Source organism: Rutidosis leptorrhynchoides, chromosome 1 (assembly GCF_046630445.1).
Source record: "Rutidosis leptorrhynchoides isolate AG116_Rl617_1_P2 chromosome 1, CSIRO_AGI_Rlap_v1, whole genome shotgun sequence".
In the NCBI taxonomy this organism is placed as follows: domain Eukaryota; kingdom Viridiplantae; phylum Streptophyta; class Magnoliopsida; order Asterales; family Asteraceae; genus Rutidosis; species Rutidosis leptorrhynchoides.
Window position 1 is genome coordinate 540,153,886 of NC_092333.1, and position 144,179 is coordinate 540,298,064.

Sequence of the window (144,179 nt, forward strand, 5' to 3'; positions counted from 1 at the left end):
GATACCTGAATCATCGGTTATCAATCCGAGGTGATTTCAGGAGGATTGTGTTTTTAGATGATTAAACGCTGATGGTAATATGGTGGAATATAAAAGGTTCTCTGGTAACAATAAATGAGCACACATATATATATCAATATTATAATAAGGTTGTTTTGAATGAAAAGTCGAAGTTGTCTTGCTGGAGCTGTGACAAAATTTGCTATTTTGAAGAAGAACTGCAAAGTTATTTTGGGTAATAATAACACTAAAGGAATTAGCACAGCTACGTGTTAAACGTTTATTCAGTTTCTGAGAGTTGTTCAGGTGCATAACTATATGCATCGATCTTTTCTTTCATAGATGAAGTGCGGTTGGTTCATCCTCTCGATTGAGGTGTTTTCAAGAAATTATGAAAGGTTTGAATGCAGATTGTAACCGTTAAGATATAAATGAGTTTTAAGATGAAATCAAGTGGCAAACTTGAAGAATTGTTTAGTTTCATATGTTATAATCAGTATTTTAATTCATTTTAATTGTCCAATGTTGGCAGTCCACAGTCGATAGTCCACAGTTAACAGTCCAATAATTCATATATAGTTTAATATATAATATTCTAATTAATTAATACATATCGTGACCCGTGTACATGTCTCAGACTCGATCACAACTCAAACTATATATATATTTGTAGAATCAACCTCAACTCTGTATAGAGAACTCGATCATTACTGCATATAGAGTGTCTATGGTTATTCCAAATAATATATATAGATGCGTCGATATGATATGTCAAAACCTTGTATACGTGTCCCGATATTTAAAGTGCGTAAAATAAATAGCAGGAATTAAATGATGATAAATAAAGTGCGTAAAGTAAATAACAGAAATTAAATGACGATAAATAAAATTGCGATAATTAAAATTGCGATAAATAAAATGCGATAAATAATTTGCGATAAATAAATTTCGATAAATAAAAGGTAATACGGAATTAACAGTTAGCTAGGATTTTGTTAGCGCGGATTCTTAATAGAATTTCTCATAATTAAATCATTTGTTTCTAAGAAATTTTATTTTGTCCAATGTTTTCTTCATTATGCCACTTGTTGGATTCTGATAAATCAAAATCCAAATATGAAATTGAATGAAAATGGTTATTCTTCGGTGAACGGATACGTATATCGGTGGTTGTAAATAGGATAGTAAATGACTGTTGAATCAGATTCAAAGAATGTACAGTGTAACTTTTTAATGTGAAATCCAAATGTTCCTCGGGTATTACCTACCCGTTAAAATGTTTTCACCATTAACAGTCTGTACAAAAGAATTTTTAATTACAATCTTTATGAAAATATATATACATATATATTTCTTCAGATGTAATTATGGATTTAATGAGTTAATATGATATTAAACTCATATGATTTACCGTTAAAAAAAAATATTTAATCTCTAAAACATTAGAGAATAATTATTCGCCATGTCGAACGAAGATAAATGATGTAGAACGATACGTGAAACGATGATTATACTCGAGGTACAGAATGAGATGTTGAGGCGTGTGATGTTGAAACTTGGATTGTTGGTGGTACTGGTATTGATGTTGGTGGTACTGTTGGTGCCGGTGATGCTGCTGAAGCTGGTACGTTTTGCACCATATTTTTCAAGGCTACAGCTCAGGCGTGAAGCTTGTTAACTTATTACTCCGGGATGATTTTCGGTAGGAACGAGCGAATGAATAAGGTTTAGAATCTAAGTTATGATATAGTCGTTGTGAGATATGTAGTGACCCGAACTTTTCCATGTTTATATATATTAAATGAAATTGATATTTATATGATTAGGTATTTACAACATGTTAAGCAATCAAACTTGTTAAGACTTGATTAATTGAAATAGGTTTTATATAGACAATTGACCACCCAAGTAGACCGGTGATTCACGAACGTTAAAACTTGTAAAAACTATATGATGTCATATATATGGATATATATATATATATAGTTAACATGGTATTATGATAAGTAAACATATCATTAAGTATATTAACAATGAACTACATATGTAAAAACAAGACTACTAACTTAATGATTTCGAAACGAGACATATATGTAACGATTATCGTTGTAACGACATTTAATTGTATATATATCATATTAAGATATATTAATATATCATAATATCATGATAATGTAATAATTTAACCTCTAATTTGATATAATAAACAATGGGTTAACAACACTTAACAGGATCGTTAACCTAAAGGCTTCAAAACAACATTTACATGTAACGACTAACGATGACTTAACGACTCAGTTAAAATGTATATACATTTAGTGTTTTAATATGTATTTATACACTTTTGAAAGACTTCAAGACACTTATCAAAATACTTCTACTTAACAAAAATGCTTACAATTACATCCTCGTTCAGTTTCATCAACAATTCTACTTGTATGCACCCGTATTCGTACTCGTACAATACACAGCTTTTAGATGTATGTACTATTGGTATATACACTCCAATGATCAGCTCTTAGCAGCCCATGTGAGTCACCTAACATATGTGGGAACTATCATTTGGCAACTAGCATGAAATATCTCATAAAATTACAAAAATATTAGTAATCATTCATGACTTATTTACATGTAAACAAAATTACACATCCTTTATATCTAATCCATATACCAACGACCAAAAACACCTACAAACACTTTCATTCATTAATTTTATTCATCAAATTGATCTCTCTCTAGTTCTATCTTCAAGTTCTAAGTGTTCTTCATAAATTCTATAAGTTCTGGTTTCATAAAATCAAGAATACTTCCAAGTTTGCTAGCTTACTTCCAATCTTGTAAAGTGATCATCCAACCTCAAGAAATCTTTCTTATTTATAGTAAGATATCTTTCTAATACAAGGTAATACTCATATTCAAACTTTAATTCAATTTCTATAACTATAACAATCTTATTTCGAGTGGAAATCTTACTTGAACTTGTTTTTGTGTCATGATTCTGCTTCAAGAACTTTCAAGCCATCCAAGGATCCTTTGAAGCTAGATATATTTTTCTCATTTCCAGTAGGTTTATCCACAAAACCTGAGGTAGTAATGATGTTCATAACATCATTCGATTCATATATATAAAACTACCTTATTCGAAGGTTTAAACTTGTAATCACTAGAACATAGTTTAGTTAATTCTAAACTTGTTCGCAAACAAAAGTTAATCCTTCTAACTTGACTTTTAAAATCAACTAAACACATGTTCTATATCTATATGATATGCTAACTTAATGATTTAAAACCTGAAAACACGAAAAACACTGTAAAACTGGATATACGCCGTCGTAGTAACACCGCGGGCTGTTTTGGGTTAGTTAATTAAAAACTATGATAAACTTTGATTTAAAAGTTGTTCTTCTGGGAAAATGATTTTTCTTATGAACATGAAACTATATCCAAAAATCATGATTAAACTCAAAGTGAAAGTATATTTTCCAAAATGGTCATCTAGACATCGTTCTTTCGACTGAAATGACTACCTTTACAAAAACGACTTGTAACCTGTATTTCCGACTATAAACTTATACTTTTTATGTACAGATTCATAAACTTAAGTTCAATATGAAACCATAGCAATTGGATTCACTCAAGACGGATTTAAAACGAAGAAGTTATGGGTAAAACAAGATTGGATATTTTTACTTGTTGTAGCTACGTGAAAATTGGTAACAAATCTATACAAATCATATCCTAGCTAAATTATATTGTATTATACATGTATTCTAATATATTATGTAATCTTGGGATATCATAGACACGTATGCAAATGTTTTGACATATCATATCGACCCATCTATATATATTATTTGGAACAACCATAGACACTCTATATGCAGTAATGTTGGAGTTAGCTATACAGGGTTGAGGTTGATTCCAAAAATGTATATACTTTGAGTTGTGATCTAGTCTGAGATGTGTATACACTGGATCATGGATTGGGTCAAGATAATATATATCAATTTATTTCTGTACACCTAACTATGGACAACTAGTTGTAGGTTACTAACGAGGACAGCTGGCTGAAAAATATTTAAAACATTAAAACGTATTAAAAATATTGTAAATATATTTTGAACATACTTTGATATATATGTACATATTTGTTATAGGTTCATGAATCGACCAGTGGCCAAGTCTTACTTCCCGACGAAGTAAAAATCTGTGAAAGTGAGTTATAGTCCCACTTTTAAAATCTAATATTTTGGGATAAGAATACATGCAAATTTATAAATGTTTTACAAAATAGACATAAGTACCCAAAACTACATTCTATGGTTGGATTATTAAACTGAATATCGCCCTTCAAGTCTAGTAGCCTAAGAATTAAGGAAATGGCCCCTAATTGACGCGAATCCTAAAGATAGATCTATTGGGCTTAACAACCCCCATTCAGGTTATAGATGGTTTAGTACTTCGAGATTATTATACAGACGAGAGGTTCTGTTTTGGAGATATTCTATGCATTAAGTTAACGTCGATTACCAGGTGTTCAACATATGAATGATTTTTATCTCTATGCAGTTTGCGAAATGCCTCATAAGAGATGTGTTATAAAAATGAAATCTTGTGGTCTATTATTATGATTAAATAATATGTAGGTTAAACCTATAACTCACCAACAATTTTGTTGACGTTTTAAGCATGTTTATTCTCAGGTGATTATTAAGAGCTTCCGCTGTTGCATACTAAATTAAGGACAAGATTTGGAGTCCATGCTTGTATAATATTGTTTAAAAACTGCATTCGAAGACTTATGTTGATGTGTAATATTATTGTAAACCATTATGTAATGGTCGTGTGAAAAACGCTATATTTTAGATTATCATTATTTGATAATCGTCGTAATATTTTAAAGGTTATGGTTTGTTTTAAAATCGAATGCAGTCTTTGAAAAACGTCTCATATAGAGGTCAAAAACTCGCGATGAAATCAATTAATATGGAACGTTTATAATCAATATGAACGGGACATTTCAGTTGGTATCAGAGCGTTGGTCTTAGAGAACCAGAAAATTGCATTAGTGTGTCTTACCGAGTTTGTTAGGATGCATTAGTGAGTCTGGACTTCGACCGTGTTTTTCTTCAAAAACGATTGCTTAACATTTTTTTGTTGAAAACTATATATTATTAACATGTAAATATTATGTCATATATTAATCTCTTAACGTGTTTGATATTGTGTGATAGATGTCTACCTCTAGTACAAATCTCATCGATTCACCTAATAATAATGAAGAGTCGAATATATTTTGAGAAGATTCACAAATTCCCGAAAAGGAACCAGAAGAGGAGGAACTGGAAGAGGAGGAACCGGAAGAAGAGGAACCGGAAGAGGAGGAATCGGAAGAGGAGGAACCAGAAGAAGAAGAGGTTCCGGAGGAAGAAATATTGATACCTATAGTAAATCGATTAAATAAAAGAAAATCCTCAACCAACGGACCAAAGTTAATAATGGTCAATGGTGTTTCCGCTGAGGAAGCAAAATATTGGGAAGATTACCAATTTTCCGATGAATCGGATCCCGATGAGGATTCCGATGATGTTATAGAAATTACCTCGACCCAATTTAATAAAGCGAAAGAAAATAATAAGGGAAAAGGTATAAAAATAGAGAAACCCGATTCCAACCCCGATGAACTTTATATGTATCGGCAACATCTGTATTTCCTAAAATGTAACAATGACCCGGGAACCTCTAAACCACCAGGTTTTTCTAAACCATTGTGGAAAACGACAGATCGTATTAGGGGAGCATCATATATCCCTAGGAAATTAGCAAAACGAACCAAGTCCGAAGAAGAAGAAACGAGTGAGTCGGATTAAAGAGTTGTAATCATGTTGTGTAATATATGTAATATAGTGTGCTTGTACTTTTATGTTCTATGTAAAAATTGCTTGTATTGTTTGTTAATTATCTTTTACGAATCTAATCCTTGTCTATTTTACAGTATAAAAACAAAATGGACGTTAAGGGTAGACAACCGAATATTTTAGAAGACCTACCAGAGGATATGATTGAGAAAATCTTGTCTAGAGTCGGTCAGAATTCATCAGCACATTTAGTTATGGCAAAATTAACTTGTCAAACATTTGAAAGACTTTCCAGAAATGCCTTCGTTTATAAAAGGCTTTCCTTTGATAGGTGGGGTATATCACATTGGGGAGACCGTAAGTTACGCCGTGTTTTCTTTAAAGCGTTAAATACGGGGAACCCAAATGCAATTTTACGCTACGGGTTAAGAACCTATTTTGACTCAACATATCCCAACATAGGATTTCGTGAGTTAGAAAGAGCTTCTAACATGCAACATAAAGAAGCATGTTATGCTTACGGGTTAATAATGTTCGCCTCTCATCAAATTGAGAAAAAGAACATTGGGTTGCAACTTTTAAATAAAACATTCCCACAAGTGATGGACTCGGTAGTTGAGATGAGAAACAAGGTTTTTAGATTATTACGGGGCTGTTGGACATTACGAAACCCTCGTCCTTTTGACGACATTACAACATGCTATCTTGTCAACGATCACAACGGTTATGTTCCACAAGACCAAGGATGGGAAGTAGTCATAGTAAAACCAGAATGCATGACTTGTTTCTGGACGTATGAATTACGTGTATTTATTGCCTTTGTTGAACGACTTGCGTATTAACTAGAATTGTCTTCGCAACTGTTTTGTATCAGAGTTTTTATGTGCTATATTTCATGCTATATGTAAAATAGCGGTATTGTAAGTTTACAAAATATTGTATAAAAGTTTGAATGTAAAATATTATTATAATCAGTTTTCATATAGAATTGTAGTAGTTAAATTGTATGTTAGCTACTAAGTATGAACTTAACGGGTAGGTATTACTCGAATTAAAACTTATAAAATGCTAATATGAAGAAAAAGCTTTTATAAATGAGTTCATATTATGCTACGGAATACTATTGACTACTCTTAATATTCTATATGATTAACTTAATTCTTTTGGCTATTTTTGAAGGAAATGGCACCGACTACTCGTCAGAACTTGAACATGAGTGAGGAAGACTTCCGTGCTTTCCTTGCAGCAAATATAGCCGCAGTACAGGCTGCAATGCAAAACAACAATAACTCAGGGTCTAGCAGTGGAGTTAACTCCACAGGAAACCGTGTAGGATGCTCCTACAAGGCTTTCACTGCCTGTAAACCTCTGGAATTCGATGGAACTGAAGGACTAGTCGGACTGAAACGATGGACCAAAAAGGTCGAATCTGTGTTTGCTATAAGCAAATGTTCCGAGGTAGATAAGGTAAAGTACGCCACGCATACCTTCACAGGTACTTCGTTAACATGGTGGAATACCTATCTCGAACAAGTGGGACAAGATGCTGCTTACGCACTACCGTGGTTAGCATTCAAACACTTAATGAACGAGCAGTACCGTCCCAGAAACGAGGTCAATAAGCTCAAGGTAGAGCTTAGAGGGTTACGAACACAAGGGTTTGATATTACTACATACGAACGACGATTCATAGAGTTGTGCCTATTGTGTTCGGGAGCATTCGAAGATGAAGAAGAGAAAATCGACGCATTTGTAAAAGGGTTACCGGAAAGGATCCAAGAGGATATAAGTTCACACGAGCCCACCTCCATACAAAAGGCAAGTCGAATGGCTCATAAACTTATAAATCAAATTGAGGAAAGGATTAAAGAACAGGCGGCTGAAGAAGCCAATACGAAACAAGTCAAGAGGAAATGGGAAGAAACCAGTGACAAGGGTCACAATTTCAATAATCAACCCAACAATCATAACTACAATAGCACCAATTTTCGCAACAACAAACGCAACAACAACAACCACCCCAGCAACAACTACAACAACCGTTTCAACAACAATAACAACCGCAACAATAACAATCCCAACAATAACAACAAGAGGCAGAAATTCTGCCAGAGATGTGAAGGATACCATCCAACTGGGCTCTGTCCAACAGTGTGTACTAAGTGTAATAGAAAGGGCCATGGTGCGACAAAGTGCGAAATCTACAGATCAATGGCTAAGGGAACAAATAATGCCGGAACAAGTTATGCAGACATTACCTGTTTTGGATGCGGGAAGAAGGGCCATTACAAAAATATGTGTCCAAATCAGGGTTATAATAATGGGCAAGGCCAAGGAAGAGTCTTCAACATTAATGCGGTTGAAGCACAGGAAGACCCGGAGCTTGTTACGAGTACGTTTCTTATTGACAATACATATGCTTATGTTTTATTTGATTCGGGTGCGGATAAAAGCTATATGAGTAAGGATTTCTGTGCTAAATTAAGTTATCCGTTGATGCCTTTAGATAATAAGTTTATACTAGAATTAGCAAACGGTAAATTAATTGCAGCAGATAATATATGTCGGAATCGAGAAATTAAACTGGTTAGCGAAACATTTAAGATTGATTTGATACCAGTAGAATTAGGGAGTTTTGATGTGATAATCGGCATGGACTGGTTGAAAGAGGTGAAAGCAGAGATCTTATGTTACAAAAATGCAATTCGCATTGTACGAGAAGAAGGAAAACCCTTAATGGTGTACGGAGAAAAGAGTAACGCGAAGCTAAATCTTATTAGTAATTTGAAGGCGCAAAAGCTAATAAGAAAGGGTTGCTATGCTGTTCTAGCACACGTTGAAAAAGTACAAACTGAAGAAAAGAGCATCAATGATGTTCCCATCACAAAAGAATTTCCTGATGTATTTTCGAAAGAATTACCGGGATTACCTCCACACCGATCCGTTGAATTTCAAATAGATCTTGTACCGGGAGCTGCACCAATAGTTCATGCTCCATACAGACTCGCACCCAGTGAAGTGAAGGAACTTCAAAGCCAATTATAAGAACTTCTAGAGAGTGCTTTCATACGACCAAGTACATCACCATGGGGAGCTCCTGTTTTGTTTGTCAAAAAGAAGGATGGTACATTCAGGTTATGTATCGACTACCGAGAGTTGAACAAACTTACCATCAAGAACCGTTACCCACTACCGAGAATCGACGACTTATTTGATCAATTACAAGGCTCTTCAGTTTATTCGAAGATTGATTTACGTTCTGGGTATCATCAAATGCAGGTGAAGGAGGAAGATATTCCGAAGACTGCTTTCAGAATGCGTTACGGTCATTACGAGTTTATGGTTATGCCGTTTGGATTGACTAACACACCAGCTGTGTTCATGGACCTCATGAACCGTGTGTGTGGGCCATATCTCGACAAGTTTGTCATTGTTTTCATTGATGACATACTTATCTACTCAAAGAATGATCAAGAGCATGAAGAACATTTGAGAAAAGTGCTAGAGTTGTTGAGGAAAGAAAAACTGTACGCTAAGTTTTCAAAGTGTGCATTTTGGTTGGAAGAAGTTCAATTCTTCGGTCACATAGTGAACAAAGAAGGTATTCAGGTGGATCCGGCAAAGATTGAGACCGTTGAAAAGTGGGAAACCGTAAAACTCCGAAGCATATACGCCACTTTTTAGGACTGGCTGGTTACTACAGAATATTCATCCAAGATTTTTCCAAAATAGCAAAACCCTTGACTGCATTAACGCATAAAGGGAATAAATTTGAATGGAAGGATGAACAAGAAAAAGCGTTTCAATTGTTGAAGAAAAAGTTAACTACGACACCTATATTGTCATTGCCTGAAGGGAATGATGATTTTGTGATATATTGTGATGCCTCAAAGCAAGGCCTCGGTTGTGTATTAATGCAACGAACGAAGGTAATTGCTTATGCGTCTAGACAATTGAAGATTCACGAGCAAAATTATACGACACACGATTTGGAATTAGGCGCTGTTGTTTTTGCATTAAAGACTTGGAGGCACTACTTATATGGGGTCAAAAGTATTATATATACTGACCACAAAAGTCTTCAACATATATTTAATCAGAAACAACTGAACATGAGGCAACGCAGGTGGATTGAATTGTTGAATGATTGCGACTTTGAGATTCGTTACCACCCGGGGAAGGCGAATGTGGTAGCCGAAGCTTTGAGTAGAAAGACAGAGAACCCATTCGAGTAAAAGCTATGAATATAATGATTCACAATAACCTTACTACTCAAATAAAGGAGGCGCAACAAGGAGTTTTAAAAGAGGGAAATTTAAAGGATGAAATACCCAAAGGATCGGAGAAGCATCTTAATATTTGGGAAGACGGAATCCGGTATAGGGCTGAAAGAATTTGGGTACCAAAATTTGGAGATATGAGAGAAATGGTACTTAGAGAAGCTCATAAAACCAGATACTCAATACATCCTGGAACGGGGAAGATGTACAAAGATCTCAAGAAACATTTTTAGTGGCCAGGAATGAAAGCCGATGTTTCTAAATACGTAGGGGAATGTTTGACGTGTTCTAAGGTCAATGCTGAGCATCAGAAACCATCAGGTCTACTTCAACAACCCGAAATCCCGGAATGGAAATGGGAAAACATTACCATGGATTTCATCACTAAATTGCCAAGGACTGCAAGTGGTTTTGATACTATTTGGGTAATAGTTGATCGTCTCACCAAATCAGCACACTTCCTGCCAATAAGAGAAGATGACAAGATGGAGAAGTTAGCACGACTGTATCTGAAGGAAGTCATCTCCAGACATGGAATACCAATCTCTATTATCTCTGATAGGGATGGCAGATTTGTTTCAAGGTTTTGGCAGACATTACAACAAGCATTGGGAACTCGTCTAGACATGAGTACCGCCTATCATCCATAAACCGATGGGCAGAGCGAAAGGACGATACAGACTCTTGAAGACATGCTACGAGCATGTGTTATTGATTTTAGAAATGGTTGGGATCGACATCTACCGTTAGCAGAATTTTCCTACAACAACAGTTACCACTCGAGTATCGAAATGGCACCGTTCGAAGCACTTTATGATAAAAAGTGCAGATCTCCAATTTGTTGGAATGAATTGGGGGATAGACAGATTACGGGTCCGGAGATAATCCAAGAAACTACAGAGAAAATCATCCAAATTCAACAATGGTTGAAAACCGCTCAGAGTCGACAAAAGAGCTACGCGGACCTTAAAAGGAAAGATATAGAATTTGAAATTGGGGAGATGGTCATGCTTAAGGTTTCGCCTTGGAAAGGCGTTGTTCGATTTGGTAAACGGGGGAAACTAAATCCAAGATACATTGGACCATTCAAGATTTTAGATCGTGTCGGACCAGTAGCCTACCGACTTGAATTACCTCAACAACTCGCCAATGTACATAATACCTTTCACGTCTCGAATCTGAAGAAGTGTTTAGCTAAAGAAGATCTCACTATTCCTTTAGACGAAATTAAAATCAATGAAAAACTACAATTCATTGAAGAACCCGTCGAGATAATGGATCGTGAGGTTAAAAGGCTCAAGCAAAATAAGATACTAATTGTTAAGGTTCGATGGAATGCTCGTAGAGGACCCGAGTTCACCTAGGAATGAGAAGATTAGATGAAGAAGAAATACCCACACTTATTTCCAGAAGATACGTCAACACCTCCAACTGCTTAAAATTTCGGGACGAAATTTATTTAACGGGTAGGTACTGTAGTGACCCGAACTTTTCCATGTTTATATATATTAAATAAAATTGATATTTATATGATTAGGTGTTTCCAACATGTTAAGAAATCAAACTTGTTAAGACTTGATTAATTGAAATAGGTTTTATATAGACAATTGACCACCCAAGTTGACCGGTGATTCACGAACGTTAAAACTTGTAAAAACTATATGATGTCATATATATGGATATATATATATAGTTAACATGGTATTATGATAAGTAAACATATCATTAAGTATATTAACAATGAACTACATATGTAAAAACAAGACTACTAACTTAATGATTTCGAAACGAGACATATATGTAACGATTATCATTGTAACGACATTTAATTGTATATATATCATATTAAGATATATTAATATATCATAATATCATGATAATGTAATAATTTAACATCTAATTTGATATAATAAACAATGGGTTAACAACACTTAACAGGATCGTTAACCTAAAGGCTTCAAAACAACATTTACATGTAACGACTAACGATGACTTAACGACTCAGTTAAAATGTATATACATGTAGTGTTTTAATATGTATTTATACACTTTTGAAAGTCTTCAATACACTTATCAAAATACTTCTACTTAACAAAAATGCTTACAATTACATCCTCGTTCAGTTTCATCAACAATTCTACTCGTATGCACCCGTATTCGTACTCGTACAATACACAGCTTTTAGATGTATGTACTATTGGTATATACACGCCAATGATCAGATCTTAGTAGCCCATGTGAGTCACCTAATATATGTGAGAACCATTATTTGGCAACTAGCATGAAATATCTCATAAAATTACAAAAATATTAGTAATCATTCATGACTTATTTACATGTAAACAAAATTACACATCCTTTATATCTAATCCATATACCAACGACCAAAAACACCTACAAATACTTTCATTCATCAATTTTCTTCATCAAATTGATCTCTCTCAAGTTCTATCTTCAAGTTCTAAGTGTTCTTCATAAATTCTATAAGTTCTAGTTTCATAAAATCAAGAATACTTCCAAGTTTACTAGCTTACTTCCAATCTTGTAAAGTGATCATCCAACCTCAAAAAATCTTTCTTATTTATAGTAAGATATCTTTCTAATACAAGGTAATACTCATATTCAAACTTTGATTCAATTTCTATAACTATAACAATCTTATTTCGAGTGGAAATCTTACTTGAACTTGTTTTCGTGTCATGATTTTGCTTCAAAAACTTTCAATCCATTCAAGGATCCTTTGAAGCTAGATATATTTTTCTCATTTCCAGTAGGTTTATCCACAAAAACTGAGGTAGTAATGATGTTTATAACATCATTCAATTCATATATATATAAAACTACCTTATTCGAAAGTTTAAACTTGTAATTACTAGAACATAGTTTAGTTAATTCTAAACTTGTTCGCAAACAAAAGTTAATCCTTCTAACTTGACTTTTAAAATCAACTAAACACATGTTATATATCTATATGATATGCTAACTTAATGATTTAAAACCTGAAAACATGAAAAACACCGTAAAACTGGATATACGCCGTCGTAGTAACACCGCGAGCTGTTTTGGGTTAGTTAATTAAAAACTATGATAAACTTTGATTTAAAAGTTGTTCTTCTGGTAAAATGATTTTTCTTATGAACATGAAACTATATCCAAAAATCATGATTAAACTTAAAGTGAAAGTATATTTTCCAAAATGGTCATCTAGACGTCGTTCTTTCGACTGAAATGACTACCTTTAAAAAAACATGACTTGTAACCTGTATTTCCGACTATAAACTTATACATTTTCTCTACAGATTCATAAACTTAAGTTCAATATGAAACCATAGCAATTGGATTCACTCAAAACGGATTTAAAACGAAGAAGTTATGGGTAAAACAAGATTGGATATTTTTACTTGTTATAGCTACGTGAAAATTGGTAACAAATCTATACAAATCATATCCTAGCTAACTTATATTGTATTATACGTGTATTCTAATATATTATGTAATCTTGGGATACCATAGACACGTATGCAAATGTTTTGATATATCATATCGTCCCATATATATATATTATTTGTAACAACCATAGACACTCTATATACAGTAATGTTGGAGTTAGCTATACAGGGTTGAGGTTGATTCCAAAAATATATATACTTTGAGTTGTGATCTTGCCTGAGACGCGTATACACTGGGTCATGGATTGGGTCAAGATAATATATATCAATTTATTTCTGTACATCTAACTATGGATAACTAGTTGTAGGTTACTAACGAGGACAGCTGACTGAAAATATTTAAAACATTAAAACGTATTAAAAATGTTATAAATATATTTTGAACGTACTTTGATATATATGTACATATTTTTTATAGGTTCGTGAATCGACCAGTGGCCAAGTCTTACTTCCCGACGAAGTAAAAATCTGTGAAAGTGAGTTATAGTCCCACTTTTAAAATCTAATATTTTGGGATGAGAATACATGCAGCTTTATAAATGTTTTACAAAATAGACACAAGTACGCAAAACTACATTCTATGGTTGGATTATTAAACCAAATATCGCCCTTCAAGTCTGGTAGCCTTAGAATTAGGGAAATGGCCCCTAATTGACGCGAATCTTAAAGTTAGATCTATTGGGCTTAACAACCCCCATTCAGGTTATGGATGGTTTAGTACTTCGAGATTATTATACAAATGAGAGGTTCTATTTTGGGGATATTCTATGCATTAAGTTAACGTCAGTTACCAGATGTTCAACATATGAATGATTTTTATCTCTATGCAGTTTGCGAAATGCCTGATAAGAGATGTGTTATAAAAATGAAATCTTGTGGTCTATTATTATGATTTAAATAATATGTAGGTTAAACCTATAACTCACCAACTATTTTGTTGACGTTTTAAGCATGTTTATTCTCAGGTGATTATTAAGAGCTTCCGCTGTTGCATACTAAATTAAGGACAAGATTTGGAGTCCATGCTTGTATAATATTGTTTAAAAACTGCATTCGAAGACTTATGTTGATGTGTAATATTATTGTAAACCATTATGTAATGGTCGTGTGAAAAACGCTATATTTTAGATTATCATTATTTGATAATCGTCGTAATATTTTAAAGGTTATGGTTTGTTTTAAAATCGAATGCAGTCTTTGAAAAACGTCTCATATAGAGGTCAAAACCTCGCGACGAAATCAATTAATATGGAACGTTTATAATCAATATGAACGGGACATTTCAAGATATTCGGGAAATGAGAGTGAAAATGGTGTTTCGGATTGGTCCGCCGGTAAGTGTTTCAAGTTTTTCGCCAAAACATGAATTTGGTTGATGGAAAGGTTCGCCTTCTTTTCGTCTCCATTGATTTAGTAGGCTACGAATCCATCAAATGAATTGGTTGACTCATTCTGGGACACTGCTTTCGGAGCTTAGGTGAAACTCCATATCGGAATAGTTGTCGGAATCTGAGGGATTCGAACTGGTCGAGGGATTCACCTCGTACGATCAGATGAAGGATTTTCGATAAGAAATAGATTATATGATGTAGATTAGTACCCTGCAATACATAATTTACATATGCATATATAATACTAAAATCCCATAAGTTACGGAGGAATCTACGGAAGCTGTCAGGCAAAGTCTACAGTAGCAGATACGTTAAGATATAAATTTTATCTATACACTATTCATGCAGTTAATGCAGTAAAACGTGTCTAGACTAAGAATGATAAGCAGGTAATTTTCGACACTAAATTATAAGCAAAAATTTTGACATGCAGACCCGGTCGAAGTCCGGACTCACTAATGCATCTAAACAACTATCAGTTAGACACACTAATGCAAGACCTGGTTCGCTAAGACCACCGCTCTGATACCAACTGAAAGGACCCGTCCTAATCCATCTAGACGAATACATTACAATTGATTACATCGCGAGGTACTTGACCTCTATATGATACATTTTACAAACATTGCATTCGTTTTTAAATGACAAACTTCCTTTACATTGAAGGTTGACGGCAGGCATACCATTTCATAATATATCTAACTATAATTGACTTAATAATAATCTTGATGAACTCAACGACTCAAATGCAACGTCCTTTGAAATATGTCATGAATGACTCCAAGTAATATCTCTAAGATGAGCAAATGCACAGCGGAAGATTTCTTTCATACCTGAGAATAAACATGCTTTAAAGTGTCAACCAAAAGGTTGGTGAGTTCATTAGTTTAACATAAATATTCATTTCCATTAATTTTAAAAGACCACAAGATTTTCATTTTCAGTTCTCATAAATATACGTCCCATGCATAGAGACAAAAATATCATTTATATGGATTGAACACCTGGTAACCGACATTAACAAGATGCATATAAGAATATCCCCTATCATTCCAGGAAATCCCTCGGACATGATAAAAACAACAATCGAAGTACTAAAGCATCCGATACTTTGGATGGGGTTCGTTAGGCCCAATAGATCTATCTTTAGGATTCGCGTCAATTAGTAGATCGGTTTACTAATTCTTAGGTTACCAAGCAAAAAGGGGCATATTCGGCTTCGATCATTCAACCATATAATGTAGTTTCGATTACTTGTGTCTATTTCGTTAAACATTTATAAAAGCAGCTCATGTATTCTCAGTCCCAAAAATATATATTGCAAAAGCATTTAAAAAGGGAGCAAATGAAACTCACCATACTGTATTTTGTAGTCAAAATACATATGACGTCATTTAACAAGTGTAGAGTTGACCTCGGATTCACGAACCTATATCATTTATATATATATTAACACATATATTGAATTTCAAATAATTCCCTCTACTAATACTAATTATATAGTATTTATATATATTTAGTGTTGTAGTTTATATATATAATTTGTACTAAATGTTAATATATATATTTTTTATATTTTATATCTTATGTTATATATGTATGTATTTTGTATATATATATATATATATATATATATATATATATATATATATATATATATATATATATATATATATATATATATATATATATATATATATATATATAATAAAAATGTTAATATTTTTAATATATAATTATAGGTAATATTAATATAATTATAGTATAAGTATATTTTTGTATACAAAATATATATATATATTTTTTATAATATGATAATAATAATAATGATAATGAAATTTTTTTAAAAAAATATAGTTTTAACTAATGAAAATTTTATTAATAATGATACTCTTGATAATACTAATAATTTTAATGAAAATAAAAACGTAACTTTTAGTAAAAAGATAATTTCAAAAATAATGGTTCTTTTAATAATAATAATAATAATAATAATAATAATAATAATAATAATAATAATAATAATAATAATAATAATAATAATAATAATAATAATAATAATAATAATAATAACAATAATAATAATAATAATAATAATAATAATAATAATAATAATAATAATAATAATAATAATAATAATAATAATAATAATAATAATAATAATAATAATAAAACTAAAAAAACTAATAAAACAACCTTTAAAAGTATTTCCAAAAATGAATGCCCCAGACCGGGCTCGAACCCCCAACCTCTCGTTCACCCAACACATGGCCAAACCATCTGCTCTAACTGATTCTTTCTGTTTAATTTAGTGAAGTAAATTATATAACCTATATCTTTACTATTTCTTCTTCTTCATTAATTCATAATCAATTATCATTTCCTACACATCTATTCATCTTTATGATTATAATAGAACTATCATTATGATCATCATTATCATGAACAACATCATGATCTCATCATCATCATCATATCCATCTAGCAATCCGTAACCATCATCATCATAAATCATTATTATAACAACTATCTTATTTATTATTATCGACTTTTCTCATCATCCTCAACATATCATTCTATCATCATTATCATAATCCATCGTGATTATCATCATCACTTATCATCAACACACATAAACTCCTATATCGTAGTCCAATTCTATTTCATCATCATTGCTATTACTAACATGTATCATCCTAATCAACATTTAGTGTCTCTCGGCCCAATTAAAACAGTCCACCATTTAATTAAACCTATATGATTCGGCCCAACATGCTATTGTTCAAAGAAGTCCAAATAAAATATGGATATCGGCCCAAAGCTTGTTAGTCCATAAGATCGTATCAATCCACCCCATTTATTCGATCCAACAGGAGGTACAATTCGATCCTTGGTCCACTCAGTGACTCGTTTCAAATGAAAGTAGAATAAGGAGTCATTTAACGAAAGTTCGTTGGATATGGAATCCCATGCACGTCCCCATCCTTAAATCCACATCACATTCCATTAACAATATAATAACAAGAAAAAATACTAACTGTAAAAGGAAGAATAATGCCACCTTGTTGTGCTTGTGTGATACCCACTTACAACTATAGCTTTACATCCATATCATTATTATTCCTTTGTTCATATTTTAATAAAATAGAAGCAGGAGACTTAATATAGTAGTTTTTGGTGGTTGGTTTACGACCCAGAATAAGAGGGAGAAGATAGAGGTGGAGATGGTGGTAATTTGCAGTGTTGTCGAACAATTAGAAATAGGGACGAGTTACTTGCAGCATCGTAGCCGTGATTGTTTAATGATCAAAGGATGATGGTTATGGTGGTTTACAGTGGGGATCCAGGTGATCTTGGGTGGTGCTCATGTTTGAAGAAAAGAGGGAGAGAAAGAGTAGCGGTGGCGGTTTATGTGGATTTGTATATTACCGAAATAATAGAGAGTAGAAGAGAGTGATTGTTGAGGTACAACCCGATGGTGGTTCACTAAAGTGAGCCGTAGGTGGTGATGTTTTAAATGGTTGAGTTGTAGTGGCCGTGAGGTGGTGTTTGGTTTTCGAATAAGGGTTGAAGGTGACAAGAGATATGGAAGTTGATGGCAGATGATGGTTACAAAATGGTGCTAGTATATGTGTGGTTGTGTGAAATGGAGAAGATAGTAGCTCAATCAAAGAATGAAGAATGGTTATGGTTAATCATAGTTGCCTGTAAACTACTTCTCGCATATATAGATTTATAGATGTAGATATTGATATATATAATAGAACAATAGAAGATATAATATAATACTAATTACTAGCAATAAATAATAATAATAATAATAATAATAATAATAATAATAATAATAATAATATGTTATGTAATAATTCTCTAATTCTCTAATAAGATGAAATGAATGGAAACAAGGAAACAGCCTAAAGTTTAGATAAAGTAGAATGAAAAGAGAAAAAAAAATCTAACAAGTTGCTGTGTAGTTTGAAATTGATAAAGTTGGTTTGATTGGATAGAGAACAGAAATAAATATTGATTGATATACATACAATTATAATTACAGTAAAATAATAATAATAATAATATAATAATAATTATAATATAATTTAATAAAAAAACGTGTGAGTTAGAAGAATCCATTAATTCATTTAGCCGTCACTTTATTAGGGGTATTATATCGTGGTCCGTTGTTAATCAGTGGCAGATAAAAAGTCTTCGGAAAAATTCCATATTTTTAAATTAACTATATTTATTTATTTTGGTCATTATGGTATAAAATTTGGTCATTATCTGTTAAATAAAAATTACTTTATTTATTCACTTCCAACCCTAAGTAAAATATAAAAAGTTTTAAAATTTAATATCTAAATCCTAAAGACATTTTTAGTAAGCCTAAAATTTATAGAACTCATTTTTGAATCACCGTTTATTTTAAAATCACATATATTCATTTTTAACTCATTTAGTATTCCTTTAATATCAATTGAGCGTTACCATCATTTACGAAATAAATTCGAAATCACAAAATATATATTTAACATACTTTATTTATATTCATAGATATAAATTATCATAATATCATATTTTTATTTTATTCTATATACTTAGCTTTAATAACAACAACATATAATAATTCAAATTATATTTCCAATTGTTATTATATATATTCATATGGTTAAATATTTATTTATCTATTTACAAATAGTGGTTCGTGAATCGTCGAGAATGGTAAATGGGCAAATGCCTTCATGTAAATTGTTCCAAAGTTTTCGAGACTTAAAATTACAGACTTTGCTTATCATGTCGAGATCATATGAAGATTAAAGTTTAAATTTGGTTGAAAATTTCCGGGTCGTCACAAACGAGTGGTGATATGCTTATATTCAGCTCTATGAATTGGTATCTTAGTTGATACAGGTGTAGGTGATTAAACGACTTCAGCACGGGTGTGTAGAATGGCCGAGAGTTTTTAAAGTAGAATTCGTCTACATCATCGGATGAAGATATAATCGTTGATGATCATACTAGTAATCATCCTATCTTGTGCTAATGTTCCCGGTTCAGTTTTACCATCTCCTGATAATAATGTTCATGTTGGTGCCAACGTACGTACCATTGAATTCAAAGACAGTGTGAAGGTACCCAAGCATGCATGTTTATTCTTCGAAACAATACGACCAAGCAATCCACGGTTTCTTCGGGTTATATATTTTGGCTGATTAAGGAATTTTCCCCAACCTACAAGTAGTGACAAATCATCAAGTGTTTTGATATATTCTTTTCCTAATTAGAATGCATGGTAAAGGGGTTTACATATTTAGATAAGATTGATGGGACTACGAATCGCCCGGTCAAATTAAAGAAATCGAAAACGCGGATCCAAAACAGATAGAGTTGGGGTTTTCGGTGATTTTCACTGGTATTTTGTATGTGCTTGGTTAGATTGCTTTATTGTTGCTATTTTCCTGTTTTATTGCTATTGTTCGTTTAGATTTGGTCTTCTGTGGAACAAGTGATGTTCATAGTGGCTCGGTTAGAGTTTGCTAGGTTTAATCTTCAATCCGTAGAGGTATAACAAGTTTACTTTTTGAGAGTTGTTCTTGTAATGTTTTATTGTATTTGTTCATAGGTTCCATCATTTATATATGAATGTTCAAAATTTTAATATTATTAGTCGTTAATTTTGCCAACAAACAAAAAAAATTAAATACAACAAACAGAAGACTTATACTTAATAATTTAATATATATGGCAAGAAAAAATAATGTTTATTAAACAATTAAACATTACTATATACTATACGTTTTTTTTTAAGTCATAGTACTATACGTTTACTACTCCTATAAATGTGGAATTAACAAACATTCCTATATAATTAACTAATAAAAACGATCCATTCACCTAATCAACCGCTCTTAATTACCCCACGACCTAATAGAAAATTTTGAAACCAAAATTCTTTCCCACCAAACCCAAAATTGACGAATTTTTTTGAATATGAAATTTATTCCCACCAAACCTACATTTGATATTATGTTGTGTTTCACCCTCATTTTATTCGGTTTTCAGATTGAGATCAGGAAGAACACTCCAATTTCACTCTACAAGGTACTGTTATATTTTCAACATGTAAAATCAATAATCGATAAACATCATTATTTTCAACTGTAATTGTAGTTGATACTTTGATGTTCATATACTCGATTCGTAAACCTCTGATTAATCATTCAATTTAAAACATAGTCTGTGCTTTGATTGATTATTTGTCTTAAAATTTTAACCATATTTGTAGTTGAAACTGTCATGTTTACAAACTCGAGTCATAATCCTCTGTTGTTTAATTATTCAAAGTAAATCATAGTTTGTGCTTGGATTGATTAAGTGGCTAAAATTAATTTTTATTTTTACCATATTTGTAATTGATACTGTCATGTTCACATACTCGAGTCATAATCCTCTGTTGTTTAATGATTCAACTTAAAACATAGTTTGTGCTTAGATTGATTATTTTACTTAAACTAATTTTTATTTTACCCATATTTATAGTTGATACTGTAATGTTCACATAACCGAGTCATAATCAACGGTTCCTTAATCATTAAAATTAAAACATAGTTTGTGCTTAGATTGATTATTTGGCTTAAACTAATTTTTATTTTTACCATATTTGTAGTTGATACTGTCATGTTCACATATACTCGAGTCATAATCCTCTGTTCCTTAATCATTAAAATTAAAACATATTTTATTCGTACTTAATCTATTTTTAGGGCTTGATTACAAAGAAGTACAGTAATGGAACAACCGAAAAAGTCATCTAAAGTGCCTGAGCAAACCTTTACTGCAAAAGAGTATGAACTAGTTAGAAAAAGGACTATTGAGGAAAACAACAGAAAGTTTGAAGCTTTAGGTTTGAAGCGTACCACTTAGGCTTTGACGGTGAAGCTTGGTAAAAAAAAGAAAACTAATAACAAATCAATCCTTCCATCTGATGAAGATACAGAGTATAGTCCTGCTGATGACTTTGATGGTGAAGGTGACGAAACTGAAGAACAATCACAAGCTACCAAAGTTAAAAAACCTAAAAAGGTAAACTTAATGAACTGTCATTATATAATTTCATTCTATGTATTTTAACTACATTTCACTTTGTCTACAGAAAACAGCTTCAAGCAAATCTGCATCTGCAACAGCAACCAACCCTACAACTACACTTGTAACCACAGCCGCAACAAAACCTTCAACCAAGCCTCCAACCAAACATGCAGCCACATCTGCAACCAACCGTGCAACGTTCATTAAACCATTGACCTTGAACCGAACGACTAATTTAGCACAGAAACACAAAACCGCTGATTCACCATCATCCCCTATTAAGAATACAAGATCTAAGTCGAATAGCTTGCCATTGACTGACAAAGATATTGCAGTCACGAGTAAGGGAAAAGAGTCTATTCAAAGTGCTGATCAAAATGAATCGCAACGGACCAAATCAACAACAAAAGTCATGACCGGTGGGTTGATTTTTAATTTGTTTTTATAAAAAAAGATAGCCTTTGGTATATTATTTTTGATATTTAATGACTATTATGACTATGACTATTTACTTAACATTTTCATAACCGATTATAATTGTAATTATAGAAACAAACAGGAATGAAGAACAAACTAAAACTGGCAATGACTTATTCAACGGAAATGAACGTGAAGTGCATGAAGAAAATGCAGAAACTGATTATGAAGACGGTTTATTTGCTATATTCACATGAATCTTTCATTTGTTTTCTAATACTTATATTCTTACTTTCATTATGACTGTTCTAATATTTAAATCATTTTTGATATTTAATGACTAGTATGATTATGAATATATACTTATACAATTTTATATTATTTTTATTGCAATTACAGAAACAAATAGGAATGAAGAACAGAATGAAACTCGCAACGGCGTCTTCAATGGAGATGAGAATGAAGTGCATGCAGAAAATCAAGAAACTGAATATGCAGATGGTTTATTTGCTATAGTCACATGAATCTTTCATTTCTTTACTAATACTTAAGTATATTCTAACTTTCATTATGACTGTTGTGATACACTAACAGATATCTATGACGATAATGAAGATTACCACGGACAATATGACAGGGAAATGGAATACGGTAAATTTTCTCAACTAAGACGAATCTTTCTTTGAATGTATAATTCTTACATTATAACTTGTATTATGACATTTTTGATGAAATACCAGAAGATGAAGATGAGCTACAACTTATGGATGAAGATGACACAGTTGATATCACAGGAGGTTATATTTGTCTATCTGGTTACTTATATGCACTGTTTGATTCATTTAATTGATTGGGATTGTTGGCTGTTTATTTATTTTATTACGCAGAAACGAGCGAAAAGATGAGACCAAAAAGAGGCCCAACAAAAATGCTAACAACTTGGGGAAAAGAAGATGGAATTCTAACCACTGTTTTGTTTAATAATTTTGGGCAACCAGTTAGTAAAACTACTAGTGAACTCACCCATTTCTTGGGAACCATGGCCAGGAGTAGAGTATATTGCCCAATCTACAGGAGATGGAGTAAACTGAGTTCTGATAAAATGAAACATGATGCTAAAAGGGAATCGATGCTTAACGTAGTAAAGGTACATATTCAGAATTCTGTATTTGTGCTACGAGTGCACTTAATTGATCAAGTTACATGTTATTATTGTAGTCGAAATTCGATATTCTTGCTATTGCTGAAGAGTGAATCTTGAGATCATTAGGGAGGAAGGTAAAGAATTGGAGGGCAAGATTAAAAAAGCAATACTATGATCCAAATTTATCACTCCAAGAACAGTATAATTCTAGGTGTTTACAAGTCCAAGAAGATCATTGGCAAAAACTTGTAAGGTACTGGAATAGAAGACGCAACAAGGTATGTAATTGTTATCCTGCCACATCTTATATATTACTTATATCAATGTATTGTCATTTATGAGACATCACTTTCCTACCTCAGGAAGTTAGTGACAAAAACAAATCGAACCGGGCGCAGAAGAAGCTGGTGCAACTCACTGGAAAAAAGAGTTATGCACGTGTTCGAGAAGAGTTGAAGGTAATTAATTAAAGGGGAAAAGTTATTTTATGATAATATGTGGATATCATTTATTGTTAAACCAATTTTAATTTAATTGAAACAGGAAAAAAATAATGGTCAAAAACCAAGCCGTTTTGAAATGTTTGAAAATTATTTCTCTAATAACGGCAATACAAATTGCTTGGAAGCTCAAGATGCCATTGTAAGTAATATTGTTACTAGTGTCAATTTTTTGACTGAATGATTTTGCTCATGTGTAATATTTCTGTTACGCTGATCAAACTGTTTTAACATGTGGATTCTGACTTACGATGTTTATTATGCTTGCTACAGCGTGAAATGAATGAACTTAAAAAGAACATTCCACCTAGTACAAGCGATGAGCCTGGACCAGATGACATTTTCGCGAAGGTGAAGGGGAACGATAAATATGGAAATGCTGACCTATACGGCTTAGGTGTCCGGGCTACCGATCTATGGGGTGTAACATCGTCTCGTATTGCTTACACACGAGAGAATTAAATGATGAAATCAAGGATCGAGGAATTAGAGGCGGAAAAAGCACAACTGATTCGGGAAAAGAATCGTTTAAACAGTGATTCAACTATTTCCCCAGTTACATCACTAGTAGCTGAACCTCCACCTTTACGGGTATGTTTATGTTATAAAAAACTTTGTCTTCTCAATGTTAACAAATACTCCGTATAGTTTAACTCTTATCTGCTGTAAAATGATATTCAGGTTAAGGCTGAAGTATATCTGAAGAGCATTCACAAGCCGTTTGACATAGTACCAAGAGGATGAGTTTTGAGTTTAGATCCAAAAGAGGTGGTGGGAGGGAAAGAGATTGGTTCAAGATACTGTTCGGTTAATCCTCAGGTGGCAATTCAAAAAGACGAAGAGCTGGTTAGGCCGTATGGACATATGGACACAATTATTGATGCTTTAGGCACGCCTATTGCATGGCCAAGAAATTTTGTCGAGGTATGACCTTCTCAAAGTTTACTTTTGTAATTATAAGTTATATTAACGCGAAGGTTTAAAACTAATATATGAAATATATATTTTTTTGTAGGTAGTACCTCTTGATTAAGAATATTGCTTCATGATCGATCTACTCGTTCTTAGTATTCATGTGTTTACTTCTTTATTATTATCGCCAAATGTTACTAGACTTTTATATTTGATTTTTTGTAACTATGTTTACTTCCAGATGAAACATATCTGAGATTCTGAGTTTGTTATTAAATAAAAATCAGTTGTTGGATGTCTATTTCATTTATAGAATTTGTTTGTTTTAATTATAATTTTAAGTTCATGCCCATGATTATTTTATTTTTATCATGACCATTATAGCTGAATTCCGCGACCCTAAAAATCGGTTTCATAATTTTACTTTGATATTTAAGGACCCTTTTAAAAGGTCCTAATATATGTTTTTAGGACTTTTTTAATGGATCCTAATATATGTTTTAGGACCCATTTATAATGTAAATAATTATATTATAGGACCCTAAAAAGGGTCTCATCATCTTAGTTAGGATATTAGGACCTTCATTAACAGTCCTAACATGTGATTTTTAGGACCTTTTGTGTGTGTTTTAGGACTCTATCGAAAGGTCGTAATATAGTATTTAGGACTCTATTCGTGTGGTCCTAATATATGTTTTTAGGACCTTTTTAATGGATCCTAATATATGTTTTAGGACCCATTTATAATGTAAATAATTATATTATAGGACCCTAAAAAGGGTCTCATCATCTTAGTTAGGATATTAGGACCTTCATTAACAGTCCTAACATGTGCTTTTTAGGACCTTTTGTGTGTGTTTTAGGACTCTATCGAAAGGTCGCAATATAGTATTTAGGACTCTATTCGTGTAGTCCTTAATTATTTTACAAGACCCTATTTATGGGTTTCAAAAAACTTATTTTAGGACCCTATTTGTGTGGTTCTTAATGATATTATAGGATCCTTATTAATGGGTTTCATAAACTTATTAGAACCTTTTTTAAGAATCCTAATATGTTTTTTAGGACCCTTAAATAAAGTCCTTATATGTTTTAAAATATTAGAAGTCCCATTATATGACCCTATAATAAGGTCCTAATATGGTTCTTGGGACCCTTCTTAAGCGTCCTTAATGATATTATAGGACCCTTATTAGTGGGTTTCATAAACTTTTTTTAGCTATTAGAAACCTTTTTAAAGATCCTCATATGTTTTTTAGGACCCTTAAATAAAGTACTTATATGTTTTGAAATATTAGATGTTGCATTATACGATCCTAGAATAAGGTCCTAATATGTTCATGGGACCTTTCGTAAGGGTTCTAATACATTTTTTAAAACCGTTTTCTAATAAGGTCCTAAAATATTGTTAGGACCCTTCTTAGGCTATTAGGACGCCACTGTGGGAGGACCAAGTCGTTAGTGGTCCTATCAGCTCAAAGGTCCTATTAGAGTACATAATAGGACCTTTGTGGTGGTCCTATAAGGCCGTTTTTCTTGTAGTGATTCAAGGGTAATTGGTGTAATTGTTAACAAAGTATTAAAACCTTGGATTACACGCAGTCGATAACCTGGTGTAATCATTAAACAAAGTATTAAGACCTTGTTACAGTTTGAATCCCCAATTAGTTGGAATATTTGACTTCGGGTATAAGGTTAATTTGACGAAGACTCTCGCACTTTATAATTATGACCGATGGACTATTATGGATAAAACCAGATAGACATATCGAATAATCCAGGACAAAGGACAATTAACCCATGGTAATAAATTAAAATCAACACGTCAAACATCATGATTACGGAAGTTTAAATAAGCATAATTCCTTTATTTTATATCTTATCGTACTTTTAATTATCGCAATTTTATTTATCTTCAGTTTATTTATCGCACTTTTATTTATCGCACTTTTATTTATCGCCATTTACTTTATGCTTTAAATTAAGTTGTATTTATATTTAATATTTTACATTAGGTTTTAATTGTGACTTAAGACATAAAATCGACAAACCGGTCACTAAACGGTAAAACCCCCCCCTTTTATAATAATAATAATATTACTTATATATATAGCGTTTAAAATAAATATAGCGTTAAACTCAGCTAGCTCCCTGCAGAACGAACCGAACTTACTAAAAACTACACTACTTTACGATTAGGTACACTGCCTATAGTGTTGTAGCAAGGTTTAGGTATATCCACTCTATAAATAAATAAATAACGTGTGTAAAATTGTATCGTATTTAATAGTATTTCGCAATAAAAATATAACTATTTCGTATAGACCTCGCATAACATCAAGTATTTTTGGCGCCGCTGCCGGGGAACTTAACAACACCGAAAGCGAAACGCTATAAAAAATATATTTAGTTTTTAATCAATTTTTGTAAAAATATAAGAAGTTTTAAACATTAAAATACAAAAATATAAAAAAGTATATATATATATATATATATATATATATATATATATATATATATATATATAAGTGTTTAAATAAAAAGAAAATATAATGTTTTTTATAAAGTATAAAAGTATTTTTTTATAGTTCTTAAAAATATAAGATTATAAATATTATTTATATTAATTTGGTAAAGATTATAAAGTAAAAAAAAATTCAAAGTAAAAAAAAAAAAAAAACAACAACACTGAGCCTGCAACGATTTCAGCCTGCATCTCAGCTGAACCTGCCTCTCATGCAATCGCATGAGAATGAGGCTCTAAACCCATGCAACTGCATGAGGTCTTCTGACACGCCAGACCTGGTACATCAATTAATGACGGTTAAGTTTTAATTTAATTATTATTATTGTTTAACCCTAATTAGGGTTTAGTTAATTAATTATTTTTTTAAATTTTAGTTTTAATTTATAATTAGTATTATTAAGTTTTAATATTCTTATTAACTATATAAAATAATACTTTTATAAAATAATAATATAAAAATAATATTTTTGTAAAATTGTATTTTTATCAACTTATTTTATTTTTATATTTTGTATTTTTCTTTATTATCGTTTAATTCGTAATTCGTAATATTTATCGTTTGTAATTAGTTTTAAACTTAGTATTTTGCCGTATTTAATTTATATTTCTAGATTTTTAAGCTTTGCCGTAAAATCCCTTAAGTGTTTTTTCTTTAGATTAAGATTTAGACGCTTTAGAATTTTACGACGTCGCTTATTGCTTTAATATTTAATAAATTTTAGTGCCTATTAAGTTATTGCCGTTTTGGATATAGAATTCCTTTAAGCTTTAATACCTTTAGACGTAAGTTTTAATTCTTAGTTTTTAGGATTTTAAGTTTCGACGCTGCATTTTATTATTATTATTTTTCGACTTTTATTTTTCGACGCTTATTTTTCGACCTCTTATTTTTTGACGCGCTTTTCTTTTTCATTTCAACGCTCTAGTTTTTAGGACATAGATTTTATCTTCTTTAAATTTCGACGAAAAATTATTTTAAGCGGTTAAATTGGTAGTCATCCAAAATTTTCTGGTTCGTAGTAATAGTTGGATTTGTTAGTGGCGAGTTGTGGGCTTCCGATTTAAAGGGTCCTGGCTACCTGCTGCATCAATTGGCTATTCGAAACGTGGGTAAAAGCAGAAAAGTCTATTAGTTTGATAACTTATATAATTTTTATCTTTATAACTAATAGAATATTCAGTGAATGCACCGAGCAAAACGTTCACCACCTTTCAAACGTTCACCTCCTGTAACTCGATCAAGACATCTAGCCAATATTGTCGCTATTCATTTTTCTTTAGAATCGTCATCTAGTCAACCAAGTACTCCAATTCAAATTTCCGATAATCCATTTTTTGAACCCGACCTCACAATTGAGAACCCGGAGGATATTCAAGGACAATTTAGAGATCCTGAACTACTAATCATTCCTCCTGAACCACAAATTATTCATCCAGAGGTTGTCGAGGAAGAAACCATTAAATCAGAATCCTCTAGTGATTTAGATTCAACAAATTAAATCATGGAAAATCTAGAACCTCTAAGTATGGAAGACCGAATGAGGGCTAAACGCACTGGCCAAGGTCACGCAATTACACAACCAGACACTAATGCGCTAGATTATGAAATCAAAGGACAAATCCTACACATGGTAATTAATCAATGCCAATTTAGTGGTGTGCCGAAGGAAGATCCAAACGAACATCTTCGTACCTTTAATAGGATCTGTACTATATTCAAAATCAGAGAAGTTAAGGATGAACAGATCTATCTCATGTTATTTCCCTGAACTTTAAAGGGAGAAGCCAAAGATTGGTTAGAATCGTTACCTGAAGGAGCGATTGATACATGAGATGTCTTAGTTGAAAAAGTTCTTAAATAATTCTTTCCGGCATCTAAAGCTGTGAGACTTCAAGGAGAAATTGTTACATTCACGCAAAAGCCAAATGAAACTTTATATGAGGCGTGGACAAGATTTGGAAAGTTGTTGAGAGGATGTCCTCAACATGGTTTAGACACTTATCAAATAGTACAAATATTCTACCAAGGATGCGATATTACTACACGAAAAAACATCGATATAGCAGCTGGTGGTTCCATTATGAAGAAAACCGCAACTGAAGCTTACAAAATTATTGATAACACTGCTTCCCACTCACATGAGTGGTACCAGGAAAAAGATATTCCTCGTTCATCTAAAGCGGCTAGAGCCGATTCTAGCCATGACTTTGATTCCATTTCCGCAAAGTTAGATGCTTTCGAAAGACGAATGGAAAAGATGACGAAAGATATTCACGCAATACGAATTAGTTGTGAGCAGTGTGGAGGACCACATTTGACAAAAGATTGTCTCAGTATTGAACAAACAATGGAACAAAGAGAGAATGTTTCATACATGAACCAAAGGTCTGGAAATAATTATCAGAATAATTATCAACCGCCAAGACCAAACTACAATCAGAATTATAACCGAAATATTCCATACAATAACTAACAAGGTCCTAGCAATCAACAAGTATCTACTAATACTTACAATCAGCAAAGACCTATTTTTCAAAATAAACCACCACAAACCGATGATAAAAAGTCAAATTTAGAAGACATGATGTCGAAGCTAGTTGAATCTCAAACACAGTTTTTCACATCTCGGAAATAAAAGAATGAACAAAATGCTCAAGCTTTTAGAAATCAACAAGATTCTATTCAAAATCTGGAACAAGAAGTAAGCAACCTAGCAAGGTTGATAGGTGAAAGAAAACCGGGAAGTCTACCTAGCGATACAAATGCTAACCCCCAAAATGAAACAGCTAAAGCCATTACCACGAGAAGTGGTATTACACTTAAACCACCTGAAATTCCTGTAATTTCTGATGACTCTGTTCCTACTCCGCAGGCACCATAACCTGAACAAGAGAAGGAATCAGAACCGGTAGTTGAAAAGGTTAATGAAGATAACACAGTTAAGGCTAAACCTTATATTAAACCATACCAACCACCACTTCCTTACCCAAGTAAAATGAGAAAAGAAAGACTTGAAGCCGAGCAATCCAAATTCTTGTATATGTTCAAAAAAATAAATGTCAATCTTCCTTTCATTGATGTGATTTCAGGAATGCCAAGATATGCTAAATTCTTGAAAGATCTAATCACAAATAGAAAGAAAATGGAAGAACTCTCGGCTGTTACAATGAATGCTAATTGTTCTGCAGTGCTGTTGAATAAGCTACCAGAAAAACTCTCTGATCCAGGAAGTTTCACAATTCCATGTTTTCTGAGAAGTCTTAGTTCAATAGAAGCATTGGCAGACTTAGGTGCTAGTATAAATCTAATGCCGTATTCATTATACGCTAAACTACACCTCGGAGAATTGAAACCAACACGAATAAGCATACAACTAGCCGATCGATCAGTAAAATATCCTAGAGGGATAATGGAAAACATGCTAGTTAAAGTTGGTACTTTAGTATTTTCAGTAGATTTTATTATTCTGGACATGGAAGAAGATTCTCGAGTTCCTCTCATACTGGGAAGACCATTCTTAAACACGGCCAAAGCAATAATAGACGTGTTCGGTAAGAAACTGACCCTAAGTATAGAGGACGAGAGTGTTACCTTTTCTGTTAATAGAGTCATGCAAAAACCACAATCTGCAGATGATACATGTTATTATATTCAAACTATAGATTCACATGCAGAATTGTTACAAGAATTTCCAGAATTACAAGGAACAGGAGAATGTTCTATAGGAGAAGGAACTGAACCAATTGATGAAGCTGAAATGTTAGCTACACTTATGGCTAATGAATATGAACCAACAACAGAAGAACTTCAAATGCTAAAAGAGGAAGACAGATATCGATACAAATCATCGATAGAAGAACCACCGACATTAGAGTTAAATCCAATTCCAAACCATTTGGAATACGCTTATGTACATGGTGAATCTGAATTACCTTTAATAATATCGTCTTCTCTTACGAAAAATGAAAAATCTCAACTCATTTCTGTGGTAAAAGCTCATAAACCAGCTATTGCATGGAAGATTCATGATATTAAAGGAATAAGTCATTCGTATTGCACACATAAAATCCTTATGGAAGAAGGCCATGAAACCTATGTGCAACGCCAACGAAGACTAAATCCTAATATGCAAGATGTTTTTAAGAAAGAAATTATTAAACTGCTAGATGCAGGTTTAATTTATCCAATCTCTGATAGTCCATGGGTAAGCCCAGTTCAATGCATACCTAAGAAGGGTGGCATAACTGTCATCACAAATGAAAAAGATGAGCTTATTCCTACTAGGACTGTAACAGGATGGCGTGTTTGTATTGATTATAGAAAATTAAATGACGCCACCAGAAAAGATCACTTTCCCTTACCTTTCATTGATCAAATGTTGGAAAGGTTAGCTGGGAATAGTTACTATTGTTTTCTTGACGGTTTCTCCGGATACTTTCAAATTCCAATTGCACCCGAGGACCAAGTGAAAACCACTTTCACGTGCCCTTATGGTACTTTTTCTTACAAACGCATGCCATTTGGACTTTGAAACGCCCCTGCAACCTTTTAAAGGTGCATGATGGCGATTTTTCACGACATGATAGAAGAATGCATGAAAGTTTTCATGGATGTCTTTTCAGTCTTCGGTGATACTTTTGAAACATGTCTAGTTAATCTTGAACGAATGCTTATTAGATGCGAGCAAATAAATCTAGTACTTAATTGGGAGAAATGCCATTTCATGGTTAGAGAAGGCATCGTTCTTGGTCATAAAATTTCAAAGGAAGGAATTGAAGTGGATAGAGTTAAAGTAGATGTAATTGCTAAACTTCCAAATCCCACCAATGTTAGAGGAGTTAGGAGTTTTCTAGGGCATGCCGATTTTTACCGACGTTTCATAAAAGATTTTTCTAAAATTGCCACTCCTATGAATAAACTCCTAGAAAAGGATGCTCCATTCATCTTTTGGGATGAATGCATCAAATCTTTTAATATTCTTAAAGAAAAACTCACTAATGCGCCGATCATGATAACTCCAAATTGGAATCTACCATTTGAACTCATGTGCGATGCAAGTGATTTTGCAATGGGAGCCGTTTTAGGACATAAGATTGAAAAACAATTTCAACCTATTTATTACGCTAGTAATACGTTACAAGGAGCACAAACAAATTACACAACTACTGAAAAAGAACTCCTTGCTATTGTCTTTGCTTTTCACAAATTTCGTTCATATCTCGTTCTAGCTAAAACGGTGGTCTATACTAACCATTCTGCTCTTAGATACCTATTTTCAAAACAAGATGCCAAACCATGATTAATTCGTTGGATCTTACTCTTACAAGAATTCGATATTGAAATTTGAGACAAAAAGGGAGCAGAAAATCTCACCACTGATCATCTTTCTCGTCTTGAAAATCCCGAATTAGAAGTTCTAAATGAATCGGCCATACAAGATAACTTTCCTGATGAATATCTTTTGAAGATCGATTATAATGAAATTCCATGGTTTGCAGACTATGCAAACTACTTAGTATGTGGATTCCTTGAAAAAGGGTTGTCGTACCAAAAACGAAAGAAATTCTTTAGTGATATAAAACACTATTTCTGGAAAGATCCACATTTGTTTAAAAGTTGTCCTGATGGAATAATACGCCGATGTGTATTCGGAGATGAAGCTAGTAAAATATTAAACCATTGTCACACAGGACCAACAGGAGGGCATTATGGGCTTCAACTCACAGCAAGAAAAGTCTACGACACTGGATTCTATTGGCCTACAATTATCAAAGACGTACACCTTCTTTGTAAATCCTGTGATGCTTGTCAAAGGGCCGGAAAAATAAGTCAACGTGATGAAATGCCACAAAATGTCATTCAAGTATGTGAAGTATTTGACGTTTGGGGTATTGACTTTATGGATCCATTTCCAAAATCTCATAATAATCTCTACATTCTCGTTGCCATTGATTATGTATCTAAATGGGCAGAAGCACAAGCTCTCCCAACTAACGATGCACGAGTTGTAGTTAACTTCTTAAAACGTCTTTTTGCAAGGTTCGGAACACCGAAAGCTTTAATAAGTGATCGGGGTACTCATTTTTGTAATAATCAACTTGAGAAAGTTCTCAAAAGATATGGAGTAACTCATAAAATCTCAACCGCTTATCATCTACAAACAAGTGGGCAAGTTGAAAATACCAACCGAGCTTTAAAACGTATTCTAGAGAAAACTGTAGGATCAAATACGAAGGAATGGTCCATGAAATTGGAGGACGCACTCTGGGCTTTTAGTACAGCCTACAAAACTCCAATTGGCACCACATCTTTTAAACTCGTTTACGGAAAAGCATGTCACCTTCCAGTAGAAATTAAGCACAAAGCATTTTGGGCTTTGAAGACATGTAATCTTGATTTACATGAAGCTGGACGTTTACGATTAAGTCAACTAAACGAATTAGAAGAATTAAGACATGAAGCATATGAAAATTCGTTAATCTATAAAGAAAGAACGAAGAAATGGCATGATAAAAGAATCAGAAGTTCAAAAGAATTTAAAGAAGGAGACAAAGTTTTTCTTTTCAATTCACGATTCAAGCTATTTCCTGGAAAATTGAAATCAAGATGGTCTGGACCATTCATAGTCAAAAGAGTTTTCCCATATGGAACAATAGAGTTGATAAATTCAAATGGGATTGAATTTAAAGTTAATGGTCACAGAGTTAAACATTACATACATGGTCCAATGGAAGTTGACAATGAAGTCAATCATAATTTCACCACCCAAGAAAACCCTCAGAATGAAAACATAAATATGTTATCAACAACATATGAAAAACCAAAATTGGAAGACGGGGAAGCTTCAAATTGGAGTGATGAAGAAGAATTCCTATACAAACCTCCCATTCTAAGAAACGAAGAAAAACGTGAACAAGAAGTTCAAGTAGAAGTGAAAGAACCAAGAAAAGATCACCCGAAAAAGGTTAACAAACCAACTCTACTTACTAAAGTAGGAGACCCAGGTGAATTTATCATTTCTTGCTTGCTTAATGATGGTGCTATGTATAATGGACTCGCAGATTTAGGAGCAAGTGCAAATATTATACCTCTTTCCTTATACAAAAGATTAGGTGTGGGTAAATTAAGACCAACCAGCATAGGTGTTCAATTATTTGACCAAACCATTAAACACTCGGTTGGAATAGCCAATAATTTACTTGTTAAAGTGGGAAGTTTGACCTTTGTTGCAAATTTCATAGTTATTAATATGGAGGAAGACCTTGATATTCCTCTAATTTTAGGTCGCCCATTTTTAGCAACCACCGAAGCATTCATTGATATAAGAGAATGTAGAATGACACTCAGGGATGGTGACAAATCGGTTACCTTTGTGAATCGAAAGTTTAGATCTCCACCAATCAAAACTGTTGAACCCATAAAAATGCCTATGTGTGGGGAAGATGAAGAAACACCTAATGATAACCCGATAACAAAGAACCCCGTTATTGATACGAAATTAGATGAACCCGTTTTCAACAGTTCAACGAAGAACATTTTTAAACGGATTCAAGATGCTAGGATTAAGGGGAACTTTAAGTTATGTAACCGATTAGTATCCAATTTGTCACCTAAAGAAAAGGCAATGTTAATTGAATTTGTGAATGTTACAGAAGAAATCAATCAATGGCTTGAAGCCAAAGTCAGAGATATGCAAATTGTTGATGATCCAATTGAAGATAACAATGAAGTTAATCACAATTTCAACACCACAGTTAACTAAGTTTGGGGAGAATTAAGTCTTTTTAATGATAATATATATTTCTGTTAGAGTTAGATTTTATGTTTTCGTGTAGTTCTCGAAAATAGAATCCGAATGGTATTTTTCTAGCAGACCCTAAAGAACTAGTCTTCTCCCCCCATTCTGAATTTTTATTTCTTTTAGGTTTTACGAGATGAAGAATTCCTTTGATCTAAACCATGGTCTACTACTACACGCTATGATTACTAAACGTAATAATAACATCTTTCCGAGTGAACTAGTATCATTCATAAGAGGCAAAATGGACGAAGTGATGAAAGAACTCAGGAAGAATCATCATATATGGATTAGATATAAAGGATGTGTAAGTTTGTTTTTTTGTAAATAATTCATGAATGATTTATAATATTTTTTGTAATTTTGTGAGATATTTCATGCTAGTTTCCAAATGATGGTTCCCACATGTTTAGGTGACTCAAAAGGGCTGCTAAGAGTTGATCATTGAAGTGTATATACCAATAGTAAATACATCTAGAAGCTATGTATTGTACGAGTACGAATACGGGTGCATACGAGTAGAATTGTTGATGAAAATGAATGAGGATGTAATTGTAAGCATTTTTGTTAAGTAGAAGTACTTTGATATGTGTCTTGAAGTCTTTCAAAAATGTACTAATACATCTAAATACACTACATGTATATACATTTTAACTGAGTCGTTAAGTCATCGTTAGTCGTTACATGTAAGTGTTGTTTTGAAACCTTTAAGTTAACGATCTTGTTAAATGTAATTAATTCATTGTTATTATACTTAAATGAGATGTTAAATTGTTATGTTAACATGATAACATGGTGTATGAATATATCTTAATATCATATATATATATATATATGTTAAAATACAATTACAACGATAATCGTTACATATATATATTGTTTCGAAATCCTTAAGTTAGTAGTCTCATCTTACTTGTATAGTTCATTGTTAATACACTCAATGATATAAATAATTATCATTTTATCATGTTAAATATAGTATATCAATATCTTAATACAATACATATGTATTTAGTAAGACGTTGTTATAACGATAATCGTTATGTATATCGTTTCGAGCTTCATAATTCAATATTCTCATTTTTTATGTATATCACACATTGTTAATATACTTAGTGAGATACTTACTTATCATAATCTCATGTTAAGCATATCTATGTCCATATATATATATATCATCATGTCATTTTTACAAGTTTTAACGTTCGTGAATCGCCGGTCAACTTGGGTGGTCAATTGTCTACATGAAACTCATTTCAAATAATCAAGTCTTAACAAGTTTGATTGCTTAACATGTTGGAAACATTTAATCATGTAAATATAGTTTTCATTTAATATATAATCATGGAATAATCATGGAAAAGTTCGGGTCACTACAGTACCTACCCGTTAAATAAATTTCGTCCCGAAATTTCAAGCTGTTGGAAGTGTTGACGCATCTTCTGGAAATAGGTGCGGGTATTACTTCTTCATCTGATCTTCACGTTTCCAGGTGAACTCGGGTCCTCTACGAGCATTCCATCGAACCTTAACAATTGGTATTTTATTTTGCTTAAGTCTTTTAACCTCACGATCCATTATTTCGACGGGTTCTTCGATGAATTGAAGTTTTTCATTGATTTGGATTTCGTCTAACGGAATAGTGAGATCTTCTTTAGCAAAACATTTCTTCAGATTCGAGACATGAAAGGTATTATGTACCCCGGTGAGTTGTTGTGGTAAGTCAAGTCGATAAGCTACTGGCCCAACACGATCTATAATCTTGAATGGCCCAATGTACCTTGGATTTAGTTTCCCCTGTTTACCAAATCTAACAACGCCTTTCCAAGGTGAAACCTTAAGCATGACCATCTCCCCAATTCCAAATTCTATATCCTTTCTTTTAATGTCCGCGTAACTCTTTTGTCGACTTTAGGCGATTTTCAACCGTTGTTGAATCTGGATGATCTTCTCGGTAGTTTCTTGAATTATCTCTGGACCCGTAATTTGTCTATCCCGAACTTCACTCCAACAAATCTGAGACCTGCACTTTCTACCATAAAGTCCCTCAAACGGTGCCATCTCGATACTTGAGTGATAACTGCTGTTGTAGGAAAATTCTGCAAACGGTAGTTGTCGATCCCAGCTGTTTCCAAAGTCAATAACACATGCTCGTAGCATGTCTTCAAGAGTTTGTATAGTCCTCTCACTTTACCCATCAGTTTGTGGATGATAGGCAGTACTCATGTCTAGACGAGTTCCCAATGCTTGTTGCAACGTCTGCCAGAATCTTGAAACAAATCTGCCATCCCTATCAGAGATAATAGAGATTGGTATTCCATGTCTGAAGACAACTTCTTTCAAGTATAATCGTGCCAACTTCTCCATTTTTTCATCTTCTCTCATTGGCAGAAAATGTGCTGATTTGGTGAGACGATCGACTATTACCCAAATAGTATCATAACCATTTGCAGTCCTTGGAAATTTAGTAATGAAATCCATGGTAATGTTTTCCCATTTCCATTCCGGGATTTCGGATTGTTGAAGTAGACCTGATGGTTTCTGATGTTCAGCTTTGACCTTAAAACACGTCAAACATTCTCCTACGTATCTAGCAATATCGGCTTTCATACCCGACCACCAAAAGTGTTTCTTGAGATCTTTGTACATCTTCCCCGCTCCGGGATGTATTGAATATCTAGTTTTATGTGCTTCCTTAAGTACCATTTCTCTCATGTCTCCAAACTTTGGTACCCAAATTCTTTCAGCCCTATACCGGGTTCCGTCTTCCCGAATATTTAGATGTTTTTCCGATCCTTTAGGTATTTCATTCTTCAACTTTCCCTCTTTTAAAACTCCCTGATGCGCCTCCTTTATTTGACTAGTAAGGTTAGTACGAATAATTATATTCATAGCTTTTACCCGCATAGGTTCTCTATCTTTTCTACTCAAAGCGTTAGCTACCACATTCGCCTTCCCCGGGTGGTAACGAATCTCAAAATCGTAATCATTTAACAATTCAATCCACCTACGCTGCCTCATGTTCAGTTGTTTCTGATTAAATATATGTTGAAGACTTTTGTGGTCGGTATATATAATACTTTTGACCCCATATACGTAGTGCCTCTAAGTCTTAAATGCAAAAACAACAGCGCCCAATTCCAAATCGTGAGTCGTATAATTTTGCTCGTGAATCTTCAATTGTCTGGACGCATAAGCAATTACCTTCGTTCGTTGTATTAATACACAGCCGAGGCCAAGCTTTGAGGCGTCACAATATATCACAAAATCATCATTCCCTTCAGGTAATGACAATATAGGTGCCGTAGTTAACTTTTTCTTCAACAATTGAAACGCTTTCTCCTGCTCATCCTTCCATTCAAATTTCTTCCCTTTATGCATTAATGCAGTCAAGGGTTTTGCTATTTTGGAAAAATCTTGGATGAACCTTCTGTAGTAACCAGTCAGTCCTAAAAATTGGCGTATATGCTTCGGAGTTTTCGGGGTTTCTCACTTTTCAATGGTTTCAATCTTTGCCGGATCTACCTGAATACCTTCTTTGTTCACTATGTGGCTGAGGAATTGAACTTCTTTCAACCAAAATGCACACTTTGAAAACTCAGCATACAATTTTTTCCTTCCTCAATAATTCTAACACCTTTCTCAAATGCTCACCGTGCTCCTGATCATTCTTTGAGTAAATAAGTATGTCATCGATGAAGACAATGACAAATTTGTCAAGATATGGCCCACACACTCTGTTCATGAGGTCCATGAACACAGCTGGTGCGTTAGTCAATCCAAACGGCATAACCATAAACTCATAATGACCGTAACGCGTCCTAAAAGCAGTCTTTGTAATATCATCCTCCTTCTCCCGCATTTGATGATACCCAGAACGTAAATCAATATTCGAATAAACCGACGAGCCTTGTAGTTGATCAAATAAGTCGTCGATTCTCGGTAGTGGGTAGCAGTTCTTGATGGTAAGTTTGTTCAACTCTCGGTAGTAGATACACAACCTGAATGTACCATCCTTCTTTTTGACAAACAAAACAGGAGCTCCCCATGGTGATGTGCTTGGTCGTATGAAACTACGCTCTAAAAGTTCTTGTAATTGGCTTTGGAGTTCCTTCATTTCACTGGGTGCGAGTCTGTATGGAGCACGAGCTATTGGTGCAGCTCCTGGTACAAGGTCTATCTGAAATTCAACAGATCGATGTGGAGGTAGTCCTGGTAATTCTTTTGGAAATACATCGAGAAATTCTTTTACGACGGGAACATCATTGATGTTTTTTTCTTTGGGTTTGACTTTCTCGACATGTACAAGCACAGCATAGCAACCTTTTCTTATTAGCTTTTGCGCCTTCAAATTACTAATAAGATTTAGCTTCGCGTTGCTCTTTTCTCCGTACACCATTAAGGGTTTTTCTTCTTCTCGTACAATGCAAATTGCATTTTTGTAACATACGATCTCTGCTCTCTCCTTTTTTCAACCAGTCCATGCCAATTATCACATCAAAACTCCCTAACTCTACTGGTATCAAATCAATCTTAAACGTTTCGCTAACCAATTTAATTTCTCGATTCTGACATATTTTATCCGCTGAAATTAATTTATCATTTGCTAATTCGAGTAAAACTTGTTATCCAAAGGCATCAATGGACAACTTAATTTAGCACAAAAATCTCTACTCATATAGCTTCTATCCGCACCCGAATCAAATAAAACATAAGCAGATTTATTGTCAATAAGAAACGTACCCGTAACAAGCTCCGGGTCTTCTTCAACCGCATTAATGTTGAAGACTCTTCCTCGGCCTTGCCCATTATTATCCCCCTGATTTGGACACATATTTTTATAATGGCCCTTCTTCCCGCATTCGAAACAAGTAATGTCGGCATAACTTGTTCCGGCATTATTTGTTCCCTTAGTCATTGATCAGTAGATTTCGCACTTTGTCGCACCATGGCCCTTTCTTTTAAACTTAGTACACACTGTCGTACAGAGCCCAGTCGGATGGTATCCTTCGCACCTCTGGCATGGTTTCTGCCTCTTGTTGTTATTGAAATGGTTGTTGTTGCGATTGTTATTATTGTTGGGACGATGGTTGTAATGGTTATTGTTGTTGGGATGGTTGTTGTTGCGGTTGTTGTTGCGAAATTTGGTGCGATTGAAGTTGTGATTGTTGTGTTGATTGTTAAAATTGTGACCCTTGTCACTGGTTTCTTCCCACTTTCACTTGACTTGTTTTGTGTTGGCTTCTTCTGCCGCCTGCTCTTTAATTCTTTCCTCAATCTGATTTATGAGTTTATGAGCCATTCGACTCGCCTTTTGTATGGAGGCGGGCTCATGTGAGCTCACATCTTCTTGAATCCTTTCTGGTAACCCTTTCACAAACGCGTTGATTTTCTCTTCTTCATCTTCGAACGCTCTTGGACACAATAAACACAACTCTGTGAATCTTCGTTCGTACGTGGTAATGTTGAAACCTTGCATTTGTAATCCTCTAAGCTCTACCTTGAGATTATTGACCTCGTTTCTGGAACGGTACTGCTCGTTCATCAAGTGCTTGAATGCTGACAACGGTAGTGCGTAAGCAGCATCTTGTCCCACCTACTCAAGATAGGTGTTCCACCATGTTAATGCAGCACCTGTGAAGGTATGCATAGCGTACTTTACTTTGTCTTCTTCAATGCACTTACTTATAGCAAACACCGATTCGACCTTCTCAGTCCATCATTTTAATCCGATTGGACCCTTGGTTCCATCGAATTTCAGAGGTTTGCAAGCAGTGAATTCTTTGTAGGAGCATCCTACACGATTTCTTGTGGCGTTATTTGCATTGCTAGATTCAGAGTTATTGTTGTTGTTTTGCATTGCAGCCTGTACTGCGGCTATGTTTGCTGCAAGGAAAACACGGAAGTCATCCTCGCACATATTCACGGTGTGTCGAGTCGTCGGTGCCATTTCCTTCAAAAATAGCCAAAAGAATTGAGTTAATCATATAGAATATTAAGAGTAGTCAATAGTATTTCGTAGCATAATATGAACTTATTTATAAAAGCTTTTTCTTCATATTAGCATTTTATAAGTTTTAATTCGGGTAGTACCTACCCGTTAAGTTCATACTTAGTAGCTAACATACAATTCAACTACTACAATTCTATATGAAAAACTGATTACAATAAATTTCACGTTCAGACTTTTATACAATATTTTACAAATTTACAATACCGCTATTTTACATATAGCATATAATATAGCACACAATAACTTTGATACAAAGTAGTTTCGAAGACAATCCTAATTAATACGCAAGTCGTTCAACAAAGGCAATAAAGACACGTAATTCATAAGTTCATAAACAAGTCATGCATTCTGGTTGTACTAATATTATTTCCTGTCCTTGGTTATGTGGCAGATAATGATTGTAACCGTTAGCTAGGCAGCATGTTGTAACTTCGTCAAAAGGATGAGGGTTTCGTAACGCCCAACAGCCCTGTAACAATCTAAAAACCTTGTTTCTCACCCCAACTCCGAATCCATCACTTGTGGGAAGGTTTTATTTAAAAGTTGTAATCCGATGTTCTTTTTCTCACTTTGGTGAGAAACGAACATCACTAACCCGTAAGCATAACATGCTTCTTTATGTTGCATGTTAGAAGCTCTTTCTAAAGCACGAAGTCCTATGTTGGGATATGTTGAGTCAAAATAGGTTCTTAACCCGTAGCGTAAAATTGTACTTTGGTTCCCCGCATTTAACGCTTTAAAGATAACACGGCGTAACTTAAGGTCTCCCCAATGTGATATACCCCATCTTTCAAAAGAAAGCCTTTTATAAACTAAGGCATTCCTGGAACGTTCTTCAAATGTTCTACAAACTAATTTTACCGTAAATAATTGTGCCGACGAATTCTGACCGACTCTAGACAAGATTTCATCAATCATGTCCCCGGGTAGGTCTTCTAAAATTTTTGGTTGTCTATCATTAACATCCATTTTGTGTTTTTATACTGTAAAAATAGACGAGGGTTAGATTCATAAAAGATACTTAACAAACAATACGAGCAATTTTTACATATATCATAAAAGCACAAAAACACTATATTACATATATTACATCGCATGATTGCAACTCTTTATTCCGACTTACTTGTTTCTTCTTCTTCGGAATTGGTTTGTTTCGCTAATTTCCTAGGAATATGTGACGACCCGGAAAATTTCGACTAATTTTAAATCAAACTCTCGATACGATTGTCACAATAAGCAAAGTCGGTTAGGTTGAGTCTCAAAAATTTTGAACTGTTCATTTGACCTTCGACCATTTTCGACGATTCACGAACAACTGAGTGTAAATAAATGTGTGTGTGTATGTATATATATATATATATATATATATATATATATATATATATATATATATATATATATATATATATATATATATATATATATATATATATAATTTATAAATATTCAATATTCGATAAAAGATAATATATAATATATATATTACATACTTATTAAATATTACATCAAATTAATTTCAAATTTAAAATATAGTTGTTATACTTACTTTCATCATTACTATTAAAATTAGTATTAATATTAATATTGATATCAGTATTAGTAATATTATTATTTACAATATATATAGATATGAAAATTTGATATATATGATTTGTTATATTATTATTATTAATATTAATTAGTATTATTATTAATATTAATTAGTATTATTATTATTAATTATTAATATTATTTAATTTCAAGAACTATGACAAGTAACAGAAATCTTTCTATCCCTATCAACTTTATTTCTTCTACTGTTTTAAATTGATTCCTATCTCTTATTTTGTTATAAATCCAAATCAGTGGATCACTACAAACAAATTCTGGTTAATCTCCTTTTCTACTTTTTATTCTTTTTATTTTTATTCTTCCTGAATGTTAGCTTGTCGACTAATTTTGCACAGTTAAAACTTTAGATAGTTATTATATTACTATATATGTTTTGTTCCTTATACCTATCTCTTCTAGGTCTTATTATCAGAGAACCACACAATTCAAGATTCAACACAAACCTATCTTCTTCCTGCTCAGAACCTTATTGCTATATATGTCAATCAATAATAATATTATAATTATCATTATTATTAATTATTATTATTATGATTAATATAATTATTTGTATTATTTATTAGATGTTGAAATGATTGACAGATAACAAATTCTGTTTCGAGTCCCTATCTACCTTATTTCCTTTTATATTTTCCTGTTTCTTTTCTTTCCTAATTGATTCTCTTAGTCGACATCCTCAATCAACCGTTCCCCACAATATTATCACCCTATATTATATTTATCTACTTTCTATCATAATTAGAGATTCATTTTTCATCATTAGCATCCAACATAATCACAATAACCATCATGATCGATCTCCTCACAGTCATCCGATTGTTATTTGATCAAACATAACAAACAATCATCCACCATGTAAACCATCACACCTTTGTGAATCACCACCAAAATCATTGTATATGTTTCCTTTGATCGAACAAAAACAAATCAAGACACACCACCACCCATCGTTGACGACAAACCACAATCACCACCGGCACCATATCACCAACACCACCATGGAACCATGCTACTACTGCGTTCTCTTTTCGATTCAAACAGACCCAAAGCCATCGCCCTAATTAAAGTTGACTACTAATACAACTCATTACTACTTATATTTTCTAAATTCTATCACTGTCACCAACATATAGATTAGCTTGAAACCCACCCAAAAACATTCATGAAACTGTATTTCTCGTTGATTGTTCATAGTACACTACTGCTATTGTTATATTTTTGTTGTTGTTGAAACCATCTCTGAACACCACCACTCTAATCCATCATCAATCTTTTGATTTATTTTTCTGTTTACCTTCGAGAATCAAGCCACATGACCACCACAACTCACCCAACAACCACCACCTTTATCTTCATCAATAAACCATTTGAACAACCACAAAGGTCACCTATTATGTACTCGCTATAGACGTCTGTACTGTGTTGCAGCTTATTTGTTTTCCCTAGATCAAACGACACTCAAACGAAGCTAGAAGAATGCTGTAGCAGCGTATTCATTTTTTCTGATTAAAAGAACAATGGAAAGATAATGATGATATAAAATAATAATGAAGATAATGAGTGCTGCTAGTGAATTGTTGATGTGTAAAGGTTGTATAAAAAATAATAATAATCAAACACCGAAACCCTTTATTTTTTGTCTGTTGTGGCTGCCTTATTCTCGTATGAGCTGGACGAAATCACGAACACATACACATTGAATTAACGTGGGCCGTATATTTTTCTAGTATTCTTGGACCGTAATATTATAAGGATTTGACTAGGGACTTGTTTTGGTAATTGGGCTTCAATATATTTAAATGTTGGATTGTTGTTTTTCTGTTACCACTTGGGCCGATTGATGCATCTTGTTGTTGGGCCTGTATCTAGGCTGGTCGAGCAACTTGTTTTTGCTACCGCTTCAAACTTGTTTTTGGTTCCAGCTGAGGAAGACAATGAGATGATACAAGGATGTTGTTATAATTATGATTATGATTATAATTATGATGACAATGATGATAGAACATGATTAAGACGTGATGTTTTGATGATGATAATAAAACTTAGATAAGGATAATAATGGATGATTAGGATTACGAATGAGATTATTATGATGATTAGATAAAGATGATAATGGTTATACGATAATACGATGATGAAGTTAGAAAGGTGATATAGATATAGAATGAGGCGATATTGATGACTGAATGATGATAAGAATAGAATGATTATGATGCATGACCTTATAAGACAATGATATTATGATGTGATTGTGATAATGATGAAGCGATGAAGGCGATTATGATGAAATGATAATTAAGGTGACGGTTTATGAGTAAATAATGATGATGATATGTGTACGATGATAAAGGGTAAATGATTAGATTTTGATGGTGATACAGTTATGATAATGGCGATGAACGAAGTAATAATAATGATTATGATCATGAATACAATTATGATATTATTATGATGGAGAAGGGGTTTAGGTTGTTATCGGGTTAGCGGGATGTCGCGGGTTCAAACCCGGACTTGAGCATTTTTTAAGGGCTACTTCTTTGAGGTAGTTATTACTAATACACTTATTATTATTATTTCATTATTATTTTTTTATTGTTATTAATATTATTATTATTTATTATTGATTGTTATTAAGTAATTATTATTATTACCAATATTGAAAATAAGATTATTAGTATAATTAATATTATTACCATTATTATTATTATTATTATTAAAATATATCGTATTATTATTAATATGACTATTAAAATTTCTATTAGAATCATCATTTTTATTAAAAGTACCATTATTATTTAAAATATTATTTTTAGGAAAACTAACATTTTTTTCGTATCAATATTATCTTTTCATTAAAATTATTATTATTACTAACATTACTTTTATTATTAGTATTATTATCAAAACTATTAATAGCAGTATCATTACTAAATCTAATTACTTTTAGTATTATTATTATTATCATAAAAAGATACAAATTTTTATTATTGATATTATTTTAACAAATAAATAGCTATATAAGAATATATTTAAAACATATCGCATAATAAAATTTATATTTTCATAATAAATACTAATTATTTATCTAAGGTATATAAAATAAATATAATTAACATAGTTACCAATGAAACATACAAGTTGCTGAAATAACAATTAATAATAATATCTAAACTTGTTCGATTACAAGTATATGTTTTAATAAATATATGAATAATATAGGTTCGTGAATCCGAGACCAACCCTACACTTGTTCAATGACGTCATATGTATTTTTACTACAAAACACAGTATAGTGAGTTTCATTTGCTCCCTTTTTAAATGCTTTTACAAAATATATTTTTGGGACTGAGAATACATGCGCTGCTTTTATAAATGCTTTACGAAATAGACACAAGTGATCGAAACTACATTCTATGGTTGGATTATCGAACCGAATATGCCCCTTTTTAGCTTGGTAGCCTAAGAATTGGTGTTTATTATAATTGCCACCAATTGACGTGAATCCTAAAGATAGATCTATGGGCACTAACAAGCCCTAGTCAAAGAATTTGAACTGCTTTAGTACTTTGATTTATCATGTCCGATGTGAGTCCCGGAATGATGGGGATATTCTATATGCATCCTGTTAAGGTCGGTTACTAGGTGTTCACCATATGAATGAATTTTAATTCGCGAGTTACGCGTGACAATATATGAAATCTTGTGGTCTATTAAAATGATGGAAATGAATGTTTACGATAAACTAATGAACTCACCAACCTTTTGGTTGACACTTGAAAGCATGTTTATTCTCAGGTATTAAAGAAACCTTTCACTGTGCATTTGCTCATTCTAGAGATATTACTTGGAATCATTCATGACATATTTCAAAAGACGTTGCATTCGAGTCGTTGAGTTCATCAAGATTATTATTAAGTCAATTATAGCTGGATATATTATGAAATGGTATGCATGCTTTCAACTTTCGATGAAATGAAAGTTTGTCTTTTAAAAATGAATGCAATGTTTGTAAAATGTATCATATAGAGGTCAAGTACCTCGCGATGTAATCATATGTTATTGTATTCGTGCTTATGGATTAGGACGGGTCACTTCATGTGGTATCAGAGCGGTGGTCTTAGCGAACCAGGTCTTTCATTAGTGTGTCTAACTGATAATTGTTTAGATGCATTAGTAAGTCTGGATTTCGACCGTGTCTGCATGTCAAAAGTTTTGCTTATCATTTCGTGTCAAAAATCATCCACTTATCATCCTTAGGAAATTACCTGCTTATCATTCCTAGTCTAGACACATCTTACTGCATTGATTGCATGAATAGTGTATAGACAAAATTCATATCTTAGCGTATCTGATAATTCATATCCTAGGGTATCTGTTACTGTAGATTTTCCTGACATATGCCGTAAATTCCTTCGTAATCTACGAAATCTTTTGTTCTATATATAAATATTCTATGTAATTAGAATACCATCCGATAGCCGAAAATCATTTCATATTGAAAAATCATTTACTCAATCGTACGAAATGGAACTCGCCACTAGTTCAAGTTCTTCGGAATCCGACATCTAATCCAACATAGATGTTCACCTAAGCTCCGAAAGCAGCGTCACTAGAATGAATCAACCAATCAGCCATCCCCAATTCATCTGATGGGTTCGTAGTCGACTTAACCGATGGAGACGAGAAGAAGGCGATCCTTTCCACCCACCAACCTGCACTCTTGACGAAGAACCTAAAGCACTTACCGGCGAACCCATTCGAAACACCATTTTTACTCTCATTTCTAGAGTATCTCGCCACGATTATATTCTATCTAAAATTCTAAACCTTATGCATTCGCTCGTTCCGACCGACAATCATCCTGGAGTAATGGAAGAAGTCAACGAGCTTCGCGCTCGAGTAATAAATTTGGAGAATATGGTGCAAAATTTACCAGCTTCAGCAACATCATCGGCACCAACAGTACCATCAATAAACAGCACCAGTACCATTAACATTCCATGCCTCAACATCTCATTCTGTACCTCGAATATAATCATCGTTCTACGTATCATTCTACATCAATTATCTTCGTTCTTCATGGCGATTATGTAATCTCTAATGTTTTAGAGATTATGTATTCTAGTTCTGACGGTAAATCAAATGAGTTTAATATCATATTAACTCATTAAATCCATGATTACATCTGAAGAAAATATATATGTATATATGTTTTCATAATGATTGTAATTAAAAATTCTTTTGTACAAACTGTTAATGGTGAAAATATTTTAACGGGTAGGTAATACCCAAGGAATATTTAGATTTCACATTAATAAGTTTGATGTGTGCAGAGGTGTATACGAAATAGTTATATTTTTGTTACGAAATACTATAAAATACGATACAATTTTACACAAGTTATTTATTTATTTATAGAGTAGATATACCTAAACCTTGCTACAACACTTATAGGCAGTGTACCTAATCGTACAGTAGTTTAGTTTTTAGTAAGTCCGGTTCATTCCACAGGGAACTAGCCAAGTTTAACGCTATATTTTTAAAACTATATTTGTATAAATATATATATAAGTAGTATTATTATTATTATTATTATTATAAAAGGGGGTTTTTACCGTTTAATGACCGGTTTGTCGATTTTATGTCTTAAGTCGCAGTTAAAACCTAATGTAAAATATTAAAAATAAATTTAACTTTAATTTAAAGCGTAAAGTAAATGACGATAATAAAATTGCGATAATTAAAAGTGCGATAAATAAAATGACAGTAAATAAAAGTTGCGATAATTAAAAAGTACGATAATTAAAAGTGCGATAAATAAAATGACAGTAAATAAAAGTGCGATGAAATATGAAATAAAGGAATTATACTTATTTAAACTTCCGTAATCATGATGTTTGACGTGTTGATTTTAATTAATTGTTACCCGGGTTAATTGTCCTTTGTCCTGGTTTATTTGATACCTATCTGGTTTTTGTCCATAATAGTCTATCAGTCATAATTATAAAATGCTCTTCTAATTAACCTTATTCCCGAAGTCGAATATTCCAACTAATTAGGGATTCGAACTGTAACAAGGTTTTAATACTTTGTTAATAATTACACCAGGTTATCGATTGCGTGTAATCCAAGGTTTTAATAATTTGTTAATAATTACATCAATTATTCTTATATGTAATCCACCCCTGTTTTAATGAGATATGAATATTAATTTTCCCTCTTGATCAGAATGAATAATCAATTACCCAACCCGAATAATTAATTAAATGATCGTAAAAGATGTCGTATAAACGTCACTAAATAGAATATACATAATCATTTTAATAATTATTAGATTAACTAATTTGAAGATAGGTTCGACAGGTTCCAATGAGTTGTCATTCGATTAGACAATACCCCCTATCTATTAATAGTTAATAGTCCAATGTCCACAAGTGTCGGTCTTTTGTCCAAACCTTAATTATGGTACAAAATCTAATAACCCCGTCATAATATTTAGTCTAACATCGTGATTACTTCGGCTCAAATAAGCATAATATTAACTTAGTTACGAGACATTAATTTAAAAAGGAAGAACATAGCTTACAGTGGTGATTAATCGCGTAGCGTTACACGGACAGAGTTCCGACTTACAAAACCTTAAAACATTTCTTACAATAATCCAATAATTATTAATCTTAAATTAAAATTAAAATTAAAATATAAAATTAAAATATAAAATTAATATATATATATATATATATATATATATATATATATATATATATATATATATATCTGTGAGAGAGAGATTGATAAAGGATGGATATATTTCGTGCAGAATTCGTCGCTTTTTATAGCACTTGGCCAGATTCTGATGCCCATGCGATCGCATGGATTTTGTGCCTTCTGGCCATGCGATCGCATGGCCCTCTGATCCAGCTCACATGCTTTTGTTTTCTAGTTTGCCGACGGTTTTTAATATATAATATATATATATATATATATATATATATATATATATATATATATATATATATATATATATATATATATATATATATATATATAATTTTAAGAATTATTTATATATTATATTATATTTATGTGCATAGTTGACTTGTAATTTTAGCTCCGTTACGTCGCGCGTTAATAGTTGGTTCATGTCCCGGTTTCGGATTTTCGAACGTCCTTTCGTACGCAGAGATATCTTGTACTTTGCATTCCGCGACTCGTACTCTTGTCATTTTAGACGTTTCTTATCAATAAATGGAACCACTTGAATTATATCTTGTTCATTTGAGCTTTTTGGTCATTTGCATCTTCAAATCGTCGTTTTCTTCTTTTGTCTTCGCACTTATTTATTTAAACAAATATTACATAAAAATAGAACAATTGCAACTAAAAGCTTTACATATTTGAAGGATATTGTGCCTAAATATATGTTCATTTGAAGCACTGTCAAATATCCCCACACTTGAGCGTTGCTTGTCCTCAAGCAATACATAACTTAAAATAAAATCGCACTTCACTCGAATCACTTTTTTTTTATTCTCACACTTTATACATCAGTGATTTTGATACAGTGGTATAAACAATGATAGTAACAATGTGGTTTACAGTCCCACATGATTATGAAAATTTAGATCCTTTAAGGAAATTGGATCTTTATGAAAACATTTGATCTTTTGAAAATTCATTCTAGCTTTTACCCTAGATAAGTTTTCCGGAATAACCCTTCAAGGGTGTTTGCAGAATGTTTTTGTGGGTTGTGTGGGTTTCATATTTGAAAATTTTAGCTCTAAAACTTGTGGTTTTGTGTCACCCACTTGCTAATCCTTGTATTAGGAAAGCACAAGTCCAGTATACTTGCTCCGTATATTACTTTTCGATAAACTACCGTCCAGTTGTAAAGGAAAGCGTTGAACAAGCAACTGTTAAGGCAATGTCTAATGACATGCAGATGTTCATGGTCTAAAATGTGTCGGATGTAATTACTATCCTTTGTAGGAGCAATAGTAAAGATCACCCTATAATCTTTTGGTCTGGCACAAGGTCCTGTCTTCGACCATGCTATGGAACCACAGTTCTTATGGTTGACACCCGATTTGGTACAGGTGACCTAATGAATTCCGGTGAATTCTTAGGATTTTACGTTCAATGGTAATGAACGCATTGAAAATAGGTTTTCAGAAAACAAATCGGTTATAATTTGATCAAAATATTTTCTCGTTCAAGCTCGAGTTTAGATATCATCGAATTCCATGAGTTTGTAATTCTCAATCTTTAAAGTCAATCTCAAGGATTGAGTAAAATCAGGCTTAAAAGCTGATTTTTAATCTTTAAGGAGATTATCTTTTCTGGGGGTCTGATTCATTAGTCTTATCAAGCTAATTTGCACGGTGCCCTCCCCATTTTACGAGACAGATCCTCTCATAGTTAGGATAAGTCTGACCACTTGGCGACCATCTTTGATGCTGAGGTCTGTAGATTTCCTGCTGATTTTAGAGATGACTTTTCTAGATTTTTCGTCAACCTACAGCTGGTCTGGACGACAACTTCTTGACCTAAATTAAGAAGCGCGTGTCTTTTTCGGAAGACTTTACTTCCTTTTAATGATGGAATTGATTCATCGTGTAGATCCATCTTTCTTTCAAATATATTACAGTAAATCGGGTAAAACTGGTTAGTTTAGTCCAAAGCAAAAGTACCTGTAATAATCTTGTACAAACATATGTGATATGTGTTTTAAATAACTTGGTAAATTCTTCCCACACTTAGCTTTTATTTATTTTTTTCTTTGCCTTTTTATTCTCCTCTATTCCATTTTAAATGAATTCTAACGTTTTGGGTTATTTCTCCATTTATGTTCTCTCCGAGGTAACAATAATTTTGGTATTAACACCTAGTTTTATCGTTCATAAATATATATAAACATGATTTTGAATTCATTTAGTTGAAAATTTTTCAAATTTTCACAAAAATTGGCAATTAAACTAAGTGTAAACCCGAGAGAATTTATAACCCTTCCCCACACTTGAGATCATGCAATGCCCTCATTTGCAAGAAATCAGTAAAAATTTAAATTCATGAGGGTGATTAGTGTAGAAAAATGATTAAAAATACCGAGTTTGCAAACATATTATTTTATATCACATTTGATATTTTACGTCTTGTCGTTAAAATTAGTAGCTTTTGCTAAACTTAATGTCAGTCTTTGAAAGTGCGATGTTTTACCCTGTTTTGTACATAAGATAAACTACAAACATACATAATATTTTTATTTTTATTATTATTATTATTTTTTTTTTTTTTTAAAATCTTTATTTATTAAAACAATTTAAATGAATTTTTTTTTAAAATTTTGTTTCCTTTTACTTTAGGTAGTTTTGGTATGTTTACCTAGTCCCTCCCTCGACAAAATTTAAAATTTTTCGTTTTTAAAGCGATTGTTTTAAAAGCAAAGATTTTTGGGTTTTTTTAATTTTTTTGGTATACTTTAGATCAATAAAATTAAAAATAATGATAACAAAATTTTTCGCCCCGCCCTCGGTTAAAGCAATTTCGGTTCCATGACCTAGTCTTCAACTTACTATGAATTTTAGAAATCATTTTTTTTTAAATTAATGAAATAAATTAAATTTTGTTTTTAAATTCACACAAAACTTAAATTGAAAAAGCGTATTAATTTCATACAAAATCTACAAAACAAAAATTCAGAATGAGGGGAGAAAATTAGTTCTTTAGTGTCTGCTAGTGGAAAAGACCAATCGGATTCCATTCTCGGAACTACACGAGAACAGAACAACTAGCTCTAGACAGTATTTTCTTTTTAGAACATTTGAATCTCCCCACACTTAGGTAGCTGTGGTGTCGAAATTTTGAAAAACCTCATCGTCAATTTCTCTTGGACCATAATCAATTTGCATATCTGTGACTTTTGCTTTAAGCCATTGGTCGGATTCCTGTGTAATATCCACAAATTCAACTAGTTTCACCTTTTCTTTAGGTGATAGATTGGATACTAACCGGTTACATAACTTAAAGTTTCCCTTGGTTCTAGCATCGCGAATCCGTTTAATAAGTTTCTTCATTGAACTATTAATAATGGGGTCATTTAATTTCGTATCAACAACGGGGTTCTTTGTTATCAGGTCATCATTAGGTGTTACTTCATCTTCCCTACACTTAGGCGTTTTATTATTGTTAAGCACTATTGTTGAAGTTGGTAAAACAACATGGTTCTTACCAATCGTTTTTGTTGGTTCAACGGTTTTGGTTGGTGGAGATTTAGCCTTTCGACTGACAAAGGTGATTGATTTTTCATCATTACTAAGTGTTATTCTACCCTCTCTTACATCAAATAATGCCCCGGTGGACGCTAAGAATGGTCGACCTAAAATTAGAGGAATGTTTGGGTCCTCTTCTATGTCAATGACAATAAATTCACTAGAAAGGTTAAATTACCTACTTGAACAGGTAGGTTGTCAACATTTCCAACTGGGTACCTAATGGTTTGATCAAAGAGTCGAACACTCATTTTTGTTGGACTTAACTCACCTACTCCTAATCTCTTATATACTGAAAGAGGCATAACACTCACACTCGCACCTAAATCTGCTAGTGCATCATACATGACACAATCACTAAGTAGACAAGGAACAATAAATTCACCCGGATCACCCAACCTGGGTGGAGGTTTTGGTGGAACTGTCTTCACCGGGTTTATCTTTACGGTTTTTATTTCTTGCACTTTCTTATTCTTCTTCTTCTTCTTTCCAGAGGTATTACAAACTTTATTACCTATCACTTGCTCATACTCAACTCCTTTTCTTGGAAACGGGATGGATGGTCTGTAGGGTGCCACAACTGGCTTTACATACTCGAGTGGTGGTGGTGTTGTAACTTCTTCATTGTTACTCACATCTAAAACCTTCCCATCTTCTGATAATGGTTTTTTGGAATTTCTTGATACCATATTAACATTCTCATTCCGAGGATTTACTTCAGTATTACTTGGTAGCTTTCCTTGTTCCCTCTTACTCATTATGCTAGCAAGAGTACCTACATGTTTTTCTAGATTCAAAATGGAAGCTTGTTGAGTTCTTAATGACTGATCAAACCTCTTATTTGTTTAGGTTTGAGATGTAATAAATTGTGTTTGAGATTCCATTAGCTTTGCCATCATTTCTTCCAGATTTGGCTTTTTCTCTTCGATTTGTTGTGGTGGTTTATACAAGCTAGGTTTTTGTTGATTGAAAGTGTTGTTTTGAGTTGGTTGGTTATTCGGACCTTGTTGGTTATTGTATGGAAAATTTCGGTTATAATTCTGATTTTGATTGTAGATTGGTCTTGGCGGTTGATAATTATTTTGATAATTATTTCCAGGCCTTTGGTTTATATATGAAACATTCTCTCTTTGTTCCATTGTTTGTTCAATACTGAGCCAATCTTTTGTCAAATGTAGTCCTCCACACTACTCACAACTAATTCGTATTGAGTGAATATCTTTAGTCATCTTTTCCATTCGTCTCTCGACAGCATCTATCTTTGCGGAAATGGAATCGAAGTCATGGCTAGAATCAACTCTAGCCGCTTTAGATGATCTAACGATATCTTTTTCTTGATGCCACTCATGTGAGTGGGAAGCAGTGTTATCAATAATTTTGTAAGCTTCAGTTGCGGTTTTCTTCATAATGGAACCACCAGCTGCTATATCGATGTCTTTGCGTGTAGTGATGTCGCATCCTTGGTAGAATATTTGTACTATTTGATAAGTGTCTAAACCATGTTGAGGACATCCTCTCAATAACTTTCCAAATCTTGTCCACGTTTCATATAAAGTTTCATTTGGCTTCTGCGTGAACGTAACAATTTCTCCTTGAAGTCTCACGGCTTTAGATGCCGGAAAGAATTGTTTAAGAAAATTTTCAACTAAAACATCCCATGTATCAATCGCCCCTTCAAGTAACGATTCTAACCAATCTTTGGCTTCTCCCTTTAAAATCCAGGGAAATAACATGAGATATATCTGTTCATCCTCAACTTCTCGGATTTTAAATAGAGTACAGATTCTATTAAAGGTACGAAGATGTTCGTTTGGATCTTCCTTCGGTGCACTACTAAATTGGCATTGATTAGTTACCATGTGTAGGATTTGTCCTTTGATTTCATAATCTGGCGCATTAATGTCTGGTTGAGTAATTGCGTGACCTTGGCCAGTGCGTTTAGCTCTCATTTGGTCTTCTGTACTTAGAGGTTCCAGATTTTCCATTATTGAATCTGTTGAATCTGAATCATTAAGGGATTCTGATTTAATGGTTTATTCCTCGACAATCTCTGGATGAGTGATTTGTGGTTCAGGAGGAATGATTAATGGTTCATGATCTCTGAACTGTCCCTGAATATCCTCCGGGTTCTCAATTATGAAGTCGGGTTCAAAAAATGGATTATCGGAAATTTGAATTGGAGTACTTAGTCGACTAGATGACGATTCTAAAGAAAAATCAACGGCGACAATATTGGCTAGATGTCTTGATCGAGTTACAGGTGGTGAACGTATAAAAGGTGGTGAACGTTTTGCTCGGTGCATTCACTGAATATCCTATTAGTTATAAAAAAATAAAAATTATATAAGTTATCAAATTAATAGACTTTTCTGATTTTGCCCACGTTTCGAATAGCCAATAGATGCAGCAGGTAGCCAGGACCCTTTAAATCGGAAGCCCACAACTCTCCACTAACAAATCTAACTATTACTACGAACCAGAAAATTTTGGATGTCTATCAATTTAACTGCTTAAAACAATTTTTTCGTTTTGAAATTTTAGAGAAGAAATAGAAAATTCTATGTCCTAAAAACTAGAGCGTCGAGAAATAAGAAAGAAAAAGAGCGCGTCGAAAAACGTCGAAAAATAAAAGGTCGAAAAATAAGCGTCGAAAAACAAACAGTCGAAAAAAATAAGAAAATAAGTGTCGAAACTTAGTATTCTAAAAATTAAAAAATAAAAGTTGCGTCTAAAGGATTTAAAGCTTAAAAGGAATTCTATATCCAAAACGGCAATAACTTCAAAGGCACTAAAATATATAAACGGCGTCGCAAAATTCTAAAGCACCTAAATCTTAATCTAAAGAAAAAGCACTTAAGGGATTTTACAGCAAAGCCTAAAAATCTAGAAATATAAAAATTACTACGGCAAAATACTAAACTTAAAACTATATAGCGAACGATAAATATTATGAAATAAACGATAAAAATACAAATTATAACTAAAATGATAAAAATACAAATTTTATAAAAAAGTTATTTTTATATTTATATTATATAAAAATATTAAACTATATAATTAAAAATAATAATTACACTTAAAATTACTAATTATTATTAAAACTAAATACTAGCTAATTAATAATAAATAATTAAACCCTAATTAATAAATAATAATAAATATTAATAAACCCTACCGTCATAAATGCGTACCAGGTTTGTGACCTGTCAGGTCGACTCATGCGACCGCATGATTTTTTAGCGTTGGGGTCATGCGATCGCATGGCCCAGGAATTCTAGAACTGATTTGGGCTGGTACCAGTTTCGGCCCAAATTATATTTTTATTTGATTTTTGATTTTAATAAAGAAAATATTTATAGAATATTTATATAAAATATAATTAGCTTATATTTTAAAATCTTTAAAATAAAAGTACTTTTTAATTTAATAAATAAGTTTCTAAAATATATATATATATATATATATTATTTTTAACACTTATTATAAATACAATATATATATATATATATATATATATATATATATATATATATATTATTTTTAACACTTATTATAAATATAAAATATTTTTATGAAATAAGAAATAATATATTTTTACAAAAATATAGTTTTACTAAAATATAGCGTAAAGATATAGTGTTTCGCCGAGACCCTGGCAGCGGCGCCAAAAACTTGATGTGTGCAGAGGTGTATACGAAGTTATATTTTTGTTACGAAATACTATAAAATACGATACAATTTTACACAAGTTATTTATTTATTTATAGAGTGAATATACCTAAACCTTGCTAGAACACTTATAGGCAGTGTACCTAATCGAACAGTAGTGTAGTTTTTAGTAAGTCCGGTTTGTTCCACAGGGAACTAGCCAAGTTTAACGCTATATTTTTAAAACTATATTTGTATAAATATATATATATATATATATAAGTAGTATTATTATTATTATTATAAAAGGGGGTTTTTACCGTTTAATGACCGGTTTGTCGATTTTATGTCTTAAGTCGCAGTTAAAACCTAATGTAAAATATTAAAAATAAATTTAACTTTAATTTAAAGCATAAAGTAAATGACGATAATAAAATTGCGATAATTAAAAGTGCGATAAATAAAATGACAGTAAATAAAAGTTGCGATAATTAAAAAGTACGATAATTAAAAGTGCGATAAATAAAATGACAGTAAATAAAAGTGCGATGAAATATGAAATAAAGGAATTATGCTTATTTAAACTTCCGTAATCATGATGTTTGACGTGTTGATTTTAATTAATTGTTACCCGGGTTAATTGTCCTTTGTCCTGGTTTATTTGATACCTATCTGGTTTTTGTCCATAATAGTCCATCGGTCATAATTATAAAATGCTCTTCAAATTAACCTTATTCCCGAAGTCTAATATTCCAACTAATTAGGGATTCGAACTGTAACAAGGTTTTAATACTTTGTTAATAATTACACCAGGTTATCGACTGCGTGTAATCCAAGGTTTTAATACTTTGTTAACAATTACATTAATTATCCTTGTATGTAATCCACCCCTGTTTTAATGAGATATGAATATTAATTTACCCACTTGATCAGAATGAATAATCAATTACCCAACCCGAATAATTAATTAAATGATCGTAAAAGATGTCGTATAAACGTCACTAAATAGAATATACATAATCATTTTAATAATTATTAGATTAACTAATTTGAAGATAGGTTCGACAGGTTCCAATGAGTTGTCATTCGATTAGACAATACCCCTATCTATTAATAGTCAATAGTCCAATGTCCAAAAGTGTCGGTCTTTTGTCCAAACCTTAATTATGGTACAAAATCTAATAACCCCGTCATAATATTTAGTCTAACATCGTGATTACTTCGGCTCAAATAAGCATAATATTAACTTAGTTATGAGACATTAATTTAAAAAGCAAGAACATAGCTTACAGTGGTGATTAATTGCGTAGCGTTACACGGACAGAGTTCCGACTTACAAAACCTTAAAACATTTCTTACAATAACCCAATTATTATTAATCTTAAATTAAAATTAAAATTAAAATTAAAATTAAAATTAAAATTAAAATTAAAATATAAAATTAAAATATATATATATATATATATATATATATATATATATATATATATATATATATATATATATATATATATATATATATATATATATATATATCTGTGAGAGAGAGATTGATAAAGGATGGATATATTTCATGCAGAATTCGTCGCTTTTTATAGCACTTGGCCAGATTCTGATGCACGTGCGATCGCATGGATTTTGTGCCTTCTGGCCATGCGATCGCATGGCCCTCTGATCCAGCTCACATGCTTTTGTTTTCTAGTTTGCCGACGGTTTTTAATATAATATATATATATATATATATATATATATATATATATATATATATATATATATATATATATATATATATAAATTTTAAGAATTATTTATATATTATATTATATTTATGTGCATAGTTGACTTGTAATTTTAGCTCCGTTGCGTCGCGCGTTGATAGTTGGTTCATGTCCCGGTTCCGGATTTTCGAACGTCCTTTCGTACGCGGAGATATCTTGTATTTTGCATTCCGCGACTCGTACTCTTGTCATTTTTAGACGTTTCTTATCAATAAATAGAACCACTTGAATTATATCTTGTTCATTTGAGCTTTTTGGTCATTTGCGTCTTCAAATCGTCGTTTTCTTCTTTTGTCTTCGCACTTATTTATTAAAACAAATATTACATAAAAATAGAACAATTGCAACTAAAAGCTTTACATATTTGAAGGATATTGTGCCTAAATATATGTTCATTTTGAGCACTATCAAAGTTACACTGTACATTCTTCGAATCTGATTCAACAGTCATTTACTATCCTACTTACATCCACAGATATACGAATCCGTTCACCACAGAATAACCATTTTTATTCAATTTCATATTTAGATTTTGACCTATCAGAATCCAACAAGTGGCATAATGAAGAAAACATTGGATAAAAATAAAATTGTTAGAAACAAACAAATTAACTATGAAAAATTTTGTTAAGAAACCACGCTAACAAAATCCTATCTAACTGTTCCTAGCTAACTGTTAATTCCTTAACACATTTAATTATCGCAATTTATTTATCGCAATTTTATTTATCGTCATTTAATTTCTGTTATTTATTTTACACACTTTATTTATCGTCATTTAAATACTGTTATTTACGCATTTAAATATCGGGACACGTATACAAAGTTTTGACATATCATATCGACGTCATCTTTATATATTATTTGAAATAACCATAGACACTCTATATGCGGTAATGATCGAGTTAGCTATACAGGGTTGAGGTTGATTCTACAATAAAATATATACTTTGAGTTGTGATCGAGTCTAAGACATGTATACGGGTCACGATATGTATTAATTAATTCGAATATTATATATTAAACTGTATATGAATTATTGAATTACTAACTGTGGACTACCAATATTGGACAATTAAAATGAATTAAAATATTGATTATAACATATGAAACTAAACATTTCTTCAAGTTTGCCACTTGATTTCATCTTAAACCCTATTTGTATCTTGACGATTACAATCTGCGTTCAAACCTTTCCTGATTCTTGAAAATACCTCAATCGAGAGGATAAACCAACCGCACTTCATCTACAGAAGAAAAGATTGATGCATATAGTTATGCACCTGAAAACACTCGAAACCTGAGTAAACGTTTAACACGTATATGTAATAGCTCCTTTGGCATTGTTATTACCGAAAATAACATTGCAATTCATTTTCAAATTAGCCAATTTTGTCACAGCTCCAACAAATCAACTTCATTTTTTTCATTCGAATAAACCTTATTATAAATTTGATATATAAGTTTGCCCTTCGTCAACGTTACCGGAGAACCGTTTATATTCCACCAAATTAGCAGTAAACTTGCCAGCAACTTCATTACCCATTGACTTAAATCTCTTCAAAGAACCATTATATATGTTCATTAAAATCCTATCATATACTCATCTGCACCTTGTAACGAGAATTGCCATACCAATTACCAGAATCAATAATCAATATTTAAAATCTCGCAATGTTTCTACATCAACAGTTATAAGTACATATAACATCTATCTCCTATACTTACATACTTCAATTATGAACTTCTGAATATGCACCCAGTCTACGAAACAATACTCCAAAATTTAAAAAAGCTTAATGAAGCAGCAGAAATAGTAGACAACCGTAAACGACTTTAACAGTCGAAAGTATGATGATAAAGAATGGAGTGTTGGAAATGCTCAATAGAAAATTTAGTACCAAAAAGCGGATTATGCCAAACTATGAAGGAGACTATGGACAAATCACAAGGACTAAACTTGTACATAAAGAATCCTGATGATTCTGATTCTGATGAAATCTTTAGCGAATACCTTGCTCCTGACTCTAAATCTTTACGGATAAATCTTCAGTATCATCCATCGATATTACAAATTCTAAGATATCATCGTATCTTTTATTATAAATATCCTCTATGTTTCTGAAAAATATTTTCATAACTATTCTTATATGAAATAATTTATCTATTCGTGATATCAGTGTTACATCAGAAAGGAAACTATTTTAGTTTCTAAACTCTGAAAAATTCAAATTTAAAATTTGAATGTCTTTGAAGTAGTGTTGAGAACTGAAGCATGAGTTAGTATAATATAATGACACTTGATCAACATGATTATATTACAGTACGTCATGCTGAGTTTCTAATGGAACGTGATGATTCACAGACCATAACGTCATCATTTTCCATGTTACACGACTCTTACATTCTACCTAATCTATAGACATATCAAGAACATATTTTCTTGATAGTTCCATCTTTTCTCTGGAATTCTGGTAATTTAACCAATCATGATCGTGCTATTACAATTTCTCTCTTAGAATGTTAGCTATGGTCATTTCAAATTTCATATCTATGAATTCTGGATCATTATTCGCTTGACTTCAATTCGAGAAGAGAAAACAAAAGTATGGAACTCCAAAATATAAAGGAAACGAAGAGGGTGAATTCATAGTGAAATATCAGACAGAACAATCGAGGCAGATTATCGAATTTAATTGGAGAGATCCTAAATTCCTTAATTACCGAAGAATCAAATCTTATTACAAAAATTTTCTCTAAATCCATTAAATTCCGGAAAATCGACCGTGACTACGTCACCGGTTAAGACCAACTTACATTACTCATTTCACTTCGTGATAGCTTCACTCGTACTCTTTGAGTAGTCGAATTATCTTATCCATATTATGGTGTCAGCTCATATTCGTCAGGAAAATATTCTTATTGTTAGCCATGATGATCCTATTCAAATTTCGGGACGAAATTTCTTTAACGGGTAGGTACTGTGACGACCCGAAAAATTTCGACTAATTTTAAATCAAACTCTCGATACGATTGTCACAATAAGCAAAGTCGGTTAGGTTGAGTCTCAAAAATTTTGAACTGTTCATTTGACCTTCGACCATTCCCGACGATTCCCGAACAATTGAGTGTAAATAAATGTGTGTGTGTGTGTGTGTGTGTATATATATATATATATATATATATATATATATATATATATATAATTTATAAATATTCAATATTCGATAAAAGATAATATATAATATATATTACATACTTATTAAATATTACATCAAATTAATTTCAAGTTTAAAATATAGTTGTTATACTTACTTTCATCATTATTATTAAAATTAGTATTAATATTAATATTGATATCAGTATTAGTAATATTATTATATACAATATATATAGATATGAAAATTTGATATATATGATTTGTTATATTAATATTATTAATATTAATTAGTATTATTATTATTATTAATTAGTATTATTATTAATTATAAATATTATTTAATTTCAAGAACTATGACAAGTAACGAAAATCTTTCTTTCCCTATCAACTTTATTTCTTCTACTGTTTTAAATTGATTCCTATCTCTTATTTTGTTATATATCCAAATCAGTGGATCACTACAAACAAATTCTGGTTAATCTCCTTTTCTACTTTTTATTCTTTTTATTTTTATTCTTTCTGAATGTTAGCTTGTCGACTCATTTTGCACGGTTAAAACTTTAGATAGTTATTATATTACTATATATATTTTGTTCCTTATACCTATCTCTTCTAGGTCTTATTATCAGAGAACCACCACAATTCAAGATTCAACACAAACCTATCTTCTTCCTGCTCAGAACCTTATTGCTATATATGTCAATCAATAATAATATTATTATTATCATTATTATTAATTATTATTATTATGATTAATATAATTATTTGTATTATTGATTAGATGTTGAAATGATTGATAGATAACAAATTCTGTTTCGAGTCCCTATCTACCTTATTTCCTTTTATATTTTTCTGTTTGTTTTCTTTCCTAATTGATTCTCTTGGTCGACATCCTCAATCAACCGTTCCCCGCAATATTATCACCCTATATTATATTTATCTACTTTCTATCACAATTAGAGATTCATTTTTCATCATTAGCATCCAACATAATCACAATAACCATCATGATCGATCTCCTCACAGTCATTCGGTTGTTATTCGATTAAACCTAACAAACAATCATCCACCATCTAAACCATCACACCTTTGTGAATCACCACCAAAATCATTGTATCTGTTTCCTTTGATCGAGCAAAAACAAACCAACACACACCACCACCCATCGTTGACGACAAACCACAATCATTGCAAACAATCACCACCGGCACCATATCACCAACACCACCATGGAACCATGCTACTACTGCGTTCTCTTTTCAATTCAAACAGACCCAAAGCCATCGCCCTAATTAAAGGTGACTACTAATACAACTCATTACTACTTATATTTTCTAAATTCTGTCACTATCACCAACCTATGGATTAGCTTGAAACCCACCAAAAAACATTCATGAAACTGTATTTCTCGTTGGTTGTTCGTAGTACACTACTGCTATTGTTATATTTTTGTTGTTGTTGAAACCATCTCTGAACACCACCACTCTAAACCATCATCAATCTTTTGATTTATTTTTCTGTTTACCTTCGAGAATCAAGCCACATGACTACCACAACTCACCCAACAACCACCATCTTTATCTTCATCAATAAACCATTTGAACAACCACAAAGGTCACCTATTATGTACTCGCTATAGATGTCTGTACTGTGTTGCAGCTTATTTGTTTTCCCTCGTTCAAACGACACTCAAACGAAGCCAGAAGAATGATGTAGCTACGTATTCATTTTTTCTGATTAAAAGAACAATGAAAAGATAATGATGATATAAAATAATAATGAAGATAATGAGTGCTGCTATTGAATTGTTGATGTGTAAAGTTTGTATAAAAAAAATAATAATCAAACACCGAAACCCTTTATTTTTTGTCTGTTGTGGCTGCCTTATTCTCGTATGAGCTGGACGAATTCACGAACACATACTGTAACAGACTGAAACCCGGGCTAGTTGTAAGTTGCCTATTTTGCCCTTAGGGTTTGTGCTTAGTCTTAAGTGCTTTTATTTCAATTATTTTATTAGTGTTTTATTATAATTGTGTTGTGACCAATTTGTGACAAGGGTCCCAAAACATGTTGGTTTATTTAATTTGGACTCCGTTAGGGTTGCCAAATTAAGTACGAAAGAAATTAGATAACTGGTAAATACCCGTGTGATATGGGGTATGGGTTTATAACCCAATATTAAGTGTATGTCCTGGATTCTTCTACCATTTTCTCAAAATAAAAACACACACACACAAACGCATACCAAATGCACCATGATCATAAACCCTAACTTGATTTGTGAGCTTTTGGATTAATTGAAGTTAGCAATCGATTCCTTGTGTTCTTGTGATTATCTTAAGGTAAGTATTACAAAGATTTATGTATTAATCTTGTTGAAAATTGGGTTTTAGTGTTCTTATGAGTTTTTGAAGAAATTAGCTCAAATCTTGTTGTTTGATGTTTAAAAACATCAATAGATGTTAGAAATAGGTTGTATATATGTTTAGTAGCTTCCATGTGCTTAAAATTTGATCAAAATCGCTCAAAAATCGAGTTTTGGGCGAAAAATGTTCAAAATCAGCGTAAGTGTTCGAACTAGTTGCTACAGTGTTTGCTACAGTATTTTGCTACAGTACCCGAACTGCTACAGTATCACTATTTGCTACAGTACCACTATTTGCTACAGTGTCACTATTTGCTACAGTGTCACTATTTGCTACAGTGTTCGGTATTGCTACAGTACCACTATTTGCTACAGTACCCGAGTTGCTACAGTAACGTGTTGCTACAGTACCGAGTTGTTACAGTGTTCGGAAATCACTATTTGCTACAGTACCTTTTATGAAATTGAAACGGGCGTAACTTTCAAACCGTAACTCCGTTTTTGATGAATCAAATATCGTTGGAATCGTATTGAAGAGTACTTTTCAATGATGAACTTTTAAGAAACTAGATCAAACTGTTTTTAGGTCGAAAAAGGAGTTTTAGTGTGTATGTCGTGTTTTGCACGCACCTGTATGCCATTATTGAATGGAGTCATAATGTAGACTCATAAAATTATGAATATATGGTGTTATGACCTAGTTAATCATATGAAATGATTATATTATTTATTGGATATGTATATTAACTTTGTTTGTGTTGTTCTCAGGTTATAAGGACAATGAGGAAGCTCAGAAATAATAACTGAGCAGTTGCTGGTAATTGGTGAGTGGGTCTATCTCCGGATAGAGTTTAAGTAGAATATCATGCTACTGTGGTTGACTCTTTTACCATGCATAGTGTAGAAATTGCCATGTTAGAATAATATAGTATGCCTGATGTTGTATGTGAATTATGTGTACACTGTGTGAATGGCACCAGTCGGGCCTAGGGAGACTGGGGACTCGAGACCGTGCCTAGGAGAGGTTAGAGTCCGTACGGGGTCAACCGTGCCTAGGGGAGGTTGGGTCCATAGGCTACTGATTGTAGAGTATAGTGTGAATGATGCATCCCCTGCATCTGGATAACTATACTGTGAATTGAGTAGCAGGGACTATCGGTAGACTGAAGTCCGATCAGCTAGGAGTCGTGTGCTCGTACAAGCCGCCGATCCTCGTATTGTCTTATTGTATACTAGTTGGTAGTTAGCAAGTACTGTTGTTAGTATATAGCTTGTGTGTGGCTTAAGCTATATCTGTTAGATAGATTCCATTCACTTAGCGGTGCGCTAATCCCCCACATATTCTCCCCTTGCAGGTTTAGGTACTGCCAGTCGGGAAGGGTGCTATTGCAGAAGACATGTTTGACAACCCAACTCTGATGTGGACTTTTGTATAAATAATGTTTTGTGATAACGTAACACCGTTGTGTAAACTTAAACGTAATGACGTGACTTATATTGTGTTTGTTAATAAAGTCTTCCGCTGTGTATTTAAAAAAAAAATGGCCGGTGTTACAATTTGGTATCAGAGCCAGGTTTGGCAGCAAATACGTGTGCGTATTTTGTTCCCAAACCCTGAGGCAAGTCAAACATGTCTGTGGGAGTGGGGGCTAAGTGAAAATAGGATATACGTGTGTTAGTTGTGATTGAACTAACTGTTATCCACTAAGCTTTTGTGTGAGCTGTTTTGTAGCACAGGTATGGCTGATAGAAACGCAACTGGCCCATCTAACCCCGGAACATTCAGAGCACCAGAAGAAGGTGTTGAGTCAGATAATGATCAGAGTAGTTACATCCTTCAGTTAGAAAGCAAGCTAAAAGAGGCCGAGGACAAAATTAATGAGCTTGAATTGGCGAGGCATTCTGGAAATGATGATACACCACCTGGATTCCCAACCGCGCAATCCCAAACGATACCTAATGTGCCCCAGAACCAGTTTTAGAATCAAATACCTAACCAATATTATATGCCACCACAAAACACCTTTACTTACCAAAATCCCATGATGATGAATCCATACCAAATGCAAATGTTCCATCAACCTTACATGCAACCACCCAAAAGATGTACGTATAAGAACTTCCGTGATTGCAAACCCTCCGAATTCTCTGGAAGTACTGATCCGACTGTAACTCTCAATTGGTTGCGAGAAGTTGAAAGGGTATTTGAAGCGTGTCACTGTGAACCCGAGCTGAAGGTAACATATGCTAGTAGACTGTTGAAAGGTAGGGCTATGATTTGGTGGGATTCTTTGATTTCTAGTATATCAAAAGAGCAAGTGGGTATGATCACATGGGAGCAGTTTCATGGGAAGGTGTGTGAACAATATTGTAATCCATTTGATATGAACCGAATCAAGACTGAGTTTCTTGAAATGAAGATGACACCTCAAATGACGATCGATGAGGTAGTAGAGAAGTTTATGGATAAACTGAGGTTTGTACAACAATGGGTGCCAGATGAAGCGTCTCGTATCCAGCATTTTGTTAATATCATTCTGCCTGAGTACAGAACTTTTGTTAGAACAGCTACATCATTGTCTCAAGCTGTTGTGATGGCTAAGATGGTAGAAAGTGATGTTCAGGCTGCCAGAAACAGAATGTTTGGTAATGTGCTACAACAAGGTGGGCAAGTATCTGGTCAATCAGGATCTAAATTCAAGAAGTCTAGTGGGTTTAAATCGAAGGGTAAAAGTGGTCAGAGTAGTACTGGATCTGGATCAGGTAAAGGGAATTGGTGTCACACGTGTCGATCTTCTCACAGTGGTCAGTGTTCTGAGGCTACAAGAAGATGCTTAAAGTGTGGTGTTGTTGGGCATGAGTCTTCAGCATGCCCGTATCCGAATAGTGTGTGTTGGAGTTGTCACAAACCAGGGCATCGTGCAATTAGTTGTCCTTCGAAGAGTGGTAGTTCCGGGGCAGGGTCAGGGGCGCGTTCAGCATCAGCTGGAGGGTCAACTGCCTCGAGTGGGCAGAAGAGGAAGAACCCTCCAATAGCAGAGGCTAGAGCTTTTCAGATGTAGGTGGAAAATGCTGTGGCAACCGACGAAGTAATCACCGGTATGTTTCTAATCAACTCAATACCTGCTCACGTATTGTTTGATTGTGGTGCCAATAGGTGTTTTATGTCCCTAGATTTCTGTGCTAAGTTGAATTTACCAGCTACTATGTTACCCAAGCCGGTTAGTGTAGAAGTAGCTGATGGTAAGACCACACCCGTCACAACCTATGTGACTGGGGTTTGTATAGAGATCGAAGGGAAGTCTTTCCCGTTGACTTGTTTAGTGTTACCTATTCCTAGCTTTGATGTAGTACTAGGAATGGATTGGTTGAGCTCTCTTAGGGCTAATATTAAGTGTGATAGGAAAATGATTACCTTTCGTTCGACCGATGGAACCCGTGTTGTGGCCCGAGGGGAGTGGGGAGGGTATAATTTTCTGTTGATAACCGTGATGAAAGCGAAAAAGTCGATGGCAAAGGGTTGTGAATAATTTCTTGCATATGTGATTGATGCAAAGAAAGAAAAGAAAACAGTGGCCGATATTCCGATAGTATCAGAATTTCCCGAAGTGTTCCCAGATGAGTTACCAGGTCTGCCGCCGGTAAGGGAAGTTGAATATCAGATTGAATTTGTTCCTGGAACAACTCCAGTTGCAAAAGCTCCATACCGATTAGCGCCGTCTGAAATCCGTGAAATGATGTCACAGATTCAAGAACTATTAGATCGTGGGTTTATCCGACCGAGTTCTTCACCGTGGGGTGCTCCGGTATTGTTTGTTAAAAAGAAAGATGGGTCAATGCGTATGTGTATTGATTATCGTGAATTGAACAAAAGAACAGTGAAGAATAAGTATCCGTTACCTCGAATAGACGATTTGTTCGATCAGTTACAGGGTGCTTCATTCTTTTCTAAGATAGACTTACGATCCGGATATCATCAGGTTCGTGTTGCTCAATCAGATATACCAAAAACAACGTTCAGAACAAGGTATGGTCATTATGAATTTCTTGTCATGCCGTTTGGGTTGACGAATGCGCCAGCAATCTTCATGGATCTAATGAATATAGTGTGTCGCCCGTTCTTAGATAAGTTTGTGATTGTGTTTATAGATGATATACTAGTGTATTCAAAGACCAAAAGTGAACATGCTGAACATCTGAGACAGGTTTTGAACATGTTGAAACGTGAACAACTATTTGCAAAATTTTCAAAGTTTGAATTTTGGTTACGTGAAGTGCAGTTTTTGGGTCATGTGATTTGTGCCGAAGGTATAAAAGTTGATCCGACAAAGATAGAAGCAGTAATGAATTGGAATTCTCTGAAGACTCCGACTGAGATTAAGAGTTTTCTGGGATTAGCCGGTTATTATCGCAGATTTATCAAGGATTTCTCGAAAATAGCGGGTCCGTTGACTAAGTTGACTCGTAAAGATGTAGCCTTTCGATGGACTGATGAACAGGAAAAGGCTTTTCAGATTTTGAAACAGCTACTGTGTCAGACACCAGTGTTAGCTTTACCAGAAGGTTCAGACAACTTCGTGGTATACTGTGATGCATCATATGCTGGGTTGGGTATTAATGCAAAGAGATAAAGTAATCGCCTACGCCTCGCGATAGTTGAAAGTTCATGAGAAGAATTATCCAGTGCATGATCTTGAAATGGCTGCAGTAGTGTTTGCTTTGAAACTGTGGAGACACTATTTGTATGGAACCCATTGTGTTATATGTACAGATCACAAGAGTTTGCAGTATATCTTCTCACAGAAAGAATTGAATATGCGTCAGAGACGATGGCAAGAGTTGATCAAAGATTACGATTGTGAAATTAAATACCATCCGGGTAAGGCAAATGTGGTTGCAGATGCGTTAAGTCGTAAAAAGTCAAGTGAAAATGTGAAATTTCTTCGTTTGAATATAACTTCAGATTTGATTAACAGCTTAAAAACCATTCAGGCCTGTGCTTTAGAGGACGAACATATTAAATCTGAACAAATGACCAAACTAAAAGTGGACTTAATTGATGACTCACGTGGACAAAAGACCTTAAACAATCGTGTTTGGGTGCCTAAGCTTGGAGATTTGAGGGAATTAATCATGACGGAAGCTCACAAATCCAGATTGACAGTACATCCGGGTAGTAATAAGATGTATCATGATTTGAAAACAGTGTATTGGTGGCCAACAATGAAATCAGATATCGCCCGTTATGTCGAAAAGTGTCATATATGTGCTCAAGTGAAGGCCGAACATCAGAAACCTTATGGTTCGTTACGTCAGTTACAGATTCCAGAGTGGAAATGGGAACATATAACGATGGATTTTGTGACCAAATTACCTCGAACTCAGAAAAAACATGATATGATTTGGGTAATAGTGGATCGCCTAACTAAAAGTGCTCATTTTCTTGCTACTCGTGAAACAGCTTCGTTAATTGAGTTAGCCGAATTGTATATAAACGAGATAGTTAGTTGACATGGTGTGCCATTATCGATCGTTTCAGACAGAGATTCCAGATTTGTGTCGAATTTTTGGAATAGTCTTCAACAGAATTTGGGTACACGTGTGAATTTAAGTACAGCTTATCATCCTCAGACAGACGGTCAGAGTGAAAGAACGATACAGACTTTGGAGGATATGTTAAGGGCTTGTGTGTTAGAATACGGTGGTTCGTGGGATACACATTTGTCGTTGGTCGAATTTGCGTATAATAATTCATATCATTCGAGTATAGGGATGCCGCCCTATGAAATGTTATACGGTCGTCGTTGCAGAACTCCGACTTGTTGGTTAGAAGCCGGGGAGAAACAGTTTGCAGGTCCCGAAATTGTTCAAATGACAGCCGAAAAAGTTGCAATTGCGAGAGAAAAGTTGAAAGCCGCTAGAGATAGGCAGAAAATGTATGCTGATCCGCGTAGACGTCCGGTAACCTTTAATGTGGGTGAACGAGTGTATCTGAAAGTTTCGCCGTGGAAAGGGGTTATCAGATTCGGTAAACGTGGTAAGTTAGCACCGAGATTTATTGGTCCGTTTCTGATCAGTGAAGTGTTGAATGATCAGACTGTGGTGTTAGATCTTCCGCCAGAGTTAGCTGGTATTCATAATACATTCAACGTATGTTATCTTCGTAAGTTTAAAGTCGACGATGAAACACAACTTCTTCCTTTAGAAGATTTAAGGGTCGATTTGAATAAGAAATTGGTGGAAGAGCCGGTCCGTGTGGTTGACCAAAAGGTGACTAAGCTGAGAAAGAAAGAGATTCCGATGGTGTTGATTGAGTGGAAACACAGTTTGGGTTCTAACTTTACGTGGGAGACAGAAGAGTTGATGAGAAATCGCTACCCTCGTTTGTTTGACCAAGACCAGATTCCGAGGACGGAATCTTCTTAAGGGGGGTGGATTTGTAACAGACTGAAACCCGGGCTAGTTGTAAGTTGTCTATTTTGCCCTTAGGGTTTGTGCTTAGTCTTAAGTGCTTTTATTTCAATTATTTTATTAGTGTTTTATTATAATTGTGTTGTGACCAATTTGTGACAAGGGTCCCAGAACATGTTGGTTTATTTAATTTGGACTCCGTTAGGGTTGCCAAATTAAGTACGAAAGAAATTAGATAACTGGTAAATACCCGTGTGATATGGGGTATGGGTTTATAACCCAATATTAAGTGTATGTCCTGGATTCTTCTACCATTTTCTCAAAATAAAAACACACACACACAAACGCATACCAAATGCACCATGATCATAAACCCTAACTTGATTTGTGAGCTTTTGGATTAATTGAAGTTAGCAATCGATTCCTTGTGTTCTTGTGATTATCTTAAGGTAAGTATTACAAAGATTTATGTATTAATCTTGTTGAAAATTGGGTTTTAGTGTTCTTATGAGTTTTTGAAGAAATTAGCTCAAATCTTGTTGTTTGATGTTTAAAAACATCAATAGATGTTAGAAATAGGTTGTATATATGTTTAGTAGCTTCCATGTGCTTAAAATTTGATCAAAATCGCTCAAAAATCGAGTTTTGGGCGAAAAATGTTCGAAATCAGCGTAAGTGTTCGAACCAGTTGCTACAGTGTTTGCTACAGTATTTTGCTACAGTGCCCGAACTGCTACAGTATCACTATTTGCTACAGTACCACTATTTGCTACAGTACCACCATTTGCTACAGCGTCACTATTTGCTACAGTGTCACTATTTGCTACAGTGTTCGGTATTGCTACAGTACCACTATTTACTACAGTACCACTATTTGCTACAGTACCCGAGTTGCTACAGTAACGTGTTGCTACAGTACCGAGTTGCTACAGTGTTCGAAAATCACTATTTGCTACAGTACCTTTTATGAAATTGAAACGGGCGTAACTTTCAAACCGTAACTCCGTTTTTGATGAATCAAATATCGTTGGAATCGTATTGAAGAGTACTTTTGCTACAGTATTTGAATCAAATATCGTTGGAATCACTATTTGCTACAGTGTTCGGTATTGCTACAGTACCACTATTTGCTACAGTACCGAGTTGCTACAGTACCGTGTTGCTACAGTACCGAGTTGCTACAGTGTTCGGAAATCACTATTTGCTGCAGTACCTTTTATGAAATTGAAACGGGCGTAACTTTCAAACCGTAACTCCGTTTTTGATGAATCAAATATCGTTGGAATCGTATTGAAGAGTACTTTTCAATGATGAACTTTTAAGAAACTAGATCAAACTGTTTTTAGGTCGAAAAAGGAGTTTTAGTGTGTATGTCGTGTTTTGCACGCACCTGTATGCCATTATTGAATGGAGTCATAATGTAGACTCATAAAATTATGAATATATGGTGTTATGACCTAGTTAATCATATGAAATGATTATATTATTTATTGGATATGTATATTAACTTTGTTTGTGTTGTTCTCAGGTTATAAGGACAATGAGGAAGCTCAGAAATAATAACTGAGCAGTTGCTGATAATTGGTGAGTGGGTCTATCTCCGGATAGAGTTTAAGTAGCATATCATGCTACTGTGGTTGACTCTTTTACCATGCATAGTGTAGAAATTGCCATGTTAGAATAATATAGTATGCCTGATGTTGTATGTGAATTATGTGTACACTGTGTGAATGGCACCAGTCGGGCCTAGGGAGACTGGGGACTCGAGACCGTGCCTAGGAGAGGTTAGAGTCCGTATGAGGTCAACCGTGCCTAGGGGAGGTTGGGTCCATAGGCTACTGATTGTAGAGTATAGTGTGAATGATGCATCCCCTGCATCTGGATAACTATACTGTGAATTGAGTAGCAGGGACTATCGGTAGACTCAAGTCCGATCAGCTAGGAGTCGTGTGCTCGTACAAGCCGTCGATCCTCGTATTGTCTTATTGTATGCTAGTTGGTAGTTAGCAAGTACTGTTGTTAGTATATAGCTTGTGTGTGGCTCAAGCTATATCTGTTAGATAGATTCCATTCACTTAGCGGTACGCTAATCCCCCACATATTCTCCCCTTGCAGGTTTAGGTACTGCCAGTCGGGAAGGGTGCTATTGCAGAAGACATGTTTGACAACCCAACTCTGATGTGGACTTTTGTATAAATAATGTTTTGTGATAACGTAACACCGTTGTGTAAACTTAAACGTAATGACGTGACTTATATTGTGTTTGTTAATAAAGTCTTCCGCTGTGTATTTAAAAAAAAATGGCCGGTGTTACACATACACATTGAATTAACGTGGGCCGTATATTTTTCTAGTATTCTTGGACCGTAATATTATAATGATTTGACTAGGGACTTGTTTTGGTAATTGGGCTTCAATGTATTTAAATGTTGGACTGTTGTTTTTCTGTTACCACTTGGGCCGATTGATGCATCTTGTTGTTGAGCCTGTATCTAGGCTGATCGAGCAACTTGTTTTTGCTACCGCTTCGAACTTGTTTTTAGTTCCAGCTGAGGAAGACAATGAGATGATACAAGGATGTTGTTATAATTATGATTATGATTATAATTATGATGACAATGATGATAGAACATGATTAATACGTGATGTTTTGATGATGATAATAAAACTTAGATAAGGATAATAATGGATGATTAGGATTACGAATGAGATTATTATGATGATTAGATAAAGATGATAATGGTTATACGATAATACGATGATGAAGTTAGAAAGGTGATATAGATATAGAATGAGGCGATATTGATGACCGAATGATGATAAGAATAGAATGATTATGATGCATGACCTTATAAGACAATGATATTATGATATGAATGTGATAATGATAAAGCGATGAAGGCAATTATGATGAAATGATAATTAAGGTGACGGTTTATGAGTAAATAATGATGATGATATGTGTACGATGATAAAGGGTAAATGATTAGATTTTGATGGTGATACAGTTATGATAATGGCGATGAACGAAGTAATAATAATGATTATGATCATGAATACGATTATGATATTGTTATGATGGAGAAGGGGTTTAGGTTGTTATCGGGTTAGCGGGATGTCGCGGGTTCAAATCCGGACTTGGGCATTTTTTAAGGGCTACTTCTTTGAAGTAGTTATTACTAATACTCTTATTATTATTATTATTATTATTATTATTATTATTATTATTATTATTATTATTATTATTATTATTATTATTATTATTATTATTATTATTATTATTATTATTATTATTATTATTATTATTATTATTATTATTATTATTTCATTATTATTATTATTATTTTTTATTGTTATTAATATTATTATTATTTATTATTGATTGTTATTAAGTAATTATTATTATTACCAATATTGGAAATAAGATTATTAGTATAATTAATATTATTACCATTATTATTATTATTAAAATATATAGTATTATTATTAATATGACTATTAAAATTTCTATTAGAATCATCATTTTTATTAAAAGTACCATTATTATTTAAAATATTATTTTTATGAAAACTAACATTTTTATCTTATCAATATTATCTTTTCACTAAAATTATTATTATTACTAACATTACTTTTATTATTAGTATTATTATCAAAACTATTAATAGCAGTATCATTACTAAATCTAATTACTTTTAGTATTATTATTATTATCATAAAAAGATACAAATTTTTATTATTGATATTATTTTAACAAATAAATAGCTATATAAGAATATATTTAAAACATATCGCATAATAACATTTATATTTTCATAATAAATACTAATTATTTATCTAAGGTATATAAAATAAATATAGTTAACATAGTTACCAATGAAACATATAAGTTGCTGAAATAACAATTAATAATAATCTCTAAACTTGTTCGATTACAAGTATATGTTTTAATAAATATATGAATAATATAGGTTCGTGAATCCGAGGCCAACCCTACACTTGTTCAATGACGTCATATGTATTTTTACTACAAAATAAAGTATAGTGAGTTTCATTTGCTCCCTTTTTAAATGCTTTTACAATATATATTTTTGGGACTGAGAATACATGCGCTGCTTTTAAAAATACTTTACGAAATAGACACAAGTGATCGAAACTACATTCTATGGTTGGATTATCGAACCAAATATGCCCCTTTTTAGCTTGGTAGCCTAAGAATTGGTGTTTATTATAATTGCCACCAATTGACGCGAATCCTAAAGATAGATCTATGGGCACTAACAAGCCCCAGTCAAAGAATTTGAACTGCTTTAGTACTTCGATTTATCATGTCCGATGTGAGTCCCGGAATGATGGGGATATTCTATATGCATCCTGTTAAGGTTGGTTACCAGGTGTTCACCATATTAATGAATTTTAATTCGCGAGTTACGCGTGACAATATATGAAATCTTGTGTTCTATTAAAATGATGGAAATGAATGTTTACGATAAACTAATGAACTCACCAACCTTTTGGTTGATACTTGAAAGCATTTTTATTCTCAGGTATTAAAGAAACCTTTCGCTGTGCATTTGCTCATTCTAGAGATATTACTTGGAATCATTTATGACATATTTCAAAAGACGTTGCATTCGATTCGTTGAGTTCGTTAAGATTATTATTAAGTCAATTATAGTTGGATACATTATGAAATGGTATGCATGCTGAAATGTCCCGTTCATATTGATTATAAACGTTCCATATTAATTGATTTCGTTGCGAGGTTTTGACCTCTATATGAGACTTTTTTCAAAGACTGCATTCATTTTTAAAACAACCATAACCTTTATTTTATCAATAAAGGTTTCAAAAGCATTACGTAGATTATCAAATAATGATAATTTAAAATATACTGTTTACACACGACCATTACATAATGGTTTACAATAGAAATATATTACATCGACATATGTTTCTTGAATGCAGTTTTTACATAATATCATACAAATATGGACTCCAAATCTTGTCCTTATTTTGGTATGCAACAGCGGAAGCTCTTAATATTCACCTGAGAATAAACATGCTTTAAACATCAACAAAAATGTTGGTGAGTTATAGGTTTAACCTATATATATCAAATCGTAACAATAGACCACAAGATTTCATATTTCAATATACATCCCATACATAGAGATAAAAATCATTCATATGGTGAACACCTGGTAACCGACATTAACAAGATGCATATTTAAGAATATCCCCATCATTCCGGGACACCCTTCGGATATGATATAAATTTTGAAGTACTAAAGCATCCGGTATTTTAGATGGGGTTTGTTAGGCCCAATAGATCTATCTTTAGGATTCGCGTCAATTAGGGTGTCTGTTCCCTAATTCTTAGATTACCAGACTTAATAAAAAGGGGCATATTCGATTTCGATAATTCAACCATAGAATGTAGTTTCACGTACTTGTGTCTATTTTGTAAATCATTTATAAAACCTGCATGTATTCTCATCCCAAAAATATTAGATTTTAAAAGTGGGACTATAACTCACTTTCACAGATTTTTTACTTCGTCGGGAAGTAAGACTTGGCCACTGGTTGATTCACGAACCTATAACAAATATGTACATATATATCAAAGTATGTTCAAAATATATTTACAACACTTTTAATACATTTTGATGTTTTAAGTTTATTAAGTCAGCTGTCCTCGTTAGTAACCTACAACTAATTGTCCACAGTTAGATGTACAGAAATAAATCGATATATATTATCTTGAATCAATCCACGACCCAGTGTATACACGTCTCAGACTAGATCACAACTCAAAGTATATATATTTTTGGAATCAACCTCAACCCTGTATAGCTAACTCCCACATTACTGCATATAGAGTGTCTATGGTTGTTCCAAATAATATATACACATGGGTCGATATGATATGTCAAAACATTTGCATACGTGTCTATGGTATCCCAAGATTACATAATATATTAGAATACATATATAATACAATGTAAGTTAGCTAGGATATGATTAATATAGATTTGTTACCAATTTTCACGTTGCTACAACAAGAAAAATTATCCAATCTTGTTTTACCCATAACTTCTTCATTTTAAATCCTTTTTGAGTGAATCTAATTGCTATGGTTTCATATTGAACTCTATTTTATGAATCTAAACAGAAAAAGTATAGGTTTATAGTCAGAAATATAAGTTACAAGTTGTTTTTGTAAAGGTAGTCATTTCAGTCGAAAGAACGACGTCTAGATGACCATTTTAGAAAAACATACTTCCACTTTGAGTTTAACCATGATTTTTGGATATAGTTTCATGTTCATAAGAAAAATCATTTTCCCAGAAGAATACCTTTTAAATCAAAGATAATCATAGTTTTTAATTAACTAACCCAAAACAGCCCGCGGTGTTACTACGACGGCGTAAATTCGGTTTTACGGTGTTTTTTGTGTTTCCAGTTTTAAATCATTAAGTTAGCATATCATATAGATATAGAACATGTGTTTAGTTGATTTTAAAAGTCAAGTTAGAAGGATTAACTTTTGTTTGTGAACAAGTTTAGAATTAACTAAACTATGTTCTAGTGATTACAAGTTTAAACCTTCGAATAAGATAGCTTTATATGTATGAATCGAATGATGTTATGAACATCATTACTACCTCAAGTTTTCTGGATAAAGTTACTGGAAATGAGAAAAATGGATCTAGCTTCAAAGGATCCTTGGATGGCTTGAAAGTTCTTGAAGCAGAATCATGACACGAAAACAGTTCAAGTAAGATTTTCACTCGAAATAAGATTGTTATAGTTATAGAAATTGAATCAAAGTTTGAATATGAGTATTACCTTGTATTAGAAATATATCTTACTATAAATAAGAAAGATTTCTTGAGGTTGGATGATCACTCTACAAGATTGGAAGTAAGCTAGCAAACTTGGAAGTATTCTTGATCTTATGAAACTAGAACTTGTAGAATTTATGAAGAACACTTAGAACTTGAAGTTAGAACTTGAGAGAGATCAATTAGATTAAGAAAATTGAAGAATGAAAGTGTCTGTAGGTGTTTTTGGTCATTGGTGTATGGATTAGATATAAAGGATATGTAATTTTGTTTTCATGTAAATAAGTCATGAATGATTACTCATATTTTTGTAATTTTATGAGATATTTCATGCTAGTTGCCAAATGATGGTTCCCATATGTGTTAGGTGACTCACATGAGCTGCTAAGAGCTGATCATTGGAGTGTATATACCAATAGTACATACATCTAAAAGCTGTGTATTGTACGAGTACGAATACGGGTGCATACGAGTAGAATTGTTGATGAAACTGAACGAGGATGTAATTGTAAGAATTTTTGTTAAGTAGAAGTATTTTTATAAGTATCTTGAAGTCTTTCAAAAGTTTATGAATACATATTAAAACACTACATGTATATACATTTTAACTGAGTCGTTAAGTCATCGTTGGTCGTTACATGTAAGTGTTGTTTTGAGACCTTTAGGTTAACGATCTTGTTAAATGTTGTTAACCCAAAGTTTATAATATCAAATGAGATTTTAAATTATTATATTATCATTATATTATGATATATTAATATATCTAAATATGATATATACATTTATATGTCGTTACAACGATAATCGTTACATATATGTCTCGTTTCGAAATCCTTAAGTTATTAGTATTGTTTTTACTTATGTTGTTCATTGTTAATACACTTAATGATATATTTAATTATCATATTATCATGTTATATATAATATAACAATGTATTAATATGCTTCATATATATTTAGTAAGACGTGGTTATAACGATAATCGTTATATGTATCGTTTCGAGTTTCATACGTCAATAGTCTCCTTTTTAAGTATATAACTTATTGTTACTATTTTTAATGAGATACTTGATGATCATTATATCATGATAAACATATATATTAATTCATTTATGTATCATCATGTCATATACAACTTATAGCGTTCGTGAATCATTGGTCAAACTGGGTAATCAGACGTTTACAAAATTTCCGTTTCAATTAACCAAGTCTTAACAAGTTTGATTGCTTAACATGTTGGAAACATTTAATCATGTAAATATAGTTTTCATTAAACATATAATCATAGAAAGGTTCGGAAAAGTTCGGGTCACTACACATGCCGTCAACTTTCGATGAAATGAAAGTTTGTCTTTTAAAAATGAATGCAATGTTTGTAAAATGTATCATATAGAGGTCGAGTACCTCACGATGTAATCATATGTTATTGTATTCGTTCTTATGGATTAGGACGGGTCGCTTCAGAATATATGGTGCTCCCATAATATGAGCCGTTCTTTTCACAAATTGTCTAGAAAAGCCTGGTGGCTTAGATGTTCCTGGGTTATAGCTAAAACTTAAGAAATACGGGTGTTGACGGTATTTCCCATCGGGATATTTCATGTTAACATAGAGGTCATCGGGGTTGGAATTAGGTTTCTCTATTTTGATGCCTTTTCCCTTATTATTTTCTTTTACCTTTTCAAATTGGGTCGGGGTAATTTCTATAACATCATCGGAATTCTCATCGGGATCCGATTCATCGGAAAATTAGTAATTTTCCCAATATTTTGCTTCCTCGGCGGAAACACCATTGACCATTATTAATTTTGGTCCATTGGTTGAGGGTTTTCTTTTATTTATCTGTTTTTTAGTGGTTTCTAATATTTCCTCCTCCAGAACCTCTTCTTCTTCCGGTTCCTCTTCTTCCGGTTCCTCTTCGGGAATTTGTGAGTCTTCCCAATATATATTCGACTCTTCATTATTATTAGGTGAGTCAATGGAATTTGTACTAGAGGTAGACATCTATCACACAATATCAAACACATTAAGAGATTAATATATCACATAATATTTACATGTTAATAATATATAGTTTTCAACAAAAAGTGTTAAGCAATCGTTTTTAAAGAAAAATATACGGTCGAAGTCCAGACTCACTAATGCATCCTACAAACTCGATAAGACACATTAATGTAAATTTCTAGTTCTCTAAGACCAACGCTCGGATACCAACTGAAATGTCCCGTTCATAATAATTATAAACGTTTCATATTAATTGATTTCGTTGCGAGGTTTTGACCTCTATATGAGACGTTTTTCAAAGACTACATTCGTTTTTAAAATAAACCATAACCTTTATTTTATCGACAAAGGTTTAAAGGACATAACCTAGGTTATCAAGTAATGATAATCTAAAATATCACGCTTACACACGACCATTACATAATGGTTTACAATAAATATTATGTTACAACAAAGAAAACTTCCGAATGCAGTTTTTAGACAATATCATACAAGCATGGACTCCAAATCTTGTCCTTAATTTAGTATGCAACAGCGGAAGCTCTTAACAATCCCTTGAGAATAAACATGCTTAAAACGTCAACAAAAATGTTGGTGAGTTATAGGTTTAACCTATATAATTATCAATCATAATAATAGACCACAAGATTTTTATTTTTATAAAAACATCTCATATCAGGAATTTCGCAAACTGCATAGAGATAAAAATCATTCATATGTTGAACACCTGGTAACCGACATTAACTTAATGCATAGAATATCCCCAAACAGAACCTCTCGTCTGTATAATAATCTCGAAGTACTAAAGCCATCCATAACCTGAATGGGGGTTGTTAGGCCCAATAGATCTATCTTTAGGATCGCGTCAATTAGGGGCCATTTCCCTAATTCTTAGGTTACCAGACTTGAAGGGCAGTATTCGGTTAGTAATCCAACCATAGAATGTAGTTTCGCATACTTGTGTCTATTTTTTAAAATATTTATAAAACTGCATGTATTCTCATCCCAAAAATATTAGATTTTAAAAATGAGACTATAACTCACTTTCACATATTTTTACTTCGTCGAAAATTTAAGACTTGACCACGGATCGATTCACGAACCTATAACAAATATATACATATATATCAAAGTATGATCGAAATATATTCACTACATTTTTTATTACGTTTTAATGATTTAAGTTTATTAAGTTAGCGGTCCAACGTTAGTAATCTACAACTAGTTGTCCACAGTTAGATGTACTGAAATAAATCAATATATATTATCTCGAATCAATCCACGACCCAGTGTATACAAGTCTCAGGCTAGATCACAACTCAAAGTATATATATTATTTTGGAATCAACCTCAACCCTGTATAGCTAACTCAAGCATTACTACATATAGAGTGTCTATGGTTGTTCCAAATAATATATAGATGGGTCGATATGATATGTCAAAACATTGTATACATGTCTATGGTATCCCAAGATTACATAATATATGTTAGAATACATGTATAATACAATATAAGTTAGTTAAGTTATGGTTAGTCTAGATTTGTTACAAAATTTTTATAGCTAAAACTAGCAAATTTATCCAATTTTGTTTTACCTGTCATTTCTTCATTTCAAATCTGTTTTGAGTGATTCAAGTTGCTATGGTTTCATAATGAACTAAAATTTATAATATCAAATGTTGTTAACCCAAAGTTTATAATATCAAATGAGATTTTAAATTATTATATTATCATGATATTATGATATATTAATATATCTTAATATGATATATACATTTATATGTCGTTACAACGATAATCGTTACATATATGTCTCGTTTCGAAATCCTTAAGTTAGTAGTCTTGTTTTTACTTATGTAGTTCATTGTTAATACACTTAATGATATATTTAATTATCATATTATCATGTTATATATAATATAACAATGTATTAATATGCTTCATATATATTTAGTAAGACGTGGTTATAACGATAATCGTTATATGTATCGTTTCGAGTTTCATACGTCAATAGTCTCCTTTTTAAGTATATAACTTATTGTTACTATTTTTAATGATATACTTGATGATCATTATATCATGTTAAACATATATATTTATTCATTTATGTATCATCATGTCATATACAACTTATAGCGTTCGTGAATCATTGGTCAAACTGGATAATCAGACGTTTACAAAATTTTCGTTTCAATTAACCAAGTCTTAACAAGTTTGATTGTTTAACATGTTGGAAACATTTAATCATGTAAATATAGTTTTCATTAAACATATAATCATAGAAAGGTTCGGAAAAGTTCGGGTCACTACAGTACCTACCCGTTAAATAAATTTCGTCCCGAAATTTTAAGCGATTGGAGGTGTTGGCTCATCTTCTGGAAATAAGTGCGGGTACTTCTTCTTCATCTGATCTTCTCATTCCCAGGTGAACTCGGGTCCTCTACGAGCATTCCATCGAACCTTAACAATCGGTATCTTGTTTTGTTTAAGTCTCTGAACCTCACGATCCATTATTTCAACGGGTTCTTCAATGAATTGAAGTTTTTCATTGATTTGGATTTCGTCCAACGGAATAGTGAGATCTTCTTTAGCAAAACATTTCTTCAAATTCGAGACGTGGAAAGTGTTATGTACATCCGCGAGTTGTTGAGGTAACTCAAGTCGGTAAGCTACTGGTTCGACACGATCAATAATCTTGAATGGTCCAATATACCTTGGACTTAATTTCCCTCGTTTACCAAATCGAACAACACCTTTCCAAGGTGCAACCTTAAGCATGACCATCTCTCTAATTTCAAATTCTATATCTTTTCTTTTAATGTGGGCGTAGCTCTTTTGTTGACTTTGGGCGGTTTCCAACCGTTGTTGAATTTGGATGATCTTCTCAGTAGTTTCTTGTATTATCTCCGGACCCGTAATCTTTCTATCCCCTACTTCACTCCAACAAATCGGAGACCTGCACTTTCTACCATAAAGTGCTTCAAATGGAGCCATCTCAATGCTTGAATGGTAGCTATTGTTGTAGGAAAATTCTGCTAACGGTAGATGTCGATCCCAACTGTTTCCGAAATCAATAACACATGCTCGTAGCATGTCTTCAACCGTTTGTATCGTCCTTTCACTCTGCCCATCAGTTTGTGGATGATAGGCAGTACCCATGTCTAGACGAGTTCCTAATGCTTGCTGTAATGTCTGCCAGAATCTTGAAATAAATCTGCCATCCCTATCAGAGATAATAGAGATTGGTATTCCATGTCTGGAGACGACTTCCTTCAAATACAGTCGTGCTAACTTTTCCATCTTGTCATCTTCTCTTATTGGTAGGAAGTGTGCTGATTTGGTGAGACGATCAACTATTACCCAAAGAGTATCAAAACCACTTACAGTCCTTGGCAATTTAGTGATGAAATCCATGGTAATGTTTTCCCATTTCCATTCCGGGATTTCGGGTTGTTGAAGTAGACCTGATGGTTTCTGATGCTCAGCTTTGACCTTAGAACACGTCAAACATTCTCCTACGTATTTAGCAACATTGGCTTTCATACCTGGCCACCAAAAATGTTTCTTGAGATCCTTGTACATCTTCCCCGTTCCAGGATGTATTGAGTATCTGGTTTTATGAGCTTCTCTAAGTACCATTTCTCTCATATCTCCAAATTTTGGTACCCAAATCCTTTCAGCCCTATACCGGTTCCGTCTTCCCGAATATTAAGATGCTTCTCCGATCCTTTGGGTATTTCATCCTTTAAATTTCCCTCTTTTAAAACTCATTGTTGCGCCTCCTTTATTTGAGTAGTAAGGTTATTGTGAATCATTATATTCATAGATTTTACTCGAATGGGTTCTCTGTCCTTCCTGCTCAAGGCGTCGGCTACCACATTTGCCTTCCCCGGGTGGTAACGAATCTCAAAGTCGTAATCATTCAACAATTCAATCCACCTACGCTGCCTCATATTCAGTTGTTTCTGATTAAATATGTGTTGAAGACTTTTGTGGTCGGTATATATACTACTTTTGACCCCATATAAGTAGTGCCTCCAAGTCTTTAATGCAAAAACAACCGCGCCTAATTCCAAATCATGCGTCGTATAATTTTGTTCGTGAATCTTCAATTGTCTAGACGCATAAGCAATCACCTTCATTCATTGCATTAATACACAACCGAGACCTTGCTTTGATGCGTCACAATAAATCACAAAATCATCATTCCCTTCAGGCAATGATAATATAGGTGCCGTAGTTAGCTTTTTCTTCAATAACTGAAACGCTTTCTCTTGTTCATCCTTCTATTCAAATTTCTTCCCTTTATGCGTTAATGCAGTCAAGGGTTTTGCTATTCTGGAAAAGTCTTGGATGAACCTTTTATAGTAACCAGCTAGTCCTAAAAACTGGCGTATGTGTTTCGGAGTTTTCGGGGTTTCCCACTTTTCAACAGTTTCTATCTTTACCGGATCCACCTTAATACCTTCTTTGTTCACTATGTGACCGAGGAATTGAACTTCTTCCAACCAAAATGCACACTTTGAAAACTTATTGTACAATTCTTCCTTCCTCAATACTTCTAACACCTTTCTCAAATGTTCACCGTGTTCTGGGTCATTCTTTGAGTAAATAAGTATGTCATCAATGAAAACAATGAAAAACTTGTCAAGGTATGGTCCACACACTCGGTTCATAAGGTCCATGAACACAGCTGGTGCATTAGTTAAACTAAACGGCATGACCATAAACTCGTAATGACCGTAACGTGTTCTGAAAGCAGTCTTTGGAATATCATCTTCTTTCACCCGCATTTGATGATACCCGGAACGTAAGTCAATCTTTGAATAAACAGACGAGCCTTGTAGTTGATCAAATAAGTCGTCGATTCTCGGTAGTGGGTAGCGGTTCTTGATGGTAAGTTTGTTCATCTCTCGGTAGTCGATACACAACCTGAATGTACCATCTTTCTTCTTGACAAACAAAACAGGAGCTCCCCACGGTGATGTGCTTGGTCGAATGAAACCACGCTCTAAAAGTTCTTGTAATTGGCTTTGCAGTTCTTTCATCTCGCTGGGTGCGAGTCTGTAAGGAGCACGAGCTATTGGTGCAGCTCCTGGTACAAGATCTATTTGAAATTCAACGGATCGATGTGGAGGTAATCCTGGTAATTCTTTCGGAAATACATCGGGAAATTCTTTTGCGACGAGAACATCATTGATGCTCTTTTCTTCAGTTTGTACTTTCTCGACATGTGCTAGAACAGCATAGCAACCTTTTCTTATTAGTTTTTGTGCCTTCAAATTACTAATAAGATGTAGCTTCGTGTTGCCCTTTTCTCCGTATACCATTAAGGGTTTTCCTTCTTCTCGTATAATGCGAATTGCATTTTTGTAATAAACGATCTCTGCTTTCACTTCTTTCAACCAGTCCATACCGATTATCACATCAAAACTCCCTAACTCTACTGATATCAAGTCAATCTTAAATGTTTCGCTAACCAGTTTAATTTCTCGATTCCGACATATATTATCTGCTGAAATTAATTTACCATTTGCTAATTCGAGTAAAAATTTACTATCCAAAGGCGTCAATGGACAACTTAATTTAGCACAAAAATCTCTACTCATATAGCTTCTATCCGCACCCGAATCAAATAAAACGTAAGCAGATTTATTGTCAATAAGAAACGTACCCGTAACAAGCTCCGGGTCTTCCTGTGCCTCTGCCGCATTAATATTGAAAACTCTTCCGCGGCCTTGTCCATTCGTGTTCTCCTGGTTCGGGCAATTTCTAATAATGTGGCCCGATTTTCCACATTTATAACAAACTACATTGGCATAACTTGCTCCGATACTACTTGCTCCGCCATTACTCGTTCCGACACCATTTGTTCCTTTCATTCTGTTAACCCCTGGTCCGTAGACCTCACACTTCGCCGCGCTATGACCATTTCTTTTACACTTGTTGCAAAATTTAGTGCAGAACCCCGAGTGATACTTTTCACACCTTTGGCATAGCTGCTTCTAATTGTTGTTGTTGTTGCGGTTATTATTGTTGTTGGGATGATTGTTGTAGTTGTTGTTGTTGTTGTTGTTGTTGTTGTTGTTGTTGTTGTTGTTGGGCTGTTTGTTGTAATTGCGATTGTTGTTGCGATTGTTGGGATAGTTGTTGCGATTATTGTTGTAATTGCTGTTGTTGTTGTATTGGTGATTCTTATCACCGTTTTCCTCCCACTTTCTTTTGACTTACTTCACATTGGCCTCTTCAGCAGTCTGTTCTTTAATTCTTTCTTCAATCTGGTTCACTAGTTTGTGAGCCATTCTACATGCCTGTTGTATGGAGGCGGGCTCGTGTTGTAGTGACCCGAACTTTTCCATGTTTATATATATTAATTGAGATTGATATTTACATGATTAAATGTTTCCAACATGTTAAGCAATCAAACTTGTTAAGACTTGATTAATTGAAATATGTTTCATATAGACAATTGACCACCCAAGTTGACCGGTGATTCACGAACGTTAAAACTTGTAAAAACTATACAATGACATATATATGGTTATATATATAGTTAACATGTTTTTATTATAAGTATGTATCTCATTAGGTATTTTAACAATGAGTTATATACATAAAAATGAGACTATTAATTTAAGAAACTCGAAAACGATATATATAACGATTATCGTTATAACAACGTCTTACTAGGTACATATGAATCATATTAAGATATTGATACACTTGGTTAATTATGTTAAATGATAAGTAAATATATTATTAAGTGTATTAACAATGAAATACATATGTAAAAATAAGACTACTAACTTAATGATTTCGAAACGAGACATATATGTAACGATTATCGTTGTAACGACATTTAACTGTATATACATCATACTGAGATATATTATATATCATAATATCATGATAATATAACAATTTAACATCTCATTTGTTATAATAAACAATGGGTTAACAACATTCAACAAGATCGTTAACCTAGAGGTTTCAAAACAACATTTACATGTAACGACTAACGATGACTTAACGACTCAGTTAAAATGTATATACATGTAGTGTTTTAATATGTATTTATACACTTTTGAAAGACTTCAAGACACTTATCAAAATACTTCTACTTAACAAAAATGCTTACAATTACATCCTCGTTCAGTTTCATCAACAATTCTACTCGTATGCATCCGTATTCGTACTCGTACAATACACAGCTTTTAGATGTATGTACTATTGGTATATACACTCCAATGATCAGCTCTTAGCAGCCCATGTGAGTCACCTAACACATGTGGGAACCATCATTTGGCAACTAGCATGAAATATCTCATAAAATTACAAAAATATGAGTAATCATTCATGACTTATTTACATGAAAACAAAATTACATATCCTTTATATCTAATCCATACACCAACGACCAAAAACACCTACAAACACTTTCATTCTTCAATTTTATTCATCTAATTGATCTCTCTTAAGTTCTATCTTCAAGTTCTAAGTGTTCTTCATAAATTCCAAAAGTTCTAGTTTCATAAAATCAAGAATACTTTCAAGTTTGCTAGCTCACTTCCAATCTTGTAAGGTGATCATCCAACCTATCTTTGTTTCTTACAGTAGGTTATCATTCTAATACAAGGTAATAATCATATTCAAACTTTGGTTCAATTTCTATAACTATAACAATCTTATTTCAAGTGATGATCTTACTTGAACTTGTTTTCGTGTCATGATTCTGCTTCAAGAACTTCGAGCCATCCAAGGATCCGTTGAAGCTAGATCCATTTTTCTCTTTTCCAGTAGGTTTATCCAAGGAACTTAAGGTAGTAATGATGTTCATAACATCATTCGATTCATACATATAAAGCTATCTTATTCGAAGGTTTAAACTTGTAATCACTAGAACATAGTTTAGTTAATTCTAAACTTGTTCGCAAACAAAAGTTAATCCTTCTAACTTGAATTTTAAAATCAACTAAACACATGTTCTATATCTATATGATATGCTAACTTAATGATTTAAAACCTGGAAACACGAAAAACATCGTAAAACCGGATTTACGCCGTCGTAGTAACACCGCGGGCTGTTTTGGGTTAGTTAATTAAAAACTATGATAAACTTTGATTTAAAAGTTGTTATTCTGAGAAAATGATTTTTATTATGAACATGAAACTATATCCAAAAATTATGGTTAAACTCAAAGTGGAAGTATGTTTTCTAAAATGGTCATCTAGACGTCGTTCTTTCGACTGAAATGACTACCTTTACAAAAACGACTTGTAACTTATTTTTCCGACTATAAACCTATACTTTTTCTGTTTAGATTCATAAAATATAGTTCAATATAAAACCATAGCAATTTGATTCACTCAAAACGGATTTAAAATGAAGAAGTTATGGGTAAAACAAGATTGGATAATTTTTCTCATTTTAGCTACGTGAAAATTGGTAACAAATCTATTCCAACCATAACTTAATCAACTTGTATTGTATATTATGTAATCTTGAGATACCATAGACACGTATACAATGTTTCGACCTATCATGTCGACACATCTATATATATTTCGGAACAACCATAGACACTCTATATGTGAATGTTGGAGTTAGCTATACAGGGTTGAGGTTGATTCCAAAATATATATAGTTTGAGTTGTGATCAATACTGAGATACGTATACACTGGGTCGTGGATTGATTCAAGATAATATTTATCGATTTATTTCTGTACATCTAACTGTGGACAACTAGTTGTAGGTTACTAACGAGGACAGCTGACTTAATAAACTTAAAACATCAAAATATATTAAAAGTGTTGTAAATATATTTTGAACATACTTTGATATATATGTATATATTGTTATAGGTTCGTGAATCAACCAGTGGCCAAGTTTTACTTCCCGACGAAGTAAAAATCTGTGAAAGTGAGTTATAGTCCCACTTTTAAAATCTAATATTTTTGGGATGAGAATACATGCAGGTTTTATAAATGATTTACAAAATAGACACAAGTACGTGAAACTACATTCTATGGTTGAATTATCGAAATCGAATATGCCCCTTTTTATTAAGTCTGGTAATCTAAGAATTAGGGAACAAACACCCTAATTGACGCGAATCCTAAAGATAGATCTATTGGGCCTAACAAACCCCATCCAAAGTACCGGATGCTTTAGTACTTCGAAATTTATATCATATCCGAAGGGTGTCCCGGAATGATGGGGATATTCTTATATATGCATCTTGTTAATGTCGGTTACCAGGTGTTCACCATATGAATGATTTTTATCTCTATGTATGGGATGTGTATTGAAATATGAAATCTTGTGGTCTATTATTATGATTTGATATATATAGGTTAAACCTATAACTCACCAACATTTTTGTTGACGTTTTAAGCATGTTTATTCTCAGGTGATTATTAAGAGCTTCCTCTGTCGCATACTTAAATAAGGACGAGATTTGGAGTCCATGCTTGTATGATATTGTGTAAAAACTGCATTCAAGAAACTTATTTTGTTGTAACATATTTGTATTGTAAACAATTATGTAATGGTCATGTGTAAACAGGATATTTTAGATTATCATTATTTGATAATCTACGTAAAGCTTTTTAAAACCTTTATATATGAAATAAAGGTTATGGTTTGTTTTAAAAATGAATGCAGTCTTTGAAAAACGTCTCATATAGAGGTCAAAACCTCGCAACGAAATTAATTAATATGGAACATTTTTAATCAATAAGAACGGGACATTTCACGTGTGAACTTATATCTTCTTGGATTCTTTCCGGTAATACTTTCACAAACGCGTCGATCTTCTCTTCCTCATCTTCGAACGCTCCCGGACATAAAAGGCATAATTCTGTGAATCGTCTTTCGTACGTGGTAATATCAAATCCTTGGGTTCGTAACCCTCTAAGTTCTGTCTTGAGCTTATTGACCTCGGTTCTGGGACGGTACTTCTCGTTCATCAAGTGCTTGAATGCTGACTACGGTAGTGCGTAAGCATCATCTTGTCCCACTTGCTCTAGATAGGTATTCCACCATGTTAACGCATTACCTGTGAAGGTATGCGTAGCGTACTTCACTTTGTCCTCTTCAGTACACTTACTTATGGCAAACACCGATTCGACCTTCTCGGTCCACCGTTTCAATCCGATCGGTCCTTCGGTTCCATCAAATTCCAAAGGTTTGCAGGCAGTGAATTCTTTGTAGGTGCATCCTACACGATTTCTTGCGCCGTTAGCTGCATTGCTAGATTCGGAGTTATTGTTGGTATGTAGCGCAGCCTGTACTGCGGCTATGTTTGAAGCAAGAAAGGCACGAAATTCCTCTTCGCTCATATTCAAGGTGTGTCGAGTAGTCGGTGCCATTTCCTTCAAAATAGTCAAATGAAACGAGTTAATCATATAGAATATCAAGAGTAGTCAATAGTATTTCGTAGCGTAATATGAACTTATTTATAAAAGCTCTTTCTTCATATTAGCGTTTTATACTCTTTAATTCAGGTAGTACCTACCCGTTAAGTTCATACTTAGTAGCTAACATACCATTTCAACTACTACAATTCTATATGAAAAACTAATCACACAAAAAATATATATATATATATATATATATATCATATTCAAACCTTTATACAGTAACTTGCAAACTTACAATACCGCTTTTTTTTTACATATAGCAAGAAATATAGCACATAAAACTTTGATACAAAGTAGTTGCGAAGATAATTCTAGTTAATAAATAAGGCGTTCAGCAAAGGCAATAAAGACACGTAATTCATACGTCCAGAAACAAGTCATGCATTCTGGTTTTACTAATACCACTTCCCATCCTTGGTTTTGTGGAACATAACCATTGTGTCCGATAGTAAGACAATGTGTTGTAACGTCGTCAAAAGGATGAAGGTTACGTAATGACCAACAGTCTCGTAATAACCTAAAAACCTCATTTCTTACCCCAATTGCCGACTCCGTCACTTGTGGGAATGTTTTGTTTAATAATTGTAGCCCGATGTTCTTGTTCTCACTTTGGTGAGAAGCGAACATTACTAACCCGTAAGCATAACATGCTTCTTTATGTTGCATGTTAGCCGCTTTTTCTAAATCACAAAGTCCTATATTCGGATATATTGAGTCAAAATAATTTCTTAACCCGTTGTGTAAAATAGCATTTGGGTTCCCCGCAATATATGCGTCAAAGTAAACACATCGTAACTTATGGATTTCCCAATGTGATATCCCCCATCTTTCGAACGAAAGCCTTTTATAAATCAAGGCATTCTTGGAACGTTCTTCGAATGTCTTACAAACTGATCTCGCCTTAAATAGTTGTGCCGAGAAATTCTGACCGACTCTAGACAAGATTTCATCAATCATGTCTCTGGGTAGGTCTCTTAAAATATTGGGTTGTCTATCCATTTTGTGTTTTTATACTGTAAAATAGACAAGAGTTAGATTCATAAAAAAATACTTATTAATACAAGCAATTTTTACATATATCATAAAGCATAAGCACACTATATTACATATATTACACCACACGAATACAACTATCTTATTCCGACTCGCTCGTTTCTTCTTCTTCGGTTTTGGTTCGTTTTGCCAAGTTTCTAGGGATATATGATATTCCCCTAATACGAGCCGTCGTTTTTCACATTGGTTTAGAAAAACCTGGTGGTTTAGAGGTTCTCGGGTTATTGTCACAACTTAAGAAATACGGGTGTTGACGATACATATAAAGTTCATCGTGTTTGGAATCAAATTTCTCTATTTTTATGCCCTTTCCCTTATTATTCTCTTTTTCCTTATTAAATTGTGTTGGGGTAATTTCTATAACATCATCGGAATCCTTGTCGGGATCCGATTCATCGGAGAATTGGTAATCCTCCCAATACTTTGCTTCCTTGGCGGAAACACCATTGACCATAATTAACTTTGGTCGGTTGGTTGAGGATTTTCTTCTACTTAACCGTTTTATTATTTCCCCCACTGGTTCTATTTCTTCTTCCGGTTCCGATTCTTCTTCCAGTTCCGATTCTTCTTCCGGTTCTGACTCTTCTTCCGGTTCCTCTTCGGGAACTTGTGAATCAGTCCACGAATCATTCCAATTTACATTTGACTCTTCATTATTATTAGGTAAGTCAATAGGACTTGTTCTAGAGGTAGACATCTATCACATAATATCAAACACGTTAAGAGATTAATATATCACATAATATTCACATGTTAAAAATATATAGTTTCCAACAAAAATGTTAAGCAATCATTTTTCAAGTAAACACGGTCGAAGTCCAGACTCACTAATGCATCCTAACAAACTCGATAAGACACACTAATGCAAAATTCTGGTTCTCTAAGACCAACGCTCTGATACCAACTGAAATGTCCCGTTCATATTGATTATAAACGTTCCATATTAATTGATTTCGTTGCGAGGTTTTGACCTCTATATGAGACGTTTTTCAAATACTGCATTCATTTTTAAAACAACTATAACCTTTATTTTATCAATAAAGGTTTCAAAAGCATTACGTAGATTATCAAATAATGATAATTTAAAATATACTATTTACACACGACCATTACATAATGGTTTACAATAGAAATATATTACATCGACATATATTTCTTGAATGCAATTTTTACATAATATCATACAAACATGGACTCCAAATCTTGTCCTTATTTTAGTATGCAACGGCGGAAGCTCTTAATATTCACCTGAGAATAAACATGCTTTAAACGTCAACAAAAATGTTGGTGAGTTATAGGTTTAACCTATATATATATCAAATCGTAACAATAGACCACAAGATTTCATATTTCAATATACATCCCATACATAGAGATAAAAATCATTCATATGGTGAACACCTGGTAACCGACATTAACAAGATGCATATTTAAGAATATCCCCATCATTTCGGGACACCCTTCGGATATGATATAAATTTCGAAGTACTAAAGCATCCGGTACTTTGGATGGGGTTTGTTAGGCCCAATAGATCTATCTTTAGGATTCGCGTCAATTAGGGTGTCTTTTCCCTAATTCTTAGATTACCAGACTTAATAAAAAGGGGCATATTCGATTTCGATAATTCAACCATAGAATGTAGTTTCACGTACTTGTGTCTATTTTGTAAATCATTTATAAAACCTGCATGTATTCTCATCCCCAAAATATTAGATTTTAAAAGTGGGACTATAACTCACTTTCACAGATTTTTTACTTCGTCGGAAAGTAAGACTTGGCCACTGGTCGATTCACGAACCTATAACAAATATGTACATATATATCAAAGTATGTTCAAAATATATTTACAACACTTTTAATACATTTTGATGTTTTAAGTTTATTAAGTCAGCTGTCCTCGTTAGTAACCTACAACTAATTGTCCACAGTTAGATGTACAGAAATAAATCGATATATATTATCTTAAATCAATCCACGACCCAGTGTATACACGTCTCAGGCTAGATCACAACTCAAATTATATATATTTTTGGAATCAACCTCAACCCTGTATAGCTAACTCCCACATTACTGCATATAGAGTGTCTATGGTTGTTCCAAATAATATATACACATGGGTCGATATGATATGTCAAAACATTTGCATACGTGTCTATGGTATCCCAAGATTACATAATATATTAGAATACATCTATAATACAATATAAGTTAGCTAGGATATGATTAATATAGATTTGTTACCAATTTTCACGTTGCTACAACAAGAAAAATTATCCAATCTTGTTTTACCCATAACTTCTTCATTTTAAATCCGTTTTGAGTGAATCAAATTGCTATGGTTTCATATTGAACTCTATTTTATGAATCTAAACAGAAAAAGTATAGGTTTATAGTCAGAAATATAAGTTACAAGTTGTTTTTGTAAAGGTAGTCATTTCAGTCGAAAGAACGACGTCTAGATGACCATTTTAGAAAAAACATACTTCCACTTTGAGTTTAACCATGATTTTTGGATATAGTTTCATGTTCATAAGAAAAATAATTTTCCCAGAAGAATAACTTTTAAATCAAAGTTTATCATAGTTTTTAATTAACTAACTCAAAACAGCCCGCGGTGTTACTACGACGGCGTAAATCCGGTTTTACGGTGTTTTTCGTGTTTCCAGGTTTTAAATCATTAAGTTAGCATATCATATAGATATATAACATGTGTTTAGTTGATTTTAAAAGTCAAGTTATAAGGATTAACTTTTGTTTGTGAACAAGTTTAGAATTAACTAAACTATGTTCTAGTGATTACAAGTTTAAACCTTCGAATAAGATAGCTTTATATGTATGAATCGAATGATGTTATGAACATCATTACTACCTCAAGTTTTCTTAATAAAGCTACTGGAAATGAGAAAAATAGATCTAGCTTCAAAGGATCCTTGGATGGCTTGAAAGTTCTTGAAGCAGAATCATGACACGAAAACAGTTCAAGTAAGATTTTCACTCGAAATAAGATTGTTATAGTTATAGAAATTGAATCAAAGTTTGAATATGAGTATTACCTTGTATTAGAAATATATCTTACTGTAAATAAGAAAGATTTCTTGAGGTTGGATGATCACTCTACAAGATTGGAAGTAAGCTAGCAAACTTGGAAGTATTCTTGATCTTATGAAACTAGAACTTGTAGAATTTATGAAGAACACTTAGAACTTGAAGTTAGAACTTGAGAGAGATCAATTAGATGAAGAAAATTGAAGAATGAAAGTGTCTGTAGGTGTTTTTGGTCGTTGGTGTATGGATTAGATATAAAGGATATGTAATTTTGTTTTCATGTAAATAAGTCATGAATGATTACTCATATTTTTGTAATTTTATGAGATATTTCATGCTAGTTGCCAAATGATGGTTCCCATATGTGTTAGGTGACTCACATGGGCTGCTAAGAGCTGATCATTGGAGTGTATATACCAATAGTACATACATCTAAAAGCTGTGTATTGTACGAGTACGAATACGGGTGCATACGAGTAGAATTGTTGATGAAACTGAACGAGGATGTAATTGTAAGCATTTTTGTTAAGTAGAAGTATTTTGATAAGTGTCTTGAAGTCTTTCAAAAGTGTATGAATACATATTAAAACACTACATGTATATACATTTTAACTGAGTCATTAAGTCATCGTTAGTCGTTACATGTAAGTGTTGTTTTGAGACCTTTAGGTTAACGATCTTGTTAAATGTTGTTAACCCAAAGTTTATAATATCAAATGAGATTTTAAATTATTATATTATCATGATATTATGATATATTAATATATCTTAATATTATATATACATTTATATGTCGTTACAACGATAATCGTTACATATATGTCTCGTTTCGAAATCCTTAAGTTAGTAGTCTTGTTTTTACTTATGTAGTTCATTGTTAATACACTTAATGATATATTTAATTATCATATTATCATGTTATATATAATATAACAATGTATTAATATGCTTCATATATATTTAGTAAGACGTGGTTATAACGATAATCGTTATATGTATCGTTTCGAGTTTCATACGTCAATAGTCTCCTTTTTAAGTATATAACTTATTGTTACTATTTTTAATGAGATACTTGATGATCATTATATCATGATAAACATATATATTTATTCATTTATATATCATCATGTCATATACAACTTATAGCGTTCGTGAATCATTGGTCAAACTGGGTAATCAGACGTTTACAAAATTTTCGTTTTAATTAACCAAGTCTTAACAAGTTTGATTGCTTAACATGTTGGAAACATTTAATCATGTAAATATAGTTTTAATTAAACATATAATCATAGAAAGGTTCGGAAAAGTTCGGGTCACTACACATGCCGTCAACTTTCGATGAAATGAAAGTTTGTCTTTTAAAAACGAATGCAATGTTTGTAAAATGTATCATATAGAGGTCGAGTACCTCGCGATGTAATCATATGTTATTGTATTCGTCCTTATGGATTAGGACGGGTCACTTCAGAATATATGGTGCTCCCATAATATGAGCCGTTCTTTTCACAAATTGTCTAGAAAAGCCTGGTGGCTTAGATGTTCCTGGGTTATAGCTAAAACTTAAGAAATACGGGTGTTGACGGTATTTCCCATCGGGATATTTCATGTTAACATAGAGGTCATCGGGGTTGGAATTAGGTTTCTCTATTTTGATGCCTTTTCCCTTATTATTTTCTTTTACCTTTTCAAATTGGGTCGGGGTAATTTCTATAACATCATCGGAATCCTCATCGGGATCCGATTCATCGGAAAATTGGTAATTTTCCCAATATTTTGCTTCCTCGGCGGAAACACCATTGACCATTATTAATTTTGGTCCATTGGTTGAGGGTTTTCTTTTATTTATCTGTTTTTTAGTGGTTTCTAATATTTCCTCCTCCAGAACCTCTTCTTCTTCCGGTTCCTCTTCTTCCGGTTCCTCTTCGGAAATTTGTGAGTCTTCCCAATATATATTCGACTCTTCATTATTATTAGGTGAGTCAATGGGATTTGTACTAGAGGTAGACATCTATCACACAATATCAAACACATTAAGAGATTAATATATCACATAATATTTACATGTTAATAATATATAGTTTTCAACAAAAAGTGTTAAGCAATCGTTTTTAAAGAAAAATATACGGTCGAAGTCCAGACTCACTAATCCATCCTACAAACTCGATAAGACACATTAATGTAAATTTCTAGCTCTCTAAGACCAACGCTCGGATACCAACTGAAATGTCTCGTTCATAATAATTATAAACGTTTCATATTAATTGATTTCTTTGCGAGGTTTTGACCTCTATATGAGACGTTTTTCAAAGACTACATTCGTTTTTAAAATAAACCATAACCTTTATTTTATCGACAAAGGTTTAAAGGACATAACCTAGGTTATCAAGTAATGATAATCTAAAATATCATGCTTACACACGACCATTACATAATGGTTTATAATAAATATTATGTTACAACAAAGAAAACTTCCGAATGCAGTTTTTAGACAATATCATACAAGCATGGACTCCAAATCTTGTCCTTAATTTAGTATGCAACAGCGGAAGCTCTTAACAATCCCCTGAGAATAAACATGCTTAAAACGTCAACAAAAATGTTAGTGAGTTATAGGTTTAACCTATATAATTATCAATCATAATAATAGACCACAAGATTTTTATTTTTATAAAAACATCTCATATCAGGAATTTCGCAAACTGCATAGAGATAAAAATCATTCATATGTTGAACACCTGGTAACCGACATTAACTTAATGCATAGAATATCCCCAAACAGAACCTCTCGTCTGTATAATAATCTCGAAGTACTAAAGCCATCCATAACCTGAATGGGGGTTGTTAGGCCCAATAGATCTATCTTTAGGATTCGCGTCAATTAGGGGCCATTTCCCTAATTCTTAGGTTACCAGACTTGAAGGGCGGTATTCGGTTAGTAATCCAACCATAGAATGTAGTTTCGCATACTTGTGTCTATTTTTTAAAACATTTATAAAACTGCATGTATTCTCATCCCAAAAATATTAGATTTTAAAAATGAGACTATAACTCACTTTCACATATTTTTACTTCGTCAGAAATTTAAGACTTGACCACGGATCGATTCACGAACCTATAACAAATATATACATATATATCAAAGTATGATCGAAATATATTCACTACATTTTTTATTACGTTTTAATGATTTAAGTTTATTAAGTTAGCGGTCCAACGTTAGTAATCTACAACTAGTTGTCCACAGTTAGATGTACTGAAATAAATCAATATATATTATCTTGAATCAATCCACGACCCAGTGTATACAAGTCTCAGGCTAGATCACAACTCAAAGTATATATATTATTTTGGAATCAACCTCAACCCTGTATAGCTAACTCAAGCATTACTACATATAGAGTGTCTAAGGTTGTTCCAAATAATATATAGATGGGTCGATATGATATGTCAAAACATTGTATACATGTCTATGGTATACCAAGATTACATAATATATGTTAGAATACATGTATAATACAATATAAGTTAGTTAAGTTATGGTTAGTCTAGATTTGTTACAAAATTTTTATAGCTAAAACTAGCAAATTTATCCAATTTTGTTTTACCTGTCATTTCTTCGTTTCAAATCCGTTTTGAGTGATTCAAGTTGCTATGGTTTCATAATGAACTAAAATTTATGAAACTAAACAGAAAACTTATAAGTTTATAGTCAGAAATACAGGTTACAAGTCATTTTTTTAAAGAGGTAGTCATTTCCGTCGAAAAAATGACATCTTGATGACCATTTTGAAAAACATACTTCAACTTTGTGTTTAACCATGATTTTTGGATATAGTATCATATTCATATGAAATATCATTTTTCCAGAAAACAAACTTCCAATTCAAAGATTAAGATACTTTTTATTTTTCTAACCCAAAACAGCCCCCGGTTTCACTACGACGGCGTATGTCTGGTTTTACGGTGTTCTTCGTGTTTCCAGGTTTTAAATCATTAAGTTAGCAGATCATATAGATATAGAACATGTGTTTAATTGATTTTAAAAGTTATGTTAGAAGGATTAACTTTGTTTGCGAACAAGTTTAGAATTAACTAAACTATGTTCTAGTGATTACAAGTTTAAATCTTCGAATAAGATAGTTATATATATATGAATCGAATGATGTTATGAACATCATTACTACCTTAAGTTTAGTAGGTAAACCTACTGGAAGTGTCAAAAATTGATCTAGCTTCAAAGGATCTTGGATGGCTTGAAAGTTCTTGAAGTAGAATCATGACACAAAAACAAGTTCAAGTAAGATTTTTACTCGAATTAAGTTAGTTTATAGTTATAGAAATCGAATCAAAGTTTGAATATGAATATTACCTTGAATTAGAATGATAACCTACTATAAATAACAGAGGTTTCTTGATCTTAGATGATTACTTGGAATGGATTAGAAAGCTTGGAGTAGACTTGTAAACTTGAAAGTATTCTTGATTTTATGAAACTAGAACTTATAGAATTTATGAAGAACACTTAGAACTTGAAGATAGAACTTGAGAGAGATCAATTAGATGAAGAAAATTGAAGAATGAAAGTGTTTGTAGGTGTTTTTGGTCGTTGGTATATGGATTAGATATAAAGGATGTGTAAGTTTGTTTTTTTTGTAAATAATTCATGAATGATTTATAATATTTTTTGTAATTTTGTGAGATATTTCATGCTAGTTGCCAAATGATGGTTCCCACAGATTTAGGTGACTCACAAAGGCTGCTAAGAACTAATCATTGAAGTGTATATACCAATAGTAAATACATCTAGAAGCTGTGTATTGTACGAGTACGAATACGGGTGCATACGAGTAGAATTGTTGATGAAAATGAATGAGGATGTAATTGTAAGCATTTTTGTTAAGTAAAAGTACTTTGATATGTGTCTTGAAGTATTTCAAAAATGTACTAATACATCTAAATACACTACATGTATATACATTTTAACTGAGTCGTTAAGTCATCGTTAGTCGTTACATGTAAGTGTTGTTTTGAAACCTTTAAGTTAACGATCTTGTTAAATGTAATTAAGTCATTGTTATTATACTTAAATGAGATGTTAAATTGTTATGTTAACATGATAACATGGTGTATGAATATATCTTAACATCATATATATATATATATATATATATATATATATATATATATATATATATATATATATATATATATATATATATATATATATATATATATATACATATGTGTATATATATATACATATGTGTATATATATATACATATGTGTATATATATATACATATGTGTATATATATACACATGTATATATATATATATATATATATATATATATATATATGTATATATATATGTATATATATATATATATATATGATGTTAAAATACAATTACAATGATAATCGTTACATATATATATTGTTTCGAAATCTTTAAGTTAGTAATCTCATCTTACTTGTATAGTTCATTGTTAATACACTCAATGATATACATAATTATCATTTTATCATGTTAAATATAGTATATCAATATCTTAATACAATACATATGTATTTAGTAAGACGTTGTTATAACGATAATCGTTATGTATATCGTTTCGAGCTTCATAATTCAATATTCTCATTTTTTATGTATATCACACATTGTTAATATATTTAGTGAGATACTTACTTATCATAATATCATGTTAACCATATATATGTCCATATATATATCATCATGTCATTTTTACAAGTTTTAACGTTCGTGAATCGCCGGTCAACTTGGGTGGTCAATTGTCTACATGAAACTCATTTCAAATAATCAAGTCTTAACAAGTTTGATTGCTTAACACGTTGGAAACATTTAATCATGCAAATATAGTTTTCATTTAATATATAATCATGGAATAATCATGGAAAAGTTCGGGTCACTACAGTAGCAATGTCGGGTATTCCGAAGGGTTAGCATTGAAAAGTTTGTAGAATCGTTCGGGGTTCGGGGAAAGAGATTAATCTTCCTACACTTGATGGTGCAACAATCAAGCTGATTATCAAGATTTGGCAAGTTAAACAAGTAACTGGTAAGAAACCGTTGTGATCGGATCATTTGTTTACTGTGTTACGTTTGGGCTTGCTTTTTTATTATGTAGCTTCACATCTTTTAGATGTTTGGTAGTTGCTGTATTCTTGTTGTTACTGTCAGTTTCCGTAAAGTGCTATTAGTTTTGGTACCGGAGTCATTTTGTGATCGCGGTTTGGTTATGCTCGGCTTTAGTTATCGTTAGCCCTTGTACTAGGTTTTGTTTTCTATTCTCGGGCATTTTTGTTGTCTTGTGTATTATTGTTATCTACTCCATATATTATTATAAATACTTTGTTATTTAAATTCTCATTATTTTTATTCAAAAAAAAAAAGTTTAGAAGCCTCTTCAAATTAGTTACTTCATTTATCCTTTTTAGATAATAAAAAAAACATACATTTTAAGAAATATTATTATGACACTGTACTTTTTATTAAATTTTTTTATTTTATTTTAATGTTTTATTTATATTTTTGTTTTACACTCATACGGGAAAGCTATTAAAAATATTTACCTCAATATTTATTAATTATATATTACTATTATTATATTATATTATATTATATTATATTATATTATATTATATTATATTATATTATATTATATTATATTATAATTATATTATATTATATTATATTATATTATAATTATATATCAATACATTATTATAAAGCGTATAATAATTATATGTGTCAATTTCTCAATTAATCTGAATTAAATAATCTTACGTGTCAATTTCTTAATTAAACTGAATTAAATAATAATAAATTATTAAAATAACTCTTTCGTAATATTCTATTTAATTACTACATATAAGTATATTATAATATTAATTAATATTAATATTAATATTAATAGACGAATACTAGGAACTAGTGCAAAGACCCGTGGAATCACGAGATTTTTAAGAATTATTTTTAATGATACGCTATATAATCAACGTGCAGATAAAGTAACGAAATTCCTCAAGTTATATGAGATAGAAAAAACAATGTTTAACCAAATTGTTGAACGACAATTAAAAAAAGAAATCCAAAAGTATAGTCTTTAAGTTACAAAAACATGATGGTTGAAAACATTCATCCGTATTTTTAAAGAAAAACTTAATGACAGTCATCCGTATTATATAATCATTAATTTTTAAATGAAAGAGATAACATAGAAGCACCCGAGCTCAATTTGCAAGTATTTAGTAAAAATGCCAAATAATCTACAAGTTAGTGTTATAATTTCTTGAATACGCATTTCATGGTTAAATACCTCCATATAAACTAAATAAAAATTCATTCCACACAACTACTTTTCACATCACCATCGCAAGCTATATACATTCAATCTTAATCATAGTTACTACCTTAATAGTTAGTCCAATCTTTGATAACTTGTATCGACAAAATTTGATCATACAACATAAGTAAATCTGAAAAGATAGCTTATCCATCAACGTGAACTTCTTGTATACTTCAACAACACATAGATATCTGCAACACTAAAATTATGTCAAAAGTGATTAAGTACCTCATTATCCTTCAATGCTTTTACAAATAGCTCTACACATCCATATGTGCCATACGTTACATTAGGAAAGTACGAACACACTGCACCATATAAGGAATGAACCAAGACATTGCAACATCTATGTAGTTAACGCAATATCATCCCAATATGTAAAGTTTTTAGTTGTAATTATTCTATTTTTAAGTTGTAATCGTTTAAATAAATAAATGTGAAGACAAAGCACGAAGATTAAAGAATTGAAGAAAAAGTGCCACTAAAGCCTAAAAAGTGCCACTAAAGCCATAGTGCACTCAAAAGTGCCACTAAAAGTGAGTTAAAGACTTGCGCGGATTTTGGGAGTTAAGGAAAATAATTTTTTGTGCAAATTACAAATTGCAAAACGCAAAGTACAAGATATTAAATAGTACGAAAGGATGTTCGAAAATCCGAAACCAGGACCTGAGCCAACTATCAACGCGCGACGCAACGGACCTAAAATTACAAGTCTACTATGCACAAGAATATAATATAATATATATATATATAATTATATAAATTATATATATATTATATATATTTATTAAATTATGTCGACAAGCTAGAAACACTTCAAAACAGCTGGATCCAGGGTGGCCATGCGATCGCATGGCCTGAAGGCAGCATTTCCATGCGATCGCATGGAGGGAATTTTCAGTCCAAGTATTATAAATAGCCAACGAACTGATCGAATTCTTTACACCATCCACAATAATAATCCCTCTGTATAATTAATATATATATATATATATATATATATATATATATATATATATATATATATAATATAGGTTAGTTTTATATTAGATTAGTTTGGGTAATGTAAAGGTTATTTTACGGGTTTTGAAGTCGAAGTTCTGTCCGTGTAACACTACGCGATAAATAATCAATGTAAGTTATGTTTTCCTTTTTAAATTAATGTCTCGTACTTAAGTTAATATTATGCTTATTTAAGCCAAAGTAATCATGATGTTGGACTAAATATTAAAGACGGGGTTATTGGGCTTTGGACCATAATTGGGGTTTGGACAAAAGAACGACACTTGTGGAAATGGGACTATGGGCTATTAATGATCTTTATATTTGTTTAATTGAATGATAGTTCGTTAATTTAATATAAAAATTACAATTTGACGTACCTATAAATAACCACATACACTCGATCGGACACGATGGGCGGGATATTTATAAGTACTAATAATCGTTCATTTAACCGGACACGGGAATTGATTAATAGTCAATGAACTTATTAAAACAGGGGTGAATTACATACAAGGAAAATTGGTGTAATTATAGTTTAAGTCCCCAATTAGTTGGAATATTTGACTTCGGATATAAGGATAATTTGACGAGGACACTCGCACTTTATATTTATGACTGATTGACTGTTATGGACAAAAACCAGATGGACATATTAAATAATCCAGGACAAAAGACAATTAACCCAGGATAATTAATTAAAATCAAAAATTCAAATATCATGATTACGGAAGTTTAAATAAGTATAATACTTTTATCTTATTTCTTATCGCATTTTATTTTACGCACTTAAATTATCGTCATTTATATTTTTCATTAGGTTTTAATTATGACTTAAAATATAAAATCAACAAACCGGTCATTAAACGGTAAACCCCCTTTTATATTATTATTATATATAAAAATATATATTTTGTACAAATATAGTTGTTTAAAATATATTGTAAAATAAGTCGTCTCCCTGTGGAACGAACCAGACTTACTAAAAACTATACTACTCTATAATTAGGTACACTGCCTATAGTGTTGTAGCAGAGTTTAGGTATATCCCATTTGTAAATAAATTAATTAAAACTTGTATCATATTTCGTCGTATTTCGTAGTAAAAATATAACTATTTCGTATACACCCCTACGCACATCAGTTATTAATAGTATTATTATTATTCTTAGTAAAACATTAATATCAAAACCACCAATTTTTAAACAAATAAATATTGTGATTATAGAACATACTTATTGCATATACTACAATTATATTAATAAGCCATATAACTATATATAAAGCATATTAACCTTATAAAAACTTTTATATAACAAATTAGGTATTTTTCAAATATAAACATATTAATATAACTATATAAATAATAATCATTTTCAAATATATATATATATATATATATATATATATATATATATATATATATATATATATATATATATATATATATATATATATATATATATATATATATATATAAACAAAATATATAATATATAAGGTTATAAGATATGAAATTGTTCGATTACAAGTATATATGTTAATGTATATATACGAATGATATAGGTTCGTGAATCCGAGGCCAACCCTGCATTGTTCAGTTGTTCAATATAGTCATATGTATTTTTACTACAAAATACATTAGGTGAGTTTCATTTGCCTTTTTTTACCCTCTATATTTTTAGGCTGAGAATACATGCGCAATTTTTATAACTGTTTTATGAAATAGACACAAGTAATTGAAACTACATTATATGGGTGAATGATCGAAGCCAAATATGCCCCTTTGGTTGGTAACCTAAGAATTAGTAAACCGATCTACTAATTGACGTGAATCCTAAAGATAGATCTATTGGGCCTAACGAACCCCATCCAAAGTACCGGATGCTTTAGTACTTCGATGTTGTTTTTATCATGTTCGAAGGATTTTCTGGAATGATAGGGGATATTCTTATATGCATCTTGTTAATGTCGGTTACCAGGTGTTCACCATATGAATGATTTTTCTCTCTATGCATGAGACGTATATTTATGAGAAATGGAAATGAAATTCTTGTGGTCTATTAAAATGATGAAAATGAATGTTTATGATAAACTAATGAACTCACCAACCTTTTGATTGACACTTTAAAGCATGTTTATTCTCAGGTATTAAAGAAATCTTCTGCTGTGCATTTGCTCATTTTAGAAATATTACTTGGAGTCATTCATGGCATATTTCAAAAGACGTTGTATTCGAGTCGTCGAGTTCATCAAGATTATTATTAAGTCAATTATATTTGGATATGTTATGAAATGGTATGCATGCCGTCAACTTTCATTGTAAAGAAAGATTGTCTTTTCAAATCGAATGCAATGTTTGTAAAATGTATCAAATAGAGGTCAAGTACCTCGCGATGTAACCAAATGTAATGTATTTGTCCAGATGGATTAGGACGGGTCACTTCAGTTGGTATCAGAGCTGGTATAACCGCGTCCATGTGTGGCGGGTTAGTCGTAAAGGAGGTTCTCACAGTGTGACCTGTGGCGAAGCATTGGCTCTTACTCCTTGCGATCCCTTACGAGGGTTGGCAGTAGCCCAGAGGTAGGCCCTAAAATTAGTATCTGAGGTGCACTCAGTGGTCACCAGGCGGTTAGTTGGGAAGGCACTGAGTGAGACGGTTGTCCCCAACTGTCTTCAGTTGGTATCAGAGCGGTGGTCTTAGCGAACCAGGTCTTGCATTAGTGTGTCTAATTGATAGTTGTTTAGATGCATTAGTGAGTCTGGACTTCGACCATGTCTGCATGTCAAATGTTTTGCTTATCATTTAGTGTCGAAAATTATTTGCTTATCATCCTTAAATTCTGGACACGTCTTACTGACTATATTGCATAGACAGTGTATAGATAAATTCATATCTTAGCGTATCTATTATTGTTACCTTTGCCTGACAGCTTCCGTAGATTCCTCCGTAACTTATGGGATTTTAGTATTATATATGCATATGTAAATTATGTATTGCAGGGTACTAATCTACATCCTATAATCTATTTCTTATCGAAAATATTTCATCTGATCATACGAGATGAATCCCTCAACCAGTTCGAGTCCCTCAGATTCCGATAGCTATTCCGATAGTTATTTAGACAACTATTCCGATATGGATATTCACCTAAGTTCCGGAAGCAGCGTCACCAGAATGAATCAACCAATCAGCCATCCCCAATTCATCTGATGGGTTCGTAGTCTACTTAATCATTGGAGACAAGAAGAAGCGATCCTTTTCATCAACCAAATTCACATTTTGACGAAGAACTTGAAACACTTACCGGCGAACTAGTCAGAAACACCATTTTCACCCTCATTTCCAGAATATCTCATCATGATTACATACTATCTCAGATTCTAAACCTTATTCATTCGCTCGTTCTTACCGACAATCATCCCAGAGTAATCGAAGAAGTCAACAAACTTCGCACTCGAGTAATCAATTCGGAGAATATTGTGAAAAATTTACAAGCTTCAGCAACATCACCAGCACCAACAGTACCATTAGTTACAGCACCAGTGCCATTAACAATCCATGCCTCAACGTCTCATTATGTACCTCGAGCATAATCATCAATTTGCGAATCGTTCTACATCATTTATCTTCGTTCGACATGGCGATTATGTAATCTCTAATGATTTAGAGATTATATATTCTTGCTCTAACGGTAAATCAAATGAGTTTAATATCATTTTGACTCATTAAATACATGATTACATCTGAAGAAAATATATATGTATATATATTTTTTCATAAAGATTGTAATTAAAAATTCTTGAGTACAAACTGTTAATGGTGAAAATATTTTAACGGGTAGGTAATACCCGAGGAATATTTAGATTTCACATTAATAAGTACACTGTACATTCTTCGAATCTGATTCAACAGTCATTCACTATCCTACTTACATCCACAGATATATGTATCCGTTCATTGCAGAATAACCATTTTCATTCAATTTCATATTTGGATTTTGACCTATCAGAATCTAACAAGTGGCATAATGAAGAAAACATTTGACAAAATAAAATTTGTTAGAAACAAACAAATTAACTATGAGAAATTTTGTTAAGAATCCACGCTAACTGTTCCTAGCTAACTGTTCCTAGCTAACTGATTACATTTTATTTATCGCAATTTATTTATCACAATTTATATTCTCGCAATCTTATTTATCGTCATTTAATTTCTGTTATTTACTTTACGCACTTTATTTATCGTCATTTAAATTCTGTTATTTATTTTACGCACTTTAAATATCGGGACACGTATACAAGGTTTTAACATATCATATCGACGCATCTATATATATTATTTGGAATAACCATAGACACTCTATATGTAGTAATGCAGGAGTTAGCTATACAGGGTTGAGGTTGATTCTATAATAATATATATAGTCTGAGTTGTGATCGAGTCTGAGACATGTATACGGGTCTTTACACAACAGACATATTTTTTAGAAGAAAAATGCACAATGCATCTTTCCTAAGTATTAAATACACTTTGAATCGAAAATCGTCGTTCTTATAAAAACATGAAGGCACTTTTCCTTCACTGTAACATTGACTATAAAGACCAAATGTAATTTCAGTTGCTTATATCTTTATTTCAAAAAAAAAAAAAAAAAAAATTGTGTTGACCCACCCATTTAGCCACCCTTAAAAAAACAATGAAGATGATATATGGGTCAACAGGGAAAGCATAGTTTCTTTAAGCAATAAATATCAACACAAAAGAACCAAACTAAAATGAAACCATCATTAAACGTTATAACTTAAAACCTATCTATCATGAAAATGAACATAAATAAACCTATCTATACCATAACCAAATACGAAGTACATCATTCAAATCACTTTAAAGCAAACCTATTAATATTTAGAAGACATCTATTACCAAATGATTAAAATGACATTTATATGGACTACATAAAAAAACTTGCTCAAAAGCATTTCATTAAACGTACACTTGTTGAGCACTTCATGAATCACATGTTATCAATCACTAATAATTTACAGAAACGCAATGTAGTCAATATGAACACTCCTTTTTCCCATAATACTTACAAAAACACTAATAGTATATAAGGCAACTTTTATTGTACTACCCAAGTCAGTTTCTTATGAACATTGTGATTACTCAAAGTTTGGAGTAACACAATCAAAATGACATAAAACTTCTTTGTTAATAAATAAATTTCATTTAGACATTTGATATATTAACAATACCTTACCGTTTTGAATAGATTGAACTGAAATACATGTCTTTATTGGGCTTTTCATCCATCTTCTATTTTCAAATTCCACAAAGATATCCACTATCATAATCTGCAATAGCCACTAAGTAAACATACCGAATAAAAATCCAAGTTATTGAAACAATAGAATAGCAAAGATTTTAATTAGATTGTGGGTTATGTGCTTAAGAAAACCTAGAAAATAAAATTTAAATTATCATAAATTTATAGCAGCTGTGATTGTTAGCTTTTCAAAGAGTACAAAATGTGACATATATGTGAGAGTCTTTCAAGGAGCAAACATGTAAAATTTACTCAGACCCAAGTTTAATGAATTTTTATCAACAAATAAAGAGCCTATTGATCTTTCTATTGTTGGGCTTCGCAAGCAAGCATCATGTAGCTCTCTTTCATAATACTCTGCATGAAACAAAGTTTATTTACTAATTAGCCAACACATCCTGCCATTAGAAAATTGATTAGAGTAAGCATCTCATTCTATATCATTTACTCATAACAGATAGTACATGGAACTTACAAACGACCTTTAACGGGTCAAACCATCTTCTTAAGCCCTTCAACCACTCCAACAACCGCTTTGTCAATACCTTTATTTTACGAAATTCGGATAGCACCAGATAAATTATCTTAATGATCAATAAATCCAAATACTCTTATTGCCTGATATAATCATGCAAGCAAAATAAAATCCCTACAAATATCAAGCAAAAAAACCCCAAAAAATTAAACCAAACCACTGACTAAACAAACAAAACGCAAACCCAATTACGGAGTATAAAAGAGTAACAACCTAACAATTTTTAATCCATGTCTAAAAGCTGGATAACAATTTTCTAACAAAATAAGTTGGAAAAGAATTGAAAATCGAAACCTGCATATTAACTCGTGTGTAGTCTTGTTATGCGGCACCATCAGCAGCTTATTCCATTTTAAGTATAAGAGGCGATGGTGCTACAACGACGATGTTGATGGTTTAATCGATTGAAACCTTAACCACTGGCCAAATCAGTGAAAGAATGGTTGAGAAATCCAATGCTTATAACTGGTGTGCAATTTGAAAGAGGCGTGCAATTTGAATTTGGGACAGTGGCGTGCAAACTTTTTTAGGGTTTCAAGAAGAAAAGCTGCACATTTAATTTAATTTGATTTTATTTAAATATTTGATTTTATTTAAATACGGAGTATTATTAAGATTTTTTTAATTTAAAAATTATGGATTAATGATGTCATTCAATAATGGTTAGGAAGTGACATGTGTCCTCATAATTTTTTTAAGGTATGGTTTTTATTATAAAGTGATGTCACTTAAGTGGCATTTCCATAGAATTTAGTAGATTTCAACCGAGTAATTACATGTGGGGTTCGTGAAGCTTAGGCATCACACGAGTGATATCATGATTATTATAATCTAGTATTACTAGTATTATTACAAATCAGATCAAATATTATACTCCGTATAAATTAAATAAAAATAATATTTACATATTGTATAGTCGATGGCTCCGTTATTACAATCTACTATTAGTAGTGATTGAAGTTAAAATGGTTTAAATGGACGAACTCATAATCTGTGTGTTAGTATTCAATATTAATGTTTCTAATAAAGTATTTTTTCATTGTAATTATATTATACATTTGATAAATATTAACAATATCGTTATTGTATACTAATTTATACAATTACCGTGTAACGTACGGATTCATAAAACTTAGTTATACTATATGGTGAATGGGGATGAGAAGTTGATTTTGGACCGTCAAAAAAGAATCAATATGAACAATTAAATTGGTCGAACGGATCAATTATAATAATATTAATTAAATTTACTATAAATATGTAGGTTGATCAACGATATGTTTATATTAGAAGATTCACTCTAAAAACCTTCAACAATGGATTCTCTTTCTTAGTTGTTTTAGTCACAGTAGTATCCCTCGTTATCCTTAAATTACTAAACTACCCCAATTCAAATAAAAACCTACCACCAGGTCCTCGACCATGGCCTCTCATTGGAAACCTTAACCTAATTGGCTCTCTCCCTCACCAATCATTTCACACATTGTCCCAAACCTACGGCAAACTTATGCACCTCAAGTTTGGTTCGAAATCGGTTGTTGTGGTCTCGTCCCCGGACATGGCTAAGCAATTCTTGAGGACCCATGATGCTAATTTTGCTTCTCGGCCATCAACTGCATCCGGAAAGTATACTAGCTATAACTATCACAATATCACATGGGCTCCTTGTGGACCATATTGGATACAAGGGAGGAAAATCTATCTTAACGAGCTTTTTAACTCGAAAAGGCTAGATTCGTTTGAATATATTCGTGTTGAAGAACTTAAATTGTTTCTCTCTAGTTTACATAAGGCGTCGGGGAATCATGTAGTGGTTAAAGACCATGTTGCAAGCATGAATCTAAGTGTGATTTGTAGAATCGTGTTGGGTCGTAATTTCTTTAATAAATCGAAAGACGATTTGGTGACACTTGAAGAGTTTCGGGAGATGTTGGATGAGCGGTTTTTGCTTAATGGGGTGTTGAACGTTGGTGATTGGATCCCATGGATAAAGTTTATGGATTTGCAAGGGTGTGTGAAGAAGATGAAGGTTTTGGGTAAGAGGTTTAGTAGGTTTTATGACCATGTAATCAAAGAGCATATGGTACGAATGAAGGCTGAAGGAGAGGGTTTTGTGCCGAAAGACATGAGTGATTTGTTGTTGAAGTTAGCCGAAGATCCTAATCTTGAGGACAAGCTCGACTATGATGGTGTGAAGGGCCTTACACAGGTATATACAATTTCTTAAATTGTGTCATCTAATCTTCTTTGTATCGTTTCAAAATGTGATGTCCCAAAGGGATCATATATATATATATATATATATATATATATATATATATATATATATATATATATATATATATATATATATATATATATATATATATATATATTCAAATAGAGATTCTTAAATTTTAAGAACCATTTTAACTGTGTTTATGTATTCTTACACATAAGAGAGTGGCACTTAATCGTTGAAGGTTTCGTTATTGAGAAGAAGAGCCCTTTTCAAGTAGTGCTCGATCGATTATGTATTAATCCATATTTGATTGATTGGTATGCATGAGATTATTTGCAAAGAAATTTGTCTAAGCTACTTCGTTTCTTTTTGTCCAAGTTGTTTCTTTTTTGTCTACTTCACTTTCTTGTTTGTTTGTCCATGCTTCCACCTCCAGCTTAAGCACTTCTATCGATCAATTCAGGTTCAAGATTTGAAACGAACCCAGCGAGAGTCGATTACAAAAATTACTAGTTTCAAAGCTCTAGTAGGTGTACTGTTTGACGGGTCCACGCATTGCAATAGATTTTTGAGAAGCGCTAGAAATCGTGGTCAACATTTGACCAGTGCCCAACATTAATTCCAATATCTTGTACAAGTTGCTTGACTTCGGGAGCAAATTCGCATGTAGACAACGCTATCTGTCTTACCGTTGACTCTATGTCTCTATCCAAAGACTTCTTTATAACTTTTCGTGAGTTCAACCTAGCCCCTTAACTAATTGATGCCACTAGGGCTTGGCTTTGTAGAGGAACAGTATAGTACAATCATGGACTCGCCCCCTTGGCATGAGTTGTTGACGTTTTATATTTTTTTCTTGATGTACATATATCAATATCAATTAGATATGAACTAACAAATAATATATGGAACCACCCAGGCTTGCCTGAGTGGCTACCGAGTTGCCCAATGAAGCACACCACCCGGGTTCAATCCTTGGCTCTGCCAAATTGTTCAAAAAGGGAGTGTGACAAGAGGGTGCGCATAATGCTCAATTCACCCGGTACCAGGTCTCGCGCTCGGGGGGCTTGATTACCCGAGGTTTTACTTTCTATGGGGGAGCCAATGTGCTCGTTCATAGGAGGGTTTCCTTGCTTACCCAAACAAAAAAACAAATAATATATGGTAGAGTTTATCAGTTGTAATGGTTCTGGTTTGTCCACTCTCTTTTATATCAACATATCCAATTCATATGTACTAGAAAACTAAACGTTTTTGTTGTTTTGTAGGATCTTCTACTTGGCGGAACTGATACATCGTCAACAACGATGGAATGGGCAATGTCAGAACTTATTAAACAACCCCTTTTGATAAAGAAGGCGAGCGAAGAGCTAGATAGGGTAGTTGGTAGAGAACGATGGGTCCAAGATACCGATTTCCCAAACCTTCATTTCATATATTCAATCTTAAAAGAAATCATGAGACTGCATCCAGTATCCGTCGTTTTAACACCACATCTAGCCCGTGATGATTGCAAAGTGGCCGGATACGATATTGCAAAAGGCACAACAGTTTTCGTCAACACGTGGAGCATGGGGTGGGACTCAAGTGTTTGGGATGACGCCGAGAGGTTTAAACCCGAGAGGTTTTTGGAAAAAGATATCGATATTAAAGGGCAGCATTTCGAGTTGTTGCCGTTTGGGTCGGGCAGGAGGATGTGTCCAGGTTATAGTCTTGGACTGAAGATGATGATGTATTCACTTGGGAATTTGTTGCATGGGTTTAATTGGAAGTTGCCTGAAAACATGAGGATCGAAGATGTAAATATGGAAGAGGTGTACGGATTGACTATACAAAGGAAATTTCCGTTAGTTGTTGTCCCAGAGCCTCGGTTGCCCAATCAAATCTATAACAAAATGAGATAAAATAAGTAATTCGTCAATCTGTTGAGTTGTGGTGCTGTTATTTGTTGGTAATTTTTATTATCGTTTGCCGTTTTGGGTGGTTTATTACTTCTGGTGATCCTATATAATTACTTAAGTGTACAATTTCGTTGTATTTGGATGCTTAATTAGTAATCTCTAAACAAAATGCTAAAGTTTTTTATTTTTTATTATTTTTTTTTAAATGCTAAAGTCTTTGAAGAGCTTATCCTTTTATTCATCTTCATGGCACCAAACACAACTTGGTCACTAAGTTTACAATTTAAAGGATTATGATTTTATTACTTCAGTAACAAATAGATAAATAATCAACTAATTAATTAAAGGCTTCTAAAAAACCTAAATGAATCTACAAGTTGTAAGGTGTACGTTGTCGTGTCTTAAATTGACTTACGATGAAAGTGTTTATCCTATAAATAGTTAACAAGGTCTCTAGTGAACGTTACACCATCCCAAATTCTCTTCCACGTAATAATAAAATATAAAAAGAATGGAATTGCAAAATGGTGAGCAGTCTAAAGAATTGCTTGATTCTCAAGCTCACATATGGAAGCATATTTTTAGCTTTATAAACTCCATGTCACTCAAATGTGTCATTCAGCTTGAAATACCTGATATCATAAATCGCCATGGCACACCAATGTTGCTCTCAGAGTTAACTGAAGCTCTCTCCATCAACCAAGAGAGATCCCAATTCGAATATCGATTGATGCGCATCCTTGTACACTCTGGTTTCTTTGTTGTACAAAGTTTATCATCCGAGCTTGATGGTGACAAAAAGGAAGGCTATTTGCTAGCTTCTGCTTCTCGGTTCCTTCTAAAAGATGAGTCGTTAAGTATTAGGCCATTTTTGTTAGCTGTTTTGGATCCAATATTCATGGATCCATGGCAAAACATGACCAAGTGGTTCCAAAACGACGATCTTAACCAGTTTTATACAACACATGGGAACAACGCTTGGGATCTTGCAGGCCAAGACCCGAATTTTAACCATTTGTTTAACGAAACCATGGCTAGTGATTCAAGGCTCGTTACAAGTGTCCTTCTTAAACAATGTGGGTGTTTTTTTGAGGGGTTAAAGTCAATTGTTGACGTCGGATGTGGTACTGGGACTGTTATCCAATCCATTGCCAAATCGTTTCCTGATATTAGTTGCATTGGTTATGATCTTCCTCATGTTGTTAAAGGTTTGGTAGGAAGTAAGAATTTGAGTTATGTTGGTGGAGACATGATGAAAACTATTCCCAAAGCTGAGGCAGCTTTTCTTAAGTGTTGAATAGTAATATTATAATGTGGATGTGTATTATCGTGAATGAGTCTCCGGTACAGGTAAATAGGCTATATATAGCCACAAACCCTAATATTGAATAATGGGGTAAGCCCGATAAACATAATACATGGACTAGAATAATATAGATAAATAATATAGTCTAACATCCCCCGGCAGTTGGAGCGGGAGTACTCCGGACGCTCAAACTGGATCGAAACTCATCAAACAAAGCGAATGGGAGACCTTTGATGAAGATGTCTGCAAACTGATATCTGGACGGAACATGTAGAACCCGTACCTGTCCCTGAGCAACTAGATCACGAACGAAGTGAATGTCGATCTCAATATGCTTGGTTTGCTAGTGCTGAACTGGATTATTAGATAGGTAGACCGAGCTGACATTATCACAGTATACTAGAGTGGCTGATGTGAGAGGACAATGAAGCTCTCGAAGAAGGTTACGAATCCAACAAGTCTCAGCAACCGCATTGGCAACCCCACGATACTCTGCTTCGGCACTGGAGCGAGAGGGCTTGAATAGTAATATTATAATGTGGATGTGTATTATTGTGAATGAGTCTCCAGTTCATGTAAAGAGGCTATATATAGTTACAAACCCTAATATTAAATAATGGGCTAAGCCCGATAAACATAATACATGGACTAGAATAATATAGATAAATAATACAGTCTAACATTAAGGTACCTACATATATTAATTTGCACGCGTGGTTTATATAACGTACTCGATTTGAACATTCTATATAACTTGATTTAAACGCAATAATTGTGACCATTGTTTGATGATTTCTCTACAATGAAACAGTGGATATTGTACGATTGGAGCGATGAAGATTGCTTTAAAATATTGAAACAAATCAAAGAGGCTATCCCGAGCAAGGAAAATGGAGGAAAACTGATCATCATAGACATGGTGGTGAAGAACGATGAAGAGGGCCATGAGTTACATGAGACTCAGCTTTTCTCCGATATGCTTATGATGGTTCTTACTAAGGGGAAAGAGAGGACCGAGGAAGAGTGGGCAAAGCTCTTCATTGACGCCGGTTTTAGTAACTATACGATAACTCCAATTTCGGGGTTAAGATCTATCATTGAAGTTTATCCGTAGTTCACTTAAACAAATATGAAGTGTGTGTTTTTATGTTGTTTGTTTTCCAGTGTGATCTTACTATATCAATAAACGATGACACTGTTCTTCCATCATGTATTAACCTGAAAATAATGATGTTTGTCCTCTTTCCTATCTCGAACTTTCGCGAAATCGATCTGCTGTTTTCTAATCTGTTGCATAGAGCAAATTGATATTCACCAATATGGTTGCGTATTAATTGACTTCGTCCTATTTTTCTATAACGTTTTTTATACGACGTGGCTTGCCTTGCCTAAGGAGTAAGTGAGCATGATCTAGGCAGACAATTTTGTCGACGATAGCAATCTATTTCAACGCCGCATAAAAAAGAGAGTTGTTTTATGCGCCATAAAAATTTATTCGTGTCTTTGGAATAAACTTCCGAACATAAGCCTTATGCTATGGCATATTACTCTTATATACTAATTGTCACCCCAATTTTGATCGTTTCCCACATTCACACGGCCAAAACGACAACGTTGCCAGTGTTAAACCCTTTTCTCCTTCCATCCTCGTTTCAATCTTCCCCCAAAATAAAACACACACCATGACTCAATCCACATAACAACATGTCGATTTCGCGTTTCTTAATCCGAGTCTCCACGATCCATTCATCGTTAAAACGAAGCTACTTTTTTATTGTTGATAATGGGCTTCTATATTACCTATTACCTATATATTCTAAAAGAAAATGGATGACGTGATGCGGACGTTAACATGACATCATAACAAAATAACTGTTTTTATTTTTTAAGTTAAGCACCAAATTTAAGTTAATTTTTTTCTCTTTTGCTTTATCTACCTTTTAAAAATGCTTTTATTTGTTTTCTTGAATTATGCTTATTTCAAACATTTTTAATAAACTTTTGTCAAGTATATATGTATTATTTTTACTTTTCATTTAACAAAAAGTTGGTACTACTTATTCACGTAATTGTAAACTATTGAAACAATGTTTGAAGAGTTGAGCAAAACTATTTTCCGCAGCAACACACAGATCAATGACTTAATTCTCACTGGTTGACATCTAAAATTTTAGTGGCAACTTTTGTCTACGAAGAAAGCGAGGACCGTCTCATGAGTTTAGATTTTTATGTTTAATACTTTAAAATTGGGTCTTTATGAACGCTAAACTTTTTGACACACATAAACAACTTTTTAATCAAAGAGTTATTTATAAAATAAAAAGTTCTCAACATAACCATAGAGGCATAGAAAAATATTTACTAATCAATAGTTGTCAACTTTTTATACTTGAGCAAATCTTAAAAAAAACTGCTCCTTGCATTTTCGGAAGCATTGATCAACCCTTTAAAATCAATACTCTCCGATATGTTGTTATTAATAGATATGAACATCAATCCATAGGTGTGATTATATGAAGATTACAGGGTGGTGTATAACAAAATAAGAATGAAAAGGAAAATGCAAAAGATTAGTCTAGAGCATTAAATTATTAGATAAAGAACTTTTGTGATTTAATTTACTAAAAATATATATAAATGAGTGGATTATAATATAGGCCTTAAAATTTGTTAAGTCATGTTCAGAATTACATTTCTTGTTAGGACATATTTGACAATAAGTTTTTTAAAATTTTTAGGAGCTACTAGTTTTTATAAAAAAGATTATATCAAGTAAAAAGCTCTGTTTAATTACAAGAGCTTAAAGTTTTTTTATGGATAAAAAAGCTAAAAACTAATTTGAATTAATGTTTGAGAAAAAAAAACACATTTTTTTTTTGTATTTTTACTATTTGTTTTAACAGTTTCAACTATTGTATGAAACACCTAAAAACTTAAAAGCAATTATTGCCAAACACACCAAATTTGTATATGTCAAAATTATTACTATATTATTTAATATACAAAATGATGAATAGTAATCAGGGGTATTTTTGTCATTTCACCCTTTTTTATAACTTTAACTAACTTTCATTACACCAATAAAGCCCCCTACACTTTTTCCATAAATTAATTTTACCTTTTTTTTTTATAACTTTAACTAACTTTCATTACACCAATAAAGCCCCCTACACTTTTTCCATAAATTCAAAACGACACCCCAAATAGGGGGTAAACTGTCAAATAACCGTTTCCATAAAAAATCTTAAATAAACTCCACCCAAATATTCAACGGGTCATATCTTCTCGCTCGCAACGAGTTAAATTTTTCCGACACTATCGTTAAACTCGAAATAATTTTAGGAACACAATATCATAACTATACGCAAAACGGACGTTTTTTTAAAAAACGCTAAATATTTGAGGTACTTTTCATACATGTTGATTTTGCGTTAAATTTTTAAAAGTCAAAAATTCCATAGCGAAACGCGGAGATGCACATATATTGTTAATTAAAAATAACATTTAAATCTTTCGTGGGTTATACCTTTTAGTTCAACCCGAGTTGCGCTTCAACGACATCATCGTTAGCCACGAAATAATTTTACAAACTAAACGCAATAAAATATATTGAAAACCGAATCTCCGACGCGAAGCGAGGGTTCGAAAACTAGTATGCCTCTAAATAAAGTCATAATTGTAGTGACAACTCATAAGTAGTGAGGCAAGAACTTCCTAAATTAGGCACCCCTTCTCCATATTATAGAATTGTTAGATTCTAGATACAAAGGAATATGGTTAATGAATATTGATTTTGGTGGGAGCCCCCAATTTTAGGGATATTAGTCAAAATTCTTCTTTTCCGAACTATAATATTTTGTCTAAAAATCCCTTTGTAATTCGCGAGTCGTTTGCGGATTACGGGTGACATTTGCTAATGGGAGTGGCTCAATTTTCACATCACATCCCAAATTTTTACGATTTGACTCTCAAATTTGACACTCACTATAACGCAACTTCAAGATTTGACACTGCTACATTCAGTGTTGTAAAAAATGACCGAGACGAGTGTCACAACAGTTTTACCATGCTACTGTTGCCACGGATCTAAAAACAGTTAAAAAGGTCAACAACGCCAAAAAGACGATCAACAACGGTTGAGACGGTAAAAAACGACTGAGACAGTCGAGACGGGATCGAGACAAACGTTGACTTTTTAAATAAATTTTAAAAGTAGACATTTCAAACATGAATATTTCAAATTAAATATCTATGTTTACCTTGATAAACTTATCTTTGAAATATTTATGTTTGAATTATATATAAAAAATCAATGTTGGTCAACATCCGCCTCAACCCCGCCTCACGTGTTTTTCAACCTTGGCTACATTGCACTCAAATTTTCTCTTTCTTTAAAAAAGAGCAGTTTATTGCCTCCACATGACGAACACTGTAACCGTAACATGTGGTCTTAGCCTCTAAGGAGCACTGTGGACATTGTTAGTCTCGAGCTCGGATGCCTAACGCTCGTTTTGAGACTCTAGGAAGTGGTCTAATGATCTTACAACATGTCAAATATACATACTACTATGTGTCACATGTTCTTTCTCACCGTTATTTCTTTCGATCGATTCATGTTCTCACAATTAGGTTGTTTAGTTTGGTGATTTTTATTGTGGTGTCTATCGTGTGTTTGTTTTCCGGTTAGATTAGGCTTGACTGTAGATAGCATTAGGCTTATATTACGACTCTTGATAGTTTTATTTTTAAGTTACGAGTCTAACACCATTATGGCGTTATGTGATTTATGTATCTTTGTTTCGCAACAACTACAATAGCATAACTCAATATTACATGAGTGGTGTATGGAGATATGAGATGTAGATAATCTTTCCCATATCCTAGAAAAAAACAAGTCATTTCAGAGTGAAACACTGTCAAAAGTAGAGAATGTATTCTTCTCTCTATTCGACAGATAAATAAATTGCTTCCGAATGAACCTCCGTCCAAAAAGTAGTTTTTTTTTTTTAATTAGTAAAATAAAATTGAGATACCATAAAAATAGTAGAATTAAATTTTCATGTGTATTAAATCCTGCATGTAATTACTATTACTATTACTATCTATTAGACAAAAATTATGAATAGTTTCGAGGGTATTTTTGACTTTTTACCCTTTTTTTTTTTTTCCTTTTAACTAAATTCCATTTCACCACAAACACCCCCACACTTTGTTCAAAAAGTAAAATCGACACCCAAAACAAGGAGTAAAGTGTCAAATCAGCATTTTCACAAAAAATCTTAAATAAACTCCACTTAAATATTTAACTATATTCAGCTTACAACTTTCACAAATGGTGGCGATTAATGAATTTGATGAAAGCATGATAGCTTTAAACACCAACTATATAGACACAGTTCGACTTCAATTGTTATAAGTTCCTTTTGTTTTATCACAATTGATTATAACAAACCTTAAACAGTCTTTTCCAAAGCTTGTGAATAAAGGCACTGATCCCATGAGTTACAAGCATCTGAATACATGGTCTCTGCCTCCAAGTTAGTTAAGATTTGTCAATATACTTAAAACACTCTTTCAGAATTATCTACTTCAACATTATTTCTTGATCAAAAGCTACTAACACTATCATCTAATAATGTCTGAGCGCACTGTTTTCATCTAACTTTATATTAAGTAGGATAAATCTTCAATTTGGGATAAGCATATGGGATGACAAAAATTGTAAATGTACATAGAGTCTAGATCCTAAAGGACATGAATTGATTGAGTTCGTGCCCTCACTGTTTTATTAATCCGTAAATATCGTAGGGTTCATAACGGTTACGGTCCCTTGGGCCTTGAATGTGGTACTTGAAACGAAGCTTACACTTCGGTCTCCTCACGAAAATGGGAGCCAAATATGTTTGATCTGTTTAATTCGTTGATAGCCTTCTGAGCATCTGAACCTTCAGTGAAAGAGGCGAACAGATACCTCCTAGTTGGCTAGAACTTGACGATGCTTCTGATATTACCGAACATTGATTCGACCATGTATCGAATAACGGTCTAGTTTATTGTTCCGATAAACAGTGTATGATGTTGTGAGTCAGACGGCTCCTCAACAGAACCAGACGGTGCTCCAGCAGTGGGGCCGAAGCTGGAAAAGCAGTTGATACGACCACCGTGATCGAACCTTGTAAACTCGGTGGCGATGTGTCAGCAAATAACAAAGGAAGAAGCGATTGGGGAAGAAAGTCACCTAAGGTAGCAGGGAAAGGGATCGATGTAGTAGAAGGTTGGATTGCCAAAGAAGAAATAGAATTAGGCTTTAAATGATTAACGTGGGAAATTGGTTGGTTGTTTGTCATTTAGAAGTGTTGGTGATTTTACCATGATCCAACGTCATTTTAGTTGATTGGATTACTATGTTGAATGTGTTTTCGAACCATTGATACGTTACACGAATTTGGAGAGTGTGGAGTACACGTTCGTAAAACGTGAGGTGGTTTAAGGTTTCTTTTGGACTTGGAAATAATGTTGGAACTTAAGAAATGCGAATTGGACTTAAAAGAATGCGAAACGCGACTTGAAATGCTAAACACACTTGAAAATGAGCTTAAACAAAATTTTGGTGTGCAGTAGCTTTAAGCCGCGGCGCGGCTTAATGCATGATTTTCATGTCGAGACTTTTTGCGTATTTTAAAGTCTAGTCCTTTGTTAGCCTGCGGCGCGGCTCTTGGGCCCGAGGCGCGGATTAACACCGAGTCACTGAAAAGGTGCCTTTTCAACTCAAAAGGCACATTCGAACCCCAAACGTTTTGGGGTTGTTCCGGGGCATTTTAATTGCGGTTTTTACATGTTTTTAGACCATTTTAAGTCTAAATACATGAATGTTAACTACCAAGTCACTAATGGGTGTGAATCAAAGGTTGTGACTTTTCAAGAAACCTTTTGACCCATTATAAATACACCCTTTGTGTATTTGGAAAAGGTTCCAGAATTTTGATCCTTTTACACACTTTCAATTTCATACAATTAGAAGATACATCTCTGCAATTGTTTGATTGTTATCTTTTAGCCAAGACAACAATCTTGTCTTTGTCTTATCCCAATCGAAACTTCGTGTAACCTGTGGCTAATAGGGTCGAAATATTCGATTAAGAAAGTGTTCACACGATTCAAAGATCAATCCGGAGTCATCACCGTTTCAGGCACGAAGGTGTTACAACCCCAATTTCTAACAATCTAATCGAATATTTGTGCATTCTATGCCCGGAGAAACGGCGGGAGAAATGACTACCAATTTGGTGTGAAGTGTGAAGGAATTGTATTGTGTTGATGAAAGGATATTATGGTCTTGTGGGATTCAAATTGGATGTGCATAAGGGATATAATCTTCAAATTGATGGTTTGAAGATTCAAGTAATAAATCTGCACATTGGCATACTCATCATGACAAGTACACAATTTCTTACCCTTTATTTTATCATGATGCATATATAAGGATAAGGATTAATATCATGTTATAGATATGTTAATATTTTAACATAGTTTAACATGGTATGAGTATATTCATGCTTGATTTTGGATATTATAAAATGATACATGTGACTATACGTATATTTTATAATGATGATTAACTTGATGTTGTAATGGGCCTTGAATCTGGATATCTATGTGTATGATCCCTGTAAAGGGATTTAAGTTTCCCATGATGCTTAATGGAATTGTCTGCTTCATGTATTTATTGGTCAATGATTATTAATAGTCAACTTTGACAAATTGAAATTGTTGCAATGGGTGTACCGGTGATTGTGTACGAATGATTGCAATGTTTGACCAAATAAATTCTTGATGGTAGAAAAGCAGTTAGTGGGAAAAAGACATATTTAATGAAAAGTTACAATGTTTGACTTTGTATCCAAATACTAAAATACATATATCTACGTGCATGTATGTTGGTGGTTTAATTTCATTAGCATAAATTAATGATCAAGATTATGATTATAGAAAGTTGAGTTCATATACTACTATGAATTAATACATGTGGTATAGCATGTAGAGATAACACATAGTGGATTAATTTATGTGTGTGTAAGTCCATAATTTTTTATTTTGCTTAACGTGTTTGTCTTGAATACATGTTTGCATGAATTTTGAGGATGTGTTATGATTATGATAAGTAAACCGATCATTTCGGGGTTTTGGAAAATGATCCATTGAATTGAATGTTGTTGTTATGGGACAATTATAAATTATAAATGGATGGAAGTGTCAATAAAAGAATGTTGTTAACATATTCTTTGGATATTGACATAAAGACCCCCTATTATTGACAATTGTGATTGTTGGTGAGACAATGGATTAATTGATGACAATTATTATGCTATTTGACAGATGGAAATAATCCGTTGAAAAAGTTACAAGACAACTTTATATGGTTGTGAAGTTATGCTAGGGAACACGTTCACGCAAACAAACAACAACCGCGTGTCTCTATGTGAGACAATCGGAACCGGCACTCCCCGCTTCACAATCATTCATAAAGTGGAATAATTTCACTGACAATTTCCACGAACACGTTTCCCGACAGGGAAAATACAGTATCCTTCATGATATCGAACTCGTGCTAATTCAATAATACTATCTGAGTTTCACGACAACCCAGATTTATACTATGAGAGCACCTGCAATGACGACTTCATTCTCTCACTTCCGTGATCTCAAACTTCACATTTGATCTCATACCGTACTTGGTACTGCACGACCACCTTACACAAGAAGATTTACGCTTCATTTGATCCCGTCATCACAACTCTACACATAACATTTAGGAATCATAACTCACAATCGTAACGCACGATCTCGAGTCAACATCAACAACCCGTCACTCTTCCTCGTTAGGGACTATGAATCCCTATCGAGGCCTAGCACAGTACACTCCGATACTTCAGTATACAATACACCATCGGATCTTCCTCAGGCGGCAGTAAAAACTCCCCCACTTAGGATTTATCTTCACATTCTCACCGCCAAAATGATAACACCCCACGGAATTGTCATTCCACGACACACATGACCATTCTCATCGTTGGTCATATACTCCAAATCACCGCAAATTCACTTTAGGATCTCAGAGCCGTCATACACATTCACTCGAAATTTCGTACATGCGCCGACATCGCACCTTCATACCACAAATGCAATCAACTGCCTTAATCATTCGCAAAGCGAACTCCACCAAAGTCCCACATTCGTCTCTATGCCTAAGCATACGCCACTCTGACTAATCAGTCGTGCATCTCAGTCGAGATCACCCGACCTTCCACGCAATGAACCTTTATCAACAATTGCTCACTCTCATGGAGAAGAGTGACCAATCCGACACCATAATTGCATCGAACGCAATCTCAACACTTCATCATAACCTTCGGCCTAACCGACCATTAAGTACATCACCGGCTCGCCGGTCATCTTTGCCCGTCTATCACTTCATAAGAAGTACTCACCGCAATGCTCTTAAACTTCGACTTTTGCGATCGTCGAATTACTATCACCCCTCGATCACTATTGTAATCTCTGCTGCTTCCAAGGATATCTCACTGCCATCCTAAGCACAAAATGATCACACCACTACCGGAGTTGAACATTACACTAGCAGGTATAAGGAGGCACCTGACGCAGTGTCATGCAGACTCCTACCATAATTTACCAAGATTTAGAAACTCGATCTTTAGGTTCCATGCACCTGATGTCACCCATCTCTCTATAATAATGACTCGAAGTCATACCTACTCGAAAAACGTTACGGTTTACTGTCTTAACGAAAGTTCCTAGCGATCACACGCTACCCGCAATTTCCACAAGGCTAAACGATATAGCCTCACGAAACCTTTCATCTAACACCAAAGAGATGCTTGGAAACACCAAGTCTTACACTCTTCCGCACATCGACACAACCACATCAACAAGGGGTATTCCGTTAGGAATGTTACCCTATAATCCACAACACACTAACACACTATAGCAAATATCATCATATAGGTCCCACTCCCATGATTTTAACGACCTGAAGACTCCTTGACTCGCCAATTCCAAGGAGACTCACAACTAGAATCCCTATACGATTCTCTAACCACACACACTCTACCGAGTGTAACCCAATACCACCATCATTAGACTTGTTGCATCCCATTACGGAATTCAATTCCTCGACTCACATACTACTTAGGGTCATTCAATAGTACACCCACTACTTAGGGTGACTACGTACGCGCTGAACTCGTGAGTTGGCTCACTCACCTTAACTAACTGAAACCACCGTAACACTTCGCGACTCACAAAGAATCTGATGTGACAACAAGCACGTCACTCGAGACCACTATAACCTAGGAACCAATAAAAGATTCCTAACTCGTCCCGATTCTACCCCAACCATGCCACGTTTTCCTCCGTTCAGTACTTGTCATGTCATGCTTGGTGTCAAGATACACGGTTGTAATAATGGTGATCAGTCAATATTATAATTGCGTACCTTACCATTTTTGCATGGTCATGCAAAGTACTTTACCTGAACTAACGCGACATTCACACAAAATAACACGTGATAACTCCTAGTACCCGAATGGCCAAAGTCCTTACCGTGAACTTGATCACTCAAAATCGCCAAACATCCGAATCTCTCCAATAGATTCGTCTCTAGGACACCACACCAATAGATACCTGTATATATATACACCTATATACAATATAATAATAAATATACATAAGTACACCGAAATAACAAGTTAACCTACAACCTAGGTGACTATCACTAAAACAACGTCCAAGTTCACCTACTTACATTAGACACTAGCTGTCTAAGGCACTAATTTACACACAAAATAAGGCCTCGCAAATAACGCACAGCTGTCAATAAGTCTAAGACTAGGCACCTATTCCAAGGTCACCTAATTCCCTTAGACTATGCTCTGATACCACTTGTAACAACCTAAAAATGTAGCACGAGAAAACACACTTTCCTTTTTTTTATAACAACAACATTAATTTATGCCTGACCATATGCGCGGCGCGCATATAGGTGCACGGTGCGGTTTAAAACATAAAACAGAAACAGAACTTGAGCTCGGCAACAACTTCCTGCACTTGACAACTTGCGCGGCGCCTAAGGGTATGCGCGGCGCGCTCTTGTACACAAAAGAAGCTGTCCCATTTTGACTCACATGCACATGCCTAATTTTCTCAAACATAATTCCTTTACAAAACCAATTCGACAACTCATACAATCAAATGGTTTAATTTCTACCCAAATATATATTTAAACGAGTTAGGACTGTGTAACCCAACCCGATACCAAGAGCATAATCCCGAGGACCACCAAATCCCCAATCCGCATACAAATATCCAAAAGCTATCCCATCGAGCCCAAGCGCTCCTACGCATCTAGTCTATCAACTAGCTAGCTTCATAATCACAATACATGTAAAAAGGTAAACAACGAGAGGGTAAGCATAAAGCTTAGTGAATGCAATAATTATACATATACATATATAACCTACTTACTTGCAATCACTTACACAATTACCGCATACACGCTAGCAATATAATTAGCATACCATCGCAAAGTATAACGCTAAATCTCCAATATGCAAGCTAGTATAAATAATAGCATATAACTCGAACAATATAATATGCTACACTACAACACATAACCATGGTTAACCAATCGTACAAGGGAATGGTACTCGCATTTCCGATCGGTGTTCATAACAACCATTAGAGTACTTAACACGTCGTACACTAACCCTACGGGTGGCATCTTAACACGTCGATACTTCACCCCCGGGTGGTGGCTTAACACGTCGACACTTCAGCCGTCATACTTCCCGGAGTTGTGTCTTAACACGTCGACACTTCACCCCCGGATGGTGTCTTAACACTTCGACACTTCACCCGTCATACTTCCTGGAGTGGTGTCGTAACACGTCGACACTTCACTCGTCACGTGAAATTTGGTGTCTTAACACGTCGACACTTCACATCTCACGCTACACAAATAAATACATTATATACATACACGTATAATTATTCAACTCACCTTGGAAATGCCCGCACAAGTCATGTATGACATGATCTCCATCCTCAAATCTGAGCAAGTAACCACCTATATCACACATAGGTACAATATACACATAAGTAGCCGTTCTCTAAAAGAGAACCCGACACAAACATCCCTTAACTGAGGAATTACACCTTGCTCGCCAAAAGCCCGCCCATTTAACACCTAATGGACACAAATTAATTAACACTTCGGGTGGTAATTCGAACCCACACAACAAAGTACAATTTAACCCAAATCATACTTTACACCAATTAGACCTAACCTAGGTCCTAACACTAAATTACTACTTAGGTAGTAATCATTTCAAACGTCATTTACACTAAAACCCCAACACGTGCAATATTGACCCATATTGCATTTGACCACATTTGACTTATGTTAAAAACGTCACTTTGACTCAAAATCTCTTATCGTGTGTGCTTACTTCCAAAAACGCTATTTAACACTTAACACAAGTTTTTAAACATCCATTTGACCAAAACTAGCGTCATTACCAAAATTCGACCTAATTCAATTCACCCATTTTGACATAAGTCCCAAAAATGCCCAAACAAACCAATAATCACTATCACAAGTGAAAATGGCCCTAATACACCAATTAAACCAAATCACAAGTATTAAACACATATCTTACCAAATTTGACACATAAACCCTAATTTTGACCCAATTCAAAACTAATCTTTCAAACATACCCAAATGGGTTCCAATACTTCCATAATCACTAAACTAAGTGATTACACCCAAAATCAAATCCTAGTCATGGCCAAAATGCCAACCAACCCAGAACCCGCCAAGTATAAAAAATAACTAGTCACAATAAATCCACTTCGTCATCTAAACGGGTTTCACAATTAAACAAGCTCAAACCCTAACTTGAATATCAAATCAACCAAATAAAATTGGGAGTTGAGACTTACCAATACCACCAAAATGTTTCCGTTGACGAGATGAACAACTTTAACTCACTACAACAAAAATGACCTTACGACACCCCTAAAAGTGTCCCATTATGTGCCTGTTTGGTACCCTTTTGCTTTTGGCACCCTTTGAATGTTGGTTACTAGATAAGTCGTACCTAAAGGGTAAATAGGGTACCAGAAAAAAATGACCTCTAAGGACCCCCGGAAATGTCCAATCATGTGATGATCTACGTTAGAAATGGGGTTTTGGAAACCTTTATTAAGGGTCCAATAAACATTTTTGGACCCTTTATTGAAGGTCCTAAAAACTAAATGGGACCCTTTTTTACGATGGACACTGGTCCTTAAAAACATATTAGGACCCTTTATTACGAAGGAAATTGGTCGTAAAAACATTTTTAGGACCCTATATTACGACCGATAAGGGTCCTAAAATAGTTATCCTGTAATGGCCATGATATCAATATGAAACCCTAAACTAATGTGACTAATTGGGACCCTTTATTACGATGGACAATGGTCCATAAAAACATATTGGCACCCTTTATTACGAAGGAAAATGTTCCTAAAAAACATTTTTGGGACACTTTATTTAGGCCGATATGGGTCCTAATATAGATATCATGTAATGGCCATGATATCAACCATGAAATAATGTGACTAATATAGTACCTCTAGAAAGGGTCCTAAAATATTTTTTGTAATTATCATGTCATAACCATGATATTTGGAAGGAACAATTTACTAATTAGTACACCCAAAAAGGGTCCAATAAAATGTAATATGTAATGGCCGTGTAATGGCAATGATGTTGGTAGTTTACGAATAAATTTTTTTAATAGATCCAAAAAGGGTCCTAAAATTATATTCTATCATTTTCTTATCATCACAATGATCCCAATGGGATATGTATTTATATTTATATTTATATTTATTATATTTAATATATTTATTATATATTTATATATGGATTTATTATATTTATATTTATGCTTTCTTTAATTAACATGGACATGCAATTAATAATTTCCATTAATAAAATTCAAACCAGATAACATAATATTGTTGCAAACTTAACAAATGATAAATAAGTAACACACTAAAAAAAACATCCAACAGAAAAGTAACTGAACATTTAAAAAAAAAACAGCAACGTCATCAAGCATTAGTCCCTGCCAATCATGCGAGCTTAATCCAGTGGCATAACCTACAAACAAATAATTAATGTATAAGCATAAGCATTCAAAGTTATTAAACCGAATTACATCAACAATTTAACAATGGCATACTGAGAGTAAAGAAATTGGCCACGGAATAGCCACACCGGTAGCCTCTATCATTGTAGTAACAAGTTCAAATGGTCTTATCACTGTTTCATCACTTTTTATTGCAACTTGAACATGTACTTCAGCCCAGCCTTGACCAATCTCTACTCCTCCAACCACAGTTAGTGGGTTTAAACTACGAAGCCTGCCTTTTGTGACAATCAGGGTTGGATTATTAATGCTCTTTAGGTGGACTTCTTTGCCAACCTATTGTTAATTTTCCAACTATTAATTATTCAACAATAAATATTTTAACGAGGATAATAACAATAGTAACTGAATAGAAATATACCTGTAGTGGCGTATTGGTAATTATGCCATTATTTGTTGATGCATGAGGATTAACAACGGAGTTATCTGTGATAACGTTCTTTTGTTTTTCACGTTCTTTATACTCCTGGAGTTCTGCTCTCAACTTGACGTTCTCTTGGCATAAAGAGGCACGACTCCTGACTTCACCCCAAACATCTGATACACGAACACCGAGCCCATACATTTCTGCTTGTCTATGTTTAGCTGTACCCCTGACTTATGCATAGATATCATCTGGTCCAGGCTCATCGAGTGAACCTTCTGGTAATTCATTGGAAAGTACTTTCATTTGTTCCTGTAAATAGAAAAATGAACATTAAAATCCCCACGGTAAACCACGCGTAAAGAGGCCATAAAATAATGATTACATTTAAGCAAAAATAGTTATCATTCTGCCAGCACATTCAGTTTTGTAATTATGTAACTTACAAGCTATTTTACAGCTTCGGAATGGTTTGTGATGTCAGCTTTCGAGAAAGACCGCTCAAAAATGTCCACTCTACTCGGCTCTCTTCCCAATTGTATCTGTTGAAACAAAAAGAAAATGAGTAACAAAAAAAAATTAGTACTATAATAACATTTGCATTTGTGAGAAACATACCTTTAGTTCCTCATGAATTTATGCATAACTCTTTTTGCCGATCAATGGGTGCAATGACCTTTTTTGCCGATTACGTTTATTTTTATCACTAATTTTCTAATTTAGGAAACTGAAATATTATAATGAGATAAACAATAATGTAATATAATGTTGTTTTAATATGAAGACATGATCATACCTTTGATGCATCACCATTCCAAAAGTCAACAAGTCTTTTCCAGTGTTTTTTTTTGGACTACCTTAGGCCTGGCTCTTAATTGTTCGCGGCGTGATTTACTTGGATCATAGTGAAGCTTCTTAAGTCTATTCCTCCAGCTCTTGACCTTTTTTCCAATAGATTGAAGGATCCACTTATCAGCATCTCCACGAATGTCAAATTTTGACTACAAATTAAATATAAACTGTCAGTTTAGTAAAACATAAAAGATAATCAATGACATCCACTTTTTATGTATAGACTTTTATGGTAGCAAGCAAATCCTTCTTTGTAGATTTACGAACTTTATGCCAACGTTTGTAAAGAGGACATTCCTTCCCACTCCCAGCTAACACACCCATGAAATGGGTAAGCTCACAACTTTTTTTATTAACAGGTTGTCCAAATTTATTTACTACAATAATTGTTCGCTCCAATTCTGTTCGTTCCCATGTTTTTTTCATTTGTGTTGGTTCTCTTGGCACGTAGCGTTTAGTTGTTGCTGAAAGACATAACGTGAATAAATTTTTATTTGGTGTAATCAAATTCATTAACTAAACACAGATAAAACCAAAATCACTAGAATACCTGATCCACTATCCACATCATTTTGAGTTTCTTGTTCTGTTGGGACAAGTTCCTCATCTTGATCTTCTTGATCTTCTTTTTCTTTTTATCACAAAAGTCATTATCAAAGTTTGAATATAGGATTGACAAAACAAAAGAATGGTGTTGCAAATATAGAAAGTTTATGTTGGTCATGCTCAGGTTGAGTAAATTCACGGTCTGCGTTCAGCTCCCAATCAATCTCTGTTTCATGATCCAATTCTTTTTGAGAATTAACTTCATGGTCATCTGGGTACACCATCTCGGTATCATGACTATCGATTTCAGCATTGATGTCGCCAGTTCATTCTTCTATAGTCATCTCGTCTGTTATTGAAGAAGGTTATACATAATAGTAAATTAAAACTAGGATTAATAATCAGTCGATGTCAGAAATAAATTTGTTGAAAAATAAGACTGCCATAACATAGAATAACGATCAACCCACCATTGGTGACTCTATCTGTCGCTTTCAGCTGTTATGGTGAATCTATTTGCAGTGCTGTACCAACTCTCTTCTTTCATTTCTTAGACTGTTGTGACATACGAGTTATCGCACCCCTTGTACTATCCATCTGTAACTTTTTCTTTGTAGATTTTGCAACCATCTCATTATGGTTAATAGTCGTAGAACTCACACGTTTCTTCCTTAAATTAGCCACGCTATTTAGCGACATTGGTTTTATGTAATTTTTATGCTTTTTCTGCAAGAAGTAACAGTTTGTTAAATAAATATAATGAAATAAAATGTGTTAGAATAATTTCTTTTTACCTTTACAGACACCTTGAAAGTTGTTACATCTGCTTCAACAAAATCATCCTCACCATCAATGTCAAGCAACTCATCAGGCATATAATCATCATCCTCATCTATCAACCTTAGAGTTGATTTAGCTTTCGTTTGTTTTTTTCCAGATTTTTTGTATGCAAAGAATTAAGAAGATTTGGCAGACCATAGGATTCAAATACTTGTGCATTCTTCTGCATCGTCATATTTCTCTCATTTTCATAAGCACTGACAGGTTCCATTGATCTTTGACCTTGATTACTTCTACCTGACAAAAGAAAGATAAGCTTAGAAGAACATAAGGATGATCAACGTAATCATGGCGATGACGTTACAAGTAAAAGACAACAAAAACAAGACAATCATGTTGGAAACCTAAATCTATTTCTAGTAATCATGGCGATGACAGTAAACATTAATTTGTCTTATAAAGATTAAAATATACAATACATAAATGTAAACATGATGATGCACCTAAATCTATAAGTATATTAGAATAAATCTCATAAACTATTACAACTAAATGAGCATATCATTTTCGATCAGTTTCAGTTTCATAATCGAGATAATAGAATATGTAAACAATATGTTATCACCATAGTATGAAACGGAATATTAACTATGATTGCAGTATATGAAATGTATGCTACAACAACATCACAGATTTACAAAGTCAAGATCCAAAGTAATTACCTTTTCTCAGATTGATTTTAAAAACTCATTGACCTTGCTGCGAAAAAATATTATGTGTGATACTAGGTCTTCTCCGATACAAGTCCAAAAAAGAGTTAACATATTGATCGGTTTATTGGTAGGAAGCATAATGACGTTTAAAATTTTTGGGAGAAAAGGATTGGTGGAAAGCAAAATGGCGATCTAAAAATTTTGGATCAAAAATTCCTGCTTCAAAAATTTTGGGTTGTAACTGTTAGCGCTATAGATGTACATGTTAGAGGCGTGTATATCGGATGATGGGTATATCCCATAATTATAGAGATCATTATCATTATATAAATACCATATATATATATTTACCTTATATAACCAATATTATTGAGTATTAAATTTATTTTGACCTTGTTATTTAATTTAATTAAAAACTTATACTATGCATACTATAATGACTAATATAATTGTAATAAGTATTGATACGATTTTTTGTTTTAATATAGGTTACCAATTGTATAATTTATATTTATTATTTAACATTTATATTCATCTAGAATAATAAAATAATAATAATAATATAATAATAATACTAATAATAATAATAATATATAATATGTATCTTATGATATGAAAGAATTTGTTACATAGACGATTTAATAGAATTATAACTAATATTATGCATACGCATTTGTTCCATAGATATTAAATGAATCATATCAAAATGGAATGACTAACGAAAAAGTTTTGGTATATAAAGGTGTATGCCGGATAAGAGGTTAGGGGTAGAGCTCTATCACTAAAGCAATTGGTTTGAAGGGTCTAGAATAGCCAGAATGCGGTCAAATTAGGGGTCGAGTTATGGTGGATGGTTGTCTAACAATATATATGAGATGTTTAGTGGTGACCTATTTGCAATGTTAACTTAGATAGTATGGCCGGATCGATCGCAATGATCTTGTACATTCATTGAAGTTGATCGAGGTTTCTATGATTGTTTGATAGCGTCCGAAATTCAGTTGGAGTTTGGTAAACGACTAAAGTTTTGGGCTAGTGGGATTAGGGACACTAGCTAGCCAGTACTTGTGTTTGATCCTTCAATACTATGTATGTATATGTATGTATGTATGTATGTATGTATGTATGTATGTATGTATGTATGTATGTATGTATATATGTATGTATGTATGTATGTATGTGTATCTATGTATTTATGTATGTATATATGTATGAATATATGTATGTATATATGTATGTATGTATGTATGTATGTATGTATGTATGTATGTATGTATGTATGTATGTATGTATGTATGTATGTATGTATGTATGTATGTATGTATGTATGAGGATCGATATGGGTCAATCTACCAGCGATCGAGAAAACAGTAATATGAAAATTTTGTAGGAGTGATGGATATGAAATATCGTTGATATGTAGGCAACCGGATTTTTAGTTGTTATGGTCGGTTGTTCTGATGATTACGTGTTCATCTGATAGTTTAGGTAGTGTTCTTTAAGTTACGAAGTTTCTCATGGAGGGGGTTTGATATCTTCATTCAACATTGGAAAGCCTAAGAACTAGTTAGGCTTGCGAATTAGCTCTAAACGAGAGCCAAACGAAGATGAGGGCATTCGTTCATCATTCAGTTCAAAGCGACAATTCGATGGGCTATGACAAACGTAAACCATTTCATATTTGGTGACATCGATATCTTTAATCATATCATATCATATCATATACTTAATAGAAATCAAAAAATACTAATAACCCAATAATATTAGAAATTTAAGAAATAATAATATTATTAAATAGTGAATATATGATATTATCATATCATATATTTTATATAAATTAAATAATTTGGTAAAATTATTACATTTTATTAATATTAAAATATAAACTAAAAATAGTTTATATATTATTATTATATAGCAATTATTATGATTTGTAAATGATTATATAAACTATATGATTTTATCATATCAATTAATACAGTATAGTTTATGTAAATCAAAATTAAAAAAGATTATAAACTGTAAGTATAGGGAATCGAACTGAAGACCTTCTGTTTACATACAATGTTATTTATCAATGAGCTGTAGTTCTTATTTTGGTTTCTACTTTGCAAATTATTAATAATAATAAGTAACCAAGTATCCGTGAATTAATGTAGATAATTTATAAACGGACATAATTATGGTTTCTAAAACAAATAAAACTACTTGTTAGCGTCATTTATTGTATTTTGTTGACCATATCTTCTCCTTATTTTCTACTTTCTACTATCGTATCCTCTGCAAACTTCAAGTTTCTTCAAACGTGTTAAACTGACAATTGTATATCGCGACTACATATTGAACAGGTACTTTTTCGTGACTAATTTTGTTAATAATTTCATGTGTTACATGATCTTACGCGTTCTGATTTCAATATGCATATGATAATTAGTTCGTTTTTTAATTCTATAATTTTGGTAATAATTGATGAACCCATCAATATTTGGTTTAATTTTTAAGAAGAATTACGTACTTAATATATGTACAATATTTTTATATAAATTAGATGATGATTGCATTATTTCATCCAGGATGGACACAAATTGGATGTCTAGCCCGAGAAATTCGTCTGCATATAAGAAAGGTCTTGATAAGTTTATTGATTATATATTTAAAAAGGAGGGTGTAAATGGTGAGATAGCATGCCCATGCAATAATTGTGTTAATCTAAAATGGGTTGGACGGTATGATGCTAGAACACATCTACTATGTGACGATTTTTTTAAAGGCTATACAATTAAAACTCCGATCGGCGAACCATGTGACATTCCTATGGAAGATGCAGAAGATGACATGATAGGATTGGTGTCTGACACCCATCATTGGTTTGATGATAACATACTCGAAACTGAAGATCATAGCTTACCAAACAAAAGTGCCAAAAAGTTTTATAAAGGATTGGAGAGTGCAAAGCAATCACTATACCCTGGATGTAAAAAGTTCTCTGTTCTTTCTTTCGTAGTTAGACTATTTCATAGCAAGTGTATTGGCAAATGTAATGACAAGGGTTTCAGCATGATCATTGATACTTTAAGGGAATATATTTGACTCAATATATTTTAACCATTCTTAGATTGCATTCACGAGTGCATCAGACAATGTTATCTATACTTTACATGTTTTTCACATAATATTGATGCATTGTTTAGCAATTATAATACGAATGTGATTCAGCATCTACCACATGAGCTAGTGCAACTCCCAGAATTAAACAGCCAGAGAAGATATGAATGTACATGCATTGATGTTGATGACAGAGTTCACATTTAGGGCTTGCTATAGGAGGGAAACAAAAAAAAAACTGAATTTGATGGTTTCATCTGGCTGGCTAAAATTTCTGAATTTGAATGGCTATGATCCCGGTGACGAAGTTTGGTTTGTGTTCAAATGAAGGGAGCGCAGGTTTGAGGTTGTGTGGGATGACGTTCATAACTTTGATTAGTCTGTTTGGGAATGGTTTAGATTCTGCAATTTTCAGTTTGTATAGGCAGAATGTGTGAATATTGGTTAAACTAAGATTTTTTGGTGTCTGTATGTGTGTTGGTGGGATCTTTTGAACCTGATGCTTGATGTTAACAAACAGTTGTAAATGTTTGATAATTATGTATGTTGTTTATGGTAGGTTTAATTTATAACCTAAACTGTTTGTAATTGTTAGATACTAAATCTAAATATATACCAATTATGGTAAATTTTAAAACGTACAATACTTTGCCGAATGTAACGTATATAGAATATCCGTCAATAACTCATAGTCGCGCAAAACCCTTAATCTTGTTTATAACATGAAGCATACTCGTCCAGTTAACAAAAAAAAAAAACATGAAACATAATGTTATGTTGAGTACCAATGGGCCAATCAATGGAACACTTATGGTTATATTTCTAAAATAATCATAATAATATATAATATATAGATAATAATTTGGCAATCGTACCGTAATATTATAACTTTTGGGATGATTTGCCCTATTTAAGGCGCATCAACTACCATCACGTATCCTATATAACCAACACATTGTTCATCGGCGATGACATTCACAACCCTAATAATTCAACTACCTACAACTCAAACACACCACAATCAACCATCGTTTTTCATAATGGAAGTACGTTGTGCTTGTGGAAAACTATGCATTATTCGAACATCTTGGACGCAAGCAAACCCTGGGCGAAGGTTCTACTGCTGCCCTAGTAATGTAAGTTTCCAGATTTTCTATTTTGTTTTAATTTTTTAACCTAATTCGTTAACTTTATGCCTTTCCAAATTAATAAAATATTCGATAACTTTAATTATCTAATCAGGATTCAAATGATTGTGGATTTATTGGATGGGTGGATCCACCCATGTGTAATAGAGCAGGTAAGATAATTCCTGGATTGCACCGAAACAATTACAAGCTGGAAGAAACTATCAAAGAAAAGGATGCTGAATTGCTAATGTTGAAGAAGATTTTCGTTGTTAGCTGGATTGCTTTTATTTGTTATTTTTTGTTTCATTAGATGATCCTTTATTTATTCTGGTCTTTCTTGCAAGTTGTCTATGTTTTTGTTTGTTACTTTTGAAGTTGGATCGTTTTGAATTCTATTGAATTATAAGTTCATTCAACAATTGTGTTATTTACTCTGACCGCAATTGTTTGGCCGTTTGTGATCATGTATGATTGTCACAATATCTCGTCTATACAATTGACCAATAAAGTGACTAATGGTATATGATTCTAAAAACAACTAACCAATTAAATGAATACACAAGTTTGACATTATGTTGAATCCTCTCATCAGTGTAACTACGATAAAGTAAATAAGCAGTTTAAGCTGCACTGGTTATTTTAACAAAAGTTTGACACTTGTTTATGTAACAGTACATCTATCGTATGTATGCAGCGCTGTAACACTGTATTTTTACACTATTTGTAATCAAGCAACACAAGCTTGAATCAACTGACTTATAACCCTATGTATTAGTTAGAAGGACCCTTTATTAAACCGTCCTATTTTCTGTACACTTGGCTAAAAATGAAAACTATAATTTTAACGACTAAAATAAAGGGTCCTAATAATAAAATTTATTAACGGCCATGATAACCTAATTAAATCATTAAAAGGATCCTTTATTAAACCATTCTATTTTTTGTACACTTGGCTAAAAATAAAAGCTATAAATTTGACGACTAAGGTAAAGGGTCCAATTAATAAAGGTAATTAATGGCCATGATAACCTAATTATATCATTAAAAGGACCCTTTATTAAACCATCCTATTTTTTGTACACTATGCTAAAAATTAAAGCTATAAATTTTACGACTAAGGTAAAGGGTCCTATTAATAAAGTTAACTAATGATCATGATAACCTAATTATATCATTAACAGGACCCCATTATCAAACTGTCCTATAGATATATTGAATTAATTCACAGCCATGATAATCGAATTATATGAGTTATAGGACCCTTATATTAAAACGTCATATTAATTCGATTTGTAAGTACAGTTTGTTAATAACGCAAGTTATAATTGTGCGCCCAAATTTAAGGGTCCTGATATTACAGTTAATTAATGGCCAGGACAACGTAATGATATAAGTAATAGGACCCATACATCTAACGGTCCTATTATATAACGAATTCATGGCCATGATAATACATTTATATGAGTTATTGGACCCTTTTTTAAACCGTCCTATCAATTCCAATTCTTAAGACCCTTGGTTAAAATTTACAATTAAACTAGCGTAAATAATGGCGATGAAGATATGATGATTTGTTATTTTTTAGGTTATCTGACGAAGGGTACTATCAGGTGGTGTTTAGTACCATTTTTTTTGGGGGTCCCAGAAAAAGGGTCCCGAAAGGTCATTTTTGTTGTAGTGACTCTTGAGACCCGACCCGAATCACTCTTCTTCTTCTCCAAATCCCTAATTCTCTCTCTAGAACGTCTCTCTCTCTCTAGGGTTTGATGTATTTGAGAGGATAAGAAATGAGGAAAAGAGAATGTTTTGGCCAGATTTGTAGCCTCAAAACCGGCCCCAATGCGAAATACCCAAAATGCCCCTTTTTAAAACATTCAAAATCACAAAGCTTGCTGTCAGCACGGCGTGCAAAAGCCGAAATCAGCATTTTGTGAAACTTGTTTTGGTCGTAACTTTCAAACCGTAAATCCGTTTTTGATGAATCAATTATCGTTGGAAACGTAATTAGGTGTACTTTCCAATGGTAAGGTTTTGGAACATCAATTCCAACTTTATTTAGGGTCAAAATATATGATTACATGCCTCGTAATTCAAATGACGACCAAAATAACGTGTAAATGAAAAACGGGATGTTATAGTTAATTACACGTTTAAGCTTTTTATACACGTGGAGACTCAACAACACCGGAGAAATTTAAGGATGAACCGGTGGCGTCGGTATGGTGGTTCTGCGGTGGTAGGTGGAGGCGTTCATCAAAAACACATTAAATCTCCACCAAAATTCATGAAAATTTGCAGGAAGCACCATTAGGATCCGGAAAACATTAACCCATTATCCGTTTTCGCAAATAAACACCAAAAATTCCACAATCAATCAAAATCAGTCTCAAAAACTCAAAATCAAAAAATTACTATAACTTGAAATTAATTTGATTCGAGAGCTGAAACTCTGGCACTTCTCTCCCTCGGATATAGACAACTTAAATTGTTCTGATCAGCACATTGTTTGATCATCTTTCACATGTAGATTTTGGTGGATAGACAGACATGAAGTCCAAACTTTGATAACTCGGATTCTTTGTATTTGATGTGGTGCACCATCTTTATTGTCTTAGAAACGTAGATACATGAATAAATAAACAATAACATAATCCACACATTTTTTTTTATTTTTTTTGGATTTTCTAATGTTGTGGACTTACTTGGCAACCCTTCACTAGAGTATAAATCGTAGTAGGAGAGACCTCAACCGTCTGTTGAGTTCCTGAACGATCATTTCTTCGTACATTCTCAGTGATAGTTAGGTGACTACCGTCAACCGTTGTACAAAATTCAATCCAAAATTCAAGTGATCCTCTCATTCCAAAATTCAATCCTCAAAATTTATTAACATTCATTAAATAATCATGTACTACTTACTTATTACGCAGAACGATTAACATGCAAGTTCAGTAATACAATCATTTCCCATTTTCACATAACAACTTCTCATTTTCTGATTTTTCAGATTTTTATGGCTTTTTCATTTTTCAATGTTTTTGTATTGTTTGATGAAGCAATTTTCTCAACTATTCTAGTAACAGAAAGCAAATAAACACAATCTTTTTGGTTTTTCAATTTAAGAAAACATAATAGATAATAAAATGATCATGCAACGCAGAAAATAAACAAAGTATCATGCAAAAATGATGCAACATGCAAATGCAAATATACAAATGAGACAGATTCGATAGTTACTTCAATAACTTCCTATCGGACACAACCTCCGCCCTATCTTTCACTCCCAACACATTTAACAAGAATATGAAGCGAGGTCGGTCAAACGCTTTTGTATACAAGTCAGCCCTTTGGGTTGTTGTACCTATCTGCAGGACATCTATTAGTTTCTTTTTATAATAGTCCCTGATGAAATGGTAGTTGATCCCTATGTATTTGGTCTTAGAATGATTAACAGGGTTTTTAGTAACAGCAATAGCAGCAGTATTACCAACATATATAGGAGTGTTAGAAATTTTCAAACTGTAATCCCGAAGTTGTTACTGAATCCAGAGAATCTGCGACGTACAACTTGCAGCAGCAATATATTCAGCCTCACACGTTGATTGTGCGACTGCCGTTTATTTCTTACACTGCCAACTTATCAACCTGCTACCTAGAAACTGACAACCACCAGAGGTCGATTTGAAATCTCTTTTACAACCCCCGTAATCAGAATCACTGAATGCCGTAAAATCAAACTCATCCTTTCTTGGATACCATAAGCCCAAACTGGGAGTTCCCTTTAGATAACGCATGATCTTCTTAGCTGCTAACATATGATTCACATTCGGTTGTGCTTGATAACGAGCGCACAAGCATGTTGCAAACATGATATATGGGCGAGATGATGTAAGATACATCAAAGAACCAATAATAGCCCTGTATAGAGTTGGATTGACTTTCGGCCCTGTATTTTCCGACGTAATCCCGTGATTCACCGACAGAGGATTCTTGGCAATTCGTTCATCTTCCATCTTGAACCGGCTCAAGATGTCAGCTACATACTTCGATTGATGTAGAAAAATGCCTTTTTCAGTTTGATCAACATGCAACCCCAAAAAGAAATTAATGGCTCCTAGTGAACTCATCTTGAATCGTTTCTGCATTACATCCTGAAACTCATCAACCATTTTCTGATCGGTCGACCTAAAGATGATATCGTCCACATATACATGTACCAACATGATATCGTTGCCCCTCTCTTTAATAAATAGAGTCTGATCGATGACTCTGCGTCTAAAACCTTTCTCTATCATATAGTTTGACAGAGTAGCATACCAAGCTCTCGGGGCTTGGTGAAGACCATAAAGCATCTTTTCCAAGAGATACACCTTTTTTGGATGATGTGGATCAACAAAACCCGACGGCTGAGTCACATACACAGTCTCTTGGAGAGTGCCATACAAGAATGCACTCTTAACATCCATCTGAAAAACTTTAAACCCTTTCCACGAAGCAAATGCCAAAAACATTCGAATTGCCTCAAGTCTAGGAACCGGAGCATATACTTCATTGTAATCAATCTCTGGAATTTGTTGATAACCTCGAACAACCAATCTTGCTTTGTTCCAGATCACGATACCTTGATTATATGTCTTATTCTTCAATACCCACTTCAGGCCATACGGTTTACAACCGGAAGGTAGTATTACTTACCTCCAAACACCCATATAATTAAATTTTTGAAGTTCTTCTTGCATACCTGAAACCACTCATCATACTGCAATGCCTCTTTGACGTCTTCAGGTTCGATTTGCGACACAAAAGCACATTACGCATTTTTCTGAAGATTCTTCCAGTCTGATTCAATTGAGTATAAAAAGCAGTAACAACATTTGCAGAGGGTGTAACACACTCGTCCGAAGTAGAAGGTTCACATGTATTAGCACCTGAAACTCCTGCAGGGTTAATAACATAATCATCAAAACATTTTGGAAGAGATGCCGATCGGCCAGACCGTCTTAGTCTGCCTGTTTCTGTAGTATCATATGTATTAGTTTGTAACCCATCCACATTCATTGTTTGTATAGGTTCCTCAGGTTGAACATGTTCCTCAAGCACAGTTCTTGTGGGTTCCTTATCCACCAAATCCTCATAAACTTCATCCAGATACACATCCTCCCCCTCAGATTGTAATGTCGATTCCTTTAGTGCCAGAACTGACTCACTAGAATCTGATTCATCATTATCTGGCCCTGACACTGGTACTTTATTGTCAGTCACAATAGGTACTTGAGATTGCACACGCACATCAGACATACATTCCGCGGAGATACGCATGTTATACATCATTTGTGCAGCAATCTCTTCATCATCAGAGTCATCCTCTGGAAGATTGAATGAATCAAATAACTTATCGTAATCAAACTGCTACGTATACCCTTTACATGCTGGAATTGCTGCATGTCTTTGAACATCAATTTCGTTACATTCTTCAACACATCGAGATTCCAAATTATAAACCCGTTTGCACGCATTCTCATAACCCAAGAACCTACCTGTCACAGCTTTTGGATTAAATTTCCCACATGTATCTCTAACCATTATGGTACAAAGAGAACTAAACGGTTCAAGATGTTTGATGTGAGGTTTTCTTTTCAGTAGCAGCTCATAACATGTCTTGCCGTGACATTTGACAATAAGTACTCTATTCATCGTATAGCACGCATTCAACACTCCTTTACTCCAAAAGGTAACTGGCAATTCCGAGTCAGCTAGCATGGTCCTAGCAGTCTCAATTAGAGTACAGTTCTCTCTTTCAGCAACATCATTCATATGCGGAGTGTATGGTGAACTGAATTGTTGTTGAATTCCCCTTTCGTTACAATACTCTTCCATCTTCTTGTTCTTAAGCTCTATCCCATTGTCGGTTCGAATCCTTCTAACCCTCAGCTTATATAACGTTTCAAGTCTCGTGATCAGCAACCTGATTTGTTCAAAAGTATCAGCTTTACTTTTTATCAACACAACCCACGTAAAACGCGAGTACTCATCAGTAACCACTAAGCAATAGGAATGTCCAGTGATGCTCTTCGTGTTAACTGGACTGAAAAGATCCATATAAAGCATCTCAAGAGGAGTTTCAATGGAATGATGTTTCTTAACTTTGTGTGGTTTCTTAGCATGTTTCCCTTTCTTACACGACACACAACCATCAGGAGCATGAAACACTTTTACATTTACCCCTTCCACTAAACGATTGTGGACTAAATGGTTCATTTTCTTGAAGCTTAAGTTACCCATCCTTTTATGCCATAACATAGAATCCTGTTCAGTAGCCTTGGACACAAAAGCCTGATGCCCTGTAGCTGCCTTTACATAAGCCTTTGACATATCAAGAATGTATAAATCTTGACATCTAGGTGCCGTCATAAGAATCATATTTTCAGGAACTTTATAATCCTTTCTCATGATGTAACACTATTGTTCGTCAAATAGAACTTTATGCCTCTTATCACACACTTGATAAATGGACTACAGGTTATTTTCCATTTCCTTTACATAACTCACTTTGTCAAAACTGACCGAGGAATTTGAAATCATCCCTTGAGCAGTTATGAACCCTCCTTGATCACCCATAAAAGAAACAGGTCCACCCTTAATTAATTTAACATCATGCAGTAGAGACATGTTTTTTGTCATGTGCCTGGACACCCCAATATCAATAATCCAAGTATTTTTATTTGGACTGTAGGCGACCTGCACAAATAATTCAAAAAATGATTAGTTTGAGGGGGATACCCATGCCTTATCAGCAATGGGTTTTCCATTAACATTGACAACTTTTTCATTTTCCCTGTAAGCGATACCCGAACCACAAGCCCCATTACATCCCTCCTTTGTTGCCCACATTTGACTTTTATGTAAGGGTTTCTTGAAATAAACATTATCTTGTTTAACCCTTTTACCATTATTAGTCTTGGACGGATTTTCATAAATCACATGTTGATTAGACCCTTGAGAATTAGGTCTAGATGACATCTGATGCTTAGGAGGAGAAGCTGATCGAAATTTATGAAAGCTTTTAGGGGGCTCAGCTCAATCCTCCTTTTGGGTGCTATGAATCATTTTGAACAGTGAACATCCCTATGACCTCCCAACCCGCAATGCAAACATGAACGCGTAGTTTCTATATTATCATCCCTAAAATAGGAATTGAATCTAGGTCTATTAGCAGGTCGAGAAGTCTGTCTCTGAGGTCTGGGTGGAGACCTCCTGTTCACAGGGGATATCTCAGGAGTTCTATCAGGATACCGTTTAGGTGGAGGAACATACTTCGATTGCGAATTACCAGCTGGTTTTAAGAAGTCCTCCTCCTCAAAATTAGGACCTTTAACAAACTTAATCGGTGATCAGTTCCTAATTCTGATAGGTCTCTGATTTGCTGGGTTTTTCAAAATTTTAACTAGTTTAGGGTTAGGTTTCTCTACTTTCTCAGTGTTATCTACCCCTACCTTAAGAGTCTATGAAGTTTGGTGGTTCTTGAAACTTCAGAAATGAAGTCAGTTCTTGTCGGTGCTTCTTCGTCGGGTCTTCATAACCTACTTAAGACAGAAAATGAGATTGACAGTTCTTACCGTGTACCTAGGCTTGAATCATTGGATGACTTTGCTGAATGGAAGCCTAGGTTTTTGATCTCATTGAACGGAATAGATTCTAAGTTGTATAATTTCTTGAAGGCTGAATATACGTTTCCAGCTAAGGATCATTGGGAAACCAAGACTCCCATGAAACTTAATGCAGGTGAATGAGAAGACTATAATCTTGAATGCAAAGAATACAGTCATCTTACACATGATCTTTCTAAGGAAATTTTCCATCAGTTTGAGACTCATTTGACCACATACGCTTTGTGGAATGCGCTTGAGAGTGTAAATGAGTGTGACAACCCGGAAATTTCCAACCAAATTTAAACTTTATCTTTATATTATTCTGACACGATAAGCAAAGTTTGTTAAGTTAAATCTCAAGAATTTTAAACTGTGTCCATACATTCATTTAAACCTCGATCAAGTTCCAACGATTCACGAACCATTAAATTGAACGAACATGATTATATATGTATATGTGTATATATTATAACTTGAAAACATTAACAAAGTATTATGCGTATAATACTTTATATAAACGTATTTGTTTCAAAATATATTCTAATAGTTATCAACGGAATTAGAAGATAATATCAAATGACTGATTTATCAGATACATTGTGATATGATTACGGGTCTATGTTATGAGGTCCACTGTGATTTAAGAAATCTATTCTTTTTGACAACATTCGGAAAATGGTAAAGTGATTTATAAGTAAGAACGTGGAGTGTAAATATCTTAGATGTTGGATATCGACAAGTTAAGTAACTCGACATTTTTCATTAAGATGATTTCATACGTTTATTTAACCTTTGGACTTTATCCCATGCTTCACCAACAGACTGTAATTTAAAAACTTGAAACCTATTATGAATATATATGATTCTACTTTTCTAAAACGTTTTATGATATAACGATTTCCATTATTTTAACCTTTAAACAAAATAATTCTTAAATATATTTAGTTTTGGAAAACAAAATTATCATATTTATTTGATTTAGTTTCAAACGTACAAAAACGTTTTCAGTTTAAGAAGAACTTTATTATTAAAATGTATATAACTTTTATAAATATATAGAACCACTTTTGACAACTCATTACTTAACCAGTATGATAAAGATA

General features: G+C 33.2%; 1 protein-coding gene and 1 pseudogene across 1 annotated transcript; both read left to right on the forward strand.

The window, feature by feature from the left end:
* The first annotated feature begins 24,590 nt into the window (after nt 1-24,590).
* On the forward strand, nt 24,591-112,357 carry LOC139842894 (dimethylnonatriene synthase-like). The gene is made up of 5 exons (XM_071832995.1): nt 24,591-24,716; nt 24,807-24,854; nt 24,945-25,049; nt 109,497-110,441; nt 111,722-112,357. Exons 1-5 carry the CDS (start codon nt 24,591-24,593, stop codon nt 112,355-112,357), a joined length of 1,860 nt encoding a protein of 619 aa, XP_071689096.1.
* Nucleotides 112,358-112,865: 508 nt separating this feature from the next.
* On the forward strand, nt 112,866-114,774 carry LOC139878114 (trans-resveratrol di-O-methyltransferase-like; annotated as a pseudogene).
* Nucleotides 114,775-144,179: the final 29,405 nt, after the last annotated feature.

Excerpts from the sequence above, each read along its gene's own strand:
- LOC139842894 (XM_071832995.1), top strand. The coding sequence starts at position 24,591 with ATGAAATCAAGGATCGAGGAATTAGAGGCGGAAAAAGCACAACTGATT. Across the intron at positions 25,050-109,496 it reads GGCCAAGAAATTTTGTCGAG|GTTGATCAACGATATGTTTA; the intron begins GTATGACCTTCT and ends ATAAATATGTAG. Across the intron at positions 110,442-111,721 it reads GTGTGAAGGGCCTTACACAG|GATCTTCTACTTGGCGGAAC; the intron begins GTATATACAATT and ends GTTGTTTTGTAG.